Source organism: Zea mays, chromosome 7 (genome assembly GCF_902167145.1).
Source record: "Zea mays cultivar B73 chromosome 7, Zm-B73-REFERENCE-NAM-5.0, whole genome shotgun sequence".
In the NCBI taxonomy this organism is placed as follows: Eukaryota; Viridiplantae; Streptophyta; class Magnoliopsida; order Poales; family Poaceae; genus Zea; species Zea mays.
Window position 1 is genome coordinate 179690743 of NC_050102.1, and position 141702 is coordinate 179832444.

The 141702-nt window shown below is 49.9% G+C and overlaps 5 protein-coding genes, 2 long non-coding RNA genes and 2 other non-coding genes across 11 annotated transcripts; 5 read left to right on the top strand and 4 right to left on the bottom strand.

Moving 5' to 3' along the window:
* Nucleotides 1-3297: 3297 nt before the first annotated feature.
* LOC111589824 (small nucleolar RNA Z247) lies at nucleotides 3298-3436 on the bottom strand. The gene has a single exon (XR_004851661.1). It is a non-coding gene; the product is annotated as a small nucleolar RNA Z247 (small nucleolar RNA).
* Nucleotides 3437-37797: 34361 nt separating this feature from the next.
* On the top strand, nucleotides 37798-40639 carry LOC100275631 (uncharacterized). Its single transcript, NM_001149678.2, is given in 3 exon segments — nucleotides 37798-39586; nucleotides 39748-39874; nucleotides 39969-40639. Coding segments are annotated over 3 exon segments (2211 nt in total). The 5' UTR covers nucleotides 37798-37979; the 3' UTR covers nucleotides 40446-40639.
* A 20449-nt stretch (nucleotides 40640-61088) lies between these two features.
* Nucleotides 61089-62551, top strand: LOC100192831 (Uncharacterized protein family (UPF0114)). Its single transcript, NM_001138022.2, has 5 exons — nucleotides 61089-61476; nucleotides 61580-61657; nucleotides 61753-61852; nucleotides 61958-62100; nucleotides 62194-62551. The coding sequence occupies exons 1-5, from the start codon at nucleotides 61216-61218 to the stop codon at nucleotides 62410-62412; spliced, it is 801 nt and encodes a 266-aa protein (NP_001131494.1). The 5' UTR covers nucleotides 61089-61215; the 3' UTR covers nucleotides 62413-62551.
* On the bottom strand, nucleotides 62453-65241 carry LOC111589737 (uncharacterized). Of its 3 annotated transcripts, XR_004851623.1 has the most exons (4): nucleotides 64839-65241; nucleotides 64656-64747; nucleotides 64264-64551; nucleotides 62453-62625 (listed from the first exon to the last, which is right to left on the bottom strand). It is a non-coding gene; the product is annotated as an uncharacterized lncRNA (long non-coding RNA). The 3 variants fall into 3 exon arrangements; XR_002748858.2 differs by lacking the exon at nucleotides 62453-62625 and having other exon boundaries at nucleotides 64137-64551; XR_002748857.2 differs by lacking the exon at nucleotides 62453-62625 and having other exon boundaries at nucleotides 64137-64747.
* A 1339-nt stretch (nucleotides 65242-66580) lies between these two features.
* On the top strand, nucleotides 66581-67840 carry LOC100384059 (uncharacterized). Its single transcript, XR_002263863.2, has one exon. It is a non-coding gene; the product is annotated as an uncharacterized protein (transcript).
* Nucleotides 67841-70604: 2764 nt separating this feature from the next.
* On the top strand, nucleotides 70605-73738 carry LOC100217144 (uncharacterized). Its single transcript, NM_001359648.1, has 8 exons — nucleotides 70605-71030; nucleotides 71880-71993; nucleotides 72060-72128; nucleotides 72220-72239; nucleotides 72327-72379; nucleotides 72496-72526; nucleotides 72718-72799; nucleotides 73262-73738. Exons 1-8 carry the CDS (start codon nucleotides 70664-70666, stop codon nucleotides 73456-73458), a joined length of 933 nt encoding a protein of 310 aa, NP_001346577.1. The 5' UTR covers nucleotides 70605-70663; the 3' UTR covers nucleotides 73459-73738.
* A 298-nt stretch (nucleotides 73739-74036) lies between these two features.
* Nucleotides 74037-76784, bottom strand: LOC100281514 (serine carboxypeptidase 1). The gene is made up of 7 exons (NM_001154432.2): nucleotides 76348-76784; nucleotides 75791-76182; nucleotides 75376-75648; nucleotides 75165-75283; nucleotides 74953-75045; nucleotides 74731-74836; nucleotides 74037-74588 (listed from the first exon to the last, which is right to left on the bottom strand). Exons 1-7 carry the CDS (start codon nucleotides 76748-76750, stop codon nucleotides 74400-74402), a joined length of 1575 nt encoding a protein of 524 aa, NP_001147904.2. The 5' UTR covers nucleotides 76751-76784; the 3' UTR covers nucleotides 74037-74399.
* A 7848-nt stretch (nucleotides 76785-84632) lies between these two features.
* LOC103633513 (uncharacterized) lies at nucleotides 84633-85564 on the top strand. Its single transcript, XR_556549.3, has 3 exons — nucleotides 84633-84970; nucleotides 85150-85199; nucleotides 85284-85564. It is a non-coding gene; the product is annotated as an uncharacterized lncRNA (long non-coding RNA).
* Nucleotides 85565-88653: 3089 nt separating this feature from the next.
* On the bottom strand, nucleotides 88654-89635 carry LOC103633514 (Lactoylglutathione lyase / glyoxalase I family protein). Its single transcript, NM_001159159.2, has 2 exons — nucleotides 89274-89635; nucleotides 88654-89156 (listed from the first exon to the last, which is right to left on the bottom strand). Exons 1-2 carry the CDS (start codon nucleotides 89558-89560, stop codon nucleotides 88790-88792), a joined length of 654 nt encoding a protein of 217 aa, NP_001152631.2. The 5' UTR covers nucleotides 89561-89635; the 3' UTR covers nucleotides 88654-88789.
* Between the last annotated feature and the right edge of the window lie 52067 nt (nucleotides 89636-141702).

Sequence of the window (141702 nt, forward strand, 5' to 3'; positions counted from 1 at the left end):
AGCTTCGAGTTTCGGGAACCCCATGCTCCTAGCCATCTCCCGACATACGGATAATTCTTTATTGTCTGGAAGACAGTACAGGAAATCATCTTCGTTTGTCCCATTGAACACTACGGCCCCCCTCGGATACTTCAGTTCTCGGGCATAGTGATTGGCTTCAAAAATCTCTTCTTCAGATAGTTTCTTCCCCGAAGCATGTCGTACAACATAATCATGTATTTTGGAAGATGCTTCGGGGGTGGCAGTGCCAATTTCCTCAGTCAGAATCGGCTCTATTATTTTTGCTTTTTCAGTTTCCAAACTTGCCTTTGACGTTTTTTTGACCTCCAAAGGTTGTATCTTGGTGGATTCCGAAAGCCCAGCTTCAGTCTCAAATTGCTGCTTTGAAGTTTCAGCAGCAAAGGCTTCAATAGATACTTCAACAGTTTTCTTTGGAGTTATGCTTGAAGATTTAATTGTCTCCAAAACATCCAGCACATTAACCATCCTTTTTCTTTTCGGGGTCGCTGGTGGCCCCTTCTGGCTTTTAGCTGCCTCAACTTTTAATGAAGGACTTAAAACATCTAGTGTTTTTCTTTCTTCAGTTCTCTCTTCTCCTGTTTTTTCTATTGCTGGTGCTTCGGCCATTTCTTCGGATTTTGGCGCTGGAGTTGGTTCTCTGGCTTTGGTGGCTGAAGAGGCCTCGCCAATAAACTCGAGCACTGTGGCCGGCTCAATACAGCGTGGAGGGTGTGTGAACACTTTTACCTTCTTCCTCTTCGGCGCTGGCTCCCCGGGAGCAGCCGAAGCAGTGTCCTTTGCAGGAGAAGTATTTTTTCTTTTTTGACCTCGCATTGGATAATAGTAGTCGGGATAGATAAACCCAATTGCATCAAATACTCGGTTGAGTCTCTTCTTCTTTCGGCCTCCGAAAGCCGCTGATAATGCAGTGTTTTCGGCCTTTGAGTATGCCCCAAGCAATTCATCACTTACATTCTCAATGCTTTTCAGCCAATCATCATCCGGTTCAACAAACTTATCTCCGTACTTGAATGTATATTTCAGCCTAATTAGTCCACCCTCGTCAGTTTCTTTAACAGTATCCTTCGGCATTTCCTAGTTATCTGCAAGTGGTCACACTCTGAAGGCAATGTGCTCTTGCATTAAATCCCTAGTCCCAATAAAAGAACAGACTACGCCGAAGGCCCTCTGACATTCTTCAGCTGCTTCGTCCATTTCTACCTTTGGTTTCCGGAGTCCGAAGCGCTGCCAGATAGGGCGCATGATGATATCTTTGATATCTTCCCGAACCTTCAAATCGTTCTTCACATAGAACCATTCCTTCATCCATTCCCCGGGCCATCTCTTCCGAAAGGTTGGCACGGGACAGCTTGACCCAGAGCGGGCACCGAAGCTATAGCAACCAAAATTATTATGATATTGCTCCTTACCCCAGGGTTTCGTCTCATATACTAGCTCGTGTATATTGCAAAAGCTTTTTGCACTTGGCTCCAGGCCCTGGCTCCTCACGGCCTAGACGAAGATTCCCAATCTTATCACTGCCTCAGGGGTAAGTTGATGAAGGTAAATTTGATATATTTTCAGAACTTCTACCACAAACCTGCTTAGAGGGAATTGTAGCCCAGCCTTTAAAAAGCTTCGGAAGATCACGACTTCATTATCTTCGGGGGTCGGCGTAGTTTTTTCTCCGTCATCTGCCCTCACGATGGATATGTCTCGGAAATATCTCCCCCTCACATTTTCAAGGTGACTCTGCTTTATAGTTGATTTTCCGAAGTTTGAGTGACTAGGCCGCCACGGGCGATCTTCGGAGTCCTCTCCACCACTATCCACATCATAACTATCACTGTCGCCAGTATCTTCAGATAAACCCTCCAAAGTTTCCTTGACAATCTTTTCTGTATTGGTCTTCGACATTGACTCAAGAAAACCCAGGTGCATTTCCTCAGAAAGGCTTAGCTTCGAAGCACCAGCAACTATCTTATCCCTAAACATCTTCGCGAATGCTGGCAAACTAGACTTGAAACCGAAGCTTAAAAATTTAAGACCGAGCAAATGCTGTCGCGCGCAGGCTAAAAGCTGGGTGAGTAAAAAGCAGGTGGCAAAAAGGGTGTGCCAAATAAACTCGTGGTGAGCTTGTATTTATACACCCAGTATGTCGAAAACTGGAGGGCCCCGCTTGTCAATGACTGTTGCTATTCTAGCAAAAAGAAGGTGTTTTTTCGGACCTTCGGCTTAAAGCCTTCGTCCATGTCGCAATATGAATTTATCTTTACAATAAATTGATATTGCGAGGGGCTACTGTTGGGGGCCTTCGGCTCCCGAAGGTCCTCAAAAACATAGTTTGACAATATTTTCCAAGTGTAATATGTGAACAGGCACCTTCGGAGTCAGGTCACGAATATACAAGAGCATGGTTAAGACGAAGCTTGACTGGAATGAAAAACGATCATGACGAAGGATAAGACGATCACGAAGCTATGTGCAGAAAGGCTTCGGCACAATAACAGAAAAGAGGAACCGACTTAAAGATGAAAAGCCAAATTGGACCTTGAAGAATTACTATAGTTATTGATAAATGTAAAGGGCATCAATGTAATTTTACACGGGCTGCGTCCCGTGCCTATAAATAGGTGAACAGTACTCCCGTACTGTTCACGCTGACTGGGCATACGCTTTTTCGCATCATCGTTTGTACCTTTACTTTACATCAGTCTGAAGGTACATTTGTAATTCGTTTTTATGAATTAAATAATGGAAATATATCGATGATAATGCTGGTATCATTACTCGTTCATTATATATAGTTACTCTGTTTAACCATTTATCAACCTAACGAAGGTCTTTTCTTTCATAACCTTCGTCCGAGATTCATTATATCCGAAGGGATATACTGTTTCTAAGGACGAAGAAGTTCGACATTTAACACTTTTATGTTGTCTTGTTCTTAATTCATAGCATTTGAGAACAAGCCCCCAACAGAGTCTGCTCCATATGATGTGGCTGCTGCCCCTGCATATTTTTCATTGGGAACAAAATTTTCGTCAAAGCGATGCCAACACTTCATTACCAGATGTTCTCTTTTGCCACAGAGCTGGCACTTGGGCCTGCTGTCTTGTTGTGGAGCGTTTCTGTTGCCGATGCCAATCTGGCGAGACTGAGATCCACCACGTCCTCGGCCTCTGGAATCTCTACTTCCTCCACCACGGTTGCCGCCTCTTCCTCGATAACTTCCTCTTCCACGGGTGGCAGCGTTGACGGAGTAGGAGTCTGACTCGCGTAGGAGATCCATCTGTTGCTCATAACTGAGCAGTTGGGAGTACACCTCCCCAATGGTGAGCGGATCAGCCCGCGCGACGAGGGAGGTGATGACCGGATTGTAGTCGTAGTCAAGGCCGGTGATGATGTACGAGATGAGCTCGTCGCCGTCGATCGGCTTGCCAGAGTTTGCCATCTCATCTCTGAGGGCCCTCATCTTGCCGACATATTCAGCAATTGTGAGGTCCCCTTTCTTGGTGGTGGCGAGGGCGATTCTTGTGTTTTAACAGCACAATAGTGCAATGGCAATGAATGTTGTGGTAACTCCTCACCAACCCGTCTGTTTATATAATGTTGTAGGGGGGAAGGTGAACCGCCAGTCCGCCTGCACTCGCTGAATGGTGGACCACTCGACGCTTGGAATATTATAATCGTTTCTCGGCAACGAGCTCAGGGAAGGTGTTTTTCGGACCTTCGGCATTCCGAAGCCTTCGAGTTTTTTGTGGATCAAGCTCGTTACGAAAAACGATCTAGCACCGCGAAGGGGCTACTGTTGGGGGCCTTCTTCTCCGCCAAAGGTCCTCTAAGCAAAAACACCTTCGGCAAGATAACAAGCAAGCAACTATAACATGAAGACATATGCCAAAGCTACAACTAAAAGAGCTTCAGCATGATGACGCGCTTGAGACAAAGGGTGGCACCGATGTCGGTGTTTCGGGTCCGACCGCGCACCCAGGGTTACCCCCAAGGTGCTTTTTAGGAGTAGGACGGTGTTACCGACTGTAGCTCGATGGTTCGTGCTGGGCGCACGAGAAATAGTAGACAATGATGTACAGGTTCGGGCCTCCTTGACATGTGTAATACCCTACGTCCTAGCTAGAATGCTTTATGCGATGGGTTACAAGGGAGCTCTCTAGTGCTGGAAAACGTAGAGAGCGGGGTGGATGGCTTAGTGATGCTTGATGTCTCTCTCCCTCGTCTTGAAGGGGTGCCCCCTAGGCCTTATATACTCGACCGTGGGGCGTTACACGTGGATATGATAACAACGTGAGCCAGAATAATAGTGAACCAACTGAGTCTGTCTCCCTATAATTTAGCCGACTCATCCTCGCCCAGTTCTGATGTACTGGGCTCCTGTGCGGGAAGGTCGGGTCACTGCTGTGATTACTGCTCAGATGTTGTTGGGCCGTCTGGGCTTGCACCGACCCGGCCTTGTGCTGATCTACCTCACTGGTCGTTCCTCCCAGGCCCACGAGGGGGATGACCTTACGAATTATGGGGCCTTTGGGCCTTTCGTGAGGTCTTTTATCCTTCTAGTGGACCCGGGGGATATCTGTCCCCCACAAGCCCCCGATCTTTGGGATGATTTTGAAATAAATGGCCCAAAGATCTTAGGTCCAGCTTGCGGTATTTGATTTTTGCCAGGGAATGCTTTGGAAATAAGTCTGTCGGGCCACTGCTTCAGAATTCTGAGTGATCCGGTTAACACGTCTTCTTTTTACTGTCTTCTACTGCTATTATTCCTCAAAATTTTGGTGTTCTGTCTCGGGTTTATGCTTCGGAGGTCGGCATTTTGCACTGTCGAACTGTGAAGTCCATTGGTTGCACCGAAGGTGCACCCAATGGGTGTAGCCCCCGCGTTTCGAGTGGATTTTTGCAGACAATCCACTCGAAGGTCTTCACTTCAGGTATTTTCAGAAATCACTTTCATCTTCCACTCGTGCTTTTTCAGAGGTCAGCCTTGCCTTAACTTTGCCTTGTGCTTTAGAGGTCAGCATTTTGCTTCTTCGGGGATGATGATTCATTGGGTGCACCGAAGGTGTACCCAATGGGTGTAGCCCCCGAGCTTCGAGTGAATTTTTGAAAATAATCCACTCGAAGGTCTTCATTTCGTGCTTTTTTCTGAGAATCATCCTTTTCTTTTATCGAATGCCTTAGAGGTCAGCATTATGTCATCAACGTTATGCTTCAGAGGTCAGCATACATTTTTGTTTTTGAAGCCGAGTACACGGTCTGCCCATATCTTGCTAGGTCTGGCAATTTATTTGATCTGCGACTGATTGGACGTTCGATAGATGGCTCTTGACTAGTCTTCATGTCACTTCGTGCTTTGATGCTTCTGTCGATTAGACTTGTACCTTATCGGCTATATTTGGCTTTCCTTTAATCCTTGCTGGTATCTCTTTTCTGTCTTAGATTATTCATTGCATATACTGCACGGATGTGACAGTTTTGGAAAATATACTGATAATTTCTGGGCGTCCCCCCCAATGGGTGTAGGCAAGGGACAGCTTGGTACGTTGAGCGTTTAGCAAACTGCTTCTGAGTAGTAACTTGATGTGACCGCGGGTGTAATCATATCGCCCGCGCAGTTGACTGGAGTCCCAATGGGTGTCGTGTTACGTGAAACGGCGTCAGCCGCCTGACGTGTCTTCAGACGGTTTGAATTGCATATTGAATTTTTGTGACTGTTCGCTGGCCGTGGTAGGAGGTGAGCGGTTGCCTTCTTCTTCTATAAATAGTGCTCTTGCTTCTCCAGCGTTTTCACGCTTCTTGCTACTGCTTGCTGTTTCATCTCCTCTCCTTCCTTCCACTTCCGCCATGGGCAAGAGCAAGAGAGGTGACAGCTCTTCGCATCACTCGGGCGACAAGTGCAAGCGCGAGCCGACTCCTCCCTCGGAGGACTTCGGCGACTCGGAATACTCGGAGGAGGAGTTCTCCTCCGAGTCTGAGGGCTCTTCGGCTCCTGCCTCTCCCTCGGCGTCGTCTGATGATTCAGACGACTCCCAGGGGATCGCCGCGGAGGTATGGACCTACATCCGGGCCGTCGAGCGTGTCGGGCTCGGATGAGTCGAAGTACTCCTCGGACGAGGAGAATTCCTCCGACTCGTCCGAGGAGGGCAGCGGCGGCGACGGCGGTGACAGCGACGATGACGGAGGCGACGGTGACAGCGGCGGCGGCAACGACAAGGGTGGCAGCGGCGACGGCGGCAGCGGCAGCAAGGGCAGTGGCTAGACGCCACTGGTTTTAGATGTTAGTGTAGATTAGTAGTAGAAATAGTATTAGCGAAATAATGTAGTAGTAGCTAGTAGTATAGTTAGTTAAATGTAATGTAGTAGAAGGGAAAGCATCAGCTCATAATGAGTTGATTTGTAAGTTCGGCAGTACTTCCCGTATAATGAAGAATGAATTCGATCCCTCTTGTGCGTATCATTCCGCCTTCTTGTTGATCGTCGTTTGTGTTGATGCCTACTGCAGAGGCTATTTCTGAACGAAATGCTTGAGTAGCAACTTAGAATCGCTGAGCCGTGCTTCAGACTGCCTTCTTCACGATGCCAGCGCTTTAGTAGTGGTGGCCGAGTGATTATCAGCGGTGTTGGGACTTTTTAGAGGTGATATCCGAGTGATAACGGGCCGTGTTGGTGTTTTAGAAATAATGACCGAGCGGTTACTGGCGACATTGACATTTTAGAGGTAACAACCGAATGATAACGGACCACGTCGGCCGCTTTTGAAAGTAGTGGTCGAGTGAAGTCGAATAACATCAACGTTTTTAGAGACAACAACTGAGTCAATTTGGGCCGCGTTGGCCGTTTTGGAGATAACGACCGAGTGATGACATGGCATGCCATCGTTTTAGAAATAACGGCTGGGTGATGACATGGCACACCAGCGTTTTAGAAATAACGGCTGGGTGATGACTGGGCACTTTTTAGAAACGGCGTCTGGCCCGGGAAAACCCCATATGTACTACACTGTCGCATGCCTCCACGCTCCGTCCTCTAGTTTTTGTTTTTTTTGCATCCAGGCTTTCTCTGCTTTCCTGTAATATCGCTTCCGCTCCGCTCGCTAGCGAGGTTGAGATGGCGCCTAAGCAGAAAGCTTCGAGTTCGTCCGTCGCAATCATTCCCCCCATCGATCCCAACAGTCAGTTGCCCTTCGCAGGTAACCATATGTCTGTTGTCTCCGAATCCGACCTCCTTCATCTCGTTTCCATCGGGGTTCTTCCTCCGAAGGAGCTTTGCTTGTGGCGGATTTACCGTGGGTCACTGTTCCGACAGAAGACACCCACGAATCTATCATTTACATTCCTTTTCTTATCCGCGGACTTGTTGTGCCCATTTTTCCTTTCTTCCGCGGTCTCCTTGATTTCTATCGCTTGAATCTGACCCATCTGAATCCCAATTCCATTCTGCAAGTATCTATTTTTGTTCATTTATGCGAAGCCTTTCTTGGAGTTTTGCCCCACTTTGGCCTTTGGAAGTATCTGTACCACTGTCGGCCTGGGATGGCCGGGGGGCAGCACCAGCTGGTGGGGGCGCGAGCTTGGAGATGCGCCGTGGAAGGAAGACTGATTACCTCGACATCCCACTCAAGGACAGCATCAAGGGATGGCGCCTGGAATGGTTCATTGTGGAGAATCATGGGAATTCCCTCCCCCCACGGTCAGGGAGACAGCCGGATGTTCGCACTCCGAGCTGGACCGAATCCCCCACAGACCAGGAGGTGGCTGAGGCAGGGGTTTTGTTAGCAGAAGTTGGATTGTTGAAAGAAAGGGGTCTGACTGCAGAAGCTGTGGTCGCTGACTTTGTTTTCAAGAACATTCAGCCACTGAAAGACAGAGCATATCTGACTTATCTGTACCGAGGCTTGGCTGACTCAACCCGGGTAACCAACAGAAGAATTCCTGCTGTGGACTTGGTGAGCCGGCTCGAGATGATACTCAGAGGCAAGGTGTCAAACATCGGCGCTCATGTTGCATACTCGGCCTGGAATTTGCCTCCTTCTCAGGCCTTTGCCAGTTTCATGTCAAATCCTCCTGCTGGTGATAGCGGTTTGGGCCTTAGAGTGCGACCTTCTCCCGAAGAAGTTAGTGCTTTGGTTGCCTCACTCGGAGAAATTCCTGACGATGAGAGGCAGGTCCATTTTGAGGTGCCTTTGAATCCAAGTGACGCGGAGATAAGTGCCATGCTGGATATGTTAGCTGAGGATTCTTCTGACGCCACTCCTGCTGAAACATTGGTGGTGGCGCCCATCCCTGAGGCCGACAAAGCTTTGGACGCTCAGAGGTCTGTCAATGTTCGCCCGAAACGTTCTCGCCGAGCTGATCAAGCCTCTTTTCCTGCTGAGGGGGAGAAAAAGAAGAAGAGACGTCTTCGTCGGGTGTCTATCTTGGATCAGGGTGCCGGTCCTTCTGTTCCTGTTGCTGAGGAAGTGCCAGTGCCTGAATTTGCTGAAGCTGACCCCAATGAGTGTGATCCTACTGAAGCTGACCCCAATGGGTGTGATCCTGCTGAAGCTGACCCCAATGGGTGTGATCCTGCCGAAGCTGACCCCAATGGGTGTACTGTCTGTGTCGTTGATGAAGATGATGAGGAAGAGGATGAAATCCCTCTAATTCGGAAGAACAGCCGGCGTTACATAGCTAGTGGGGAAAGTAGTGGTGTTCCTTCTCCTGCCTTGTCTGCCCTCATTGGTCTGCAAGAATTATCTCTGGCGAACTTTGATCAAACTCTTGAAGACATGGTTCCAGAAGATCTGTTGTCAGACCCGGTAGATGGTGGTGCGACGGATGTTTGTGCTGATGTGCTCGATGCCGGGTTGGGGTCATCCCGGGCAGCGTCCCGCGCCTCATCGACCTTGGAGCGCGGTCTTGAGGGTCAGGAAGCTGGTCTGGATTGCACTGTTCCCATGGAAGTGACTGAGGGACTTTCAGCCTTAGAGGTGGCTGCTGCCGAGAACTCGGCCCTCAAGGATGGTGCTGGCGCTTACCCAGCCCCCGAGGGTGTTGCCGGAGATGATCCAGCTCGGATGGGTAGCGCAAGCTGTGACCCAGCCCCCGAGGGTGTCCGAGTGGGTTCTCCCTCCCACACTTCCATGGATGTTCACGTAGGGTCTTCTCCTCCACACTCTTGTTGCATGGCGATAGCCCAATCCTTCGGCCAAGGAGTCGCTTTAGAGGCTAGTGCACCCGACAATAGAGTTCTGGGTTCTGCTGATGACGCTGAATTGGTTCCTGCTGATTCGTTGCGAGTTGTTCCGGTTGGTGATCCTTCGTCGAGCCATCAGTTGATCTCTCATGACTTGGGGGTCCCCTCATTCTTCCCCAACCTCCAGGTATTTTGGTTTCTTCTAGTCTGACTTTACCCAGGCAGATAATTGTTCTCATGCTTGTCTACTTTTAATGCCAGGCGTTGGTCGATGAGATGTCTAGTCGGCTGAAGTTGCAAGGTGCTTCTGTCCCAGAAGGAGCTTTGTCTCTGGCGCGTTGGAATCCAGTGCTGCTTCAGCGGCGTGTATCTAATTTAGAGGCGGCAAATGACGGTCAGTGCTCTTTTGCTTCTTTTTGGCTATCTGATTAAACTGCTTTTTATTTTAACACCCTTGCTTGACTGTTTCTTGACAGATATGGCTCGGCAGTACTCTGATCTTGAAGAAAAATATTCTCAAGGTCAGGCTGAACTGGCCCGGCGGTGCTCTGATCTTGAAGAAAAGTATTCTCAAGGTCAGACTGAACTGGCTCGGGTTTCTGCTTCTCTGAATGATGTTAACACGCTGAACTCTACTCTCTGCGCTCAGCTCAACTCTGAAAAGGTGACCTGTGGATCTTGGCTTTGTTTGCTATGTTCTTATTGCTTGCTTGTCGTTTGAAGAAACTGATTCTTGTCTGTAGGAAGAAAAATGTGCCCTCGTTACTTCTCGTGACAACTGTAGGAAACGGGTGACGCCTAAGAGGGGGGGGGGGGGTGAATTAGGACTTCTAAAACTTTTACTAAACTAGGCCACAATTAAATCCCTAGAGCAAAACCTATGCAAATAATCAAAACTAGAATGTGCAAACTAGGTTTTGTCTAAGTGTTGCTATCTCTACCGCAAAGGCTAAGTTTCAATCTACACTAAATAAGTATGACTACAAGATTGAAACTTAAATGCTTAATATAAATGCGGAATGTAAAGAGCTAAGTAGAGAAGCAAACTCTCGTGGATGACGCTGGTATTTTTACCGAGGTATCCGGAACCACGCAAGGTCCCGACTAATCCTCGTTGGTGCCCCTACGCAAAGGGAAGCCCACTCGAGGGCCAAGCACCACGGTCGAGTAACTCCGTAGAGGGCCACGGGCCTTCTCCACGCGCAAGTGGTGCTCCGCTTCCGGCTCCTCTCGGACGCTCCCCGCCGTCTCCACTATCGAGCTTCCGGCCGAAACGCTGCGGGCCTCGTTCCCTCCGGTACACGGTGGCGACCGTGACACAAACGCGGTTGTCACGGTCTCGCAAGACTCTCGCCCCACTCGGTACAATTACAACGGCCCGCGCAAGAGCCGAGGGGTTGTGTGGTTTGTCTAAACTCACTCAACTAACTAGGGTTCACCTAGAGCAAGCGCTAATGCGGTCTAACTAACCTAAGCACTTCGCAAAGCACCTACGCTAATCACCGAGTGATTCTATTAAGCACTTGGGTGTTTGAGCACTTGGAAATGTCTACAATATGCCTTGGTATGTTGCTTGGGCTCCCACACTTGATAATGGCCGGTTGGGGTGGTATTTATAGCCTCCACACCCCAAACAGGCCGTTGGACAGAAATCAGCAGCTTTCTGTCGTCGAGTGCACCGGACAGTCCGGTGCACCACCGGACATCTACTGTGCAGTGTCCGGTGCACGCCACGTCAGCCGACCGTTGGCGCCTGTAGCAGTCGACCGTTGGATCCGACCGTTGTCGTCTGCCCGTTGGCACACCGGACAGTCCGGTGCACACCGGACAGTCCAGTGCTACAGCCAGAGAGCGCCTGCCTGCGGCCTCTCTGCGTAGACTGTCCGGTGTCTCATCGGACAGTCCGGTGCACACCGGACATCAATGTCCGGTGCGCCACCAGGCGCTGGCTGACAGCCCACTTCTTGGATTTCTTCGCTGATTTCTTCGGGCTTCTTTTGTTCTTGAGTATTGGACTCCTATGCATCTTTTTATGTCTTCTTTTGAGGTGTTGCATCCTCATTGCCTTGGTCCAATTCTCTTCGCATCCTGTGAACTATAATTATAAACACTAGCAAACATATTAGTCCACAAGTTGTGTTAATCATCAAACACCAAAACTCAATTAGCCAAAAGGCCCGGGGTCCATTTTCCTTACAATCTCCCCCTTTTTGGTGATTGATGACAACACAACCAAAGCAAGCAAATAATACAAGTTTTTGAATTAAAATATGCAATCTACTTGCTAAGATGCATGATTGTCCCCACAATGTGATATTATGGACTTAAGCCTCCCCTAACTCCATAATTCACTTACTTCCTATTTTTGGACCAAATAACCAAAACCACTTGAAAAACTATTTGTAGATATAAAATTTAAAATTGGTGGTGTTTGGTGTTTGATATAGTTTTCATTGCTTTGGTCCCTAAACTTCTCCCCCTTTGGCATCAACCACCGAAAAGGAAGACAATAAAAGCATGTAGGAAGTAAATAAAAGCTTGCCCTCAACAAGAATTGAATCAAATGATATCACTAGAAGGGTATTAAATTAAGCCATGAATGATACCAGTTGTAGGAGTCCTTAAAAGATTACTCCCCCTAAATGAGTATTCTCCTTTAGAAAGAGTTTTTCTCCCCCTTTAGAGATGAAGAACTACTCCCCCTGACAGAGATCCTCTACTTAGGGAAAGAGCATGTGAAAATTAGAGGAGCAAGACATGATTTGAAAATACTAACTTCCCTTATGCATAGGTAACAGAATATGAGTTAACTACTTATGCATTTTTAGCAACATGGAAGCATATGATATGAAATATAGTCTAATCAAATATTGGAGAAGACATGTAAATGATACTGAATGTAGTCTCAAAAGATACCAATTGAAGATCAATGGCGAGCTTGAGAGACATGAGAGTTCTTGGAGATTTCGCAGTGGAAGATTGTTGTCTTTCTCCGGGGACTTCATTTTCCTTACAATGAGACTATTACATGAAATAGACTTGAAAAGATGTTAGTCTCAAAGTGTTAGATTATAGAGTAACCTCCCCCTAAAGATGTGCATACAAGTTTTGAATACTTGTAGGAGACATGCACTTTGATTTGATATCAAGAGGGGCAAATTATCTATAATCCAAACTTTGGCACATATAAGTTAAATGATACACTTTGTAGTAATCAAAATTTTCAATTTGATGCATCATTTACTATGGAGTGATATAGAAGCTATGTGCCGTGCTTAAATAAACATTTTAAGCCATGTAGGTTTGCTTAAGTGTATGAATTAAGAACAAGCAATCCTACCATATGATTTACCTAGTATGCATGATTTTAAACAAAAGTACATAACAAATGTAATACTAGGCAAGAAAGGTAAACTAGATAAAAGATAAATAGATACGCATATCTAAAAACGAGAAATACAATAAAACTAGTTACCTTAGTCATGGGTGGGAAATTTGGGTCCAAAATTTTCACTAACCCACTTGGCAATAAACTTGATCCCATATGATGTATCCCATGATATACATCCCAATTTAGCCAAGTCTCCAAATTTCCCGACGACCTTCGGTCCACTCACTTCCCTTTCGGAATCCAAACCTTCTTGGTGCTCTTCATGGTTGAAATTATTTCCTTTGGCACCCAGATGCGTTTGGCCCCCTTTCCTTTGTTGGCTTGCTTGTTGGCCTTGATTGCTATCACCTTTCCATTCTTCTTCTTTTTGATTAAGTATGGTGTAGCAGTCTTTTTATCCACCTTTTTGATGTAGGTGTTGGAGATTTTGATTGATGGCTTTTGCTTGAGCTTTTGCCTTTGTTTATCCCCGGTCATCGCCTTGCATTGGAAAGACTTGTGGCCTTCCTTGTGGCATAGCCTACAAATCACAGTTTCTCCCTCCATAGGCTTGTTCACTCCCGCAGTGGTGTTATCCTGTGGAGGTTGGATTTGTTTGGCTTTGCCTTTCTTGTCATACAAAGCCTTGCCAAGGCGAGCCACTTCTTGCTTTAATTGTTCATTTTCCTTTGCAACCTCATCCGAACATGTCTCTACAATAATATTCTCAACGACGACTTGGTTGCAGGGGTTAGAATCATCAATTAAATCAAAGCAGGAAGTAGAAACATCTTTCTTAATTATTTCAGGTATTTCAACTAAAGATGTTGCAGGGGTGCTACCAATGTTTTCTAGCTTAGTAGTTAGCTCATTATTGTGTATGCTAAGAATTTCCATTTTCTCTAGCAAATTTTCAATAGCTTCTTGGGAGCTAGCTAACTTAGCTTTCAGTTTTTCATTCTTTTTAATAAGGCCATCATCGGTAGCAGTGGATGGAGCACTAGATTCTAATAGCTCAATTTTAGTTGATAGCTCACTATTTAAGTTTGCAAAAGTTTCAAATTTTTCTAGCAAACCTTTGTAGTCATTTTGAGAGCTAACCAACTTATTTTTCAAAGTTTTAAGTTGAGCTTTTTGCTTAGTGCAAACATCCTGGAAAAATTCTACGGCTTCCGCAAGTTCATCTAGAGAGGGCTTTCCCTCACCTTCATCACTACTACTTTCATCGCTAGAGGATGGAATGCTTTTGTTACCTCTTGCCATAAGGCATTTGTGTGATGACCGTGATGATTGTGACGATGATCGGTGGCTGCGCGTCCTTGGAGGTTCATCTTCACTTGAAGAATCATCCCAAGTTCTAACACTTGTTAGCGCCTTGCCTTTGCTCCTCTCCTTTTTGGGTTTGGCCATATTTGGACAGTTGTCCCTGAAGTGCCCCTTCTCCCCACATGCGAAGCATCCTCTCTTCCTTTGCTTTTTCCTGTCAATGTTAAAGAGAAGATCCTCAACCTGCAGGGGCACACCCATTAGATTAATCTTGCGGATCATCCTCATTACCTTTCCGACGCGTCGGATTGTTTCTTCGTCCTCGGAGGATGATGTGCATGGTTGATTATCTTCATCATCATCACTTTCTTCTTCTTCCTCTTCTTCACTTGAGGAACTTGGAGTGGGAGCCTTCTTTTTGCCCTTCCTTTCATCACATGCAAAAGCATATGGTCTTAAGGAAGTTGGCTCCTCTCCCCGACTCATTTTTCGCGACATCTCAAAGGCAGCGATTTTCCCAATCACAATGGTCGGGGTCATGTTGCTCAAGTCCTCCATGTTGTGAAGGATGGTGATGATGCTCCCATATCTTTGTTGTGGTAGCAGGGAGATAATCTTCCTCACAATGTCCGCATCGCCTAGCTTATTAATGCCAATAGAGTTGAGCTCATTGATTATTAGATTCAAACGAGAATACATGTCTCTAACAAGCTCATCATCTTTCATAGCAAAAGAATTATACTCATTTAAGACTAGGCAATGTTTTTGCTCACGGACATTGGATGTGCCGTCATGGAGCTCATGCAATTTTAGCCAAATCTCATTAGCAGTTTTCAAGGTAAATACTTGGTTAAAAATATCCATGCTAAGAGATTCATACAAGCAATTTTTGGCTCTAGCATTTAAATGGATTTCTTTTTCCTCACTCGTGGTGGGTTTCTTGGGATTCTTGAGGGGTTTCATCCCGTCACGAGTGACTCTCCAAACACCTAGATCAACGGCCTCTAGGTAACAAGCCATTCTAGCACTATAATATGGGAAGTTAGTGCCGTCGAAGTGTGGTGGCCTATGGGTATCCATCCCTTCCTCTAAAAAGCGTCGGCTCTTTTAGCGGTGAAGCTAAGGCGTTTCAAATGAGCCAAACCGGGCTTTGATACCACTTGTAGGAAACGGGTGACGCCTAAGAGGGGGGGTGAATTAGGACTTCTAAAACTTTTACTAAACTAGGCCACAATTAAATCCCTAGAGCAAAACCTATGCAAATAATCAAAACTAGAATGTGCAAACTAGGTTTTGTCTAAGTGTTGCTATCTCTACCGCAAAGGCTAAGTTTCAATCTACACTAAATAAGTATGACTACAAGATTGAAACTTAAATGCTTAATATAAATGCGGAATGTAAAGAGCTAAGTAGAGAAGCAAACTCTCGTGGATGACGCCGGTATTTTTACCGAGGTATCCGGAACCACGCAAGGTCCCGACTAATCCTCGTTGGTGCCCCTACGCAAAGGGAAGCCCACTCGAGGGCCAAGCACCACGGTCGAGTAACTCCGTAGAGGGCCACGGGCCTTCTCCACGCGCAAGTGGTGCTCCGCTTCCGGCTCCTCTCGGACGCTCCCCGCCGTCTCCACTATCGAGCTTCCGGCCGAAACGCCGCGGGCCTCGTTCCCTCCAGTACACGGTGGCGGCCGTGACACAAACGCGGTTGTCACGGTCTCGCAAGACTCTCGCCCCACTCGGTACAATTACAACGGCCCGCGCAAGAGCCGAGGGGTTGTGTGGTTTGTCTAAACTCACTCAACTAACTAGGGTTCACCTAGAGCAAGCGCTAATGCGGTCTAACTAACCTAAGCACTTCGCAAAGCACCTACGCTAATCACCGAGTGATTCTATTAAGCACTTGGGTGTTTGAGCACTTGGAAATGTCTACAATATGCCTTGGTATGTTGCTTGGGCTCCCACACTTGAGAATGGCCGGTTGGGGTGGTATTTATAGCCTCCACACCCCAAACAGGCCGTTGGACAGAAATCAGTAGCTTTCTGTCGTCGAGTGCACCGGACAGTCCGGTGCACCACCGGACATCTACTGTGCAGTGTCCGGTGCACGCCACGTCAGCCGACCGTTGGCGCCTGTAGCAGTCGACCGTTGGATCCGACCGTTGCCGTCTGCCCGTTGGCACACCGGACAGTCCGGTGCACACCGGACAGTCCAGTGCTACAGCCAGAGAGCGCCTGCCTGCGGCCTCTCTGCGTAGACTGTCCGGTGTCTCACCGGACAGTCCGGTGCACACCGGACATCAATGTCCGGTGCGCCACCAGGCGCTGGCTGACAGCCCACTTCTTGGATTTCTTCGCTGATTTCTTCGGGCTTCTTTTGTTCTTGAGTATTGGACTCCTATGCATCTTTTTATGTCTTCTTTTGAGGTGTTGCATCCTCATTGCCTTGGTCCAATTCTCTTCGCATCCTGTGAACTATAATTGTAAACACTAGCAAACATATTAGTCCACAAGTTGTGTTAATCATCAAACACCAAAACTCAATTAGCCAAAAGGCCCGGGGTCCATTTTCCTTACAACAACCTTGACAGGCTATACCGTGACGCCAGCAACTCGTTGACCATAGGAGTCATCGCTTCACCAGGGAGGAGTTAGACAATCATCGTTATAAGCTGCAAGAATCCTTGGATGATGTGATTCGCCTCAGACAGTTGGTGTCGACTAAAGATGCTGTCATCAAGGATTTGCGTGCTTCCAAGAAATTCGTCGCCCAGGAGCTAGAAAACGCTCGGTTGGCTGTCAAGGTTGCTGAAGAGACTTCTGCTACTCTGAGGGCCCAGCGCGATAAAGCTATGGATAAAGCTATTCGCGCGAGGCGGATCCTGATGAGGAGACCTGGTGTGGTTGTTCCTGACGACATAATGGCTGATGTGAACGCTGCTCCTGATTCCTCAAGTCGCCCCTCTTCGTCGGTTGCTCCTGAGAAGAACATTGCCAAATAGAAAAACATTGCATGCTTTGAACGCGTGGTTAATGTGCTTGGATGTTTTGTTAGAGGACACCTTTTAGTACTGAATGCTACTATTGTTTTCCCATTGTCTAGAATTGAACAGTATCTACATTTGTAGAAGTAAATGCAGTGTGATGGATTCGAAATTTCATCATGGGGCACAGAAGTTGCCCTAAGATGGGTGATTGCGAACGTATCGAACGTGCCGTGCCATTTTAAGTCAGTACCGACTTAAACCGACCGCTCTGCTAGTAGGGCATAGTGGTCACCCCGAGTTAGGTAAGCGTGAGCATGTCGTACCGCCTTAAGTCATTGCCGACTTAAGCCGATTGCTCCGTTAGTAGGGTATAGTGGTCACCTTGAGTTAAGTAAGCGTGAGTATGTCGCACCGCCTTAAGTCATTGCCGACTTAAGTCGATTGCTCCGTTAGTAGGGCATAGTGGTCACCCCGAGTTAAGTAAGCGTGAGCATGTCGCACCGCCTTAAGTCATTGCCGACTTAAGCCGATTGCTCCGTTAGTAGGGTATAGTGGTCACCCTGAGTTAAGTAAGCGTGAGCATGTCGCACCGCCTTAAGTCATTGCCGACTTAAGCCGATTGCTCCGTTAGTAGGGCATAGTGGTCACCCCTAGTTAAGTAAGCGTGAGCATGTCGCATCGCCTTAAGTCATTGTCGACTTAAGCCAATTGCTCCGTTAGTAGGGCATAGTGGTCACCCCGAGTTAAGTAAGCGTGAGCATGTCGCACCGCCTTAAGTCATTGCCGACTTGAGCCGATTGCTCCGTTAGTAGGGCATAGTGGTCACCCCGAGTTAAGTAAGCGTGAGCATGTTGCACCGCCTTAAGTCATTGCCGACTTAAGCCAATTGCTCCGTTAGTAGGGCATAGTGGTCACCCGAGTTAAGTAAGCGTGAGCATGTCGCACCGCCTTAAGTCATTGCCGACTTAAGTCGATTGCTCCGTTAGTAGGGCATAGTGGTCACCCCGAGTTAAGTATGCGTGCCAATTGACAGTGAACAATCTGAGTGCCTTTGAAACCTTTTTATTGATGGTATTTTTCTCAATTTACAGAATACATCATCGTTCCGAGAGCTTCTGTGATGTAGCTACGGGTAGAACTTCCTGATATGTTCTATGTTCCATGAGTTCCCAATTTCCGTTCTGTCCATCTGAGTAAGGCGATATGATCCCGACCGAGTGACTTCTGCTACTATGAATGATCCTTCCCATAGAGGTGACAATTTATGTCGCCACTCCCCCGTCAGAATTCGGCGGAGGACGAGATCTCCGACTGCGAAGGATCGATGTCGTATGGCCTTATCATGATAGCGCCTCAGAGTTTGCTGGTATCACGCTGATTGAATCACCCTATTCAGTCGCTCTTCTTCGAGTGCGTCCTCCAGCCTAGTAACTTCAGCTTCTGCTATGTTATCAAAGATTAACCTTGGTGCCTCGAACTTGAGATCGGCAGGTAGCACTGCCTCCGAACCATAAACCATAAAGAAGGGGGTATTTCCATGCAGAGCTCGGCTGGGTTGAGTTCTCAGGCTCCAAACTACATATGGCAATTCTCTGATCCACTTTCCTGCAAACTTCTCATTCTCGTCGAAGACTCTCTTTCTGAGTGCTTCCAATATCATCCCGTTGGCTCTTTCTACTTGCCTGTTGGCTCTTGGATGCGCCACCGAGGCATATTTGATCTGAATGCTCTTTTGCTTGCAGAAATCGAAGAACTCTGAACTGGTGAAGTTGGATCATAAGTCAGTTATGATGTTATTCGGTATCCCGAACCTGAATATTATATCTTGTATGAATTCCACTGTCTTAGCTGAAGTTAGAGAAGTAATGGGTTTGAACTCTATCCATTTAGTGAATTTATCGATAGCCACCAGTACATGAGTGTATCCTCCTTGAGCTTTCTTGAAAGGTCCAATCATATCCAATCCCCAGCACGCGAACGACCAAGTTACGGGTATAGTCTGCAGCTGCTGTGCTGGTAGATGCTGCTGTTTTGACAAGTACTGGCAGGCTTCGCACCTCTGGACTAACTTGGCTGCATCACTCTTCGCTGTTGGCCAGTAGAAACCCGACCTGAAGACCTTCCCAACTAGGGTCTTGGATGTTGCGTGTACTCCACATTGCCCAGCATGGACCTCATCCAGAAGTTGCTTTCCAATAGCTGAGAGAATACATTTCATGAGGACTCCTGATGCACCCCTTCTGTATAGTGTTTCCCCAATGAGCGTATAGTGGGCTGACTGTCTTGCGATGCGCTCGGCCGCATTCTTGTCACCTGGTTCCTCCTCGTTCTTTATATATTTGATGATCGGCCCCCTCCAGTCGTCAGAATCTGACTCTGGTCGGCTCAAAGTATTACATTCTTCTGTCCGATCCAGTGAGATGATTGGGTGTGATATTTCTTGAACAAAAACTCCAGGTGGGACCTGAGTTCGACTGGATCCTAGCTTGGACAATACATCAGCTGCCGTGTTTCGATCTCTCTCTACATGGTGAAATTCCAGACCTTCAAATTTGTCTTCTAGTTTCCGGACGACAGTGCAGTATTTTCCCATGGCATCGCTCGAACAATCACATTCTTTGTTTATCTGACTTATGACTACCAGAGAATCTCCATATACTATCAGTCTCTTGATGCCTAGGGATATAGCAATGTTTAGTCCATGAATCAGAGCTTCATATTCTGCTGCATTGTTAGAGGCTGGAAATAACAACTGAAGGGCATATCTGAGGTGTTCGCCTCCAGGTGCAGTAAAGAGGATCCCTGTGCCTGCTCCCTATAGCTTTAACGAGCCATCAAAATACATTCGCCATACTTCTGCATTTTCTGGGTTATCTGGTACTTGTTGTTCGGTCCACTCCGATACAAAGTCAACCAGTGCTTGAGTTTTAATGGCAGTGCGAGGTCGGAATTCAATGTCATGAGATCCCAGCTCGCGGGCACACTTGGCTATTCTCCCGATGGCTTCTTTGTTGTGAAGAATATCTCTTATCGGAAATCCAGTGACTACTATGACTTTGTGGTCGTCGAAGTAGTGACGGAGCTTGCGTGCAGTTAGAAGTACTGCATATAATAGCTTCTGAACTTGAGGGTATTTCTTCTTCGAGGGACCCAAAACTTCACTGATGAAATAAACAGGATGCTGTACTGGGTATGCATGTCCTTCTTCTGCCCGCTCGACTACCAACGCGGTGCTCACCACGTGAGTCGTGCAAGACATATATAGCAGCAGGTCTTCAGCTGGTTGAGTCGGCGTGGCTCGACGCTGTGGTTTCAGCACAGGTGGTGTCGTCAAGAACTTTTTCAATGCATCTAGGGCTTCCTGTGCTTTTGAAGTCCACTGAAACTTGTCCACCTTCTTGAGTAACTTATAAAATGGTAAGCCTTTTTCTCCCAGCCTGGATATAAATCTGCTCAGGGCTGCCATACATCCGGTAAGTCTTTGAACTTTCTTCTGTGATCGCGGTGCCTCCATCCTCATGATAGCTTCGATCTTTTCTGGATTAGCTTCGATTCCCCGGTGGTAACTTTCCTGCTGGTACCCCGAAAACACATTTTTCGGGATTAAGCTTCCATCGATATCGTCGTAGACTGTTGAAAACCATCTGTAAATCTTCAATGAAATTTTCTGAATTTTTTGTTTTGATCACCACATCGTCCACATAAGCTTCCACACGCTTGCCCCAGTGATCGGCTAAGCATGTTTGAATAGCTCTCTGATAAGTCGCTCCAGCGTTTTTGAGGCCGAACGGCATGGAGGTATAACAGAAAGCTCCGAAAGGGGTGATGAATGCTGTTTTTTCCTCGTCTTCTTTTGCCAGACTGATCTGATGATACCCAGAGTAGCAGTCCAAGAAAGACAACACAGAATACCCAGCGGTGGAATCTACCACCTGATCTATCCTAGGAAGCCCGAAGGGATCCTTTGGACAGTGTTTGTTGAGATCCGTATAGTCGACGCACATGCGCCAATCCACTTTATTCTTTTTGAGTACAAGAATAGGGTTGGCTAACCACTCGGGATGTAATACCTCTCTAATAAATCCAGCCGCGACCAAGCGAGCCAGCTCAGCGCGGATGGCCTCTCTCTTGTCGGGCATGAAACGACGTAATTTTTGCCGAATCGGCCTCGCCTGGGGGTAGACCTTCAATTTGTGCTCGGCCAGTTCTCTCGGGACTCCCGGCATATCCGCAGGTTGCCATGCGAATACGTCTCGGTTATCTTGCAGGAACTGGACGAGCGCGCCTTCCTATTTGTTATCCAGGCTGGAGCTGATGATGGCAGTTTTGCGTTCGTCAGTGAACCCAAGGTTGATCCTTTTGGTTTCTTCCGTCGGCCGCATAGAGGTCGTGACTTGAGCCTCGTTCGCGGGCACCGCGAGGTCTTCCTCAGGCTTTGAGTTCACCTGCGCAGAAGAAGTCGCCGATGGTTTGGTGGTGAGGGCTGCCTGAATGGCCACTCGGAAACATTCTGCGGCGCCTTGGAAGTCAGCGCACACAGTTATGATCCCTTGCGGCCCTAGCATCTTCAATATCATGTATGTATAATGCGGAATGGCCATGAATTTCGCCAATCCAGGCCTCTCGATGATGGCGTTGTGCCCGTAGTCAAAGTTCGCCACTTCGAACCTCGGGAACTCGGTTCTGTAGTTCTCCGGAGTTCCAAAGGTGACCGACATGTAGATGTGGCCCAGCGGGTATTCTCCTTCAGTCGGCACGATGCTGAAGAAAGGAGTGTCTGACTCGTGGAGTTCTTTGAGGTGAACTCCCAAGCCATGGAGTGTCTGGGGGAAGGTGACGTTGATGCTGCTCCCCCCGTCCACCAATACCTTCTTCACCCTGCTCTCTCAGATCACCAGATTGACAAGGAGCGGGTATTTGCCTGGGTGGTCGAAGTTGAGCCACTAATCCACCCGAGTGAAGGTGATCGGGTGCTCCGACCATCGGTATGGGGCGGGAGGGCTGGTAGTTGCCACCAGTATCTGGCGATCGTTGAGCTTTTGTTGTCTCTTGTTCTCCTGCGATCCATGTCCGCCGAAGATGACATTGACCTCTCTGTCGACACGCGGGAAGGCTCCACCTCCTCCCTCCTCCTGCTGCTGGGGTTGTCGCGGTTCTCCCGGTCCTCCTCGTGGCGGAGGAGGAGGTAGAGGTTGGAAGGGTCGGCCGTGCCCGACGGAGTGCTTGAAGTCTCTGCAGTTTCGAAGGGTGTGGCGCATGTCCTTGTGGTACGGGCACTGGGCGTCGAGGATGTCGTCCAACGTGCGTTCGCCTCCGCGAGGTCCTCCCCGGGCGCGAGAGGCAGGTGGTCCGGCGGCGTGAACTTCTTCGCGAGGCCTCTTCTCCCAACGCTTGTCGGGCTATTGGTTTGTGTCGCGTCGCTGTGCCACTGGTGCTGGCTTTGCTCCTCCGATGAGGTCCTGAGCTCGTTCGTCGGCGGTGATGTAGAGGTTGGCTTCCCAGAACAGTTGCTTGGAGGTAGTCAGCGCCTTCTGTAATATGGTTCGGACGAAGGCCGTGTCATTGGATCCTCTGTAGAAGTCCTCGATCACCGCCGCCTCGGTGACCTCGGGGATATGATTTCTCATGGTCTGGAACCTTTTGAGGTATGACCGGAGAGTTTCGTCCCCTCGGCGTTTGATGGATTTGAGGTCCCATGGTTGCGCCGGCTTATCGGAGAGAGATTGAAAGTTGGCGGTGAAGCGCCGACTGAAGTCGCTCTAGTCGTCGATGCAGTGTCGGGGTAGGTGTCGCAACCATTGCAGCGCGTCTTGCCCGAGGACGATAGGCAAGTACGCGGTCATTACGTCCTCGGTTGCCCCAGCAGCTCGGGCAGCGGTGGTGTAGACAGCCAGCCACCTCCTGGATCCTGCTTAGGTTCATATTTGTCGACATTGGATACCTTGAAGTTAGGGGGGCATTGAATGGCCCTGAGGCGCGGAGTAAGTGCCGATACTCCACATGTATCCTCCTGTCTCCGATGATGTTGTCTGTCCCGGGGAGGGGAGTGATCGTCGTGGTGCCTCGACCGTCCCCGGGTGGTGCCTCCGGTTGAAGCCATGGCCGACTCGGTCCTGGTAGCCTGACTCTGTGCTGGGATGCTGTTGGAACTTGCTCTCTGGTGGAGATCAATCCAACGGGGGAGTGTAAGAACGTAAATAGGATTTTTGCTCGAGATGGCAATAGCTCTGTTAATCTAGCCTCTCAAGGGCACTGTGCGGGGGTATTTATAGGTATCTAAGTGCCCAGCGTCCAGTGTTAAGGACGCATGTGCCCCCAGGCGCCTAGGTTATCCCCGGAATATTTCCATAAAGCAGGGTTACAGACCGTAATTACAGGGAGACCTTTACAAAATAGGCCCGTAATGCACAGCGGCCACGCAGGGCCTGTTACAATGGGCCGGATCACACGTGGGCCTCCATGTAGGACGAGGTCGCAAGATGAGATGACCTCGTCATAGGTCTTCGTCTGGCGGCGTGTAGGAAGAAGGGTAAGTCTGCCCGTCGCCTTGTCTCCGTTGATCCAGCGAGGTCGACGAATGCATCGAGCGAAGGGTGGCGTCTTCGCCTTTGCCCCAACATTTGCCCTCCGAGGGACCAGTTCGACTGAGTCATCTGGTGCCGAAGACGTCGCTAGATGGTGGAGACGCTGCCCTCACTAAAAGTGGTCCCGCGGAGGGTTTTGACATGACCGTTGATTGACGCGGTACTGTTGGATTGCGGGTTTCCCGAAGCGCCGCGCCCTATGTATAAAAGGGGGCGGGGGGCGGCGCGTTTTGAACTTTATCTTTCTGCGCTCCGCGAAAACCCTAACCGCCTTCTTAAATCGCTCGCTGCTCGTCTGCCCTCCTTGCTCTTGCTCGTCGGAGATCTGGCCCACGTGAAGCAGACCGTCCGCCGCCGCCGACGGTACGTAGCGATGCCGTCCTCTTCCTCTTCTGCTGCCGCTACACCGCCGGCCAGCGCGTCGTCCGAGGAGATGCTGAGCAATGTGGCGGCAGAGGAGTTGCGCGCCGGTGACACGGTGGAGTTCGGCGTGTCGCGGATGTCCTCGGTCCGCGTGCAAGACATGCAACAGCTTGGTTATTTCGGCGGCGGAGTGGCACGTGTCCCGGGGACGGAGGAGGTCCCCGAGCTAGAAGGCGATTTGGTTGTGTTCGAGGCTTTTTTCGCTGCCGGCCTTCGTCTGCCCGCACATCGATTTGTGGGAGAAGTCCTGCGAAGGTTCAACGTCCAGGTCCACCAGTTGACACCCAATGTCGTGGTTGCTCTGGCGAAATACGTCTGGGCAACGACTTCGTACGGCGGGCAGCCCTCGGTCGAAGTCTTCGCAAAGTATTATTGTCTGCACTGGCAGAAAAGGAAAATTGGAAATAAGATTGCTCAATTTGGATCTTGCACGTTTACGCCGAAGACGGTCAAGACTTCGATGGAGGTCGTTGAGTTGGTTCCTTGTGCCCGCAATAAATGGGGCAACTGGTGGGAATTTTGGTTCTATGTTGCCGAGGGCACAGTCGAAGACCATCCGGGGCTCCCCGTGGCTGAGATGTGTTCGCACTATTACTCTGCGTACCCGCAGTTTGAAGTAGCGGAGGAGGATGCAAACGAAGGGGCCCTGCGGTGCGCGGCCGGCCTGAGCAGCGGGCGCGATCTGGTTGAGCAGTTCGTCGCGTATGGGGTGTGGCCCTTGGCGCGTGGCTGGGCGCTGGGCGAAGTATGCCCTCGCCAGATGCCTTCCCGTGGCGGGATGTTGGTGCGGAGTCCCGCCTTCGCACTGGACATGCATGGCCGAGATCCCACCGCATTCGTGCGTGAGGCAGAGGATGGGGCGGCGCGGATTGTTGGTCGCTACGTGCCAAAGACGGAGGGCCAGCGTAGTTGGGACATACGTGGATCCAACGATCGCTTGAATAGAGTCTTCGAGTTGAACCGTCTGTCGTATGGCGGTTATCCTGGGCAAGACGATGTTGACCGCCGTAGGAAAAAACCGGCGGCCGAGACTGAAGACGACCCCGCACCGGCGGCCGCCCCGTCCACCAAGAAGAGGAAGCTAGGTACTGCGATGGGAGGACTGGGGGTCTCCAATAATTTTGCTATGGAGCTGATGGGGACCTGCGCGGCCCCCGGGGGAAGGATGTCTTCGCCCGAGCTCCGGGAGTCTCCGGCGCGGATGCTGAAGGTTACCGGGGGTTGGTGGCCTAAGAACGTTCGTATCCCCCATGCGGCCAGCGAAGACTTTTTTACATCTCGCATGGTTCATGATATGAGAGTGTTTTCTTATGGGCGGAATATTGCTGCTGTTGTGTCGGCAGTGATGGACAAGGATCGTCAGGAGGCTGCGCAGAAGCGTCGGGCAGTCGTCAGGCTGTCCGAGGCTAGGCCGAAGAGGGCGCGGGGGACTGCGAAGTCTGTCGCCCCCGGCGGTAGCCAGTCGACGCTGGCGGCGAAGACTGCCGCCCCTGGGTCCAGCAAGGTGCCGGAGGTCGTGAAGGCAGCCGGAGTCGGCGGAACCAAGTCCGCCTCGGCCGGAGCCGCGAAGACCCGAGAGTTGCCTTCACCGGCAAGGCGTGTCGCCGACTTCGCCACCGATATTAGCGTGGACGATTATCTTGTTGGTAAGCCATTAGCCCGAGTTTTTTTTGACTATTGATATGTTGCAGGATCGGGCGAGGGGCAACTTGTTGTTGTTCCGCCTGCGGTGGCGACCGTGGTGTCTGCCGCGGTGTCTGGGGCGAAGGGTAGCGCTCTCAGCGCTGGTGGTGAGATTCCGGCGCTCACTGCCGTCAAGGACGAGGCGGGCGCTGTGTCCCGCCGGCTAAGTCAGGTAAGTTGCGCTAGACTTCGGTTTTTACCGGTTTCGTTGGGATTGTGGTCTTATGTGTGTCTTTTAGGCGGCTAACTTCGCTGATCGCGTGGCATCGGGGGCCCTGACGGCAGTTGTGTCTGCCGAAGTCGAGAGGCTTCGCGCGCAGCATGCTGACGCCGTCCGGGAAAAGTCGGCCGCCGATAGCAAGTGCCGCAAGCTGGCGGAGAAGGTGGCCGCGCTGGAGGGCGAGAGGACTGACCTCCGGCGCCAGCTGGCGGAAGAGAGGAGGGAGGCTAATCAGGCCCTCGCCAAGGCGCAGTCTGCGCAGGCGGAGGCCAATTTGGCGCGGGTGGAGGGTAGCCTCGCCAGCTAGCGCGCCGAGGAATGGGAGGGGCGGTTCAACGCCCTGCAGGCCCGCATGGAGAGGGCCCAGGCTTCGACACGCTCGGAAGTTGAGCGGACGCGCAAACAGCTTATGGACTCATACCACGAGCTGGGCGCGCGGACCGCTGACTTCGAAGTGCCTGACCGAGAGTCGGGCCTTCGCTGCCTCGAGTGGCTGTAAGAGGAGTTGCTGGCGCTCCCTACCATTGTGGAGGGTTTTATGTCTTTTGCCTCCCTCGTCACCTGCGAAGGGGCGATGAACGCGCTGTCCCGCGAAGGGTGCCGCCACTATGAGGTCTTCGATCGAGCTGATGAAGATTTTGAGCGCGAGATTTACAAGGTCGAGGACCCGGTGGTGAAGGAGTCCGCGGGGGCCCTCTTTGACTGGATGTGGGGCCCTCACGATCGGGAGGTGGTTAGGGAGCGGTCCGACCGGGCGAGGAGTCAGGTAATGTTCGTCTTTTGTTTAGTGTTGGTGGATGTGGGTTATATGTGTGGCTGCTGAATCGGTGTTCTGTGTTTTAGGCGGCGCGTGCTGAGACCGTGGAGGACTTCGGATCTTTGAACAGCGCGCGGCCCGAAGCCGAGACGAATCCGGTGGCGGCCGAGGCTGAGGTCGTCCCAGCACCGCCCCCGGAAACCGGCGAAGGCTCCCTCGCTGTCCCTGCGGCTACTGCGTCCGGCGGTGGCTCGTCGCCAACCGCTGTGCCGAGCGCTGAGGATCCCCCGAAGACGGCGACGGAGCCGACAGCGAAGGATCCCACGGCGGCTGGGCCTTCGCAGGTGGCTTAGTGGGTGTGGGTAGTTAGAAAATTTTGTCTATGTTGCTGAACCTTGGTTGCTGCACAGGTTCAAGATTTTGGGCCTGCGCACGCAACCGCTACTGCTAATTTTGTGGCGGCTTCGACCGTGGATGCTGGGAATGAATTGGATGAGTCTGCTTCTAAGTTTTCTGATTTTGGTGACTCTGGGAGTTCGGTTGAGTGGACGGACGAGTCGTCGGATGAGGACTTGGATTACTTTGCGGCCTTGGATGTGGCAGCGGCTGAAGCTTCGCCGCGTGCTGCGGTTGTTGAAGTTGTGCCTGGTCCAAGTGCTGGGCGTAGGCGGCGAAGGGCGATTGCGAAGCGTAGAGTGAGTGAGGCGGACGACGGTCGGCTTCTTGTGGGCAGGGCTGGCAAGAAGGAGTTGTTGTCCTCGCCGGTCGTTGCGGGTGTAGGTGAGGGGGAGCTGCGAAGTCTTTTTGAGGGTGAGGAGCTGAGAATAATGCTATTTAACTATAGGGAGATGGGAATTATTCCGAAGGTTGAACCGATGTAATGGTGTGATGCCCTCGCTGTACATGTGTAATAGATTGTATGATGAGGTTGTGCGCCTTCGCATATTCGGCTATGCTCATAAAGACGTCGCGCACTTGGTCTGGTGTATTTGTTATGTCGGTCCGGCGCGCATGTAGTCGGTCTATGCTCATAAAGACTTCGATTTTTCGCACTTGTTGTGCTTAGTCCGGCTGCACCCTTAGGCGACTTTTGCACGGATAGTCTTTTTGAGGAAGACTTCGATTTTTCGCACTTGTTGTGCTAGTCCGGCTGCACCCTTAGGCGACTTTTGCACGGATAGTCTTTTTGAGGAAGACTTCGATTTTTCGCACTTGTTGTGCTAGTCCGGCTGCACCCTTAGGCGACTTTTGCACGGATAGTCTTTTTGAGGAAGACTTCGATTTTTTGCACTTGTTGTGCTAGTTCGGCTGCACCCTTAGGCGACTTTTATGTGGAGTGTCGCATGCGAGGGTAGCTAGCGCTGGACCTCGCGGTGACTTTGTATTGGTCGAATGTCGAAGACCGTCGGCGCGGTCTTTTTTCGACGTAGATTTTTGCGGGGGATTTTTCACTTGTATATTACATGACTCCGCCTCGTTAAAAACCTCACCCCCCCGGGAGGAAAAGAGTGCGGGCCAGAATAAAATTGTTTTTGCGAATTACAAGGGCGGGCTGGCCCTGATGAGTCAAACAAAAAATTTGCGGAGATTATCAATGTTCCAGGAATGCTCCAAGTCCTCGCCGGATGGCGTTGCGAGCCTATATGCGCTGGGGGATGCCTTCGTCTTGACGATGAAAGGGCTCTCCCACTTGGGCTCCAGCTTGCCCCTGGACTCTGTCCGAGCTGTTCGGACGAGTATGAGGTCCCCTTCGCTGAATTCCCTCGGGATGACTGCGTGGTCATGCCATGCTTTTGTTTGGGCTTGGTATTTATTTAGAGCCTGTAGGGCGAAGACGCGCTCTCCATCGATGAGATCCTTCGAAGTGGGTTCGTCCACGTCGGGGACAGCTGACGAGACTGTCCGTGGGGACCCATGTTTTATTTCTTGCGGGGTCATGGCCTCCGATCCATATAGAAGGCGGAAAGGGGTGAACCCAGTCGCCCTGCACTCAGTCGTGTTCAGCGCCCAGACCGCTTCAGGTAGCAAATCGGCCCACTTGCCCTTTTTTCGTCGAGGAGCATCTTCTTGACAGCTGTGAAAATTTTGCCATTTGCGTGTTCCACAACTCCGTTGGACTGCGGGTGGTATACCGAGGCGAAGGCAAGCTTGGTGCCAATGGAGAAGTAGAAATCCTTGAAGTCTTGGCTATCAAACTGCTTGCCGTTGTCAACTGTGAGTTCGGACGGTACTCCGAAGCAGCAAACAATGTTTTGCCAGAAGAATTTCTGTGCAGTCTTTGATGTTATTGTGGATACAGCCCTCGCCTCGATCCATTTGGTAAAATACTCGACAGCAACGAAGGTGAACTTGAGGTTCCCCTGAGCCGTGGGCAGGGGCCCGACAATGTCCAGGCCCCAGCGCTGAAGAGGCCATGTGTGGGCGATTAGTTTCGTGAATTGCGAAGGGCTGCCTGATCGAGGAGAAAATTTCTGGCAGGCTTCACAGGACCTTGTGACCTGATTTGCAGCGCAGATCATTGCGGGCCAGTAGAAACCTTGACGGATCACCTTTGCGGCTAGGGCCCTTGGCCCTGCATGAGAGCCGCAAGTACCACTGTGGACTTCGCGCAGGATTTGGACGCCTTCGGTCTCGGTGACACATTTAAGCATTGGTTGACTGACTCCCTTCTTGTAAAGCTGGCCTTCAATCAGCGCGAAGTCCCGGCTTCGATGCTTGAGGCGCTTGGCCTCGTTGATGTCGGTTGGATGGTAGTACCCCTGTAGAAACAGGGTTATTGGTGCCCGCCAGTCTTCGGTCATAATAAGGTTGACTATGCGGTGGTCCTCGTTGTCGTTGGTTATTTGGAGCCCTTCGGGGCTGCGGACGGCTGGCGTGCCGATAACATGGTAGAACACGTCGGAGGGCAGAGATTTGCCTCTGGCGACAGCCTTGGCTAATGCGTCGGCCTCCTCATTCTTGGCCCGGTCCACATGCTGCAAGGTGAAACCCTTGAACTGTCTCTCGAGACTACGGATAGCCGCGAGGTATTGCATAAGTGCGGGGTCCTTTGCTGCATAGTCTTTCTCGACTTGGCCGGCGACTACCATGGAGTCTGTTCTGATTATGTAGGTAGTGACACCAAGGGCCCTTAGCTTGCGGAGGCCGAGGATAACAGCTTCGTATTCTGCTATGTTGTTAGTGCATCTGTCAGATTCCAGAGCAAAGCTGAGGCGTGCCGCGTATCTATGCTTGACCCCGGTGGGTGAGGTAATGACTGCAGCAGCGCCTGCCCCCACGTGGCACCATGCGCCATCGCAGTGGATTGTCCAAACCTTCTCTGCGGACGGGTCCGACTGTGTAATTGGCCCAGTCCAGTCGACGACGAAGTCTGCCAGAACTTGTGACTTGATGGCTGTCCTGGGCTCGAATGTGATGTGGTAGCCGGAGAGTTCGGCCGCCCATTTGGCAATCCTGACCGATGCCTCCGGGTTTCTGAACAATTCGCCGAGTCCCCTATCTGAAGTGTCCCGGACCTTGAATGCTTCAAAATAGTGGCGCAATTTGCGCGAAGCCATAACAATTGCATAGGCAATCTTTTCCAGTTCCGTCATATTGCATTTTGATGGTGTGAGCACTTCGAAGACGTAATAAACTGGACATTGCCTGATCACGCCCTGTACTGTCTGCTCCTGAACCAGTGTCGCGCTGACCGCATGCGGCGAAGCCGCAACATAAAGCAGCAGGGGTAGCGAAAAGTCGAGGCTTGTAAGAACTGCCAATTCCGACAGGTACTGTTTTAATGAGGCGAAGGCCGCCGCCTGCTCTGGTACCCAAGCGAAGTCTTTTGCGCCGCGGAGAGTTTTGAGGAAGGGGAGACTTTGCTCTGCGGATTTGGAGATGAATCTGTTGAGGGCGGCCAATCTGCCTGTCAGGCGCTGGACGTCTCTGGCTGACTGCGGGGGCGTCATGTTGATGATGGCCTGAATTTTGGTTGGGTTGGCCTCGATTCCGCGGTGTGACACCAGGTAGCCCAATATTTCCCCCTGGTGAACGTCGAAGACGCACTTTTCGGGGTTTAGGCGAAGTCGTGCGTCCCGCATGTTCGCAAATGTTTCGGCGAGGTCGGCGAGATGATCCTCCTTGCTTCTGCTGGCGACGACGATGTCGTCCACATACGTGAATATATTTCTGCCGACTTGCCCCTCGAGCACCGTTTTGGTAAGCCGGGAGAAAGTGGACCCGACGTTCTTGAGTCCCTCCGGCATTCTGATGAAGCAATACGTGCCGAAGGGTGTTATGAAGCTGGTGCTGGCCTTGTCCTCCTCCTTCATGTATATTTGATGGTAACCGGAGAAGCAGTCGAGGAGTGACATGACTTCGCACCCGGCCGCGCTATCGACTATTTTGTCGATCTGAGGCAGCGGGAAGTTGTCCTTTGGGCAGGCCTTGTTGAGACTGGTGAAGTCGATACACATCCGCCATTTGCCGCTCTTTTTCTGCACCATCACAACGTTGGCGAGCCACGTGGGGTAGGCCACTGGCTCGATAAATTTGGCCTCCGGGAGGCGATGTACCTCGGCCTTGGCGGCTTCTGTCTTCTCATCAGACATTTTGCGGAGCCGCTGTTTTTTCGGTCTAACCGAAGGGTCGATTCCCAAGCTGTGCTCAATGATGGATCGGCTGACCCCGACCAGGTCGAGGGCGGACCAGGCGAAGACGTCTTTGTTCTTGGATAAACAACGGAGGAGTTTCTCCTCGTCATGTGAAGTGAGGTCTTCGCTGATGGTGACCGTCTGCTTGGGCGTGGCCTGGTCGAGGGGAACCGTCTTGGTCCTGTCGTTGCTCTGTAGCTGTGCTTTGTCGTGTTCTTTGTCAGTTGGGCTGGCGGACGCGGGGACCTCGCGCTGGGCCGTGAGGCAGTGCACGTTTCTTTGCTCGGGGACGAAGTCCCGCTCTATGTTTCGCGCAGTCTGCTGGTTGCCGTAGACCGTGATGGCGCCCAACGGACCTGGTATCTTCATGCACAGGTAGAGTCCATGAATGGCTGCCTCAAACTTATTGATGGAGCCCCGGCCCATAATGGCGTTGTACGGATACACCATATCGACGATATCGAAGGTCACTTGCTCACTTCGGGCATTGGGTGCTACACCGAAGGAGAGGGGCAACTCTATTTTGCCGACGGGAAACGTGCCCTTGCCGCTGAAGCCATACAGTGGGTTGTCCGAAGGCTTGAGCAGGCTGTGGCTTATGACCATGCGGTCGAAGGCATGGAGGAAAATGATGTCTGCTTGGCTGCCATTGTTGACTAGGACTTTATGCAGGTCCCAGCCTGCCACGCTGCAGTTGATAACCATGGCGTCGATGTGGGGGGCGCTGCGTAGATCGACGTCTCGGGCGTCGAAGGTTAGCGGCACATGGGACCACTTCGTCTGCACGACCGGACCAGTGATGGCGACGTGGTTGATGCTGCGGTAGTGGTCTCGCTTCTGCCGCTTCGTGTCGAAGTCAGCGCTGGACCCCCCAGTGATCATATGAATGACTCCACGATACGGCTGATCGGCGAAGTCTTCTTGCTTTGGGGCATGGGGGTGGTGGATGTTTTGTTGTTGCTGGTGTGGAGGTGGGGGTGGGGGGAGGTACGATTTGTACTTCCTGGTGGTGTTGGTATGCGTGGTGCGGTGGATGCGGAGCGGGGGCGTGGATGTATGGTGGAGGGTGTTGCTGATATGTGTGCGCGACAACTCTAGGGTTATCGGCTGGTTGCGCCCGTGCCATCCTGTCTCTGGTGACCTTCGTCTCTGGGTAGTCTCTGGTTTGGTGGGCGCAATCTTCGCCGTGAAATAGGCAGTATAATCGGCGCGGCGGCTGCGCACGTCCTCGGCCCCGACCGCGAGTTCCGTTTCCGCGGCCCTGGGGGGATATTCCTGGCGGCGAGGGGCCTCACCAGCGGGGTGCTGGTTGGCTATGTTGTGCACCTGCTGCTGATTGCGACTGTCCCGACCAGAGTCTGGCTGCGGAGTCCTCGTCCACGTGCGGCTGGACTGTGGAGCGTCTTTGGGTTTCCTCTGAGACTCGACTTTGCGCTGGTGGAGCTCTTCGGATTTGGTGTATTTTTCGAATAGCTGATACAACTCCTGGAGGTTCTTGGGCGGATCCCTGATGTAGTGGCTGTAAAGGACGCCGGCCCGAAGGCCACTGATGGCGTAGTGGATGGCTATCTGGTCATCGACCGAGGGCAACTGTGACTTGAGTGTCAGAAACTTGCGGTAGTACTCCCGCAGAGTCTCTTTTTCCAACTGCTTGCAGAGTGAGAGTTCAGCCAAGGCGTCGGTGTCTGGGCGGTACCCTTGGAAGTTGAGCAGGAATTTGTCCTGGAGGCTTCTCCAGGAGTCAATGGACAACGGGGGCAACCTGGTGAACCAGGTGAGGGCTGGGCCTTCGAGGGCGATGATGAAAGACTTGGCCATCGTGGCGTCGTACCCTCCGGAAGATGCAACGGCGACCAGATAACTCATGATGTACTGTGCTAGGTCAGTGCTGCCGTTGTACTTGGGATAGGTCCCTGCCCAGAAGTTGGCAGGCCAGGGTGTCACTTGCAGGTGTGGCGCCAGGGGACTCGCTCGTCGAGGTAGTTGACACCTTGGAATGCCGCGGCGTGTGGGATGGCGTGGTCGCGCTGGGGGAAGTGTAGGTCTTCGACTTGTGCGCGCTGTTGCAGGGGTGGCCCATGTTGCAGGCCGAAGTGGCCTTCGCGCTGCATTAGCGCGATCTCTTGCTCGAGCTCCTGGGCCTTCTGCTCTTCGTCTCGTATCATTTGCCGCACCTTGGCTTGTGCAGACACACGTTGGCGCTTGGCCTCAAGTATCTCTTTTTGCTTCTGGAGATTGCGGTTCTTGATGCGCAGGGCGCGCAGCTGTAGCTGTTCTTCCGCTGAGACGCCAATGACTTCGCCGTCCTCGGTGACATCCGCGCCCTCCGGTGGAGCGAAGTCTGGGGGAGGTTGCGGCTGTCCTTTAGAGCTGCAGGTGCGGAGAACGTCGTCTTGAGTGGCCTCTTGGTGGGTGGTGTGGGTGAGGGCGAGGGCCTTGCCCTTTTTTGCGACCAGTAGTGCTGCCTTCGCAGCCTTGTCAGCCTTCGAGCTAGCTTTCTTGGGTGCCATCGCGGGTGATTTTTTCGTAGCACGAACGGTGGGCGCCAAATGTTGGAACTTGCTCTCCGGTGGAGATCAATCCAACGGGGGAGTGTAAGAACGTAAACAGGGTTTTTGCTCGAGATGGCAATAGCTCTGTTAATCTAGCCTCTTAAGGGCACTGTGCGGGGGTATTTATAGGTATCTGAGTGCCCAGCGTCCAGTGTTAAGGACGCATGTGCCCCCAGGCGCCTAGGTTATCCCTGGAATATTCCCATAAAGCAGGGTTACAGACCGTAATTACAGGGAGACCTTTACAAAATAGGCCCGTAATGCGCAGCGGTCACGCAGGGCCTGTTACAATGGGCCGGATCACACGTGGGCCTCCATGTAGGACGAGGTCGCAAGATGAGATGACCTCGTCATAGGTCTTCGTCCGGCGGCGTGTAGGACGAAGGGTAAGTCTGCCCGTCGCCTTGTCTCCGTTGATCCAGCGAGGTCGGCGAATGCATCAAGCGAAGGGTGGCGTCTTTGCCTTCGCCCCAACAGATGCCATGGTCTCGGTCGTACTCTTCCCGGCGACAGATCTCGTTCTCGTGTCGTCGTTCACGCAAAGAATTGATGGAGCTCCGCGCGTCCCAGCGACTATTGATGGCATGTCGTAGATCGTTCGGTGGGTGAGCGAGGGGTAGAAGGTGATTGGCTGCTTGAGTGAACAGCCACCGATAGCCCTCGGCGTCGAGAGTCCGAGGGAGGCCATCAGCTATCTGAGCCAGCAATCCTCCGATTTCACTCGGCGTGTTCATGGTTCGGGCGAAGTCGGGGTTCAAGTTGCGCCCGAAGAGTGGATTTTCCCGACGTTGCCTTATCTCTTACTCGGCCTGTTCTTGAGCCCGTCGACGATCGTGTCGTCGGGAATTCCTTCGTTCCTTGAAGACACGTTCCTCTGGAGTTTCTCCCATCTCCGAGACCTCGTCTCGCGATACGGGTTGCGCCGGGTCCCGCTCTCCGGCCTCGTGATGTCGTCGGATATTTCGGCGTCGGTTCCTCCGTCTGCGAGATTCCCGCTGAGGAGGTTCCTCTCTGGGTACAGTCGGCTCGTCGTCGGAGATGGGGGGCGACTCCACTCTCCCGATGAAGACGACGTCGGGGTAGAATGGAGTAGCTGTCACGGCGATCTTCTTTCTGTTCTCCTTTGAGGGCGGAGGCGCAGAAAGATCAGCTTGATGATCCTTTGCTTCCTTTCTCCTTGTGATTCGTGTCCATTCTCTCGTCGGAGAGGTGGACGACAGAGTTCTCCGGGCTGAGGGACCCTCATCCCCTATCTTGCCGGAGGTGATCTTTTTTAGGAGCGCCAGAGGTTGCGCTTTTTCCTGCCTTGCCCCGATTTTCTCGGAGATTTCTGAGGAAGGCTTTTTCTCAGGCGGATCCGTGAGGCGATGCAGAGTTCCCTCCTCATCCACTACAGATGAGATAGTACCGAAGCAGAATATGGATCCAGGGCGGAGGATGATCTTGTGCTGGAAGGTGACGGCCATTGAGCTAGCTTGGATCGATGACACACCCCTACCTGGCGTGCCAGCTGTCAGTGTTTCGGGTCCGACCGCGCACCCAGGGTTACCTCCCAAGGTGCTTTTTAGGAGTAGGACGGTGTTACCGACTGTAGCTCGATGGTTCGTGCTGGGCACATGAGAAATAGTAGACAATGATGTACAGGTTCGGGCCGCCTTGAGATGCGTAATACCCTACGTCCTGGCTGGAATGCTTTATGCGATGGGTTACAAGGGAGCTCTCTAGTGCTGGAAAACATAGAGAGCGGGGTGGATGGCTTAGTGATGAATGATGTCTCTCTCCCTCGTCTTGAAGGGGTGCCCCTAGGCCTTATATACTCGACCGTGTGGCGTTACACGTGGATATGATAACAACGTGAGCCAGAATAATAGTGAACCAACTGAGTCTGTCTCCCTATAATTTAGTCGACTCATCCTCGCCCAGTTCCGATGTACGGGGCTCCTGTGCGGGAAGGTCGGGTCACTGCTGTGGTTACTGCTCGGATGTTGTTGGGCCGTCTGGGCTTGCACCGACCCGGCCTTTTGCTGATCTACCTCACTGGTCGTTCCTCCCAGGCCCACGAGGGGGATGACCTTACGAATTATGGGGCCTTTGGGCCTTTCGTGATGTCTTTTATCCTTCTAGTGGACCCAGGGGATATCTGTCCCCCACAACCGACTTAAAGAGGAAAAGACTGCATAGTCCCTTATAGTTTGTGTCGTAATCATGATTAGTTATCAAGGACATGAATGTAATTTTGTCCGGGCTATGACCCGTGCCTATAAATAGATGAACAGTACCCCCGTACTGTTCACGCTGACTAGTATTTTACTTGCTCGTCACTCTTGAATTCTTGCCTTCTGTCAAGCCGAAGGTATAAATGTAATTTAATATTGTCAATGTCTGTTCATGATTATTTAATGAGAATATAGATAATCTAATGATTTAATATGATTATTCATATTCTTTATATGCTTTATGTGTTCCTGGTTTTCATTACATATTGAGATGATGAAGGTATGTCCTTCATAACCTTTGTTTGAAGATCATTATATTCTAATGGAGATAATGCTTCGAAGGACGAAGGTCTTTAACCATTAACATTTGTTTTGCCTTGTTCTTAACTCGTAACATTTGAAAACAAGTGACCAACACAGCCGCTTGGGGGCAAGATGATGTATACGACTGGTGGAGTTGTTGCCCCCCACCTCCCCACCCACTCCCACAGCCGTTTGGGGGCAACGAGGCTTTTAAGGCGGGGGATTGTCAACAGCCGTGACGATGATGTATAGGGTTGCCCCCCAAGCTCGAGGATTTTAGGAGCCGAATGGATTCATTGATTCATGCTTTCTATATTGGTGTCTATGATAAATACTAGAGAGTATTAGTTCTGGACAGTTTTGATCATAAACTCGAGGAGTTATTTGAGATTGTAACAATCTCGTCGCGCGGCTTCGCTACTTTATTACTCCGCAGCTGCGTATCACCATTTTGGTATTCTGGAGCTCACAATCGCACCATATTGGGACAGTTAATGCCCCGCGCTCTGTTACCTTCCATTAGATATGGTAGATATGGTAAAAGTCAATTTTATCTCTGCTGTAACCACGTTGGCGCCACTCCGGAGCTCAAAGGACTAGGATCACTTGAGGCGGCCAAGCTCCTCGGTGCCATGGAGGCCGAGCAGGTGAAGCGGCGCGCTGGTACAGGAGAGGCGCGTGCAGAGGACAGGGAGCAGTAGCGCTGGGGCGAGTTCGGAGAGAGCCAGGGGCACACTCCCGCGACACCGGAGAGCTCGACCGCCATAGGAGCAGGGAACAAGCGCTGGAGAGAGAGTGCGGCAGGGAGGAAGAAGCTTGGGGAGATGGGGAGGAGAGAGGTCCGCGTGCAGAGAGTTTCGCAAGCTGGGCGAGCAGGGTACGGCTTCCAGAGAACTCAGCCGCCAGCAGAGAGAACCGGAGAGGGAAGACCTGGGCGCTCACCAGGGGAGCTCTGCTGGGCGCCGATAGAGGAAGAGGGAGGAGCAGGAATGGAGCGCGCTTGAGGGAGACGAGCTGGGGCGTGGCACCAGGGGGTCCAGGGCGGAAGAAGCAGGGAGGGGCAGCTGGGGCAGGGGCATCCCGGCGAGCTCGCCATGGGAGGAGCGAGCAGCCGAGCAGAGAACGAGAAGTGGAGGGGGGCAGCGTCGGCGAGCACGCAGGGAGGTCGGCGCAGGGACGATGCAGATCCGGTTTGTGGCGAGACCGGCGTCCATGGCTGAGAAGGGAGATGGAGTCTATCGCGACGAGCGCAGGGGCGCGGCTGGGAGAGAAGGCGACCACCAGGGGCAGCGCCCAGGCGCGCGCGACAAGGGAGAAGAGAAGCTGGGCACAGGAAGCTGGGAAAGAAGACCGCAGCCGTGGAGTCGTTGTCGGCCGCGAGCTCCCGTAGCCGGTAGCCGCGCAGTTACGCCCGCAGCCACGTCGGAGTTCTCTCGCGCAAGAACACTCGAAGTCCGGCTAGGGATAGATTAGTACGAAGGGGAATACAATATGCGGAAAGAGCAATATAACAGATGTTAACAAAGCGTGGGACATTAACTGTCCCAATATGGCGTGGTTGTGAGCTCCAGAATACCAAAATGGCGATACGTAGCTACGGAGTAATAAAGTAGCGAAGCCGCGCGACGAGATTGCTACAATCTCAGACTCTAAACTCGAGTCGGCAACAAGAGTGCTGACAACACAAAGCAGTCAAACAATTTCACCGGCGGGCGGCGGCGGCCACCAGCGCGTCGCCGCGACGTTAGCGCTTGATCCGGCGGCGGTGACTCAGCCCCTTTCTCTCCCCCAACGCTCAAATGCCACCGCGCGCCTTGCCCACTACCTCAACACCCGCATCTAGGCGCGTCGTCTACGTCCTCCTCGCGGCGCTCGCCACAGCGCCGTTCCTGCTCCTCCTCCTCTACGGTGGCGCCTCCCCGTCTGCGCTCTGCCCCACCTCCTACCGCACTCCCCGCCGCCTCCCGTACCCGTCCGTGCTCTGGTCCAAGGTGCCCCCGCTCCCGGCGCTCTCCACCTCGCCGCACCCGGACCTCCGCGGCTCTCGCTGGATCGTCTTCACCGCGTCGCCGCACGCCCCGCGGCACCGCCCGCTGCGCGCGGTCCCCGGGTGGCAGGTCCTCGCCGTCGCCGACGAGGCTACCCCCGCGGACTGGTCCCACCCAGGCGCCGTGCTGCTCACGCTCACCGACCAGGGCCGCCTTGGATTCCGCTCCGTCGCTTTCCTTCCGGCCCGGGGCCCGGCGCGCAAGGCAGCGGCGTACCTCTTCGCCGTACAGCGCGGGGCGCGGGTCATCTACGACGCCGACGCGCGCAACGCCGTCCTGGGCGGGAACCTCACCAGGCACTTCGATGTGGATCTGGACCAGCGCCACGGAGGCGCCGTGCTGCTGCAGTACAGCCACGCCAATCCTAACCGGACGATCGTGAACCCGTTCGTGCACTTTGGGCAGCCATCGATCTGGCCGCGTGGGCTGCCGCTGGAGAAGGCCGGGGAGCTGGATGCTGAGGAGTTCTACACTGAGATATTCAGTGGTGGCCAATTCATGCAGCAAGGGATGTGTAATGGCCTTCCAGATGTTGATTCGGTGTTCTACTTCACTCGGAAGTCATTGGAGATGGAGGCATTTGATTTCCAGTTTGACGCGGATGCACCCAAGGTCGCGCTGCCGCAGGGCATGATGACACCAGTCAACTCTGTTAACACATTGTTCCACTCGCCGGCGTTCTGGGGGCTTGCGTTGCCAGTGTCAGTGAGCCCAATGGCATCAGATGTCATACGCGGATACTGGGCTCAGAGGATACTATGGGAGATTGGTGGCTACCTAGTTGTCTACCCACCAACTGTACACCGCATAGATAACGTGCGTGGTCACCCATTTGATGAAGAGAAGGATCTCCATGTCAATGTAGGGAAGCTGATAAAGTTCCTAATGGAGTGGCGATCCAGTAAGCTGACACTATTCGAGCGGATTCTTGATCTAAGCTATGCGATGACAGAGGAGGGATTCTGGAGTGAGAAGGATTTGCATTTCATGACTGCTTGGCTGCAAGATCTGGTTGCTATCGGGTATCGACAGCCACGGTTGATGTCATTGGAGATTGACCGGCCCAGAGCAACCATTGGACATGGTGACAAGAAGGGGTTTGGTCCCAAGAAGCTGCCTTCAGTGCATCTTGGGGTTGAAGAGATTGGGGAAGTAAGCACTGATATTGGCAATCTAATAAAATGGAGGAAGCATTTTGGTGATATTGTGCTCATAGTGCATTGCACCGAACTTGTGGACCGAACTGCATTAGAGTGGAGGCTGCTTTATGGTCGGATATTTCGAGCAGTTGTTGTTCTTTCAGAGCAAAGCAATTCTGATCTTGCTGTGGAATTCAGCAACTTGACACAAGCCTACAAGTGAGTAAAAAATAACTTCATTTCTTACTCTGTAGATAAAATTCTCGCACCACTAAATAAACCCCTGAATCTTACTGATTACTGAACCCAAGAAAGTTTCGTCTCCTTGGTATCAAAACTATGCTACTCTGTAAGTGTGTACTAGCCATTTTGCGTTGCAGGTACTTGCCGAAGGTGTTTGATCGGTTTGGAGGTGCCCAAGGATTTCTGTTCCTTCAAGATCGTATGGTCTTCAATTACTGGAACCTCTTGAATGCTGATAAGGCTAAGCTCTGGATAACCAACCAGGTGTGTATCCACGTCGTGATTTCTATTCTAGAACATATACATTAAATCCAGAGCTTCTGAAGTTTTTGACGAGATAAAATTAATCTCTGCCCAGGTGAAGGAATCTTGGTCGGATGTGCCTCTACATGGTAACAACATTGAGTGGTTTGTGAACCAAGGGGATATGATTAAAAAGGCGGTCAGCAATTTTCCATCTCAATATCAAGATAACTACAGGAGAAGTGTAGGTGAAAATAATCTGATTCGTTGCAGCAGTGAGATATTTTACGTACCTCAACGGTACACCCGTGATTTCTCAGATCTTGTAAAAGTTATTGGGAGCTTAGACATTCATCACAGTTTTGCAGTCCCCATGTTATTCCTTGCGATCGATTCACCGAGCAACTTTGAGTCCAAAGCTTTGACAAAACTTGTCTACAGGGCAGATCTTCCATCAGATACAACTCTTTCAACAATTTATACTACTGAAGCACATGCAGTGTACCCTGTGAAGGTTCAGAACGAGATGGATTTTGTAAAACTGATAAGGGCTATGGCTTTAGGAGATCCATTTCTTATGGAATTGGTCTGATCTAGGATTGCCTTTTTTTTTAATTCGTCAGGTTGGCGATAGAAAACAAAACAACGAGATAATGTTTGGTTCGTCTTTGTCCTCCCTTCTTCCATATGAGGATGAGGATAATCTAGTGTTACTCGATCTCAGTTTACATGTACAATCAGATAATACAGGCTTACTTTGTTGAGCTAAAAAACGAAATTCCGAAATTCATGGTGTTATTTTGTTGAATCAGTTAAGGCTGATGCTGTTACGGCACTTCTTTTACTACTAGTATTGCTGTCATCAAGCGGTCGGGAAGAGAAGCCCAACGTCCGTTTCCAAGGCCCAGGAGTGGGTATGATGATTGTATGGATTCACTCCAAGAAATGTGAGGGCAACCAAGCACTCGTTGCAGAACTGAAGCTGGTTCTAACGGCAGGCGAAACTGACCGCTGACGTGGACAAGCCGGCAATCAGTATCGACGGGTCAGGCTCTAAAGCCGGCCGGTAGGCCTGCCGACTAATCTTTCCTGTCGTTAACGACGGCAACATTTTAGGTATGTTTGGTTTGCTGTCTAACTTGTCACACTTTTCCTAACTTTGGTTTGCGGGCCTGGTGCAGCGGTAGAGCCTACCGTCTGTAACCGGAAGGTCCCGGGTTCGAGCCCCAGCCTCTGCATATTATGCGGGTAAGGCTTGGCGCTTAAAGATACTCTTTCCCAGACCCCGCACAGTGCGGAAAGCCTACGGCACTGGGTACGCCCTTAGTTCTTTAATTCGAACGACTAAACTTAGGCAAAGTGTGGCACAGTTAGCCACAAACCAAACAGACCCTTCATCTTGTGCCTAAGTCCACCAAATGCTATTCCTATACCTCTTCTTCAACATATCGCCCTCATATAAAACTATCCTTTACCAATGTTTTCATATATATCCTATACATCATATAGCCATGCCTCAACCATATCCCACCTTCATGCCTCATATGTGACATCACTTTATTCTTCAAATATCTAGTGTCACTTCCTCAATATACTCATTTGTATACACCTTTGCCAACTCCAGCTCAAATGCCACCTATATCATTTGGTCGAGTCTCACTCTATTTCATCATGTCACCCGGTCTTGCATAACTCCTTTTGTTGTGTATATGATTCACATGTTCATAAATCTGTATGACTTCGTGGCTCATGTGCTCACCTCTTTTGTCATTTCAGTGTGACGATGTGTCCGCTCGTGTGACTCCTCTCCTGTTTGGTTTTTACCTCGAGAAACGTGCCCCAGCTAGCAAGTCCTTCTTGTCCATATACTTATCTACTGCTTTGCTGCTCTTGCTTATCTCCTCTAGTTCTCATGCAGCCTATCAGCGGGTAGTGTCAGTGGTCAGGGTCTATGATCTGTGACAGTTCAAGAGCAGGACTCAGCTCAATTAGTATGGTTCGGGCAAAGAATGACACTTTGGGAGGTGGAGGTGATGGTCAGGACCCTCCTCGACAGGACAAGAGCAAGGCGGTCTACTTGGAGAAGTAGGGAGGCAAGAAGAAGCACAAACAGGATAGAGCTACTCGAGAAATGATAGGTGCAACAACAATAACTGAGAGGGCAGACCAGAGAGGCAACATTCAAATTGGCTCGGATGAGATTGCCTACCATGTCAGACGATAGTCGTCTCGGTTATGCTATACCTAGCCAGACTTGATCCCTTGCTAAAGCCTTCTACTCCAACTCCCACTATAGCCCCATCGCTTGCAGCCTCGACTACTCTAGAGTCAACCACTACCTCCACTACACCCATAGCTTCCACCTTGCCTACCTCCACCACTCCTGCTCCCTTCGCTACTCCACCTGTTCCTCCACCTCGCTTTCGGGAGCGTGACGAGACAAAGGTTCATAGAGCTACTGCCACCATAGCTCGTCGATTCAAACACATGCCAGTGGACACTTGGCTTCCAACGTAGCGTGACCCAGAGGTTGGTCCCTTGTTTAGCACACAGACTCAGGAGTCCTTCATAGCGCAACAGACTGCTTAGATTGCCCTAAGGGCTCACCGGTGTCTGGATATGACCGCTCTTCATTAGGTAGCTGGTTCAAATATTGAGGGCCACATCTCCTACCTACCTGGTCTGTCCACACTCTTGGACTTTGGTGGTCTTTACATTGAGGAACGGGTCAGAGTCTTCTATGCTACAGTTTGGATTGATCCCGATCACTAGTGGATGAGGTTTCGCTTTGAGCGAGAGGATGTCACTTTGCATGCTTCACAGATCAGAGAGTTGTTTGGTTTCCATGAGTAGTCGATGAGGTTTCATAGTCTTTGCTATGGTTCTGTAGACCCACCTCATCGCCCTCACGACGGAGTCACACCAGCTACTGCTCATGTCTCGGCTCTTTTTTACCTCTATTCACAAATGGATCAAGACGGTCTCCATCATAGTTCTCAGGTTCCTGCATTGATGAGTCAGACCTTACTACCTCGCATGGGATACAAGGAGTCTGCCACACATATTTAGCTCTGTCTCCTAGGTGCCTTGGTCTCTCACTTTGTTTTCGACGTTGTGGATTTTCTCATATGTGAGACAGAGGACACCATGTTGGATGGACTTTGTGCTCGATGTTAGCTGTCATATGCTTACTACCTCTGTCGCATATTTGCGCAGCTGATTTGACCCCCTTAGTTCCAGGTAGTTATTGGTCGCTCACATCTTATGTTTAGATTCTATCGTTCTCAGCCTGATGATGATACTCGCTTAGGAGCTCCTACCACAGGTAGCCACTCTAAGGATGCTTTAGCCTCTGAGCATCAAGTTAAGGATGAGCCGATCATGCAGATTGAGGAGTAGGACCTAGTTCCCTTTAGTACAACTAATGCCTATTTAGATTCCATTGATGATGATGATGATGATCAGGCTATACCACCATCACCTCCCCCTATGCCTCCTCGCTCACATGATCACAAGACAGGTGGTTCCACTGCTACTCTCTCTCTCTTGTTCCTTTGGCAACTGATCCTTCTCTCTCACCCTTGCTTCTGCACTTAGTTCAACAGCAGACTCAATTGGCCACCGAGCAGGCTCGTTAGGCAGTGTTCTAGCAGCAGCAATCTGAGTGGATGCTCTCCATGTTTTAGATCATGTAGGATCGCCATGATGCTTTTTAGCAGCAGCTTTGGCAGATAGGGCAGAGCACCGGGCTTTTATGACTCGTATTCTTGAGAGCACCTAGAGGGGGGGGGTGAATAGGTGATCCTGTAAAACTTAAACTTATAGCCACAAAAACTTATTAGGTGTTAGCACAATTATTGCCAAGTGGCTAGAGAGGAGTCTCAACAAAACACAATACCACAAGAAATCAAACACAGAGATGACACAGTGGTTTATCCCGTGGTTCGGCCAAGACCAACGCTTGCCTACTCCACGTTGTGGCGTCCCAACGGACGAGGGTTGCAATCAACCCCTCTCAAGCGGTCCAAAGACCCACTTGAATACCACGGTGTTTTGCTTGCTTTTTCTCAATCCCGTTTGCGAGGAATCTCCACAACTTGGAGCCTCTCGCCCTTACAATTGAAGTTCACAAAGAAACACAGAGCAAGGGTGGGAATGAGCAACACACACAAGACTTCAAAAGATCAAAGCAACAACACGCACACAAGCAGCAACAAGAGCTCGCAACACAACTCAAAGAGTTCACAACTCCACAAGAGCTCTATATGCTATCACAATGAAACGAATGCGTGAGATTGATGTCTTGGTGCTTAGGAATGTTGTAGGAATGCTTGGTGTTCTCCTCCATGCGCCTAGGGGTCCCTTTTATAGCCCCAAGGCAGCTAGGAGCCGTTGAGAACAAATCTGGAAGGCCATCATTGCCTTCTGTCGTTGGGCGCACCGGACAGTCCGGTGCACACCGGACACTGTCCGGTGCCCGATTTCTTTCCTTAAACGGCGCAGCCGACCGTTGCTGACCGTTGTAGATCTGGCGCACCGGACAGTCCAGTGCACACCGGACAGTCCGGTGCCTCCTTCCGACCGTTGGCCAGACCACGTGTCGCGCGCAGATTCCGCGGCCGACCGTTGGCTCCGCCGACCGTTGGCTCACCGGACAGTCCGGTGCACACCGGACAGTCCGGTGAATTTTAGCCGTACGCCGTCGGCAAATTCCCGAGAGCGGCGTCTTCAGGTCGAGACAGCCTGGCGTACCGGACACTGTCCGGTGCACCACCGGACAATCCGGTGCCCCAGACCGAAACAGCCTGTTGGCTGTACACAGCCAACATTCTCCTTTTCTTCTTCTCTCTGTTTCTAACACTTAGACAAATATATTAGTACTCAAAACCAATGTACTAAGGCTTAGAAACATACCTTTACTTGTGATTTGCACTTTGTTCATCCGTGGGCATAGATTCACATTTAAGCACTTGTGTTGGCACTCAATCACCAAAATACTTAGAAATGGCCCAAAGGCACATTTCCCTTTCAATTCTTTAGCACATCGGTGCTCCTGTGCCTCCAGTTCAGTCAACACCTCCTCCGCCTCTTCAATCTTCAGTCATGCCAGCGATACAGTCGATTGCTTAACCTCACTCTTTTGGACCGACTGTGTAACACCTCAGGTGTTAGCTAAGGGGTTAACCCAACCCACACTCCTAAACCCATTATAACATGTGGATCACTTTGGGAAAAAGTCACCACACTTATGTATCAAGGCTTTAATTAGGTGCTAACCATCCGAGAGGGTTTAACTTAACCATCTCATAGTAATCAAAGGAAGGGAATTAACCCATAACCCTAAGTTCACCCCTTAAGAGCATAGGAAGCACCAAACATAAGTGATCAAGGAAACCTATCAAATCACCTAATCACAAGGTGGACTATTGAAAAAAGTTGTACTTAACTAAACACTTAACAAAAGTTATTGAGGTTTGCACCAAAAAGGCCTCACAAAGATCCCTAATCATGTCAAATGTTATTGAGGGAAAATCAGGAAATTCATTAACTCAAAATCAGCCCTACAACAAAGACCACACCCGCTTCACTAAGCTATAAGCCTTAAACCAAAGTGACCCAATTACAAAAAGTGTGTCAAAATACCTTAAGTATACCCTGCAAAAAATTGAACCCAAGGCGCCATCGTTTGGAATGCCATGACATCAGATTTCCCTCGGGATGGAGCAGCTAGATAGACCAACCTTTCCGCTCCCATATCTTATACACCAGTGAACCAAATATCTCAACCCCCATACAAAAGAGTTAGCTTAGGATGTGAAGAAGATGCCATGTACATAACTCTTGCTAAGATCGTGCTTGGATTTGTGACATCACACGCGAGAAAATGGGCTCAAGCAAACCCGCCACATGTCCGACACTAGCTCGCATGCTAGTTCGCGACCAAACTAGTGCCCCTACGCGCCCCTATGCACAGGTCAGCCACTGCTGCACTAGCCCCCGCACACGCATATAAAAGCCACCCTGTGGCCTTAGTTGAACGTTGCTTGATCCCCACCATCGTACACGAGCAACCAGCCACCGAAAATCACTGTTGGACCAAGTTTCGTCGCCCGCCATTCTACCCGGAGCATGCCCACCATGGCTAGAGCTCACAGTGCCTCCTTAGCCTAGTCCAAGTCCACTGTGAGCTTCCCTATGGCAAAGTGAAGCTCCCCCACCAACTCCCTCGCTCACTACCCCGCTACAACAGCGAGCCACCACTCGCCCGAGCATCACCTCCACTGGTGTATGTGAACCTATGTCTGTAGTCCACCCTCATCAAATTCTGCTCGCCCATAACACCATCATCTTCCAGTAAAGCTCCCCGACCCATCCAATTAAACTCTACCACTGTCGTTTAGCCAGGACACTCGCTGATGTCAAGCTTCGCCGCTTGGGTGCATGGCCAGACCGACTCCGACCACCTCCCGCGACGATCCGCCCACCTGTGAGACCCTCTTTGGTTTTGGTAATTGATTGACAACTTATATGGACTAATAAGTGTTTATGTTGAGATACACAGGTGATTAGTCCACAGGTACACTAGTGTGAGTTATTTTAGCCATGGTGGTGATGTGGCTTGATATTGAGATGCTCAACTAGTGTGATAAAGGAGCTCATTGCATATGAAGACATGACATGGTGTCATGTGGCTTATGGAGAAGATCAAGAGATATGGCTTGGTTTCGATGGACCGAGTGGCTAGTGTGAAGGGCAAGTCAAAGGCTCATGTGTGAGGGACCGCGTGGCGGTGAAGCAAGAGCAAGGACTTAGCACCGATGGACATAAAGCAACAGTGAAGAGCAAGCTATGTTGAGATTGATGAACCAAGAAGGCTATGTGATAACATGGAGTGGATCATATCATTATAGAATTATCAAGCCATGTGTTGATCTGGGATATTGATCAAGTGGCTTGATGATGATGGTGGAGGAACTTCATGCTATGGACAAATGGTAAAAGGTATCATGGTTGGCTACACTTATGGATGCCCATTGTTCATCATTTAAGGAGATGGAATTGAATGCTCAAGGCAAAGGTATAACAATAGGTTTTTGTTTTACCGGTCAAAAGGTGCTTAGAGGTTGATAATTGACCGGGTTAGTAGGCTAGATAGCCGTACTATCAAGAGGGGTCAATTATCTTACTTGACATGTCTTTAGTGCCTCATTGCTCATATAGTTGGTGCATTTGCATGAGGGCTAACAACACTTTGGTTCGTGAAAGAAACTTATTCAAAAGCGATTTCTTGAATGTGGGCTGAATTGAGGTACTGCGGACCGTCCGGGCCAGCATGGCGGACCATCCGCAGGTCTAACTTGAGATGATGGGCAGAAACGCGGAGTTTCTGTGTTTCGTGAAGTTTTTGTACTGCGGACAGTCTGGTCCCAGGTGGCGGACCGTCCGTAGTTGAAGGACTGGTGTTTGGACAGAACTCAAGTAGTTCTGTTTTGGTTTTATTTTTTGAACTGCGGACCGTCCGGGGCCTGAGTGCGGACCGTCCACAGTACAAATATTTTGTATTGCGGACCGTCCGGGGTCCAGGTGCGGACCGTCCGCAGTGCAAATTTCAACAAATGTGCAGAGTCAGCAAAACTTCGTTTTGGCTCAGTTTTATGTATCGCGGACAGTCCGACCTTGAGGGGCAGACCGTCCGCAAGTCATTTTTGAATGCTCTGACATTTTTATAACCGTTTATAGCCGTTGGGATTCTTGTGCGGACGGTCCGGGCTTGTATTGCAGACCGTCTGCATGTGCGCAGAAAAGGGGCAATTGGCCCATAACGGCTAGTTTTGGAGAGGAGGCTATATATCCTTGTGTTGCCCGGGTTGAAAGGGTGCAGGAGGCCATTTGGAACACTTGTGAGCATATTGGAGCCTTTCCTCTCCCTCTCTCTCACTCATATTGGTTGGGATTGCATTCTAGTGAGATTGAGAGCCATCTAGTGCATTGCATCAAGTTGTTGATCTTTGAGGCACTAGGGAGATCATCAAGTGAGGTCGTTGGCTTGTTACTCTTGGAGGTTGCCGCCTCCTAGACGGCTTGGTGGTGGTTCCCCGTGAGCTCTTCAAAGGAGATTGTGAAGAGGCCGCGGTGGTGATTGTGAGAGGCGTTGTGCTTGCCTCGCCGGAGCGGTGAAAAGCAACTCTAGTGGAATCGAGGTTTGAGGGTTCATTGACCAATCTGGCTCAAGAGATCAAGTGGAGACTTGATAGAGGAGCGGTTGGGAGCTTTGAATCTACCTCAACGTGGACTAGGGGTGACCGGCAAGTCATCGACACCACGGGAAAAAATCATTGTGCCACGTGTCATCATCTTCCCGTTGGTTTGCAACTTTCCTCACTAGCTTGTACTTACTTGTTCATATACTTATGCTAGTGAGTATTTGTTGCTCGTGTATGCTCTTGTATATCTAGTCATACCTATAATAAAATAGTTGCTCACTTGTTGTTAGCTTGTGTAGCTAATCTATTTTACTTAGCTTGTGTAGCTAAGTAGTTGTTTCTCTCTAGTAGTGCTTGTGCTTTGTGCTCTTTGCTTACTAGTATGTTTAGGAGCTATCGTTATGATTAAAATTACTTTGAAAAATTTATATGTCGTTGCTAACTAGATTTGTATGGGAGAGCTCTTTCACTATCTTGGCACCTTAGTTGTTTCAATTAGAATCTTTTGTTAGGTGTTTGTAATAGTTAGAGGAGTGTAGTCTTGGCTAAAACAAAATAGTTTTAATTCCGTATTTATTTGTGTTAGCCATTGTAATTAGTTTTAGAAAGGACTATTCACCCCCCCTCTAGTCCGCCATCTCGACCCTACAAGTGGTATCAAAGCCTGGTTCTCTCATTTGGTGGTCTTAACCGACCCGAGAGTAAGCTGGATGGCGACTAAAGGGCTAGAGGTTACTTGTGAACCACATATTTTTGATGGCACACATTTTGCACAGTGGAAAACTTGCATGAGTCATTATTTTCATACAATTGATGCAAAATTGTGGTGGATCATAAGTGTAGGCTTTTATAAACCCTTTGATGAGAACACAAAAGATCTCACCCAAGAAAAAGAGAAATGCTTACATCTTGAACACCAAGCTATTAACATTTTATATCAATGGATAAGTGATAAGGTGTTTAAGGAAATTATGTATATGGAGACCGCCCATGATATTTGGACATATCTTGATGGCGTATATGGGAGGATCTCTAGCAAGGATGTGGAGCACATCCTCAACACGGTGGTTGTGGAAGATTGCTCCACCTCATGGTCAAGTGATAATGATGAAAGACATACCACAAGTTCACTTGATAATGATGATTGTGCTGGCTCAAACTCAAGTGATGCAAATGATTGTTCTATCTCAAGCATACTTGATGATTATGGTGATTGTTCATGCTCGGACGATGATATCGCTACTACAAGCCCATCCATTACACCACATTGCTTCATGTCACAAGGTAATACGAAGGTATATAATGCTAATGTGACTAATTATTCATATTCATATGATGAGCTTGTTGATAGACTTGCTAGCATGAACATTGATTTAGAAAATGAGAAAGATAAAACAAGAAATTTGGAAAGTGAAAACTCATTTCTAAAGTATTCATGTGAACAACAAAAACATCTACTTTATGTTATTACTTGTTCACATGAGGAGCTAAAATTGAGTCATGAGGAACTTAGTGTTGCTCATGAAAATTTGATACAAGAGCATGCTTTTCTCACTAACGAAATTTCTAGTAAAGAAAATAAAACTAGTGAGAATTCATCCCATGAATTATATGATCAATTGAAAAATGTTGCTAATCCATGTGATGAAGGCAAGAAGCATGTACCCACCTCTTGTGATGATTTATTAGCTATGACATGTTCTTCAACTATAGATTATTATTATTCTTCCTTGTCTTGTGAGACTAACCTTTTGAAGGAAAATAATAAGCTCAAAAACAAAGTGAAGAATTTAAGCAACATGTTTGAGAGATGGCATAAATCAAAAGTCACTCATGATCTTATATTGAAAAATCAAAGAAGATATGATGACAAGAGTGGCCTTGGTTTCAATAAGAGCAATATCAAAGGCAGACAATTGAAAGTAAAAGGAAATAAGATATCTCACTTCATGTGCTATAAATGCCATGAGATGGGTCATCTTGCAAAGGCATGCCCCAATAAAAGGAAGCTCAAGTTGAAGAAGGAAGAAAGGTGGCTAAATCATGACAAGTGCTTCAAGTGCCACACCTGGGGTCACCTCACCTCAATATGCCCAACCAAGAAACAAGTGAAGCCTCAACCAAAGCCACGAGTTGAGCAAAAGAAGAATCCCCAAAAGCAAATCAAGTTTAACCATGAATATAATGGTGATGTGGGGAAGAAAAAGAAAACAAGAAGAGTAAGAAGAAGGCATTCAATATATAATCAAGATGACATGATGAGCACAAATCAAAAGAAGAAGGATGATTTGGCTCAAATCAAGTGCTACATGTGTGATGATATGGGTCACTTTGCCTCAAGGTGTCCCAACAATCTTGAGAAGAAGGCTCAAGCAAATGAGAAGAGGCAAGACAATGTGAAGCAAAATTTGAGAAAGGAAGAGAAGGCTCAAACAAAGAGAACTTGCTACACATGTCGGGAAAGGGGACACATGGCAAATTCATGTCCCTTAGGTAACAATTCTAAGCCTATTTTAATTCATAATAATATTATGCTTAGAAAGGATGGCAATGGTACCTCATTTGTTGCAATTGCAAAACATCCCGCTATTCATACTAAGGCAATGCCTAAGTATGTTGCTCCTAACTTAAAAGGACCCAACTTAGTTTGGGTACCATCAAAACGTGGATGATCATGAACAGGTACCTTGGGTGTTGGAGGCTTGATTCAATAATATTCATTTAATCATCATATGTTGAATTAAGTGTTGAAGACTTATAAAATTCTATCCCAATGCCAAGTCAATAATAAGTAAAGTCCAAATTCTACCAAATACAAGTGCTTTATTCAAGTTGGTTAAATTATGAATGGATTGCAAATAAGTTAAGCTCAAACTTGCTATTGGATGATCATGAGGCATATAAAGTATAATATTTGTTGACCAAATTCATTTGAATGCATATGAGTTGATTGAATTGGATATATATGCATATGTTGCTTGCTATAAGATGATTGAATGGACAATTTGCTAAATAATCAAGTTTGGATTGATTTATGTTGAATAAATTCAAGAGACTTCATTTAGTAAGTGGTTTGAATGGATATTTGTCTTTTGAAAGTAGTTCATTTCAGATTTGATTCAACTTGAAGAAGAGTGACTCAATTTACTGAAACCTGGCCAACATTGAAAATCTGACAAGGCTGTGCTCATAACCATGTTTGAGTGATCAAATCTATTTGGATTGGCTTGAAATTCAGTTTACTTGCTCTATACATATGATAGCAAAGTCTGTGCAAATTTCATAATCATTGGATAAGTGAAACTTCTTGATTAAGTCAATCTTGTCAGCACAAACACAACAGTTTTCAGAATGTACCTACTGTGGGAGATATTATGGCTGGCAGCACATATGAAGTCAAATGAGTCTCAACTTTTTACAGCTGTTAGCAGACTTATTAAAGCATATCTCCACCAATTTTCGTGGTCATAGGATCTGTACATCAAAATTTATGAATGTTTCTTTAGAGTGTACAGAATCTGTCATAAGTGACAAATATTGGAAATATTGAAAGTCACTTTGATTGGAAGGCTCTCATATAGGATAAATCACATAAGTTGTTTGAGAGACCATAGTTTGGTTTTTAATTGATTTATAATCATGGAAAGTGAAGGGGTACAAGGATATTTGTTGAGAAATATTTTGGCACTTATCTTGGTACTCCAAGTTGAAGATCAAGACCAAAGATGATCAAAATTGAGGTTATCATATAACAGATTACATAATCTTTTTTCTTACATATGGCAATCCAAATGCTTAAATTGGTTTAAAAAGAGATTCCACGTGTTCAAATTGGTTACTCCTCACCAAAAAGTAAGAAAAGAATTGCTAGAGGCAAAGTGGTACTTAATTGGAGCAATCAACAGATTGATCGAGAAAGAGAGCAAGCATCACATTCAAAGGCAAATCAAGCAAATATGATTGATGTTTCAAACATGGATTGATTTTGAGTATTTTCCAAGTATTTTTGGGTTGACATCAATTCATGATCACTTATACTCAAATCATGTACATTCATGCAAATTATTTATATATGGTTGAATACTAATGCTTGGTGCAGTCATAAAGTTCATAAATGAGCAATGATCCTATTTTAAAATTCAACTATTGAGAATTTAACAGTCAGCTCAATGGAGTGCAAGTTCCAGGTCTCGGACCGTCCGATCCTAGGCCACAGACAGTCCGAGAGATCAGGCCACGGACCGTCCGAGCTCCCACTGCGGACCGTCCGTGAGTAGCAGTCTTGCATAAACAAAGGAATTTTCTGGACCAATATCTCCACAAGTGGTATCATCCTTACAAGTGATATTCCTATATTCCGTGCAAATTCATAATTCTCTCACATACAAGTGGTATTGAAGGAACAAATGCATGTGAACTACAACATTCAAATTGTGCACTTGATCTTAAATGGGTTATCGACTTCATACTGGTGAAGAATGTATTTCTTATTGATAATTGGTCACCAAGCTATTCAATTGGACTTCACATTGCTATTGGAGAGCTAATCAAAAGAATCTTGCCTATCCTCTACTCCAACATAGCAAAGGTATCATTGTGATGTGCATGATCATATCATCCCCTACTAGTATGTGGTTAGTGCATATAGTACATACTTAATAGTATCATGCATATTTAATGAAATATTTAAATTCATGTTCTACCACTATTGGTTATTTTCGTTGATTGAAACTAGTGGTAGCATATGAGTTTGTTCATGAGCAAAGTGAACCCATATACTTAATTTATTTTGGATTGCAACAAGCTACAAGAACAACCTCGATAAGATAACCGCTTAATGCGTGTGAAGAAGCTTAAAGAGGGTTCAACCCGAACTTGGAAGCTTAAGCAAATCTATTTGGTTAAGTCACATATTGAGCTGCTCATGAGGATGACTTATGAAGAAGATACCAATGCAAATGAATATCAAAACCTTCAAGTGGCATCAATATCTACAGAGAAATGTCCAGGCCAATATTATTCCTTCAATTGGTATTCACTAAGTGGTTTCTAGATCAATCATACAATTGATATCCTTTGAGTGGTACAAGACTTCAAGTGATCCACAACCTTAAGTGATCATCAACTCAAGAGATCAACTCTCTCCTAAAATAAGTTCATGCAAGTGATGTCAAGGATTTTTATCATGCATATGGTGTCCATCAAAAACTTATTGAGTACTTTCAAGTTGATATAATATTCACAAGTACATTTTCCCAGAGCCTTAGAACAACCCTTTTATGGTAATTAATGACAAAGGGGGAGAAGTTGGAACAAAGATATGTAAATGTACAAGTTGGAACAAAGATATGGAAATATGCACAAGAGAAAATTGGAAAATTGGACATGAACTCAGGGGGAGCTTTTGGTCAATTGAGTTAGAATGAATACAAATGGATCAAGAGCAAAGTATAATGGTATGATATTTTATTGAACAAGAGATGCACACAAGTAGGGGGAGCAAGCTCGTGAATATATGTTTGATGCATTCGTTTGCACTACATTTCTTGCTTGCATCACATTTGTCTTATATTCCTACATACTTGTGTGTAAGTGTTTGCTAGAACTAAGACTTGGATGATGATTGATTTAGTGATATTTATAAGACTAGTCTTAGTGTGAAAGGAGTAACTAGAATCCTATTTATTATGATCTCATGTGGTATCTAGTTTCACTTGTTTCTAGCAAGATGATGCTAAGGATGAAATGAAAAGTAGTAAACACGCTACAAAGGTACATTTCTATTTTGTATACTTTAGCATCATGTGGTAGTGATAATGTCCCCTCAATTTTCATATCTTTGCATGTGTGTAAGCTTGAAACCAAACCATCCAAGCACACATGTAGGCGAGGATATCACTACCAAACCGTTTTTATGGTGCTTATCCAAATCTTAACAAATGAGCTTAAAGTTGGATAAGGAACATAAGAACTTTGCCAAACTAGCAATTTACACTTGTGTGAAAAGCTAGCTTGGAAAAAGAACAAAAACGACAAATCTTTGTAGAGTTGTCATCAATTACCAAAAAGGGGGAGATTGTGAGACCCTGTTTGGTTTTGGTAATTGATTGACAACTTATATGGACTAATAAGTGTTTATGTTGAGATACACAGGTGATTAGTCCACAGGTACACTAGTGTGAGATATTTTAGCCATGGTGGTGATGTGGCTTGATATTGAGATGCTCAACTAGTGTGATAAAGGAGCTCATTGCATATGAAGACATGACATGGTGTCATGTGGCTTATGGAGAAGATCAAGAGATATGGCTTGGTTTCGATGGACCGAGTGGCTAGTGTGAAGGGCAAGTCAAAGGCTCATGTGTGAGGGACCGCGTGGCGGTGAAGCAAGAGCAAGGACTTAGCACCGATGGACATAAAGCAACAGTGAAGAGCAAGCTATGTTGAGATTGATGAACCAAGAAGGCTATGTGATAACATGGAGTGGATCATATCATTATAGAATTATCAAGCCATGTGTTGATCTGGGATATTGATCAAGTGGCTTGATGATGATGGTGGAGGAACTTCATGCTATGGACAAATGGTAAAAGGTATCATGGTTGGCTACACTTATGGATGCCCATTGTTCATCATTTAAGGAGATGGAATTGAATGCTCAAGGCAAAGGTATAACAATAGGTTTTTGTTTTACCGGTCAAAAGGTGCTTAGAGGTTGATAATTGACCGGGTTAGTAGGCTAGATAGCCGTACTATCAAGAGGGGTCAATTATCTTACTTGACATGTCTTTAGTGCCTCATTGCTCATATAGTTGGTGCATTTGCATGAGGGCTAACAACGCTTTGGTTCGTGAAAGAAACTTATTCAAAAGCGATTTCTTGAATGTGGGCTGAATTGAGGTACTGCGGACCGTCCGGGCCAGCATGGCGGACCGTCCGCAGGTCTAACTTGAGATGATGGGCAGAAACGCGGAGTTTCTGTGTTTCGTGAAGTTTTGTACTGCGGACAGTCTGGTCCCAGGTGGCGGACCGTCCGTAGTTGAAGGACTGGTGTTTGGACAGAACTCAAGTAGTTCTATTTTGGTTTTATTTTTTGAACTGCGGACTGTCCGGGGCCTGAGTGCGGACCGTCCACAGTACAAATATTTTGTATTGCGGACCGTCCAGGGTCCAGGTGCGGACCGTCCACAGTACAAATATTTTGTATTGCGGACCGTCCGGGGTCCAGGTGCGGACCGTCCGCAGTGCAAATTTCAGCAAATGTGCAGAGTCAGCAAAAGTTCGTTTTGGCTCAGTTTTATGTATCGCGGACAGTCCGACCTTGAGGGGCAGACCGTCCGCAAGTCATTTTTGAATGCTCTGACATTTTTATAACCGTTTATAGCTGTTGGGATTCTTGTGCGGACGGTCCGGGCTTGTATTGCAGACCGTCCGCATGTGCGCAGAAAAGGGGCAATTGGCCCATAACGGCTAGTTTTGGAGAGGAGGCTATATATCCTTGTGTTGCCCGGGTTGAAAGGGTGCAGGAGGCCATTTGGAACACTTGTGAGCATATTGGAGCCTTTCCTCTCCCTCTCTCTCACTCATATTGGTTGGGATTGCATTCTAGTGAGATTGAGAGCCATCTAGTGCATTGCATCAAGTTGTTGATCTTTGAGGCACTAGGGAGATCATCAAGTGAGGTCGTTGGCTTGTTACTCTTGGAGGTTGCCGCCTCCTAGACGGCTTGGTGGTGGTTCCCCGTGAGCTCTTCAAAGGAGATTGTGAAGAGGCCGCGGTGGTGATTGTGAGAGGCGTTGTGCTTGCCTCGCCGGAGCGGTGAAAAGCAACTCTAGTGGAATCGAGGTTTGAGGGTTCATTGACCAATCTGGCTCAAGAGATCAAGTGGAGACTTGATAGAGGAGCGGTTGGGAGCTTTGAATCTACCTCAACGTGGACTAGGGGTGACCGGCAAGTCATCGACACCACGGGAAAAAATCATTGTGCCACGTGTCATCATCTTCCCGTTGGTTTGCAACTTTCCTCACTAGCTTGTACTTACTTGTTCATATACTTATGCTAGTGAGTATTTGTTGCTCGTGTATGCTCTTGTATATCTAGTCATACCTATAATAAAATAGTTGCTCACTTGTTGTTAGCTTGTGTAGCTAATCTGTTTTACTTAGCTTGTGTAGCTAAGTAGTTGTTTCTCTCTAGTAGTGCTTGTGCTTTGTGCTCTTTGCTTACTAGTATGTTTAGGAGCTATCGTTATGATTAAAATTACTTTGAAAAATTTATATGTCGTTGCTAACTAGATTTGTATGGGAGAGCTCTTTCACTATCTTGGCACCTTAGTTGTTTCAATTAGAATCTTTTGTTAGGTGTTTGTAATAGTTAGAGGAGTGTAGTCTTGGCTAAAACAAAATAGTTTTAATTCCGTATTTATTTGTGTTAGCCATTGTAATTAGTTTTAGAAAGGACTATTCACCCCCCTCTAGTCCGCCATCTCGACCCTACACCACCAACGTGACCGTCTCGACCCCACGAACATCATCGAGCACTTTGTTGGTACCCGCTTTTCTGGGCAAGTAGATAACGGGAGAGTGGAGAGAGTGTTTGCAAAGTTCAACGGGGAATGTCAATAGCTTTGTTAATATGGCCTCTCAAGGGCACTGTACGAGGGTATTTACAGGTACCCGAGTGTCCACTGTCCCCTGGCAAGGATGTTTATGCCCTCGGGTACCCGGACTATCCTCAGAATATTCCCACAAGGGGAGGTTACATACCGTCATTACAGAAAAGACTATTACAGATGAGGTCCGTAACATGTTTATCCCTGCGAGGCTCGTTACAGTGGGCCGAATCCCACATGTGCCTCCGGGCATGATGAGGACGTGGGACTAGCAGACTTCGTCGGAGTCTTGCCTTTGTCTTGCAATGGAGAGGACGAAGGGCATCATCCGATCGGCGCTCTCGGCTCACTCGGGCACGGTCTTCGTTGGTGTAGCGAGACGACGAAGGCATCGAGCGAAGGGTAGTGTCTTCGTCTTCGCCCCAACACACTTCACTAGAGCTTTACCACCGCCGGTAAGCCGTGTCGTCGTGTCTTTGCCTTCAGTTACTATTCCGGTGTGAGGAGGGTTCGCGGGTAAGGGGGTATTGAAGGTCAGGGGGTTTTCTGTGAACGCATATAGTCAAGGGAATAGTGTCCTAGGGACTTATTTGAAACAGAGAAAGAGGAAAGCAGACAGGTACCTGAGTGCAACTTGTTTTTCCATTTCCTATTTAGATTTAAATTTATCTAAAAATATGCACATAACTTCTAAAATGTATAACTTGAGAAATATAAGTCCAAAGTTAATACAACTAATTTTGTAGTTTTGGATAAAATGGACTTCCAACTAAAAATAGGAAACTGCATGTTTTTAGTACATTTCTAGGACTTTTGAATTAAATTAGTAAACCACTCATTTCAAAATAATTGAAGGAAAATAGTTAAACTATTGGGCTAGGCCTGGAATTTTTTGAATATGTGTAATACATGTTTTGCCACCCAATGAGAATTTTTAACACCCTGGTCTAAATCTTTAAGAGAGAGTTATCTACTTAAAACTATTTGGGGCCTTAACTAAATAAATCAAGAAAAATAGTAAATAGAGGAAACCAGAGAGCTCACTATTTTCCCAGACTAAGTAAGTGAGATAGAACCTATGAAAAATACAAACCACCCTGGAATAGACAAAAAAGGGATAAGAACCTTTTATTTTGGTAAAATAAGAAAAACTTTAGAAAAACATAGGAAATTATCCATGAGGATATAAAGCCCAAACTTTAAGATTGACTGCTCTTATGCTAAGAAGAACATAGGGAAATTTCTGATCTGTTGTTTGACAATATTCAAAGGACAAGTTAGCTGAAGGTGTTTTCCTAGCCATAAACTTTAGAAAATCCTAGATAAAAGACCACAAAGAGTCACCCTAGGAAACTCTGTGGAAATCACTAATACCTTACCAAGATCATGGGAAAATACAAAAAATGATAGTAGCCAATGTTACCTAGATGATGTAGGGTTAAGTACCCTCTGTGCACTAAAAAGTGTTATTCATGTGAAAGCCTTTAGTAACCAATAGGAAGCTACTGTAATTTTTGTAGGACTTTTATAATTTTCTAAAACATAGTTGTAGTTCAACTTACACTCCAAAGCTTTATTATTAAAAGAGAAGAAGAAATTAAGAGTCACCTAAAAGTTGATTCAGAGGACATATGCTAAACCTACCTAGACCTAAGCTGAATCTTAAGTTAATTAATTGAGCCTTAACCCACCTCACAAAATCAAACCTTGAGCTAAATATCTATGAGTACTAACTCTTATGAGAACCTACACTAATAGTGCAAATATCTGCATAATGCTAAGTAACATAATCTTTACTATACCCTACATCACCATTAAGCATTTTAGCATATCATAATATATATCTCATGCATTACATTAAATAGATTACAATCTTGTTAATGGAGAGTAAGTCATGATCCTAGAGCAAGAAGCTGATCTAGAAGGAAGCTAGGAACCTGCTCCCGAGCTTGTTGCTGAGGACATCTCGTCAGCACCTACACCTGAAGGCAAGCCCCAGTTTTATACATAGCTGTTATATATGCTATTTTACTATAATTTATGTGTAGGCTTGTATTGTGCACTTAAGTGTAAGAGTTGATTGAAACCCTTGATGTATGAACATAGGTTCCTTTATGAAATGAATACTAGTATGCTATGTCAAGTAGTTGCTATGCTAATTAGGGGTCTCAGTAAAAGTCGAGTGATTTTTCTAGCACTCGTGTGAGGTCAGGAATTGACTGTATTCATTTTGACAATGGGATTATGATTGTCTGTGGACACGAATCCCTAGGGGATGCCCTGTATGTGGAATTTATTTGGAAGAAAGATTAACGTGCGGATACCGATGTTAGCTAAGGGGTTAACCCAACCAACACTCCTTAACCCATTATCACATGTGGATCACTTAGGAAAAAAGTCACCACATTTTTGGATCAATGCTCTAATTAGGTGCTAACCATCCTAGAGGGTTTTACTTGACCATCTCATAGTAATCAAAGGAAGGGAATTAACCCAAAACACTAAGTTCACCCCTTAAGAGCATAGGAAGCACCAAACATAAGTGATCAAGGAAGCTTATCAAATCGCCTAATCACAAGGTGGACCATTAACAAAAGTTGTAGTTCACTAAACACTTAACAAAAGTTATTGAGGTTTGGACACCAAAAAGGCTTGTCAAAGATCCCTAATCATGTCAAATGTGTGTAAGAGAGGGAAAATCAGGAAATTCATTAACTCAAAATCAATCCTACAACAAAGACCACACATGTTCACTAAGTTATAAGCCTTAAACCAAAGTGATCCAATTACAAAAAGTGTGTCAAAATATCTCAAGTATACCCTACAAAAAATTTCAACCCAAGGTGCCACCGTTTGGCAATGCCATGACATTAGATTTCCCTCGGGATGGAGCAGCTGGATAGATCAGCCTTTCCCCTCCCATATCTTACACACCAATGAATCAAATCTCTCAGCCCCCATACAAAAGAGTTATCTTAGGATGTGAAGAAGACGCCATGTACAAAAATCTTGCCGAGATCAAGCTTGGATTTGTGACAGCACACGTGAGAAAACGAGCTCAAGCAAATCGGCCATGTGTTTGACACTGGCTGGCATGCCAGTGCGCAGCCAAACCAGTGCCCCGTCGTGCAAGCACCTCGCGCGCCTCTAAAGCCACCCTATGGCCTCAGTTGAACGCAGCTTGACCCCCACCATCATGCCCAAGCAACCTGCCACAGGAAATCGTCGTTCAATCGAGCTTTGCTGCCTGCCATTCTACCCAGAGCACGACCACCGTGGCCAGAGCTCATTGTGCCTCCCCAGCCCAGCCCAAGCCCGCCATGAACTTCCATGTGGCACAATGAAGCTCGCCAACCAACTCTCTCGGTCACTACCCCGTTACATTGGTGAGCCACCACTCACCAGAGCAACACTTCCCCTAGTGAACGTGGACTCGCACCTACAGTCCACCCCATCAAATTTTGCTCGCACATAGCACCATCGTCTTTTAGTGAAGCTCCCCGTATGCAATACATGAGATATATATTAGAAAATCCTTGATAAAAGGCCACTACGAGTCATCCTAGGAATTTTTGGGGAAATCACTAAGACCTTATCTAGATCATAGGGAAAGTAACGAAAATGACAATAGCCACTGTTACATAGGTGATTATGGTTAAGTACCCTCTGTGCACTAAAAATTGTTATTTTCGTTCGGAGTAGAGAAATGTGAAAGCCTTTAGTAACCAGTAGGAAGTTATTAACTGGTTTTGACCCCAAATTCATGTGAAACCCTTTAGTAACCAGTAGGAAGTTAATGTAATTTTATCATCTTAACACGTAGAGAAATGTGAAAAAAAATCATAAAAAAGTCTAAAATACAAAAAAAAAACGGCCGTTTGGAATGGGGAGCCGTGGGGGTTGTTACTGTGCGCGCGCGTTCTTGCATCTGTAGCCCTTCTCTGTACACACGTGCTGCACGCCCAATGGTACAGGTACACACGAGCTGGCTTTGCTCTCGTCCACGGCTCCGGCCTCTGTGTGGGGGCGCAGTGTGCAATATGCATTTGCTGGCCTTGGTCTGTCCCCAAAACGATGCCGTCGTCTTCGTCGTCTCATCCCTTCTAACCGCTTTCGTGTGGGTCCAGACTCCGGACCCACCCCGCCGGCAACAAATATCTCTCTGCACGTGCTCGCCGCTCAGCCAGAACAGTCCATCGACGGTGGCAATGTCACATGCACCAACTCCAAGCTGCAGTACAGACTCGCGAGTCGCGACCCGCTCCTCTCAGCTCTCACGCACGACTCTTCACGTGTAGTGTATTGTATATAGTAGAACCAACCAACAGTGGGAGTGGGACACACCCGACAGTGACACCAACCACGAGGTACATCCCCTCCTGCGCTGCCCGCTGCCCGCCTCTCCTTCAGATCGCCGCCTCGCAGTCGCACAGTCGCACTCGCTCCACTTCCATTCCCAGCGACCCCGCCCGCCCGGAGGCGTCACACCTGCACGCTGCGGCAGCAGCCAAGCCTCTCTCGTGCGGCAAGCACCACACAGACACCCGATGGCGCTCCTGCTGCTGCGCGGCTGCGCCGCGCCGCCAGCCGTCCACGCGGCCCCGGCGGGGTCCCGGCTGCTCCCTCCGGCGCTGCCGCGGCGGCGGCTCGTGGCCGTCGCCTCTTCGGCCTCCCCCGCGCCGTCCGGAGAGGTGGCGTCGTCGTCCCAGGACGGCCGCGGCTACGGGACCGTGGGCGGGCCCAACGGCCACGCCATCGCTCCCGCCACAGTCACCAAGTCCACCGCCGTCGAGACCACCGTCGAGAGGGTACGTGTCCCCGTGACGGCCCCTCACCATCTGCTCCATCCATCACCCATGCCCGTCTGACGCGCGCGGTCGCTGCTGCTGTGCTGTGCTCTGCTCTCCGCAGGTGATCTTCGACTTCCGGTTCCTGGCACTCCTCGCCGTCGCCGGGTCACTCGCCGGCTCCGTCCTGTGCTTCCTCAATGTAAGCGACATGGTCTTGCATGCTTTGCTACTGCCACTCTCCACACCAAGGTTATTATTAATGGATCTGGTTATCTGACGCATACTCGTGACCAGGGCTGTGTCTTCATCAAAGAGGCGTACCAGGTTTACTGGTCGAGCTGTGTCAAGGGGGTTCATACGGGGCAGATGGTCCTCAAGGTCGTCGAGGCCATCGGTGAGGTGTTTGTTTGTTCTTGTAGCTGACCTCTGTTCAGCCAACTAGCGTCGTCAGTTAACTGTTCCTTTGCTGGTACACTTGTGCAAGCACGATCTTCTGCAGATGTGTATCTTGCTGGAACAGTCATGCTGATATTTGGGATGGGTCTCTACGGCCTCTTCATCAGCAACGCTCCCGCGAGTGTTGCTCCTGAATCCGACCGTGCCCTGAGCGGCTCGTCGCTGTTCGGGATGTTCGCTTTGAAGGTAGCTCTCAGGAATTTGAAATCTCAAACACTTCTCTGCAAGTAACCTTTTGAATCCTTTAGCAATACGATAAATCTTTTGTTCATCATGCAGGAACGCCCGAAGTGGATGAACATCACCTCGCTTGACGAGCTCAAGACAAAAGTGGGGCACGTCATCGTGATGATTCTACTTGTGAAGATGTTCGAGAAGAGCAAGATGGTGACGATAGCCACGGGGCTGGACCTCCTCAGCTACTCGATCTGCATCTTCTTGTCATCAGCTTCTCTCTACATCCTGCACAATCTTCACAAGGGCGACCATGAGGAGTGACGAGAGTGAAATGCCGAATTTGTAGCCTAGAGAGAGTTGATGGTGTTGTCCAATAATCAATACTGGATTTTTAAGACTCTCTTCAACGGTCTTCTCTTCATAAAATATAAAATGAAAAATATATGATACAATTTATCTATATCAGAAGACCGAATCACGAATAGACACAAATTAAAGGTCAAATTACAACCAATATTCATTCAAGGAAGCAACCTACATAAATAGATATAATTAATTAGTCAAATATTCATGGGCCTTCAAATTAATAATTAAGAAGCGAAAATTTATTAGTTTATAAGAGAATAAAACATACCACTAATATTTGGAGCAACAATATACGACCTTTTTTCATCTATTCAAATCGTATTTTCCTCTTTTCGTTATCAATATTTCTAAATATCTACTTATTATAGTATATCATCACATCATTGAGCTGCTTATCACTCATTTACTATATAATTTCAAATTTTAGGGGTTATGGGAGGGACATATGAGCTCGAAAGCGATAGGGGGCTAGAGCCCCACTCACCTCACCTTTACCATCGTCCTTGCTTGTGAACATGCTTGGCTATAAGATTAGCTCCATATTACGTAGCTTCTTTGTGATATTAATCATATTTAATCTGAACCTGATAATAATGTGTAACTAGTGGATCGTGCAAATAATATTTTCGACGCCGTCGAGCTTCCTTTGCATCCATTATCAAAGGGTTTGTGGCAAAAGTACATACTAATTGTGTCATATACTCCATCGGTTCATAAATATATGACATTTTTAACTTTAAAAAAACTTTGATCACTCGCCTATTCAAAAAATAATTAGTTATTATTTATTTTATTGTGATTTGTTTTATCACTTAAGGTAGTTTGTAGTTGAATTGAAATTTTATATTTTTGAATAAATATTTTGAATAAGACGAGTGGTTAAAGTTTTAAAAAAGTCAACGGTGTCATATATTTGTGAACGGAGGTAGTATATGTTATGAACACAGTAGTGGAATTTGCTATGTAGGAAAAAAACTATTCAAAATTTTTAATATAAAGGTAGACGCATATGATTTATGTTTCTCTTTCAATTTTGTCCACTTGTAAGCGAAATTGTTTCTTCTCCATCGGACATTTCAGAAACAGAAGCTTAAGGTGCAAAGTGAGGATTAAGAAGTTATTTTCCTGTTTTTCTGCAAATAGGAAAGTGCAGGCGCGGAAACAATGATGAAGGGGATATCTATTGGTAGTAGTCAAACGTCCAAAACCCAAAAAAGGAAAACGATGTTCAGAATAGCAGTAAATGACTTTCCGTTTGCCTTGTTTTGGCGATCAGGCATTTATGTGTTTGCTTGGTTGATTTGTAGTCACTTGAAAATGAATGAAGCCGATAAAGGGTGAGAACACTTTAATGATATCTAACAACGACCATTGGATCAGCAGACTTAGTGTCTCAAGTAAAAGGGATATGTAATCACGAATGCTACTGACGAAAAACCTATTATTTCTTAATGTACCCATGAAAGAATTGGGTAGAGTAGGTAGAAGGCTGAGAGATAAATGGTTGCCGACCATCATGAAATATTGATATAATAACCATGAACCAAAGAATATATCAGTACTCATATAATTAGCTGACCCTATCTAAAGATGAATATAAATGTGCACACGATGCAAGCAAATGTCTAGCAGGATACATCACAACAGCTTCATATGTATACGTAATCCAATGTGAATAATTGAGGTTAAATATCGTCTATGAAATCCAATTACTAATTATACCAAATAAGATTGGTACATTATTAGCAGGAGTATATATGCGCAAAGTAAAATGACGAAAAAATTTGGGACCATCTCTAGACTTACCTGCATAAGAGGTGAACATTTAGAAGCCGGCCGTAAAAGAATGGCGCAGTTGAACGTGAATCGTTGATATAGTATTCAGAAACCAAAAAATGTATGAGTGACCGACCATATAATCAGACCAACTGACTTAAAGTAAAATATGGAAACACGCCTTCGAGCATAGCATTTGATCCGTACTCATCCGAGGATGTAATGATGAGGTTCGTCCTGTGAACTGAATACCAAGTCACGGTACAGAAGGTTTTAAGCTGTAAAGCAATCACGGTGTCGTTGCAGCGGATGAGGGAGCTGTAAAATCACAATTAGCATGTTTTGTTAGACTCGCACAGGTAACGTACGTATGAAATATCTAATATAGTTGATATAATCAGCAGCAACAAATTATAAATGACCTTTAGTAGCGTATATGTATTTATTAGGATAAAGTGTTGGGACACTTCATCGATCAACGAACCAGCGTGTACGACTGACAACACCGGCATGACTGCAATATGTAGTGGAGAAAAAAAATGTGTTGAGACATTTCATCAAACAACCCGAGGGCGTGGCTGGAAGCAGGTCTATGTTGACCTCACCGGCATGACTGCGAAGCAGAGGACGGCGCTGTCAAGGAAGTTTCAGGTTACACAGGTGCTACGGTGCAAGGACGAGTGTGCAGGACGCAGCAGCAGGTCTGGCGTGTGCCGAGCGACAGCAACGACGATGGCGAACACAATCTTTGACAGCCGCAAATCACCGTGTGCGATGACATAAGAAGCGAACACAAAACCAGCGGCCGCGTCTGAACGATGGCGACACCGATAGAGTACAGAGTAGAAGAAGGGAGGAATAAATCGCATGGGACGCGGAGACGAATCTGACGCGGTTGAAGCTGCTTCCGACGACCAGGAAGGATTCTGTGTTCGCTCGCCGAGTTGAAACCCTAGTCGCCCTCCCCAAAACCCTCGGTGCTGAAGCAAAGCTGAGTGGGAACGGTGTTTCTGGAGAGACCGAGGCAGTTAAAAAGCGACGTTGCCTCTCTTTGGCCGGCTTGATGCACGGCATTGTATATGAAAATAAATAAATAAATAAGCTAGTATAAATATTTTATGATTTTTTTAAAAAAACTTATAAACTGATAAAAGTTTTTAAATAACAATGTTATAGTGTATGGAGAAGATCGATGGTTGAAGATACCATGTATAGAGAGGAGTGTCTTTTTAAAAATGTAGTAAAACATAATAGAAAGTATAGATAGAGAAAATACATAGGATAATTGTTGGAGCCGGTCTAAATCTATACACAAGACTGGAATATTAAGGGCTTGTTTGGTTCTATACCTAAGGTGTCAAAATTTGACACATATTTTATGTCACGTTTGTCTAAAGTTAGGCGTTCAAATTCCGCACCACAATTTACGACGTCTAAAGGAATTTTGTCACACTTTTACTAGTCATTGATGGGTGAGATTTACGCATTAGAGAAACATATTGGTACAACTATAGCTATAAACCAAACACATGCCTAAATTAGTTAAACTTATCTAACTTTATACATGGCAAACTGTGCTAAGTACCCTTTTTTTAGTCTTCTCGTGTCACTCCATTTTGTCGTCCCAACCGTCAGTGGGTACGGTGGACTACTGTAATTTTTTCTTACGTCCACTGGATGAAAGAAGGGAAGCAACACCAACACAAATACAAAGAGAGAGTTTTCGCGCCAGGAACACGATCTGCATTACACGAGGCTTTCAGATTAATCTGAACTGCTCGCTACCCCTGAATCGTTTCGTCTGTAACTGCCTAGCCGTAGCCTAACATACATGGTTGCACTTGCATCGAAGAAAATAGTCTATGCCTCGACATTGCAGCCATTGCTGCATGCATCCAGTCTGCGAGTCTGAAGTCTGAACTGAAACAAACAGGCTTTGCGCTCCAAGTGAAGCGTGGTGTTCTGATCTGCAGCAAATGTGGCCATGGCTGGTTGGCTACAGGCTTTAGCAGCTCTCACATGCTGCAATGCAATGCAATGCAAATGCAATAGTGCAGCGTCCAGCAAGCAGTGGCGGTTGGGCTGATGCTGATCGGGTGGTGAGCTGGGGCAGGCCGTGTCCCTGTCCCGCCCGTTCCTTCTGCCTTTTGACCATGATGAAGTGAAGAATCCAAGGCCGCAGAGATCTTGCGGCGTCTTTCCCGCGTCCACGAGGTAGAAGTAGGAAGGCGAATGAATAGCGATCCGTAACCGTTGCCGAGTTGTGTCCATCTCGTTCCTTTTTGCTGCAGCTTCTAGCCTTCTACCCAAGTACCAAACGTGCTTAATACGTACGTGTGGGAAAACTCGGTACACAATACGTGTGCGGCTTGGTAGTCACTACTCCTTCCACTGCCAGTAATGGAAGCAGGCGCCGGGGGAGGAGAGCCAAGCACGCCGCGCAGCCGGACCCTGCCGTGTAAGGTGCGGCTCCAGCTCTTCTGCCTCGAAGTGGTCGCTGGCGGTCTCTCGGTGAGTCGCGACGGCACCATCAACCGCTCCATCTTCAACCTCTTCGACCTTCGTGCCCGCGCCAGCGCGCGCCCGGATAGGCAAGGCGTCCGGTCCACCGACATGGACGTGGACGCGTCGCGCGGCCTGTGGGCGCGCGCGTGTTCTGGCCGTCGACGGAGGCGTCCTCGTCGCCGCTCCCCATCGTGGTGTACTTCCCCGGCGGCGCCTTCGCGCTGCTCTCCGCGGCCTCGTACGTCTATGACGCCATGTGCCGCCGGTTCTGCCGCGAGCTGGGCGCCGTCGTCGTGTCCGTCAACTACCGCCTCGCCCCCGAACACCGCTACCCCGCCGCGTACAAGGACGGCGTCGACGTGCTCCGACACCTCGCCTCCGCGGGCCTCCCCGACGGCGTCGACGACGTCCCGGTGGACCTCTCCCGCGGCTTCCTCGCCGGGGACAGCACCGGCGCCAACATCGCCCGCCTCGTGGCGCAGCGTTGGACGACGGCCAGTGTCGAGTCATCATCCTCCCCGCCGCGTTCTAGCCCCGTCTGCCCTGCCGGCGCCGTTCTGGTGCAGCCGTACTTGGGCGGCGAGGAGCGGACGGAAGCGGAGGTCAGGCTGGACGGGGAAGGTGCCGGTGGTGACCGTCAGGGGCTCGGACTGGATGTGGCGGCCGTTCCTGCCAGAAGGCGCCGACCGGAACGACCCAGTTGCGCACGTGACTGACGAGAACGCTGACCTGGCGGACGGCTTTCCACCGGTGATGGTGGTGACTGGTGATCGGTGGCCTCGACCGCTGCAGGATTGGTAAAGGCGGTAGGCCGACGTGCTGTGGAGGAAGGGGAAGGCGGTGCGGGTGGTGGAGCTCCCGGACGCCATTCACACGTTCTTTCTCTTCCCCGAGCTCCACGACTACGGTACGCTCGTGCAAGCGATGAAGACGTTCATAGACGGCAGCAACGCATCTCACTCGGCTGCCTGACTGATTCATCAGACTTATTAGGAAGTGTTGTAAGGCTATCCTATTTATGATTAATGTTTTATGACCCATATTAAATAATAGAGATTAAAAGTTTAATCTCAACCATATTAAGGACTGATTTGGTTGCCAATAAATTGGAGAGGATTTGGAATAAGGGGTTTATTCTCTATGAATCCCCCTCTAATTGCTCCAGTCACCAAACCAACACTAAAAGATAAATTTAGAATATATTTGTTGTGAAACTGATTGAAGTATGGTGTGCCGCGCTCTCCCCTCATCAACCATGAATGTTAGTAAAAAGAGATTGAATCTCTCAAGAACTATTAGCATTTTTGAGAGAGTGTATGCTTTTAATAGCATGGATTGTAGATTTTAACGATAAAATGCTTAGAAACATTATATTTTTAAAGTAGATATACTTTTAATAGTAAATTTTAGAGTATATAAGATGAATGTTGATATAATTATAGAGTGCAGAGACACTATATTTTTAGAGTAGGTATGCTTTAACAATGTGAGATATAGGTTTTTAATAATAAATTTTGGAGTACCTAAGATGAATGTCCAGAGACATTATATTTTTTGAGAGTGGTACACTCAACACTTCTAGTCATAAATCATTTGTCTTCTAGTCATAAATCGTTTGTACCTGACATGTACATGACATTACTGAATTAGTAATACAAGTTGGCCTTAAAATTCATGTAGAAAACGGTAGGCTCCTCTGTTGCCTTCTCCAAAAAAATGGGAAGAAACAACCCCTAGAAAATTGAGCGAAGCTAATAGCCCAAAAAGAGACTTTCGAGGCTCTCTCTCTCATCTTTCCCTCTATTGTGAAAATAGGAGGTGTGTTTTCAATCAAATGAGGTGATTCTACCTGGGCTTCTCCTGAAAATAGGGAGTTATTCTTTCATATGAGCCAGAGTTAGAGGTGAAGCCAGTGATGCAATAGCTCTACCAAAGATACCTTAGAGCATTTCTAACAATGGTCTCAAATTAAATTAAGTTTCATGTTGAAATATATGACACGTGTCTTAAAATAGCTTCCAACAATGATCCTATTTTATAAAATTTTGATAAACACGTATAAGACCCAAATATAGTGTCTAGTACTCATCTACGACCCCTATCCCGTTTTTCCCATGATCCTACCTTCCCGTGAAACTTCATCGTACCTAGGGTAACCTAGGGTGTAGGAACGTTGCCTCGTTTGGAGTGCTCGTTGCTTTGGCCATTTCGACCCGCGATGATACTGCTCGTTGCTTTTGCCCTTGCTGCCTCGCGATGGTACTGCACGTTGGGTCTCTATGCCTGCAGGTTGCCTAGCGCCTTCTCTACTGATGCGAATAGCATATGCAACTAGCGGTAGTGAATAGCAGATGGCGTGGCAAAAAACATTTCCCAAACTATGGCAGGTTAACAGATTAGTAATTATAGGACCTATTGTTGGATCTAAACAATTTGTTGGGCCTTAAAATTATTTAAAATGGTTCCTATTTTAAAAATTAGGACCCAATTTTAGGACTCTCACGGCTTCCAAAATCTATTTTTAGGAGCATCTAAAAAGTTATTGGAAGTAGATTATAACCCTTTCTCCGACAGTTTCCCTAAAACGAATCAAAAATATTTTAAGCTAGATCAGATCAGCATTCGTCTTATATCGATATCTTTTTACGGATGCATTTTCTTATTCCGCAGCTTTAACGTCTGCATAGCGACCAAACCTATGCCGCCATTAAGGTCGGTGGCGGTACATGGGCGGGAGCGACCAGCGAGGGAGGATCAAGGATCAACTATGGGCCCAAGCAACAATAGAGGCCTGACCAACAACGGAGGTCCAATAGCAGGGCCGCATGACGACAGGTTGCGCGGCCGTGACAGCGGACACCCTGCTAGTTTTTGCAAACGAGAAAGAATTTGTGCAGAAAAATACACACAAAGCAGTAAAAAAAAAGAAAGTTTGCTCGATTTTGCATGCGCTTGCGTTTCTAGGGAGCCCAAAAGTTTTATTTTTTCTAGCTATAAATGAGATAGTTTAGGGCTACGAAAAAATTAGAGGAACTTTAGGATAGTGTTGGAGACAAGATTTTGTGTTTTTTCCAAAAAAAAAAACTTAATTTAGAAGACTGCTTGGATGGAAGGATAACAACACCGTCAGAGCATCTCCATTAGTTCTCCAAAAAATGCTCCATAAACTCTGATTTAGTAAGTTGTTAAATATATATTGTAAACAAAAACTATCTTAACATCCAACGGTCCCCAATTCTTAAACCATTGAATATTTAAATTATGTTAACTCGATGGTAAATTCATTATTTTCTTAATTTAAATTATTTGAAGTACATCAATTCATTATTTTCTTAACTTGAATTATTTAAAGTACATTATTTTTACACGGGTGGGTGCGAATTTGATGGTGATTTTATGGTGTGATTGGGCTATTGAGAGGTGAACAACTTCCTAAGTTTGGCGACTAAATAGTGATATTTTAAAATTTAGTATAAATTAGGATCTCATTTAAGAAACTGTTAACACTCTAAATTAAATATATGGAGGTTTTTTTTTGAACTTCTGGAGATGCTCTCATGGTAGTGGAGGATTACTCCTTGAGTGAGCTCTGAGCTGCGCAGTGCGCACGTCCATTCGACCCACGTGCTGACACTTGACAGTGACAGAATAATCAATTCAAAACTGCAAATGGCTGCGTAAAAAATACTAATACAGTATGAAAGTGAAAATGAGCCGGAGACCAAGACTGGGGAGACAGCACAGTCACGGAATCAAAACACAAAAACGATTTTTACAAACAAAATAAAAAAGACTTTCCTAAAGAGAGAGAAATGACGACAAAAACAAAAGAGAGACTTCAACTGGGCAGGCGCCGACGGCGACGTGTGGGTGGTGGCGGCTGGTCCCAAGCTCGGGGCGGGCGCGACGCGCGAGCACCGCACCGATGCCGATGCTCCTCCCACCCCCTCCCCTCCCCTCCTCCTCATCACCCAACTACTACCTCCCATCCCATCCGCGCCCTCCTTCGGTCCTCTCCCATCCGCTCCGCTCGCAGCCCCTCCCCTTGCCCCCCGCGATGTCGTCGTCGTCACCGCCGCCGCGGCCCGACGACGACGACGGTGCGCAGGAGGTGGGCGCCAGCGATGGGAGGTCGCTGGGCTACGGCGAGGCGGAGTACTGGGACGCGCGGTACGTGGAGGAGGGCGGCGCGCCGTACGACTGGTATCAACGCTACGACGCGCTCCGCCCCTTCGTCCGCTGCTTCGCGCCGCCGGCGTCCCGGATCCTCATGGTTGGCTGCGGCTCCGCACGTACGCAATCCGCCCCAACCCACTTCCTTCTAGTAACCAGTAACTCTACCCATCGTACTATCAGCAACAGTAATAGCGGACGAGCGGAGTTTTCCTTGTTGCGGCGTTGCTTCGCTTTCTTCCAATAATCCCTCGATGTTCCCGAAAATAGAAAGCTCAGGTCAATTTTCTCCTCCTCTTGTTGCTCGTAATAGTAAGCAATCTGCGAAATGCGCCGATAGAATTGAAACCACTGTTTGGGTTTGGCCACGCAATAGTAGTGTCTGCAGAAGTGTCGGTGCCTAGGTGGTGATTTGGTTGCGCTTTTTTTTTGTATCTTTGCTTAATTACTGTACGTATATCGTCATGGGGCATGACAACGGGACAGGGTCTTTCTCGCGCCACTTCTTTTCTGCCAAGTCGTTCTCTTGGTCGGTCTACGTGTTGGGCATAGTGTTTCATCTGCTGTTTACTCTGAACGGAATCCTGCTGCTGCTGTGGATTGCTCTACGGACTACAGATATGCCACTTGTGAAGCATACTGGAATTGCACGCTCTTGTTTCTTGTCACTCGTCTACGCAGCATTATTGTGTTTCTTTGCTTTTCCTTATGTTGAACGTGGAGTCACACATCCCGAACCACGAACCAGCACTTGTCTGTATGATTTATTTTAATTCGTCCAGGAAACAACAGGGTTGTACAGTCGATTGTCTCAATGCACTCTGATCAGGCTAGTCCTGTAGTACAGCAAGTTTGCTTTTTGTTCTTGTCAGGCAAACCTCCACACTTTCATGCTTCTTCTTTTCCTTAATCACATTCTCCGTCCTAATTAATGCAACTAATCCAATTTTCTTCTCTGATGCCTGTAGTCATGTCGGAGGATATGGTCACTGACGGCTATGTGGAGATAGTGAACATTGACATTTCGTCGGTTGTGATTGAGATGATGAGAAAGAAATACTTCGATGTTCCTCAGCTGCAATGTATCCTTTGACTGTTTTTATCATTTCCCCCAATCTATTGTCCATTGATACCCTTATGAACTGCAGACTTGCGCATGGATGTTAGAGATATGAGTATGTTTCCGGACGAATCGTTCGATTGTGCAATCGATAAAGGTACACTTTTCCTGCTATGATGTTCTGTTTGTGGCCATTGCTGACACGCATTTGAAGTAATTTCACTCACTTAACTTTGTTAAATTCTTAGGGACTCTGGACTCATTGATGGTAAGTAGGAGTAGGTAACATTAAGTCACCATGTCTTTTTCCTTATTTCTGGACTTCTTCAGCAATGCCGTCTTGCTGCTTTCATAGTGTGGTGTGGATGCTCCCCTCAGTGCAGCTCAGATGATTTTGGAAGTGGACAGGTTTTTTAGTGTCTTGCTGCCTTTCTGAAGTATCACTCTGCAGTGTCATCTGGGCCAAGATATCTTGTAAATTTCAACAGCCCTGCAGCCTTATCAGTTATACTTTTTTATTGCAGGCTTCTTAAACCAGGAGGAACCTTTATTTTGGTACGCACTTTTGTACATTTGCTCTGAAAGTAGTGCTGTTGAGGACAATTTTGGGTCTGAGTTCTAGATTATTTCTCCATTCCTCTTCTTAGTCATGGGCCTATGGGCCTTAGTCACATACACAGCCCAGCATCAACAATGTTGAAACCCTGGTATGCATTTTGACCCAATTTTCGTGTGTGAACTTGTAGATAACATATGGTGATCCATCGGTACGAATGCCTCATTTGAATCAATCAGCATGTGACTGGAAAGTTGTACTTTATATTCTACGTACGTATCAAACTTTAGTTTGAGTTTTTACCCCTTGCTTTGGAGACATATATGTTGTCCAACTGACAGTAAAATTTGTACAATGTGGTATGTTTCCTTTTCCTTTTGTATTGTGATATAACAGTACAATATTGCCTTTTTTTCATGTGCAATGCAGTTGAAGTGAGAACTGAGTTGTTCTTTCTGTTTTCTCATGAATATATTGTCTGTTCTGTTACATAAAATGACTAATATGTGTAATTCATTTCACTTAACTCTGGGGTGCTGCAAGAAATTTACTTCAAAAGAATGTCATCTGTTAGTAGAATTAGTGGTCCATAGTACCCCACAGAGCGATACAAAAATGAGGATAAATGATGGTACGATAAGATGGAAACAGATAGCTGTGTAAAAGCCTGCTGAGTAAAAAAAAGTGAATATTTTTTATGCTGGCTTCATCAGTGCTGTTTTAATGTATTGCAGCAAGACCTGTGTTCACTGGAAAGATAACGAGGCGTGTACTGGATCCTGTTCCACTGACCGAGAGGGGTAGACTCCCTGATGGATTTGTCCCAGAGGATCCTGACTCCCATTATGTCTATGTCTGCAAGAAGATGCAGGGATTAACAGGCACAGGTTCCCCAACTGTAAACCACATAGAGAGGCAAGGGGAAGAATAAACAAATAGGCTGATTTCACCTCCCACAAGATTAGTGGATTGTTATGATTTATATACAAGATCAGATACGTTTCCACCATTGTTGTGGCCATCCAAATGTAGAAGCGTGCCATTGCATATCTAACTGATCTTGTAAAAGTTGCAAGAATCCGGGAGTCAATGCTTTGCGCAAGAGCTGTCCTTTTTCTTTCTTTCTTTTCTGTATCATCTTGGGAAGCACAACGGAATTGTTTGGTACATTCGAGGAAGAGATTTATTTTTATTACGCCCCGTTTGGATCACTGGAATTGAATTCCATTCTAATAATAGTAATTTAGGCATATATCAATTAAGCTAATTCACTTTTATACAAAATATATTTGCATACTATTATTAGCAAGATGTCTTAGATATTTATGTGCTACATTTTTATTATAGAGGAGTAGAACGAAGAGTGTCATGTAAGTTACAGATTAGAAACAAATTCTAATCATGCATAAAATCATTTCCTATCCTCCACCCTATGAATTTGAGATAACCTTATATCTGAACTTTGGAAAGTGGTGGAATGCCAAATTCCAAACTAAATAAGTTACTTTATTGAGTGAATTCCAATTCCTTTAAAATGAAGGGATCCAAACGCCCCGTTATTGTTCGAAGAAAGAAAGGAATTGGCGGGGAAGTGAAAATTCTTTGTTTCTAATGATTCGCTAGCACTGATGCACCTGCACGACTGAGATTTATGGCATCAAATTAGCACACTAAATACACCATGGAACATAACCTACTTACTTATTTCGTGTACAGATTTCTCTGCCTGTGACTATGACTGTATAATTGCCTTTTTTTTTTGCAGACCTGCAGTTACATGATCCGCAAGGTGCGTGTGTTTCCAATGGCTTGATTCCCTTTCGCTTTCTCTCCCTCGCTCTCAGATACATGTTGCTGTAGTGCTGCCAACCGCTAAGCCGACTCGCACGTTTTGCAGCCAGGAAGCGTTTTGCCTGCAAGGAAACCCTGGACAAGCACGAGCGCTCGCCTTGGCTGGTAGCTGGGCACCTCGTGGCCGGCTCCTCTGACGGTGACCAGGCTGAGGCTGCCCTTCTCCTTGCCCTTGTACTGCACGGTGTAGCCGCCCACCTCTCCGGCGCCCTGAGATGAGAAGTTCAGTTCGTCATACCGTAAACACGTACTGAAATGGTCACCACGAAGTGCCAGAAAAGAAATAAACACCGTATGTTGTTCAGACTAAGAATGTTTGCACTGCGTTTATGCTTGCTTGAGAGTAGAGCACCTGAGTGCTGCTGAACCATGCCCTCCATTTTGCGGCAACTGGGAGCTGGAGCTGGTTCACGGAGTACCTGCTGGAAGTGACCGGCACTCTCCCATCGGTGTCTCCACTGAAAAAAAAACAGCAGTGACATCGTGTTCAGTGAGTGCTACTACTCGTAGGGCTGTTTGCTTTGGATTAAAACCGGCTCACGGTGGAGGTGACACAGATGATGTGCTGGCGTACCTGTACACCCAGACCCTGATGTCGTTGTTGAGGAGCTCCGTGAGAATAGGCAGGACGGTCGTGGCGCTGTCAGTCCAGCGTCTCAAGACATCGCTGAAGAAAATAGAGTGGACAGCGTGAACCGGAAGGAACGAAAACGAAATCGTGCGCCTTAAGCCAGGGCGCCTCGTCTGAATGATTGTGCTTGGCTGCTAATCATGTAGCTAGCTGACCTGCAGGCGGACCAGGGGTGGTCGAGGCGGGTGACGTTGGCGTGGAGCGCCCTCTGCACGTCCGGGTCGTTGAGGTACGCGTTCACGTAATAATCCGAGCACGGGTCAAACCTGTCCATCTGCACCAACATTTATTTTTCTTCTTCTATTTTTTAGCTAGTAGCTTAGCTGATGATGATGAGATCGACGGCGGGCCGGCTGACGTACGCACCGAGGGGGTGATGGGCGGCGAGACGAGGCCGGGGGACTGGCAGTTGGGCGCGTAGATGTTGTAGATGTCGATGTCCTGCAGGGCCTCGTCGGCCTCCGACGTCGCTTCGTTGCACTTGTCGTTGGAGGCCGCGGCGTCGGCGTCGGCGGCGGCGCTGAAGTTGCAGTGCCTGCCGATCGCGTCGGCCGTCGCGTCGGAGATGAGCGCGTGCGTCCAGAAGAAGTCGTACATGCCCTTGGTGTCCGTCCAGTCGTTGATCACCGCGTTCCCGATCTTTTTTTAATTGCCCACGGCCACGCGCGCCCCGGCGGCACCGGCACCACACGAACGAAACCTGTCAGTTATTGGCTGCACGACCGCCCGCCGCCGCCAGCATTATTGCCCGCACGGTCACGGTCACGTACGTCACACGTACCATGATGCCCCTGAGGTTGAGGGGCGACGACGACGACGGCTTGCCGGCGGCGGCGTGCCCGAGGATGGCGTGGGCGAGCTGCGGGACGTAGTGGCCGGCGTAGCTCTCTCCGGCCAGGTACAGGTCGCGGCCCTTGTACTCGGGGAACTTCTCCATCCAGTTGAGCAGGAACCGGAGCGCGTCCTCGGCCGTCTTGTTGTCGCCGCTCCGGCTGTAGTCAGCCGTCGTGTTGGAGTAAGAGAAGCCCACGCCGGCGGGGCTCTCCAGGAACAGCACGTTTGCCGCGTTGTTCCACGCGTACGGGTTGCGGTACAGCGTCTTGCCGTCGCTCTTCACCCGGAACGGGCCCAGCTCCTCCATGGCGCCGTACCCCAGCGACGAGCACCCGGGGCCTGTCCGTCCGTCCACGCCCATCAGCCCATGGCATAAACGCCGGGAATCAAGGGGTCCACGTCCAACGCGTGAGATGAGAAGAGATCGAAGCAACCAGAGCGTGACCGCAGTTAATAAGTCAACTAACCAGCTACCTACTCTAGGGAGTAGGGAGCAAGCCATACCTCCGTTGAGCCAGAGCAGGAGTGGCTTGGCCGCCGACGCCGACCCGCCGCCCACGGCCTCGGCGAGGTAGTAGAAGAGCGCGCGCCCGGCCGCGGCGTCCACCGTCACGTACCCGGCGTACTGCTCGAAGTCCACGCCCGACGGCTGGCCGGGCAGCCTGTCCACGCGGTCGTCCTCTTTGCGCCCCACGCCCGGCGACGCCGCGTGCCGGGACGCTCTGTCCGTCGCCGCGACCGCCAGCGACGCCGACTCGGCCGGCCACGGCGACGACCCGCGCAGGCGCGCCAGGTAGTCGCCCTGCCGCGCCCGCGCCGCCTTGGCCGTGGCGCCGGGGAGCAGCGGCAGCGCGAGGCAGAGCACCGCCGCTGCCAGCAGCAGCGTGCTGCTGGTGGTGGGTTTCATGGTGCGTGCTCTGTCCGGTGGTTACGGTGCTGGGCGAGGACGAGCACGAGCACGTCGGGCCCGAGGGCGTCCGGTATATATAGGCTGGCATGGATATGGATGGGCTGCAACTGCGAATGCGAGCTGGATCCTTTGTTTTTTTTTCTTTCTGTCTAAAGGAGAAGGATGGATTTGCTATTTTGCTGAATTCGATGTGCAGTGGGGGCGGGCGAGACAGATGACAGGTAGGAATTGGTGGCAGGAAGGATTCCCCATTTTCCAATCAAGAGGATCAGTGGATCACACACTAGGCTAGGCATGTATTATATATTTATGGTTGTGCTTGTGCATATGCTTGTGTTACTGTCCAGTGTCCACGGTCCATTGCTCTTGCTCTGTTCTTACTCTAGAAGGGGAATTGACATGAAGATCCTGTCAAGTGTCAATATTCTATATCTCAAAAGTAGCGTTTCAGAAAAATAAACAAATTACAGTAAATGTCCTACCTTATTTTCTGTAGCTAAAACTTTTAGGATATGAACTAAAAAACCTCGTTTTTTTCTAAATAAAAGATGGTGACTCATCTCCCCTATCCTACAAAGAATCTAGAACATAAGTTTTAGACAATTTATTGCTTTTGGGAAAGACCGCACTCCCGCTATTATATTAAAAAGAGACTGAAACATAGTCTCTGTCAAGAAAATTATCGAACTTTGGTCCTACATCACTAGCGGGCAGTTATCGTCTACTCTATCCGGACAGAGGATGGCGCGCAGGACGTAACCCGAGAACAGACAGGGCACAGAGAGGATTTTTTTAACCAAACCATAAATTCATCTTCGAGGGGAATTGAACTCAGAACTTGTAGATGCTACTCAGAAGCTAGACAATTCACTACACCAGTGGTTTTCAAACAACTTATAGGAAGCAATACGAGAGATCGAGTGGAGTTGCTCTGCCCCTCCTAATCAGGATGCATGTCATTTTAGTATTCTATTAGGTTAAACCTTTTAAACTCAACCATTAACTATAAGTATATGAAAAGTTAAGTTGTTTAGATCCTCAACACATGTTTGATATAGTAGTATATTCATCATAAAAAACTACTTTCTCAATACATGATTTTCACTATTCAAAATGGTATATCCCAACAAAAGTTTCAATAAAGAGGATCACCCACTAGGCTAGGCACCGGATGGCCGATGCAAATGCTTCTATTAGGGCATGTTTGGTTCACAACATGGCTTGGGACTGCTCGGCTAGACAGGTTGATCCAGTCGACAGGCGCTCAGAATCAACTTCATGAGGAGCTACCTGGCCCAAGCAGGTTTGCTAGGGTCAAAACCAAACAAGCCCTTAATGTCTAGTGTCTAGTACTCTAGTTTTGCTTGGGAAAGGACGCCACCAGCGTCTCGATCTGGTATCCTATCTAGTCTTCTATACCTAAAAGGAACTCCCTCCGTTTTTTTATTTAACGTTTACAGTCATTTTTACACGGTTTGACGTCAAATAAAAAAAGGAGGAAGGTAGTAATATTTTAGGAGATAAAGTTGAAGATTTTATATCTCAATTCTTGTCCCTATGAGTTTTAAGTTATGTCCCAAGAACAACCTCCTTTTTCCTCTTTTCTATCTTTGAAGAAATATAGGAGACAAGTTTTAATTAATCTGTTAAAACTGTGATCTTTTATACCCTAAATTGATTTTAATCAACTTGTAAGAGATACAATAGCCCTATTTAGTAGAGCAATAAAAACGTTTCTACGAGAAACTGTACAAATGAAGCGAGAACAAGATAAAAGCTGGTCTAACACAACTTTTGCAAAAAAAAAGTAAAATTAGGTGCTATAGACAGAAACGTCGATCAAACTTTTTTTAGCTTGGGCTATTCAACATGAAAAGTTAAGTTATCTACTCACAACACATGGTTAAGTTATATATTCATCATGAGAAGTATTATCACTATCCAAAATGGTACTAGGTATACCCCACAAAACTACCAAATCAAAATGTCACATCGTTAGATTGTGCTAATGTCGTAATCGACCTTCGTTTGGAACTAGAGATAATAGTATTTAGCGGTTGCTTTTTTACAAAATTGTCAAGTATTTAGAGCGTGTTTGAAATCTCTAGAGCTAATATTTAGCTAGCTAATAATTTATTATCTAAAATAGACTAACTAACTGTTAGCTAACTAACTATTAGTTGGGGTTGTTTAATTAAAATCTCTAGCTAATAGTTTTTTAGTGTCCCTGAGTCCAAAGGCTGGGTGAAAGAATAAATGGCAATACTATCTTTCGTCAACTTTTAGTTGATTTTAGCCGTCTCAACCCAACTAATGAACTAATTGTTAATTAGAAATTCAGCTAATAATTAGTTGGGCTTTAGCTGAACTATTTATAACCCCTATAGCTAATTTTAGTTGTTCACAATTATCTCTAGAGGTTCAAACATGCTCTTAGATTTGGTCAAGAGAAATAACTGATTTGCCAAAATTCAGTTGTCCGGATTTTTTTCTTTTAGGCGATCATCATTGTATACAACCTATATCAAAATTGTAGCTTTAATTCATTCTAACTTTTATAGAGATAAAATAAATTTTTAGTTTAGAGAATAAAAAAAAATCATTGGACTAAACTACAAATTCGATAAAATATATGGTTTGTATTGGAACAAAGCCAACTAACAATTTTTTGGCAATGGAAAAAACATGTTCCAACCTTTTGCATCAAGGATGCATATGGCTTCATAGCACAATTAACATACTCAACCTAACAAAAGCAACAAGTACTCACTCTGGTGTCCTATTAGTTGTCGTTTTAGACAAGGTTCGAGTCAAACTTATAAAATTTTGACTACAAATAACTATTTTATTATTTAGTTTTGAAATCCAATATTTTTATGCACTTATGTATCTTAAAAAGTACTTTTATAAAAGTATAAATGTCTTAAATGTTTATTTGTATTTCGACAAAAAAACATTAGTCAAAGTTATATTTTACAGACCATGTCGTTGTCCTAAACGACAACTAATAGGACACTGGAGGGAGTAACAATGAAGCACATGGTTCTCATGAACACAAAAAAACTAAGATGCCTCAATTCTAGCATTGCATTGTCATCCATGTGTTGTAAAGATGTCCATTGCTACCACTTCTAATGCGTGACAAATATCTTTGATATCTTAGTGTACCTCATCCTTTTGCAGCCGTCTCCAGAATCTGAGCCAGTAAGACCCCTTAAAAATAACATGCATAACTTTGAAGGTATTTGTTTCCCATTAAATACAATATCGTTGCGGCATAGCCAGATTGACCAGAACATGGTAGCTACCCCTATTATAATTTTTTTCTTATGAGCAATTCCTTTGCTACTTTGTTATGTCCCTATAATATGATTAATATTATTGGGATTATCTATATTTAGAGCAATAAAAATAACTCTCCATACCGCTCTAGCTAAATAACAATCGAAGAAGAGGTGTTGGATTGTTTCATTTTGGTTACAAAAACTGTACTTTAAGCTTCCTTTCTCGCTTCTCTTCTTCAAGTTGTCTTTAGTAAGAATGGCTCCTCTTTCTAGATACCAAAGGAATATTTTGATTTTAAGAGGAGGTTTTAGTTTCCACGGCCATCGCGGTTGATTTGAATTTGGGGTGGTCATTAGACCATTATACGTAGACCGAACCGATAAATGTCCAGATGCATTTGCCATTTGCCGTCCACATAAATAGATCTCTTTCTAAGCCTATGTCGATGTTATCAACCAAGTTCAACAAGTGTTGTCTTTCTATCAATTTGATCCCAACAATTGGTCTACCAAAAGTTAAGTGTTGTATTGCCTGGGGAATAATGTCTACAATTGTTTTTTTTATAATTAAACAAGGACAAAAAAATATGTTATAGCACGCATAAAAGTACTTGCACAAGTTGATGGCAGTGACAAAAAATATCTAGATATGTGAAATATAAGAGAAGTGGAAAAATGAAGGCGCTAAACAAACTCTCCATCAGATTCTACTGCTTTGATAACTTGGTAAAGACATGGTCAATTCGAAGTTACTAGTTGGGTTAGGAATGGACCTTTATTTTCCTGCTGTTGTTTCGTCGGTACAAGTAGACTTTCGCTTGCCATGCTAACACTATGGTATGACCTTAATGAGCACTGGAAGTGTACATGAAGGAAACGGCATCAGCATATAATAAACTTAACCTTGAAGGTTCAAACTAACGCTGGAAAAATGCTACCTGGTTCTACGCAGTGTCAAATCGTCGGACACAAAAAAAAAAGACAAGTGGAAATCAGAATGAGCGAAGAATTCTCACATGTTTGTAGGCCAAATATATGGGCGCGACGCGTGATCGACAGAGGGAAACCGTGCATTTTGCCATGGCGCTATAGTATATATATGGCTTAATTTTACAATTACAATAATTATTCTTCATCTATTTTACACGTCGTATTAGATTTGTCTTTCACATAGTGAATTTATTTATAAAACATAACTCTTATGTTGTTAATTTACACAACCTTTTTAGATTTATCATCAAAGATAGAAGTGTTTAATTTAGGATAGAACTAATAATATGACGTGTAGAAACAGAAAAAAAGTATCTGCGTACTTGAGATACAACGATGTATTGATTATGTCCAGTTCAATAATTAAAGCACTAAGTTGAATCATGATCATCTAGAAGTTGATTCCTTAAAGACTGATAGAAGATCAAACACGTTGTTTTGGCCACACCTTTACGCCACTTGCTTGCCACCCTTAAGTATTGAGGAGAACACCTGAGCCTCAATTAAGCCTTGAGAGGCCCCTTTTTCTCTATTCTCTCTCTCTTTTCTTTTGCTCCTTTATAGTATCGGGACGTGAGGAACTGTTTCATGCATGAAATTTATGTATGTTCATTCAATGATGACTTTTTCAACTTTAAAACTTATCAACTTATAGTCTTTCAAAAATAGTATTATAATAAGTAATTCGTAGAAAAAAAAAAGAAATATATAGACTAGGTTAGTTGGAAGTGGAAGTACCTTTAGGCCTCTCTATTCTGATCGTGCTCCAGCTATGTTATCCATAATCTGGTAACAACGAAAGTACACAATTAGGTACTAGTAATTACCACGTGATTGGGAGTTAAGCTTTTGGTCAACCTTTTATTATATTAGGGTCTTCCACTATAAAAAAAGTCCACCACTTCTAGTAGTCTCTCCGATCAGTTAAACATGATAAAACATATGATATTAGTTATGAAATCTCTTTCGATGGAGTTATTTGCTTCTTTGCACTCATTAAACATGGGCTTTCGACAGAATGCCCTCGTTCTAACCGGTGAGGCGAAGGCGGTGGTCGAGACTCGAGAGGACGAGCAGCCACGAGGCGGGGAAGACGAAGGAGAGGATGGAACGGAACAGGTGGTGGGAGGAGGGGCAAACCGAAAGTTTTGATGGTAAAAAATCAATATTTTTTTTGCTAAAAAAATAGCAGGAGTGCATGGTTTAAGAAATGCATACGAGTGAAGCCCCCATAAAGAGTTCCTGCAATCAGCCAATGAAGTTAGGCTGACTCCCTACGTATCCAAACTTGTGAGGGGATGTACAACCCTATTTAATATGAGATCTTTTTAAAGATGATATTTAGGGATAACTGAAAAAAATACAAGAGTCAGGCTTTTCACGAAATGCTTATTTCTAAATAACTCTATATATGTTATCTCTTAACTGCATTTATAATCTATGAGTTCAGAGTTGTATCATATGGTCCTTTAATTGTCTCTTATATTTGAGCAATTTTTACATAAGTGGACTGAGAACTGAGAAGCGAAGTGTTTGGTGGCCAGAATCCAATTCTGACGACCAGAAGCCGAATCAAATATAATAAGCCCTATAAAGAGTTTGCGCGTCTAGCCGATAGAATTAGACTACATACTTCACCTTGTATGAGCATGTACAACTCTATTTATAATATGGGATCTAGGATCTTTTGAGAGTGTTTACGGATAACCAGCGTCAGCAGATTTGGAATCCGTGGATGCGCACGCCGTCGTACTGTACGCTCGCGCTACGGGCCAAGTGATCGAGCAAACGATAGTGTGGCAGAGGATGAAGGCAAACAAGCACCGCCTCGTTGCAAACGATAGTGTGGCAGGCAAGACGCCTAGCCGCCGGCTGCGTTGAGTTCCATGTGTGGTTGTGCTCGCACTCGCAGTAGTAGCCGCCAGTACGAGTACGTACACCACGCAATTTCATGCGTGCGCGCAGACAATGTTGTCCATGCATGCAATGCAAAGGTTTCATCGAAGACGAAGCTAGGAAACCATCGTCATGGTGCAGCTGGCTCGCCTGCAAGATCCTCTGTACCCACGTCAGCAGAATTGGAATCCATGGATGCGCACGCCGTCGTACGTACTGTACGCTCGCGCTACGGGCCAAGACGCCAAGTGATCGAACGAAAGTAACACTTTTACAGTGCTTGGTGAAATCTCCGTTGGAGCACGATGAGGTTTGATTAATTCGTTCAGGAGCCCGGATGTGCGGCGGCAAGAACGTCCGGACTGGGTCGCCGTCGAGCGGTGTGGTGCATGGACGCTGGCTCTCGCGAGTGGAGCCGTGACGCGTGTGCAGGTGTGTATGTATGTCGTCGCATCGCCGCGCACGAATGATGCTGCATGCAGAATGATGCTGCTGCCCACTGCAAGGAGGCCATCGACTAGCTAGCCCCGTAGACCCTGTGCATGAGGCAACAAATGGTATTGGTCCCAATCAATCAAAATCAGTTTTTTTTTCAAGAGAACTTATCCGGTGCATATTAGATGTTGGTGTATATATGGTGCACAAAAAATTCTAAAAAATTCATACATATATTCTTTCCATCCTACTCCAATTATACACAAAATTTCAAGTTTAAACTTGTCATACTTTAGCTGGAATAAAAAAGAGAATTAAACTTATCAGAAATTTTATCTTTTTTTATTACAGCTAAAGTATAACAAATTTGAACTTGAAATTTTGTATATAAACAGAGTAGGATGGAAATAACATGTATGATTTTTTCAGAATTTTTTGTGAATTTTGTTAGTTCATGTGTACTACATGTGCACCAGATATATTCTGTTTTTTTCAAGCTCAATCATCATCTAAACAGGTCATGGTTTTTTTTCAAGCTCAATCACCATCATATCTAAACAGGTTGCATTCCATGTGGATGAGCATATTTACTACTGTTGGTGATGTTTGTATTATTCCAACACTGTATTCTATTTGCTTGGTCGGGAAAAAAAGATATTTTTTTTGTTTTTTCTTCACTAGAGGAGAGATTTGTATTTTTGCCGTTACAAACAAAATGGGCTTTGCAATAATTTCCATCATATCTATATTTTATAGACTCAGATGGACTCACAAGTCAGAGTGGTAATTATAAAGAGACAATCTTTGCATTGCAGTGGCAAAAATACAAATTTATCTCACTCGGCGCAATCGGAGAGAAGAAGAAGACTGGACTTCCGTTGGGCTCTTGGTCACTTTTTCGATCGGGTGATCGGGTCTAGCTAGTCGTCTGCAGTCTGCACTATGCAGCGTAGTGTCATGGCATCCACGTCCTCTTGGGAACTGGAAGAGCCCACGATAGTAGACAGCAGTCAGTCACCACTCCAGCCACCACGCTCGGCCCGCCGCCGTCGGCATCCTCGGGTTCAATCGTTTGGCCCGCCCGCCCGCACGCTTGTCGCCAGCCTAGCCTGCTGGCAGCAGCTGTCCTCTCGTTCTGGTCGGCGCGCGGATAAACAACACCCTACCCCTGCGGGCTGTAGTGTGAAGAACTACCGCGTGCCGTCGCGTTCGCTGGCCGGTCCCAGATGTGGTGGTTGAGGTAGACGAGTAGCGACGCCGAGACGGGCGCCAAGATGCTCATGGCAGTTTCTGGCGCAGCTAGCCAAACGCAATTATCCGCACTCGCTTTCTGTGCACTAGTGGTGGTGGCGGCCGTGTCCTTGTCGGCTCGCTCGGCAGTCCGTCGTCCCCGCTCAAATTGGAAGCTTTCCGGTGGTTACGCGGTACGGGCGGGGCGGCGGCGTCATATCTCTTTTCGAGGCACGACGAGGCGGTTGGAGGCTTGGAGCGTGTGATTTGCAAGAGGACAGGACAGGACAGGAGAACGCCCAAGTTGAGGTTTGAGCGGCACACGTCGATGAGATTTTCTAGAAATTCTGTTGAGGCAGTTAGCTGCTGGTGTCCAATGCAGGTACCTTCTCAAACAGTGCCGTCCCATCTAGCCACTCTATGTCTTGAATTTTTGTATGATTAGAGTATCTAGCTGCAGTATGATAAACTTAGTTACTTAAAATCTACATCACTAAACAGTAAGCGGTTTTGATTCTAGAAACTAATTTTTGGTCCCTCTATTTTATTCTATCAATGGAGGATGGCTGGCGGTCGAGACTGAAACCACGACGGCGGAGTGAACCAGCGAGGTATAGTGTCACCGCACCTCGTCCTCGTCTTTGGTACCATACTGCAGCTGGAGCTTATTTTCGTTTCCTTGCAACTTCCGCAAGCTCTCCGTCCGGTGGGTGGGTGCCGATGCCTGTACTCCCCGGGCTTCATGTCGATTCAGGCGCTTGAGCTTGCTTTCCCGAACACAAATGTTCAGTTTGCTAATTACCTGGTTCGTTGTTTCTGTACAAATAGAGTTTGGGTGAAGTCTGTTCACCATGACACTCAGTTATGGTATTTGTGCCTTTTGACTATTGGTTTGTTTGGTGTGAGAGTTGTATTATGATGAATACACAATGTGAAGTTACATATTTGATTCTGAGAAGCTTTAATGTTGTAAATAGCAAGTATGTCCTTTTTACCATTTTTGCCAGTATTCAAGGAACCATCAGATCAGTGTGAATGAGTTGTATACGTAGGGAGTAATCTGTAGATTGTATCTGAATAACAAGGTATAGATGAGTATCTAAGGTCATGTTTGGTTTCAATTAGTCCTAGAACTAAACTTTAGTCCTAGGACTAAACTTTAGTCCCTACATGTTTGGTTTTAGAGACTAAACAGATTCTAAAGTCATTAAATACACTGTCCAAAGACTCAAATGCCCTTAGAATATACTCATAATATTAGTTATCTATAAAAAAAGGTAAGGGTAACATGATAATTATGGGTTTTTAGTCTCTTTTAGAGACTACGTGAAGAACTAAAGACTAAATCATTTTAGTCTATATTTTAGTCCTAGTGTTTGGTAAAAATGGGACTAAATGACTAAAAACTAAAGACTAATCTTTAGTCCCTCTAACCAAACACCCACTAAGTCTATTCGTGGGTATACTAACATTGTGCAGAACTGAAGTGATCGTGCATGTCCCTTGCCACCTAGTCAATATTGGGGGAACGCATAGAAGCTGATGTTGAAGACTCTTTTTTTGTTGTTGCTCTAAGGCTGTGCGCAGCGGTTACCGCTGCCTCTCCCCCTCCCCTTGCATGCGGCGCGTAGGGGGCACCCTACGGCCGCAGCGGTGCCCCCTACAGCGCCCCCTACGTGTCGGTCTCCTTCTCTCTCCCCCAGATCTAGCGTGTCACTGTTCATCACCCTAAACACTGTGCTGCGGGTCCATGAGTAATTGTTAGTAGATAAAAAATTGATAGTTGGTATAGAAAATGATATTTTATAGTGGTAGTGGGGTATAGGGGGAGTATTTAGGGGGAACCGCTGCGGGAGATGAAAAAATAGGGGGGAAAATAGGGGGGAAAATGATATAGGGGGAAAAATTTAGGGGTAACGGTTGCGGATAGCCTAACGGTGCCATCAGTAATGTGCCGTCTTTATTTAGCTTAGTGAACTTGTTCCTCAAGTTGTCTTCTTGGGTTATAGGCCGTTCCTGACTTTTTAGGGATCAGGTGCGAAATCTGAAATAGAGGCCCCATCCACATACAATATATATATTACACACTATTTTTAAGTTTATAAGATAATAAATATAAAATATAGCAAAAACATATACTTGTTATCCAATGTCATTTAAAATATCTTCTAACATTTTGTGATACAAATCATCGTTTATACATTAAGATCAATCTTATCCAACAACTTCTTTTAGATACATATAATCGTTAAACCATTTAACCTCTCTTAACGTTTATACATTAAGATCAATCTTATCCAACAACTTCTTTTAGATACATATAATCGTTAAACCATTTAACCTCTCTTAAGTCATCGTTGACCTTAAATAGTTCAAAAAATATTTCAATTTTAAAAATCTTCTCTCCGTCGATGCAACCATCATGTATATAGTAAATAATATTCTGTCTAGTGGATATTAGATAAGTAATCGAGACATTAGTTTAACAATCTAAACGAAACTAATCGATAGCGCATCGCTCTTGCGTATTTATGTCTAGGTAGATATGCTTAGCGGGAAAAAGTGCTAACGTCCAGTGGCCAGAGGGGGCTTCTGTTTTTTTGAGCCCGATGCGGCCGCACATTCGGCACCCCCTCAGGGCCGGCCGTTATAGCTCTTTGACGGCCTTAACAAGATCACTCTCCTGGAAACACACAACACCACTGCATTTCACATCCTAGATCTGGTCTCAGCGTCCTCACTAGCTATCTCTAGTTATATTCTGACACTAGCTATCACTAGTTATATTATGTTATCTCGGCATCACATTGTTGCAATTATAAATACTAAGAAAGTAGCTAAGTTGTTAGCTCAGTTATCTGACAAACTTTGATCGGTACCAAATAAAAACTTTGATCGGTACCAAATAAAAAGGACTTCGATCCTGTTCACTCAACCAGGAGGGAGGATGAACCTGTTTTTCAGTTTTTTAAAAAATTAGCCCAACTTTTCGTGTTTCAGTTTTTGTTTAAGGAAACTTGGAGTATACACAATAATTCTTTCATAATTCTTCCCTAAATACTTTTAGCCCGCCACCAATAATCACTTTTTAGTGATAACATTTTAGCATCCTTTGGAGTTTGCTCTTTTAGTGGTAACTTTTTAGCATCCTTTTGGAGTTTGCTCTTAGTTTTAAGTTTGCTTTTAGTTTTAGATACGGAAAAGTACAATAAGACTAAAATAGAAAAAAATTAGCATCCTTTTGGGGTTTGCTCTTAGTTCCAAAAGTTTGCTCTTAGTTTTAGATACGGAAAACTAGAATAGAAAAAAATAGAGGTTTTAGATACGGAAAACTAAAATAGAAAAAAATAGAGAGACTGTCCATAGAACATCTAAGTATGATTACTGAGCTAAAAAAGAGCCCATAGTATGTATGACTACCTTGCAAGTTTCGCCCACGAGAATATCAATTTCTACTTGTTATTGGCAGCACCGATGGTTTGATCGGTTTGTCAGTATTCAGTGTCATGACGCTGAAAATGGCGCTAAATAGGCTTGTGTTCAAAAGGCAAAGAAGTAAAGGAGGATGTGGTTGTGGGCCGGCGTCTGCGTAAGCCCAGTGCGCGCTATCCTGCGAGCGTATGGGCTAGCTAGCGGACTATTGTAACGCGCTATCCGCTCTCCTGTGACGTATGGACTAGCTAGCGGCCTATTGTAACAGTAGACAAGTATAAAAGAGCGAAGGCGTATACCATAAAAGGATATGAATGATACAACATAATTCCATACCCTGTTCTATTATCTCCTATTATCGTATTCCTTCATCCAGATAGCTGTAGCAGTAGAAGGCGTGTAATGGTTGTAGTCAGGTTCAGTTTAGATATTTTAGCCTGCCCTACTATAGCCCGCTAGAACCAAGCAGTGTCCAGGCTAGGCTGTCGGTTGCCTATTTAGACCTGATTGAGAATTCATCTTCCACGGTTTAGTTTCACAGTTATTCCACGGTTCATCTTGCTAAGAATCTCCTGGTAACCGAAGCAGGTCAAAACTAGAACAAATTCGAATTCAAAACTGAAACTCGGCAGGAAACACGACCCAGAATCCAGCATAATTAAGAGCCCTCGGCGATTATATGAGCCACAAACTATTTCTCCCCCTGTGGTGCTGGGCTGCTGGCCTTGGAGGGCAGAGGGTCACGCGGACGCGAAAGCCCCCTCCCCCTCTACTCGTCGCTGCCGGCGACCATGCGCACGGGCGGGTTGTGGCGGTCGCGGGGCAGCCTGAGGCGGCCGAAGGCGCCGGCGGGGACGAGCTCCAGGTTCTCGCAGTTGCAGATCTCGATCATGAAGCCGTCCGGGTCCCTGAAGAAGAGCTGGTCGATGGGCGACCCTTCCTCCTCGTTGATGGTCCGCTTCATGTACCGCACGCGCATCTCCCGCAGCCGCCGCTCCATGGCGCCCATGTCCTCGCACTGGAACGACACGTGGTTGTCCATGGGGTCCAGCTCCGCCTCCTCCGGCCTCACGTCGGGGGCCCGCCGCGCGTCGTCGCGCTGCACGAGGTGGATACCCACGCCGTAGTTGAAGAGCCTGTAACCAGGAGCAGCAGGAGATGATTGTCACCTCATGGCTCGTGCATGTGTGAACTAATGGTCCGTTCGAACAAGTCAGCCGGCCAAGCCAAGTATATATATGGTCCTTAGATACCATGCGCCGGAGAAGTCGAGCGCCGGCGGGCGCTGGATGAGCACGAAGCCGAGCGCCTTGACGTAGAACCGGACGGAGGCGTCGACGGATTCGCACAGGCGGGAGATGTGGTTGAGCGCCATCATCGGCGTCGCCGGCACGTCCTCGTACAGCTTCGCCGAGACGGCCGAGTCGTGGGTCGGGTCACCGACGAGCTCCTTCTCCGCGTGACGCCCTCCTCCTCCGCCCGCTTCGTCCTGCAGCAGCTGCCGGCCCGCAGCCGCCGCGTCCCTGCACGCTTCTCCCATGGTCAGTCTCAGTCCTGGCCTCTTGGGGGTGTTCTACTCTCCACGCGCTGGCTGGGTGTCGATCCGATCCGCCACAGACCAGAAGCGACGCCACCCGCGCGGCGCTACCTATAGAAGGCGAGCGGGGCTCTGCGTGCACGTGACCGTGACGCATGGCGCGGGAGCGCGGTCGTGCCGTCGCGCCGGAATGCCACGTTCCCATGCGCCGCTTGCATGGATGGGTGGCCTCGGCCGACGTGGCGGCCGTAAGGCCCGCCACGGCAGTAGCCTGGGACTGGGACTCGAGAGCGCGCGCCCCTGTCAGGTCGGCACCGTGTGGCCGCCAAGCGGCCAAGGTGGCGTGCTGACGCCGTCTGCTACACTCTGCTTGCAGGCATGCCATGCGCCCATGCCCATGCCCGTGCCCCAGCCCCTTGAGTCCGAGCGGGCACGTGTGAGTTACTGAGTTGCGAGCGCCACCGTCACCCCACCCATGCATGCGCCCGAACTTTTTGTATTTTGTCCGTTTCTCTGAAAAAAATTCACGTTTAGACCTTAAAAAATTTTAATGTCACTTTTGGACCCTTTACTCGGCGTCATAGCCTATAGCGCCGAGGTAACACATCTCGGCGCCATAGGCTATGACGCCGAAGAACGTGTTGCGCTGGCACAACCTAGACGACGTGGCGCCAACGTGGCACCGAGCTCGGCGCCAAGATCTATGCCGCCGAGCTCGAATATGTAATGACAAAACTCATCTAGCTTAGTCGGTAGAGTATAAGGTTTTTAACCTTGAGGTTGTGGGTTCAAGTCTCATGGTGGGCGTTTAATAGTTTTCTTTTTTGTCTTTGTCACAAATTTGTTTTTTGTTGTCCATATTTTTTGTTTATGTTGCTGATTTGTCCGTCCAGATTTATTTCTCATCTAGATTTTTTTTGTTTTTGTGACTGATTTGTTTATTCATCTATATATTTTTTTGTTTTTGTTTATTCAAACTCCGTAACGCAAGGACCATGTACATAAATAACCCACCCTTTAGAAGTACGGAGTACTTTATAAAATCATCCCGTCGTTGTACTTTACCACAAATGTGTATTGAATATCACTCTACCAACTAAGCTAGACAAGCTTTGCAATTATATATCCGAGCTCGGTGCCATAGATCTTGGCGCCGAGCTCGGTGGCACGTCGGCGCCACGTCGTCAGGGGTGGGACAGCGCAACACGTACCTCGGCGCCATAGGCTATGGCGCCGAGCAAAGAGTCCAAAAATGACATCAAAATTTTTTAAGGTCCAAACCTGAATTTTTTTCTAAGAAAAGGACAAAATACAAAAAATTCGGTGCATGCGCTAGGTTGTGATATGCCGCAAGGTGTCACAAGGGTTCACCAATTTCGTTTACATTGATCGAATTTCGACCAAATTTTGACTTTTATATTTTTATATTTTGAATTAAAATCCATTTAAAATTGGGCTGAAATTAGTTTTTCGGTGAGTAGCGAAAACGGAAAATATTACCAAAATTCGTTGATCTCGTTCCGGAAAATTAAACCCCGGTGTCACTACTAGTCATGGGTCGTGCTTCGGTCTAGAACGAAAAGTCCCAAAAACTTGCAGGTTTAGTCTAGCTTTAAATTAAGTAGGATCTTCATCGCACCATGTTAACCTAAGCTCGATCTATATATTTGAACCACATAAAAATCTAAATATTGTAACCATATAATGTCTATAGCTTATTAAATTAAAGAAATTAAACACTATAAGTTTTATTGGCCCAAGCCGATCTAAGATTGGCACATGCATGTGGATCGTGTCGGATCTCAATAGGCCGAAAATTGAGGTCCTGTCTAGATCTACCTTCGAACCGTGCTATTTTGATCATATCATTTTATGTTGAGCCATACTTTAGTCTCTTATTTTTTGACCGTCGAGCTAGCCTAAAAAGCTCTGTTCATATTTCTAGCCCTAACAATGTCATGCTCAGCACTTACTAGCATATGTCTATGCGTTGTCAATAAATCTAAAATTTTCAATACATAAGATATAGAAAATATGGTGAATAAAAAATGAATAGAAAAATAAATTTTAGTTTACCTTAATAAGCTAAGTACTAGTGGCTTGCGCGCGTAGTGTCACTATATTTGCTTTGATAAAATGAAGTGTTCATGTCAACGACAATATTAACATTTGTTCCTGTGGATATATCGCTGGATATGAAAACTGCAGGGAAGAGAGGATAGATGTTGTTGTCCTATGGATTGTGATATAGCTGAGAACAATACCCTCCGCGTAGAGGAAGAGGATGGATCTAATTATAGTTATTGTTGTTCTTGCCCATATAATTTAAAGATATTACCATCCTTTAAATCATTGATGATGGCTACAAAGGTGAAAGTCACACATAAATTATGTTAACAATTTTGAGAATAAATTTTACAGTAGTAACATTCAGCTGTACTAGATTAAACAGTATCAGATCAGAACCTCCTAATTTGAGGGTAATTTAAAAGTTATGCGAAATGGAGCACATTGGTATTGTCTGGTAACGATTTTGATAAATAATATATGGCTCTTAGAAGAGATGGAGAGGATGAAATTGAATGGTTTTGAATATCAAATCAGACATGGTATTAAAATGAGATATGATTTCAATTCTATTGTTTGGATGTAACTAAATTAGAGTTTGGAATTGTGCGGTCTAACTCCACGTAATACTGTCGGGGACCATAATTAGGGGTACCCTCAAGACTCCTAAATCTCAGCTGGTAACCCCCATCAGCACAAAGCTGCAAAGGCCTGATGGGTGCGACTAAGTCAAGTATCGGTCCATTCGAGGGACGCGATCACGCCTCGTCCGAGCCCAGCCTCGGGCAAGGGCAGCCGACCCCGGAGGATCTACGTCTCGCCCGAGGACCCCTGTTGGGGGCCTTCGGCTTACGAAGGTCCTCAAAAACAGGATTTAACAGTATTTCTGGAGTTTAATGTGTGAACAGGCATCTTCGGACTCAAGTCGGTATCACAGCAGACCAGAATAATACGAAGGTTGATACAGTGCCGAAGGTGTGAGCAGGAAAGCTTCGGCATGATAGCAACAAAATGAAACCGACTTAAAGATGAAAAGGCTATTCAGACCTCGATAGACTACTATAGAATTATTATCAAATGTAAAGGGTATGAATGTAATTTTGTATGGGTTGTGTCCTGTGCCTATAAATAGGTGAACAGTACCCCCGTACTGTTCACGCTGGTTTTTGGCATTCGCTCTTGCGTCACGCTTGTACTTTCATCTCCTTCAAGTTGAAGGTACATTTGTAATTCAACGTTATTTCTGTTTATACATGATAATAATATATAATTATTTATGTTGTCCATTATATTCTTTACAATTCATCCTTCGTTATTGTATAATGAATTTATGAAGGTATGCCCTTCATAACCTTCGTCCGAAAATCATTATATCCTAAGGGGAATAATGCTTCGAAGGACGAAGGACTTTACCGATTAACATTTTCTATGTTGCCTTGTTCTTGACTCATAGCATTTGAGAACAAGTCTCCAACATTGGCGCCCACCTCCGGTGAACTCACTTCCACTCTTTGAGTTTTTTGAACACCTTCGGCGATTATAAACCTTCACTATGGCGCCGAAGAAGGCTTCAGCGACTGGGACTGCAGCTCTACAACCGCTGGACCACAATCAGGAGACAGCCTCCCTTCGGGAAGCACGAAGCCAGAAAAGGAAGGCTGTCAGCCCGACACCACCAGAGGACGAGATAGATCAAGAAATCAGAGATATGGAGATGCTTCATCAACAGGTGCAGAGGAAGAAAGAAAAGATGGCCAGGCTAGCTGAACTGCAAAGGCAGATAGACGAAGCCTCTGAAGAAGTTCGTCATCTTACTCAGAATGAGCAGCACCGAAGGCCTCAGCACCAAGACCTTCATCAGGAGGGTTTCCTCAACGAAGATGACTGGTATGATAATTTCCATCATGGGAATTTTGTTTTCGATGATGCTTCTCCTCTGTCCGCTGAGCTGCAGGCTACACCTTGGCCTCCGTCCTACAAGCCGCCTCAGCTTCCCGTATTCGATGGCCACTCAGACCCGAAGCAGTTTTTGATGAGCTACGAAGCAACAGTATCTTCGTATGGTGGCAATGCTGCAGTCATGGCCAAATCTTTTGTCATGGCTGTCAGGAGTGTTGCTCAAACCTGGTATTCCTCCCTTCGACCAGGAACGATTACTTCATGGCAGAAGCTGAAGGACTTGTTGTTAACTAGCTTTCAAGGGTTTCAGACGAAGCCGGTTACTGCTCAAGCTTTATTCCAGTGCACCCAGGATCACGAAGAATACCTTCAGGCGTACGTCCGAAGGTTCTTGCGTTTGAGGGCACAGGCACCAACGGTGCCCAATGAAATTGTCATTGAGGCCATGATCAAGGGGCTTCGGCCAGGACCGTCAGCTCAGTACTTCTCTAGGAAGCCTCCTCAAACTTTGGAGAAGCTGCTCCAGAAGATGGACGAGTACATTCGGGCCGATAATGATTTTCACCAAAGAAGGGAGGAGGCTTTCAGGTTTTCTGAAATGACCAGGGGCTTCGGAGGAAGGTTCTATCCGAGGCACGTTAGATCAATTCATAATTCTACCCAAAATGATGATCGAGGGAGCCAACAGCAAAGGTCGCAGTGTTCCTCACAAGCTTCGGGGCAACAGCAAGGCTCCTTCCGACCACCAGTCCCAAGAGGCAGAGGCGCCAGGGGCTTCGGCGGAAGATTCGGAGATCAATCAAGAAGAATCTTTTGCTTGTTTTGCGGTGAGAACAAAGGGCATACCACCAGGATGTGCCATGTTACCATCCAGAAGCAAAAGGAAATAGCCGAGGCCGCAGCACAGCAAGCTCAGCCGAAACAGGTCATGCATACTGCTTCGTATCATTCGCCTTACATCCCAGAATATGTGGGCAACCACCCTGCAGTTTCTGTTGCTTCGGCGAGTCAACCCCAAGCTTCCTGGCAACAGCCTCCGCCCCCACCTCCGCTGCAACAAGGCCAGCAGCCAGAAGGGAGCCAGTATGCTCCACACCAAAGGGACTTCAGAGAGCAGTCCGAAGCTCGTACAGTCAACAGCACTATGCCAGAGTCAAAGCACATCTATTGACAAATATCCTACCTTAATAGCAGTCTTTCTTATTCAGTCTTCTTTTCTGTGTAATAAAGGACATTGTTTAGATTTTCATGTAAATAGTTTCGTTGTTTGCCACAAGGAAAATATATTTTCTCCACAGGCCTAAGTTGTTGAAGTTTAAAGAATTATGATAACAAAGAGGACCTTCGGATTATCGAAAATTCTTTGAAGCAACAAAAAGTCGTTCTAAGGAACACAGAGTAAGTTTGCCGAAGTCACAAAAAGTCGTTCCAGAGGGAGCGCAGTGTAAGTTTTCTGCTCCAAAGTCATTCCAAAGGGAATGCAGAGCATACAGCGAAAAGTCAACGCTGATACCGCCTAAGTAAAAGGCGAAGCGCGAAAAGTCAACGCGAATACCGCTGAAAGTAAAAGGCGAAGAAGCTCCTAAGGGAGGCTTACAGCGAAAAATAAACGCTGATTCCGCTGAAGTAAAAGGCGAAGAAGCTCCTAAGGGAGGCTTATAAAAGATTGTGTTTTATTGCAGGGATGCGTATGTATCTTCGGAATAAACATCACCTCACATAACATAACATCATCGCATCATTTTGCATAGCATAAGCATCATACATCATGTTGCATATGGCACAAGAGGTGGATACAATATCGATCTACAGAGGGACGTTTTGAAAAAAGGAAGAATCATGATGTCACAAGGAGACACATTATTAATCTTCGGAAGCGTAGCTTCGGAAAATATCTTCACGAAGCCTGGATATTATTCATCAGAACACTGGATATTGTTGTGACAAAGAAGAATTCTTCTTCACGAAGCATGAAAAGAAGGGAAGGTGTTTTTTCGTCAAAGACTCAAAAACGGTACGTGTAAAATTTCATGCATCGTAAAGAATTGAACAACAAAAACAGGTATATTACATTCAGGGTTACAAAATGTTACAATATATTACATTTCAGAGGTTTTTACAATAATACTTAATCTTCTCTCAAAACGATTTCTGCAGCCTCGTTTAGGAGCCGATTAACGACTTCGTCCATAATAGCTTCAGCCATCTTTTTAATTTCGTCGTCTCCTTTCGGCTGAGGGCCCGAAGACGCTTTAGCAGGATCTGAAGTAGGACAGGATACGACTACATTACTATTACAAATTGCTAACGAATCTTAAAACCTAAAATTACAACACAATAAAAACTATTAGTTAATACCTAATTGACCTTCGGGCTTTGCGCTCTTCTCAGCAGCCTCAGCTACTTCTCTAGCATCGTGAATGCCCTTTTCACTTTTTCGAATAATTTCTCTGGCCATTTCTCGGCCACCATTATCCCAGATATCGGTGAAAAATTTTCCACCGATCATGCTAGCTTCGGCCGAAGGATCTCTGGCATCTTCGAAGGACAAAGCAGCTTCGGATTGTGCTAAAATTTTTACATGTTCGCAGCCCTTTTTCTCTAAAATGGTGGCAATTCCTCTGGCACCCGAGAAAGCACATATATCTCCACGACTATTTAAAATTTCTTCGAAGGCCTCAGCTTCGTGGTCGATCCATTCGATGGGACCTTCGGGATTGCCTCTTGTAAAGTTTTCTTCACTTGAGAATGCGCCGACCCTGGCGAAGCTAGCCTTTAATTTCTTAACACACTCTATAGATTTGTTATAGCATCTCTTCTTGGACGACCGAAGCTCTTCAACAGTTCCTTCTAAGTGATCTGCCCATTGGTCGCTGAGTTCTCGCTTTGTTTCTTCAAGTATGCGTTCTTCCTTGGCTCTGGCCAGTTGTTTCCGAAGATCTTCAATTTCCCGCTTCTGAGCTTCAGCTTGACCCTTAAAAGCAGCTTCGTCTTCCTTTATTTTATTTATCAAAGAATGTAATATTTTATCTTTTTCGAGACCTTCGTTCCTCAGTTCAATTACTTCGGAACGAAGGTTACTCAGGGCTATAGCACACCCTTCGTCTTCAGCATCCTTTTGTGCCCTGAGGGCATTACTAAGTATCAGGCCCTGCAAAGAGAAATATGTGTGCGTCAATAGATTTAAACAAACAAAAATTTTTTGGTTTCAACAAAAATGCAAAGATCTCATTTGTTGCACCTTTAAGCTATTATAGGCCAGACTGTCGGCCAGATCATTCTTCGACAGCACCGAGAGCACGTCTTCCAATGTTGGGAATCCGAAGCTCTTGCTCATCTCCCGACAGACAGAAATCTCCTTGCTGTCAGGGAGACAATACAAAAAGTCTTCATCTCCACTGCCATTAAATTTTAACGCCCCCTTTGGATACTTCAGTTTTTGAGCGTAGCGCTGGGCCTCTTGCTCTTCTTTTTCTGATAATTTTTTCCCCGAAGCATGACGAACAATATAATCACGGACTTTGGAGGATGCTTCGGGGGCAATGACTTCCTCCTCAGTTTCCAAGGATTTTATCTTCGCGGGTTCTGAGGACCCAGCTTCGGCTTCAGTTTCTTGCTCTGGAGCTTTAATATCAGAAATTTCAGTTTTCGCTTCGGGAATGGCAGTAGTCTTCTTTGGAGGTGTGCTTGAAGATTTAATTGTTTCCAGTACATCTAGCACATTTGCCATTCTCTTTCTTTTCGGAGTCACTGCTGGCACTTTTTGATTTTTTACTGTCTCAACATTTGCTGCAGGACTCAAAACTTCTGGTGTTTTTTCTTCAGTTGGTTTTTTCACTTCTTCCATTTTTTCTGTGGATGGCGTTTCGGCCATCTCTTTGGTTTCTGGTAGCAAAATCTCCGGTTCTTTCAATTTTATCCTTGTTGGCGCTTCGGCCATTTCTGCGACTTCTGGCAGCAAGGTTGATTTGGTTGGCTTTTCAGCCTCGGTGGCCGAAGAAGTTTCTCCGGTGAACTCGGGCACCGAAGCTGGTTCAATATAGCGCGGCCGATGTGTGAGGACCTTTATCCTTTTTCTTTTCGGTTCTGGCTCGCTAGGAGCAGTCGCAGCTTCTTCTTTTGCAGAGGTTGTGTTTTTTCTCTTCTGCCCTCGAATGGGATAACGATAATCAGGGTAGACGAACCCAATTGCATCAAACACCCGATTCAGCCTCTTCCTTTTTCGGCCTCCGAAGGCTGCTGACAGTGCAGTATCTTCAGCCTTCGAATAAACCCCAAGCAGCTCATCACTTAAATTTTCAATGCTTTTTAACCAGTCATCATCTGGCTCAACGAATTTATCTCCGAACTTAAAAGTGTACTTCAGTCTGACAAGTCCACCTTCGTCGGCTTCTTTTATGATTTCTTGCGGCATTTCCCATTTCTCCGCGAGCGGCCATACCCTGAAGGCAATATGCTCTTGTACTAAATCTCTCGTTCCAATAAAAGAACAGATAACGCCGAAGGCCCTCTGGCATTCTTCGGCAGCTTCATTCATTTCAACCTTCGGCCTCCGAAGGCCGAAGCTTTGCCAAATAGGACGCATAATTATACCTTTGATATCTTCTCGTGTTTTCAGATCATTTTTCACATAAAACCATTCTGTCATCCAGTCGCCGGGCCATCTCTTCCGAAAGGTTGGCATGAGACAGCTTGACCGAGACCGAGAAACAAAATTATAGCAGCCAAAGTTATTGTGATACTGTTCCTTACCCCAAGGTTTTGTTTCGTATGATAATTCGTGTATATTGTAGAAGCTTTTTGCATCAGGCTTCAGACCTTGGCTTCTCACGGCCCACACGAAGATATTCAGCCTTATGATTGCCTCGTGGGTAAGTTGGTGAAGATAGACTTCGAAGATTTTCAACACCTCCACAACGAAGCTGCTCAAGGGAAATCGCAGCCCAGCTTTCAAAAAGCTTCGGTACACTACGACTTCATTCTCTTCAGGGTGTGGACAAGTCTTCTCCCCTTCGTCGGCCCTCACAACGGACAAATCCCGGAAATACCTTCCTTTCATGTTGACAAGATGATTCTCTTTGATAGTTGATTTACCATAAACTGAATGGCTTGGTCGCCAGGGACGATCTTCGGAGTCTTCACCACCGCTGTCTTCATCATAACTGTCGCTGTCACCAGTATCCTCAGACAAACCTTCTAGAATCTCCTTAGTGATTTTTTCTGTGTTGGTCTTCGACATCGCTATAAGAAACCCCAAGGTTTTCTCTTCGTCAAGACTCAGCTTCATCTCAACAGCAGCCTTCTTATCTCCAGACATCTTCGGAAACACTAAAAAACTGTTTTCAAAGCCGAAGTTTCAAAACTAAAAGCTCAGCAAATCTTAGTGCACAAAAGCTAAAAATTGACTGAGCGAGAGCAGATGGCAAGAGAGCGTGCCAAATGAGTTTGCGGTATGACCGTATTTATACGCCCAGTGCGTTGAAAATTGAAAGACCCCACTTGTCAGTGAATGTTGCTATTCTAGCAAAGGGAAGGTGTTTTTTCGGACCTTCGGCGTAAAGCCTTCGTCCATGTCGCAATCTAAATTTATTGTTTTAAACAAATTAATATTGCGAGGGGCTACTGTTGGGGGCCTTCGGCTTACGAAGGTCCTCAAAAACAGGATTTAACAGTATTTCTGGAGTTTAATGTGTGAACAGGCATCTTCGGACTCAAGTCGGTATCACAGCAGACCAGAATAATACGAAGGTTGATACAGTGCCGAAGGTGTGAGCAGGAAAGCTTCGGCATGATAGCAACAAAATGAAACCGACTTAAAGATGAAAAGGCTATTCAGACCTCGATAGACTACTATAGAATTATTATCAAATATAAAGGGTATGAATGTAATTTTGTATGGGCTGTGTCCCGTGCCTATAAATAGGTGAACAGTACCCCCGTACTGTTCACGCTGGTTTTTGGCATTCGCTCTTGCGTCACGCTTGTACTTTCATCTCCTTCAAGTTGAAGGTACATTTGTAATTCAACGTTATTTCTGTTTATACATGATAATAATATATAATTATTTATGTTGTCCATTATATTCTTTACAATTCATCCTTCGTTATTGTATAATGAATTTATGAAGGTATGCCCTTCATAACCTTCGTCCGAAAATCATTATATCCTAAGGGGAATAATGCTTCGAAGGACGAAGGACTTTACCGATTAACATTTTCTATGTTGCCTTGTTCTTGACTCATAGCATTTGAGAACAAGTCTCCAACAACCCCCTCCAGCAACGGACACACCTTCGGCTCGTCCGAGGCCCAGTCTTCACCAAGAAGAAACCTTGGCCAAATTGTCACGCCAATCGACCAAATCGCAGGGGCATTTAATGCAAAGGTGGTCTGACACCTTTATCCTGACGCGCGTCCTCCAGTTGACAGAGTCGAAGTGACCATAGTCACTTCGCCGCTCCACTGACCAGCCTGACAAGAGGACAGCGTCGCCTGCGCCGCTCTGACTGTTGTGCCACTCAACAGAGTGAGGCTGACAGCAGCCAAGTCCGGCCCTAGGCGCCATAGGAAACTCCGCTTCGCCCGACCCCAGGGCTCGGACTCGGGCTCAGCCCCGGAAGACGACAAACTTCGCTTCGCCCGACCCCAGGGCTCGGACTCGGGCTCAGCCCCGGAAGACGACGAACTCCGCTTCGCCCGACCCCAGGACTCGGACTCGGGCTCAGCCCTGGAAGACGACGAACTCCGCTTCGCCCGACCCCAGGGCTCGGACTCGGGCTCAGCCCCGGAAGACGACGAACTCCGCTTCGCTCGACCCCAGGGCTCAGACTCGGGCTCAGCCCCGGAAGACGACGAACTCCGCTTCGCCCGACCCCAAGGCTCGGACTCAGCCCTGGACTTAGCCGACGGTCTCCGCCTCGCCCGACTCAGGGGCTCGAACTCGACCTCGGCCTCGGAAGACAGACTCGACCTCGACCTCGGAGGAGCCTCCACCTCGCCCAACCTAGGGCTCGGACCGACCACGTCACAGGAGGCGCCATCATTACTCTACCCCAAGCTGACTCAGGCTACGGGGAACAAGACCGGCGTCCCATCTGGCTCGCTCCGCCAAACAAGTAATGATGGCGCCCCACACGATCTATGACGACGGCGGCTCTCAGCCCCCTTACGGAAGCAAGAGGACGTCAGCAAGGACTCGACAGCCCCGACAGCTGTCCTTCCGCCAGGCTCCAGCGCTCCTCCGACGGCCACGACACCACACGAACCGGGTGCCAAAACCTCTCCGGCTGCCACGATGGCATGTACTTAGGGCGCTAGCTCTTCCCCGCTAGACACGTTAGCACACTGCTACACCCCCCATTGTACACCTGGATCCTTTCCTTACGCCTATAAAAGGAAGGTCCAGGGCCCTCTTACAGAGGGTTGGCTGCGCGGGGAAGGACGGGACGGCGCTCGCGTGAGGCCGCTCGCTCCCTCCCGCGTGGACGCTTGTAACCCCCTACTGCAAGCGCACCCAACCTGGGCGCGGGACAAACACGAAGGCCACGGGATTTCACCTCTCACGCCCGTCTCCCTCCGGCTTCTTCCCCCTTCGCGCTCCGTCTCGCGCCGACCCATCTGGGCTGGGGCACGCGGCGACAATTTACTCGTCGGTCCAGGGACCCCCGGGTTCGAAACGTCGATAGTTGGCGCGCCAGGTAGGGGCCTGCTGCGTGTTGACGAACAGCTTCCCGTCAAGCTCCAGATGGGCAGTCTTCAGCAACCTTTCCAGCCCGGGACGGTACTCCGTTTCGGGAGTCTTGAGTTCATGTCCCTAGACGGCAGCTACGACATGATACTCCTTCCCCCGCCGCGTGACAGCGACAATGGCAGCCGACAGCACGCCCGCCGACGGCGGAATCGACGACATCCTCCCCGCGTGGTGGAAGAACAACATTCGAGCTCGCCCTGTCCCCTCCCCCGCCGACGGAGGAGGAGGCGGGCAACCAAGGCCAAGCAGGAGGCGACACCTCGTCGGCTGTCGAGCGAGTCGACAGCGTCGGCGCCCCAACGGGGGACACGTCGGGCATCGACCTCGTGTCTGAGACGAAGACGAGCGCTGTCTCCCCGCGACACGCCAATCCCAAGCAAACGGACGACGCCAGCACGCTCGCGAAGGACTTGCTGGGCGTCACCCTCGTACCTGAGACGACGGTGCAGTCAGCCCCTGACGTGACTTCGTCACCGCCCGTCGACCAAGAGGTACCAACCGATTCCCATCTCACGCCTCTTGGATTCAGCCTCGACCCACCAAGCGACTTCGCTTTGGTGGACGCTCTCGTAGAGGCGAGTCCAAACCCTCTGGGGTATCGTATGCGGTCACCCTGGGACCGGCTGACGGCCGTCTCGACCTACGGGCCCTCGGGGTCCGAGGAAGATGACGAGCCCGACTTCTGTTGGGATTTCTCCGGACTTGGTAACCCCAGTGCCATGCGGGACTTTATGACAGCGTGCGACTATTGCCTTTCCGACTGTTCCGACGGTAGCCGCAGCCTCGGCGACGAGGACTGCGGCCCAAGTCGTGAATGTTTCCACGTCGATCTAGGGGGTCCCAACGAAGGCAACCATCTTGGTATGCAGGAGAACGGTGATCTCCCTAGGCCTGTGCCTCGCGTTGACATCCTTCGGGAGCTAGCTGTGGTCCCCGTCCCGGTGGGGGGTCATGACCCACAGCTCGAGCAAATCCACGAGATGCAGGCCAGGCTCGACGAGGGGGCAGGAACACTTGAGCCGATCCGCCGGGACATCGGGCAGGAATGGGCGGGCCAACCTCTGGCCGGAGAAGTGTGTCATCTACCCCAGGGTATCCAACACCGCATCGCCGACGATGTCAGGGTAAGGCCGCCCCCGACTTCCAGTGGAGTCGGCCAGAACCTGGCTGCAGCGGCAATACTTCTCCGCGCGATGCCGGAGCCATCAACCACCGAGGGGCGGCGAATTCAGGGAGAGCTCAAGAATCTCCTGGAGGATGCCGCGGTCCGACGGGCTGAAAGCTCCACCTCCCGAAGGCAGGGGTACCCCTCGGAACATCGCGCCGCGACTTCCCGATTCATGCGGGAAGCCGCGGTCCACACCGGGCGCACGTGCAACACAGCCCTGCGGCCCCGGGTCGCCTCGGCAACGAGCACCATCACCGCAACCATCGGGCCCACCTCGACGAGAGGGTGCGCCGAGGCTACCACCCCAGGCGTGGGGGACGCTACGACAACGGGGAGGATCGGAGTCCCTCGCCCGAACCACCCGGTCCGCAGGCTTTCAGCCACGCCATACGACGGGCGCCGTTCCCGACCTGGTTCCGAACCTCGACTACTATCACAAAGTACTCGGGGGAGACGAGACCGGAATTGTGGCTCGCGGACTACCGGCTGGCCTGCCAACTGGGTGGAACGGACAATGACAACCTCATCATCCGCAACCTCCCCCTGTTCCTTTCCGACACCGCTCGCGCCTGGCTGGAACACCTGCCTCCAGGGCAGATCTCCAACTGGGACGACCTGGTCCAAGCCTTCGCCGGCAATTTCCAGGGCACGTACGTGCGCCCTAGAAACTCCTGGGATCTCCGAAGCTGCCGACAGCAGCCGGGAGAGTCTCTCCAGGACTACATCTGACGATTCTCGAAGCAGCGCACCGAGCTGCCCAACATCACCGATTCGGATGTCATCGGCGCGTTCCTCGCCGGCACCACCTGTCGCGACCTGGTGAGCAAGCTAGGTCGCAAGACCCCTACCAGGGCGAGCGAGCTGATGGACATCGTCACCAAGTTCGCCTCTGGCCAGGAGGCGGTTGAGGCCATCTTCTGGAAGGACAAGCAACCCCAGAGCCGCCCACCGAAAGACGTCCCCGAGGCGTCAACTCAGCGCGGCGCCAAGAAGAAAGGCAAGAAGAAGTCGCAAGCGAAATGCGACGCCGCCGACGTGGACCTTGTCGCCGCCGCCGAGTACAAGAATCCTCGGAAACCTCTCGGAGGTGCCAACCTCTTCGACAAGATGCTCAAGGAGCCGTGCCCCTATCATCAGGGGCCCGTCAAGCACACCCTTGAGGAGTGCGCCATGCTTCGGCGCCACTTTCACAAGGCCGGGCCACCCGCGGAGGGTGGCAGGGCTCGCGACGACGATAAGAAGGAAGATCACCAGGCAGGAGAGTTCCCCGAGGTCCGCGACTGCTTCATGATCTACGGTGGGCAAGTGGCGAACGCCTCGGCTCGGCACCGCAAGCAAGAGCGTCGAGAGGTCTGTTCGGTAAAGGTGGCGGCGCCAGTCTACCTAGACTGGTCCGACAAACCCATCACCTTCGACCAAGATGACCACCCCGACCGCGTGCCGAGCCCGGGGAAATACCCGCTCGTTGTCGACCCCGTCATCGGCGACGTCTGGCTCACCAAGGTTCCGGGCAGGCGCTGCGCCTTTCCACGGGATAATCCTCGGGAAACGCGTCCAGCCCCTCGGACAACTCGATCTACCCGTCTGCTTTGGAACGCCCTCCAACTTCCGAAGGGAGACCCTCACGTTCGAGGTGGTCGGGTTCCGAGGAACCTACCACGCAGTACTGGGGAGGTCGTGTTACACTAAGTTCATGGCCGTCCCCAACTACACCTACCTCAAGCTCAAGATGCCGGGCCCCAACGGGGTCATCACCGTCGGCCCCACGTACCGACACGCGTACGAATGCGACGTGGAGTGCGTGGAGTACGCCGAGGCCCTCACCGAATCTGAGGCCCTCATCGCCGACCTAGAGAGCCTCTCTAAGGAGGCGCCAGACGTGAAGCGCCATGCCGACAACTTCGAGCCAGCAGAAACGGTTAAATCCGTCCCTCTCGACCCTAGCAACGACGCCTCCAAGCAAATCCGGATCGGCTCCGAGCTCGATCCCAAATAGGAAGCAGTGCTCGTCGACTTTCTCCGTGCGAACGCTGACGTTTTCGCGTGGAGTCCCTCGGACATGCCCGGCATACCGAGGGATGTCGCCGAGCACTCGCTGGATATCCGAGCTGGAGCCCGACCCGTGAAGCAGCCTCGGCGTCGATTCGACGAAGAAAAGCGCAGAGCCATATGCGAGGAGATCCACAAGCTAATGGCGGCAGGGTTCATCAAAGAGGTATTCCATCCCGAATGGCTTGCCAACCTTGTGCTTATGAGAAAGAAAGGAGGGAAATGGCGGATGTGTGTAGACTACACTGGTCTAAACAAAGCATGTCCGAAAGTTCCCTACCTCGTGCCTCGCATCGATCAGATCGTGGATTCCACTGCTGGGTGCGAAACCCTGTCTTTCCTCGATGCCTACTCGGGGTATCACCAGATCAGGATGAAAGAGTCCGACCAGCTCGCGACCTCTTTCATCACACCCTTCGGCATGTACTGCTATGTTACCATGCCGTTCGGTTTGAGGAATGCGGGTGCAACGTACCAACGGTGCATGAACCACGTGTTCGGTGAACACATTGGCCGAACGGTCGAGGCCTACGTCGATGACATCGTAGTCTAGATGAGGAAAGCCTCCGACCTCCTTTCTGACCTTGAAGCGACATTCCGATGTCTCAAGGCAAAAGGCGTGAAGCTCAATCCCGAGAAGTGTGTCTTCGGGGTCCCTCGAGGCATGCTCTTGGGGTTCATCGTCTCCGAGCGGGGCATCGAGGCCAACCCGGAGAAGATCGCGGCCATCACCAGCATGGGGCCCATCAAGGACTTGAAAGGCGTACAGAGGGTCACGGGATGCCTTGCGGCTCTGAGCCGTTTCATCTCGTGCCTCGGCGAAAGAGGCCTGCCTCTGTACTGCCTCTTAAGGAAGGCCGAGTGCTTCACTTGGACCCCTGAGGCCGAGGAAGCCCTCGGGAACCTGAAGGCGCTCCTCACGAACGCGCCCATCTTGGTGCCTCCCGCTGCCGGAGAAGCCCTCTTAATCTACGTCGCCGCGACCACTCAGGTGGTTAGCGCCGCGATCATAGTTGAGAGACGAGAAGAGGGGCATGCATTGCACGTCCAAAGGCCAGTCTACTTCATCAGCGAGGTATTGTCCGAGACCAAGATCCGCTACCCACAAATTCAGAAGATGCTATACGCGATGATCCTGACGCGGCGGAAGTTGCGACACTACTTCGAGTCTCATCCGGTAACTGTGGTGTCATCCTTCCCCCTGGGGGAGATCATCCAGTGCCGAGAGGCCTCGGGCAGAATTGCAAAGTGGGCGGTGGAAATCATGGGTGAGACGATCTCGTTCGCCCCTCGGAAGGCCATCAAGTCCCAGGTCTTGGCGGACTTTGTGGCTGAATGGGTCGACACCCAGCTCCCAACAGCTTCGATCCAACCGGAACTCTGGACCATGTTCTTCGATGGGTCACTGATGAAGACAGGAGCAGGCGCATGCCTGCTCTTCATCTCGCCCATCGGAAAGCACCTACGCTACGTGCTACGCCTCCACTTCCTGGCGTCCAACAATGTGGCTGAGTACGAGGCTCTGGTCAACAGGTTGCGCATCGCCATCGAGCTGGGGGTCCGACGCCTCGACGCTCGCGGTGACTCGCAGCTCATCATCGACCAAGTTATGAAGAACTCCCACTGCCACGACCCGAAGATGGAAGCCTACTGCGACGAGGTTCGTCGCCTGGAAGACAAGTTCTACGGGCTCGAGCTCAACCACGTCGCCCGGCGCTACAACGAGACTGTGGACGAGCTGGCTAAAATAGCCTCGGGGCGAACAACGGTTCCCCCAGACGTCTTCTCCCGAGACTTGCATCAACCCTCCGTCAAGACCGACGACACGCCCGAGCCCGAGGCACCCTCGGCTCGGCCCGAGGTATCCTCGGCCCCCGAGGGTGAGGCACTGCACATCGAGGAGGAGCGGAGCGGGGTCACGCCTAATCGAAACTGGCAGACCCCGTACCTGCAATATCTCCACCGAGGAGAGCTACCCCTCGACCGAGCCGAAGCTCGGCGGTTGGCGCGGCGCGCCAAGTCGTTCGTCTTGTTGGGAGACGGGAAGGAGCTCTACCACCGCAGCCCCTCGGGCATCCTCCAGCGATGCATTTCCATCGCCGAAGGCCAGGAGCTCCTACAAGAGATACACTCGGGGGCTTGTGGCCATCACGCAGCACCTCGAGCCCTTGTTGGAAACGCCTTCCGACAAGGTTTCTACTGGCCGACGGCGGTGGCCGACGCCACTAGAATTGTCCGCACCTGCGAAGGGTGTCAGTTCTACGCAAGGCAGACCCACCTGCCTGCTCAGGCCCTGCAGACCATACCCATCACCTGGTCGTTTGCTGTGTGGGGTCTGGACCTAGTCGGCCCCTTGCAGAAGGCACCCGGGGGCTACGCGCACCTGTTGGTCGCCATCGACAAATTCTCCAAGTGGATCGAGGTCTGACCCCTAAACAGCATCAGGTCCGAACAGGCTGTGGCGTTCTTCACCAACATCATCCATCGCTTTGGGGTCCCGAACTCCATCATCACCGACAACGGCACCCAGTTCACCGGCAGAAAGTTCCTGGACTTCTGCGAGGATCACCACATCCGAGTAGACTGGGCCGCCGTGGCTCACCCCATGACAAATGGGCAAGTAGAGCGTGCCAACGACATGATTCTACAAGGACTCAAGCCTCGGATCTACAACGACCTGAACAAGTTCGGCAAGCGGTGGATGAAGGAACTCCCCTCGGTGGTCTGGAGTCTGAGGACGACGCCGAGCCGGGCCACGGGCTTCACACCGTTCTTTCTAGTCTATGGGGCCGAGGCCATCTTGCCCACAGACTTAGAATACGGTTCCCCAAGGACGAGGGCCTATGCCGACCAAAGCAATCAAGATAATCGAGAAGACTCACTGGACCAGCTGGAAGAGGCTTGGGACATGGCCTTACTACACTCGGCGCGGTACCAGCAATCCCTGCGACGCTACCACGCCCGAGGGGTTCGGTCCCGAGACCTCTAGGTGGGCGACCTGGTGCTTCGACTGTGACAAGACGCCCAAGGGCGGCACAAGCTCACGCCTCCCTGGGAAGGGCCGTTCGTCGTCGCCAAGGTTCTGAAGCCCGGAACGTACAAGCTGGCCAACAGTCAAGGCGAGGTCTACAACAACGCTTGGAACATCCAACAGCTACGTCGCTTCTACCCTTAAGATGCTTTCAAAGTTGTTCGTATGCCTCGTTCCCACGCAAAGTTTAGTCATCAAGGAAGGGTCAGCCTTGCCTCGGCAAAGCCCGACCCTCCCTCGAGGGCTAAAAGGGGGGAACCCCCTCTGCGCCAAAATTTTCCTCGAAAAAAGATCTTTTCTGCTAGAATGTCTTTCGTGCTTTTCGACTGCTTCGAAAGTGGATCCTGAAAACGATGGAGTACACGTAAGCAGCCAAGGCTGACCGAGCCGAGGGACTCCTACGCCTCCGGGATACGGATACCTCACTCATCACCTTCTGCGATAAGTAACTCGCGCTCGGATAGGTGATTCCGCGGACCGAACAAGTCTTCACGCTCGAAAGCTCCTCTGCCGAAACGATTTTTCGGGCCTTCTCGACTGCGTCGGTGACAGAACCCCATGGACGAGTAAGAGTGCGCGTAAGCGGCAAGGCCGACCGAGCCGAGGGATTCCTACGCCTCTGAGATACGGATACCTCACTCATCACCTTCCGTGAAAAGTAACTCTCGCTCGCACAAACAATTCTGTTACCGACAAATAAGTCCAGATACTCGAAACAAGGGGAAAAGAAAACGCAGCTTTACAACACGACGATGGTGTGTTTGGGCCTCGGCGGCCGCAGAAAACATACACACACTACAAGATAATCTGATCCCGCAGGCTCGGATCTTGACAGTTGAAGGGAGCAGCAGCACCCTCGGCGTCAACTATGCCTTCGGCGAGGTCCGACCTAGCCTCGGACGGCGACGCGGTCGGATGATCTCCATTCTGAAGGACGACATCAGCACCACGCCCGGGCCATCGCTGCCAGGGTCTTCTCCAGGAATCCGGCTCGACCAGACGGCTCGGCCGGCCACCCCGAGGCCTCGGCCAGCTGGCCCCTGAAGACATCAGCCCGACCCGTGGCCTCGGCAACTCAACTCCGGCGTCGGTCCCGCCAGTGGACGAACCGGCCAGGCTCTGGCCGACCAAGTCTTCTTTTCGAGCCAACTCAGCCTCTACCCGTGCTAACACCGCTACCTCCGACTTCGGCTCATCAGAGAGCGGCAGAGGGTTTCCTTTAACTAAGCAAGAGAAGCCTCGGACAGCAAGGCCGACCGAGCCGAGGGACTCCTACGCCTCCGGGATACGGATACCTGACTCGTCACCTTTGCACGAGGCAACTCACACTTGGTGAAGCGGTTCAGATAGCTGACAGGCGAGTCTTAGTGCTCGAAATGAGGAAAAAACAGCCATGCAGGCGGCATGCAACCGCGCCAAGTGGGCGCACCCCTCCGACTTCCAACGCACCCAGCATGGAGGCCCAGGCCCACACGTCATGCAACCGGCGCGCCGGTTGCTACATGCGAGCAACTGCACCGCCACTCGCACCACTACCGCGCCTCCTCGACTGCGGAACCAGTACCGCGACTCGAGGCAACCCTGAGTATGACCCAACAGTGCCAGCCAGGCGCGACGGTCAATACTGCCAAAAATGGGCCGGCAGTAATGGCGGTGGCAGGCGGGCGGAAGCAGCGATCACGTCGTCAGCCAAGCTTACGTCCCATCCAGGGAAAGCAAGGGAACCCTCTCCCACGGTGTGAAGACGGCGCGCCCGGGTTCCGTTCCTCGAACGGCTCGCGCACGCGCAACGGCTGCCCCGCGAACCACTCGCCCCGCCGCATTAACTCCGCGGCGGGACAGGCGGCACCTTTGGCAGGAGAAGCGAGCGACGCTTCACCTTCGCCATAATGACCGCGTCAAAAAGGTGCGCCACGTCATCTCGATTTCGTATTTTTTCCTTTTCCTCTTTCTCTCTCTTACAACAGGGACCGGGAAAGGGGGATACCGCGAAAGGGATCCTTCTCCACGAAGGAAACAGGCCCCGAGCCTCCCTACTGATCAGAGGTTCAAAGGCTGGCCCCTCGGAGGGGTTCAACAGCCGCCTCAGAGCGCTTGGGCTCCGCGCCCACTTCTGGTCAGAGGTTCGAAGGTCGGCCCCTTGGAAGGGTTCAACGGCCGCCTCAGGCCACTCGGGCTCCGCGCCCACTACTGATCAGGGGTTCGTAGGCTGGCCCTCGAAGGGTTCACAGCCGCCTCAGACACAGAGCGAGGGATGACCCTGGGTACGTTCGATACATACCAAGGCTCGGGCTACGCTCCCGAGGTACCCTAGGACATTTCCGAGACCAGCGGGAACGATCTTGTAACGGAATCCCATCAGAGGGAGGCATCGAGCCCTTGGACCCCGTCGAAAGGGGACCGGGTCCGGCAGATCACCCGCAGGTACTTTTGGAGCGCGCCTCCGGGCCTCTAGCCGACCCCTACCAAATGGGGCACGGGCGTCCACTCGGATTACCCGTCAGCAGCTCACTGGAGACACCATGTTCGACGCCCTCCAAGGGCAGCATGGCGCTTTCCCCCCCCCCTCCTCCTTGCGGAAAGGCGACGCAGGGGCGTATGTAAAAAAGTCGAGTCTGTCCTTGACCGTCCTCTCGCCCTGTGCGGAGGCTCGGGGGCTGCTCTCGCAAACCCGGCTCCGGCCAAACCGTTGACAGCGTCAACATACCAGCCCGAGAACCTGGGACCCGACCGTGCACCCGGGCTACGGCCAGCTCGCATGAGGGAACAACCAGACCAACCAAAGTGTTGCGAAACGCACTAAGACCTCGAAGGAGTCAAACCACTCCTCCGAGGCCTCGGGGGCTACACCCGGCGGGTGCGCTCGCGCGCACCCACCGGAACAAAACGCAACCAAGAAAGGCTGGTCCCCTTGCAAAAAAGTGCGAAAAAGCCTCCAAGCGAGTATTAACACTCCCTTCGAGGCTCGGGGGCTACTGTCGGGGACCATAATTAGGGGTACCCTCAAGACTCCTAAATCTCAGCTGGTAACCCCATCAGCACAAAGCTGCAAAGGCCTCATGGGTGCGACTAAGTCAAGGATCGGTCCATTCAAGGGACGCGATCACGCCTCGTCCGAGCCCAGCCTCGGGCAAGGGCAGCCGACCCCGGAGGATCTACGTCTCGCCCGAGGACCCCCTCCAGCAACGGACACACCTTCGGCTCGCCCGAGGCCCAGTCTTCACCAAGAAGAAACCTTGGCCAAATCGCCACGCCAACCGACCAAATCATAGGGGCATTTAATGCAAAGGTGGCCTGACACCTTTATCCTGACGCGCGTCCTCCAGTTGACAGAGCCGAAGTGACCATAGTCACTTTGCCGCTCCACTGACCAGCCTGACAAGAGGACAGCGCCGCCTGCGCCGCTCTGACTGCTGTGCCACTCAACAGAGTGAGGCTGACAGCAGCCAAGTCCGGCCCTAGGCGCCATAGGAAACTCCGCTTCGCCCGACCCCAGGGCTCGGACTCGGGCTCAGCCCCGGAAGACGACGAACTTCACTTCGCCCGACCCCAGGGCTCGGACTCGGGCTCAGCCCCGGAAGATGACGAACTCCGCTTCGCCCGACCCCAGGGCTCGGACTCGGGCTCAGCCCCGGAAGACGACGAACTCCGCTTCGCCCGACCCCAGGGCTCGGACTCGGGCTCAGCCCCGGAAGACGACGAACTCCGCTTCGCCCGACCCTAGGGCTCGGACTCGGGCTCAGCCCCGGAAGACGACGAACTCCGCTTCGCCCGACCCCAGGGCTCGGACTCGGGCTCAGCCCCGGAAGACGACGAACTCCGCTTCGCCCGACCCTAGGGCTCGGACTCGGGCTCAGCCCCGGAAGACGACGAACTCCGCTTTGCCCGACCCTAGGGCTCGGACTCAGCCCTGGCCTCAGCCGACGGTCTCCGCCTCGCCCGACTCAGGGGCTCGGACTCGACCTCGGCCTCGGAAGACAGACTCGACCTCGACCTCGAAGGAGCCTCCACCTCGCCCAACCTAGGGCTCGGACCGACCACATCACAAGAGGCGCCATCATTACCCTACCCCAAGCTGACTTAGGCTACGGGGAACAAGACCGGCGTCCCATCTGGCTCATTCCGCCAAACAAGTAATGATGGCGCCCCGCACGCTCGATGACGACGGCGGCTCTCAGCCCCCTTACGAAAGCAAGAGGACGTCAGCAAGGACTCGACAGCCCCGACAGTTGTCCTTCCGCCAGGCTCCAGCGCTACTCCGACGGCCACGACACCACACGAACCGGGTGCCAAAACCTCTCCGGCTACCACGATGGCATGTACTTAGGGCGCTAGCTCTCCCCCGCTAGACACGTTAGCACACTGCTACACCCCCCATTGTAGACTTGGATCCTTTCCTTACGCCTATAAAAGGAAGGTCCAGGGCCCTCTTACAGAGGGTTGGCCGCGCGGGGAAGGACGGGACGGCGCTCGCGTGAGGCCGCTCGCTCCCTCCCGCGTGGACGCTTGTAACCCCCTACTGCAAGCGCACCCGACCTGGGCGCGAGACAAACACGAAGGCCGCGAGATTTCACCTCTCACGCCCGTCTCCCTCCGTCTTCTTCCCCCCTTCGCGCTCCGTCTCGCGCCGACCCATCTGGGCTGGGGCACGCGGCGACAATTTACTCGTCGGTCCAGGGACCCCCCGGGTTCGAAACGCCGACAAATACCGAAGTGTAAGGCATTGTATTGGGAGAGAGGGTTTCTAGTTATAGTCCAATCCAAGAGGATTGAGACTCTAATTCCAAATCTCAATTCCACGTGCAACTAAAAAAAGAATTTAGAAAAGCTAATTCTAATACCTAATTTTATGCTCCAATATTGACATCCAAAGGGGTATAAGCAAATTCTGGCCTGCACCTAATTAATGTACGAAGTAAAAAAGCAGCAAGGTTACAGAGACCTGATTCTTTGCAAAGTAATGAAAACTAAGAGGGGTGTGCATGTGGTATGAAAGGACGACATTAGAGATAGCAATGGGTACCCGCGACCCGATATGTGGACTAAAGGTCTGTTTGGATTACCGCGGCTGTTCCCACGCCGCGCCACACTTCCGGCGCCGCAATTGTGGCGGCCGAAACGGCCGCCGGACCTTAGGCGGGATGTGGCATTGGAGGTAACCATCCAAACAAGCCCTAAATATTCTACCTGTGGGTCTGTTGTTGGGCAAAAATCTTCACACAATGGGTAAACAGGTATTAGAACGTTCCGCCTTCACCCATACCCGTTAACCCGTGGGTATAAAATACGCAATATAAACTTAGCCCAAGTATGAACTTTGACTTTAGTCATCCATCTTTTTTACTATTTAACAACCTTTTAGATCATAATGTCATAGAAGGCTTAACGATAATTTAATGACCATGTAATGTGCTATGTAGTACTATCCTAGTGTTACTAGTTTATCCAATTATCTTTGGTGTGTTGAATGGATGGTTAAATGATGCTAGAAAATTTTGTAATGGTATTTATATAGATATCTTGACATTTGTATAGTATAATATTTTGATAGACGTTTATTTTTTGTGGGTACGGGTGACCTGATGGGTGACTCATACCCATATGGGTATGGAGGTAAATCCATACCCACAAGTGTATATGGGTGACCCGGTGCAGTTATTTTTTTGTCGTGGGTATGGGTATGAGGCCGGGTAGTAATACCCGATGAGTATTTATCTATTGCCATCTCTAGACGACATCCAGTAGTCGATATCAACGACGAATAATCTGATGGGAACTTGCGGGGAAGTGACACGTAATTTGGCTATCTTATGAAACTACTTCGGGTAATAAAACAGTTGGGATACTGATCAATTAATTAGTTTGGGAACCCCATTTTTCAAGAGATTTTCATTTTCTCAATGGAAAATGAACTAATTTTCCTTGGGAAAATGAAAATCTCTTGGAAAAATAGAGTTCCCAAATCAGCCCTAATTAAGTCCATCCTACTTAAATGAGGCATGAAAAATCTCATCCGCTAATTTTGTAACTAATGCTTCTTGCACCTGTTGATGCTAAGTTACACAAGAATGCAACTCATTTTTTCATGATTAATTCCTTTCTCTAGATTGCATCCAATCGATCTGTCTGCATCTATATGAGTAAAAAAACAAGATGCAAAGAAGGTGAGGATAATATTCTTACCAAAAGTCTGTAACAAACAATGCTTAGGGATGTATGAAACAATCGGTGGCAGTAACTTACTATAGTATTTGTTTGTTTCTTCAGTTACCCTTCTTTCTTCAGAGGGTCATTTGTGGGCACCAGAATACGTAACCGCATGCGATTGGATATAACCACCATGATGTCAACTGAAGATGCCAAGACAACGGTGTTTTTCACAACCAAGACAAAAAGAGAAAGATCTTGAGGGAGGATGCCTAGCGAGGCATTGTCAGCTGTTGCCTTCATGTAAAAAAATAGCATGGGGGAGGACGGCGAGCAGGTAGGGCGCAATGGATTTAGGGCCCGTTCGGTTGACGGGGAATAGAAGGCTGGAACTGTTCCGGCCCGGATTGCTTTTCTAATTTGTATAAGTTTTGATCAACAGGAATAATTCTTGGTCCAATCCAGCAGAAACGAACAGGCCCTTAGACGGGATGGTGATGGAGTCGGACGACGGACGACGGTGCCTTGGAGCTGGGTTTGCTCGGTGGCGGATTTAGCAGGTTAGCCGGTTGGCCGAGGAGGCGGGAGCAGAGATGTGAATAGGGAATTCTTTATCGGGTTATAGCATCTCATATTCATCTCCATTATGTTTGATCCATCCTCATACCCATTCCCATATCTATCATGGTTATAAAACTCATTCCATACACATTCTCATTCGGGTTTCGGGTCCCCAATGGGTCTTCATCCCCAATTAAGGGATAACTAGGTACTAACATGTAGCACAAACAATCTAGATTTCAGACATCAGTACATCGACAAGCACTCATTCATGAACCATGATCCATTCATTTATCCATCAGAAAATACATAAGTACTTCGGGACCGATAGAAGAAATGGAGAAATGGAGTTTTCTCACCTTTCTTGATCACCATCTGAATTCGTTGGCGCCTGAGAATCCATGGTTGTCACCGTCGTCTGGGCAGGGCATAGCATATGGCTAGTTATTTTAGGGTTTTGTTTTTTACTAGTCTGCTAGTTGCCTTGTTGGGCTAGGACCTGGGATCTGGTGCGTTGTCGTGCTGGACTTGGTGGCCGGCTCGGCCTCAACTCATTCATACAAACACGACAGGTGTACACGTATGAAATACCCATGGGTAATCGGGTTCGGATTATTGCTTCCCAAACCCATACCCGTTTACCCAATTGTCGGCGTTCCGAGACCGGGGGTCCCTTGGGCCGACGAGTGAGTGTCGCCGCGTGCCCCAGCCCAGATGGGTCGAGCGCGAGGGCGAGCGCGAAGGGGGGAGAAGCGAGGCGGCCGGAGACCAGCGTGAGAGAGGTGGGAATCCCGCGGCCTTCGTGTTCGTCCCGCGCCCAGGTCGGGTGCGCTTGCAGTAGGGGGTTACAAGCGTCCACGCGGGAGAGGGAAGCGAGTGGCCCCAAGAGAGCGCCTGTCTCGTCCTCGTCCCCGCGCGGCCAACCCTCTCTAAGAGGGCCCTGGTCCTTCCTTTTATAGGCGTAAGGAGAGGATCCAGGTGTACAATGGGAGGTGTAGCAGAGTGCTACGTGTCTAGCGGGGGAGAGCTAGCGCCCTAAGTACATGCCGATGTGGCAGCCGGAGAGTTTTTGGCACCCAGCTGGTGTGATGTCGTGACCGTCGGAGGAGCGATGGAGCCCGGCGGAGGGACAGCTGTCGGAGCGATTGAGTCCTTGCTGACGTCCTCTTGCTTCCGTAAGAGAGCTGAGAGCCGCCGCCGTCACAGAGCATGCGGGGCGCCATCATTGCCTATCTGGCGGAGCTAGCCAGATGGGACACCGGTCTTGTTCTCTGCGGCCCGAGTCAGCTCGGGGTAGGGTGATGATGGCGCTTCCTGTTGACGTGGCTGGCCTGCGCCCTAGGTTGGGCGATGTGGAGGCTCCTCTGAAGCCGAGGTCGAGTCTGTCTTCCATGGCCGAGGCCGAGTCCGAGCCCCTGGGTCGGGCGAGGCGGAGGTCGTCGGCAGAGGCCAGGGCGGAGTCCGAGCCCTGGGGTCGGGCGAAGCGGAGTTCGTCGTCTTCTGGGGCTGAGCCCGAGTCCGAGCCCTGGGTCGGGCGGAGCGGAGTTCGCCGTCTTCCGGGGCTTAGCCCGAGTCCGAGCCCTGGGTCGGGGGGAGCGGAGTTCGCCGTCTTCCGGGGCTTAGCCCGAGTCCGAGCCCTGGGTCGGGCGGAGCGGAGTTCGCCGTCTTCCGGGGCTTAGCCCGAGTCCGAGCCCTGGGTTGGGCGGAGCGGAGTTTCCTATGGTGCCTTTGGCAGGGCCTGACTGCCTGTCAGTCTCACTCTGTCAGGTGGCATTGCAGTTGGAGTGGCGCAGGCGGCGCTGTCCTTCTGTCAGGCCGGTCAGTGGAGCGGCGAAGTGACGGCGGTCACTTCGGCTCTGCCGGGGGGCGCACGTCAGGATAAAGGTGTCAGGCTACCTTTGCATTGAATGCTCCTGCGACTCGGTCGGTCGGTGCGGCGATTTAGTCAGGGTTGCTTCTTAGCGAAGGCAGGGCCTCGGGCGAGCCGGAGATATGTTCGCCGTCGGAGGGGGGCCTCGGGCGAGGCGGAAATCCTCCGGGGTCGGCTGCCCTTGTCCGAGGCTAGGCTCGGGCGAGGCGTGATCGAGTCGCTCGAATGGACTGATCCCTGACTTAATCGCACCCATCAGGCCTTAGCAGCTTTATGCTGATGGGGGTTACCAGCTGAGAATTAGGAGTCTTGTGGGTACCCCTAATTATGGTCCCCGATAGTAGCCCCCGAGCCTCGAAGGGAGTGTTAGCACTCGCTTGGAGGCTTTCGTCGCATTTTTTTGCAAGGGGACCAGCCTTTCTCGGTTGCATTTTGTTCCGGTGGGTGCGCGCGAGCGCACCCACCGGGTGTAGCCCCCGAGGCCTCGGAGGAGTGGTTTCACTCCTTCGAGGTCTTAATGCCTCGCGTAATGCTTCGGCCGGTCTGGTTGTTCCCTCATGCGAGCTGGCCGTAGCCCGGGTGTACGATCGGGTCCCAAGTTCTCGGGCTGGTATGTTGACGCTGTCAACGGTTCGGCCGGAGCCGGGTTTTGCGAGAGCAGCCCCCGAGCCTCTGCACAGGGCGAGAGGGCGATCAGGGACAGACTCGGCTTTTTTACATACGCCCCTGCGTCGCCTTTCCGCAAGGAGGAGGGGGGAAAGCGCCATGTTGCCCTCGATGGGCGCCGAACATGGTGTCTCCGGTGAGCTGCAAGTATAGGTGTACATTCGGGCCGCCCGGCCCGGCCCGGCCCAAGCCCGAAAAGGCCCGTATTGTTTGAATTTCGGGCCGGCCCGGCCCGTTTGAATTTCGGGCCGTGCCGGGCCGGCCCATGGGCCTAGCCCTCGGCCCACGGCCCGGCCCGTAATTGCTTAAACGTGCCGGGCTCATTTCGGGCGGCCCGAAATTATAAAAGCCCGAAATTCAATTTTTGGCCCAAAATTCACATTAGGGCCCGAAATTCAAATTTTGGCCCGAAATTCAGTTTTTGGCCCAAAATTCACATTAGAGCCCTAAATTCAAAAAAAAATAAGACAAATAAATTTGAACAAAATCAAACTTAATATTTGTATTAAAGTTACAACAGCTATGCAATGACTACCCCGTTTATAAATCATTTTGTTAGAAGGAAAAAGAGTATAATCAACTCTATACAAAGTTCGTAAGTTCAGTATATTGTCTAATTTTCATAACAAAAGTAAAATTACATCACACGCTCTAATTCAAAGATACAAAAAATATATAACTAGCATTATCTCTAGCTTTGTGTTCTTTATCAAGTATATTAAAGTGTGGAATGAAGTATGATTTTAATAAATATATGGGCCTTTTCGTGCCTATATATGGGCCTTTTCGTGCCTGCCTTAAACGGGCCGTGCTCGTGCCCGCCCATGGGCCGTGACCTCGGCCCAAACCCGGCCCGATATAACGGGCCGTGCCGGCCCGGCACTAAATTATTTCGGGCCGTGCCGTGCCTGGGCCGTGCTTTTTTTTCCGTGCTTCGGGCCGGCCCATCAGGCCCGGCCCAAATGTACACCTATAGCTGCAAGCGGGTAATCCGAGTGGACGTCCGTGCCCCGTTCGTTAGGGGTCGGCTAGGGCCCAGAGGCACGCCCAAAAGTACCTGCGGGTGATCTGCCGGACCCGGTCCCCTGGCGACGGGGTCCGAGGGCTCGATGCCTCCCTCTGATGGGATTCCGTTACAAGATCGCTCCCGCTGGTCTCGGAAATGTCCTAGGGTACCTCGAGAGCGCAGCCCGAGCCTTGGTTATGTATCGAACGTACCCATGGTCATCCCTCGCTCGGCGTCTGAGGCGGCTGTGAACCCTTCGGGGGCCAGCCTTCGAACCCCTGATCAGTAATGGGCGCGGAGCCCGAGTAGCCTGAGGCGGCCATGGAACCCTTCGGGGGGCCGGCCTTCGAACCTCTTACCAGTAGTGGGTGTAGGGCCCATGCCATCTGAGGCGGCTATCGAACCCTTCGGGGGGCCAGCCTTCGAACCTCTGATCAGTAGGGAGGCTCGGAGCCTGGTTCCTTCACGGGGAAGGATCCTTTTCGGGGTATCCCCCTTTCCCGGTCCCTGTTGCAAGAGAGAGAGAAAGAGGAAAAAAGGAAAAGGATACGAAATCGAACGACGCGGCGTACCTTTTTTGGTGCGGTTATTTCGGCGAAGGCGAAGCGTCGCCCGCTTTTTCTGCCAGAAGCGCCGCCTGTCCCGCCGCGGAGTTAATGCGACGGGGCGAGTGGTTGGCGGGGTGGCCGTTGCGCGTGCGCGAGCCATTCGAGGAACGGCTGTTTCGCTTCGCGTTTTTTAATCCCGCGTCCGGTCCGGGCGGAACGTTGGAACCGGTCTCGCCTTGGTCTTTATATACCCGGGAGAGGGTCTGGTGACGGTTCTTTGCTCCGCTTCCTGCCTCCCTCTTAGGTTTTCGCAACCCGAGAGTCTTAGCCAGAGAAGAGGAAACTGCCCTTCCCGCCCCTTGCGCCGCCATCCCTTCCGCTCGGTGATGACTGACCGGGTGACCATCATCTCGCCGCGCGATCCATGGCCCTTTTCCACGGTGACGGCGAGTGATCTGGAGGATCTGGTCGGCGAGGGTTTGCTTCGTCCTCTCACTGATGAGCAGCGACCGGAATGGATTCCTCCCGTGGGCGGAGCCGCTCCGTCCCCACCGCCGGGGTACATCGTGAGCTTCGTCTCCTTCCACGAGCGAGGATTCGGTGTGCCGACGGGCCGCTTCATGCGGGCGATCCTGTACCACTATGGGGTGGAGTTGCACAACCTCACCCCTAACTCTATCTCGCAGGCCGCCATCTTCGTAGCGGTGTGCGAGGGGTACTTGTGGATCGCCCCCCATTGGGATTTGTGGACCCATCTCTTTTTCACGGAGCTTTTTGCCTCGCCGACGGGGGAGAGGAAAGTCCGCGCAGCGGTGCGGGCCGGCGGCTGCACCCTCCTGCTGAGGCAGTCGCGGGCGTCGCTGTATATTCCTGCCATCCTCGCGTCCTCGAACAAGGGGTGGCAGCGCCGGTGGTTCTACCTCCGGAACGACGGCGAGTTGCTCCCGCCGTTCTCTCAGCGAGTAGTCACCGCTGCCACCGACGCTTGGCGCCACGGGACCCCGCACGAAAGACAAAAGAACCTCGAGCCCCTTCTCCAGGCCTTGGAGGTGTTGCGGAAGGGGGGGCTCACCGCCGCGGGAGTGATTGTCGCCATCCACCATCGGAGGGTGCTTCCCTTGGCGGAGCGACGGCTGTCGCTTTGGGAGATGACCTCGGAGGCTGACTGGGAGGGCTCGCGGATGTCCCCTGATCCTCTTCCCTTCGACGCCCTCCAATGGCGGGTGTCCGTTGCGTTGGGGAAGCTGGACCTCCACGCCTTCTCCCAGCTTTTGATGCGCCCCGACCGAGGGTGCGTGACTCTGGTGAGTGTCCGCTTCTTCCTTCTTCATACATCAGGTTGCTCCCGGTTCTTACGATCGGGGTTTTCCCCCCTTCTTCAGGAGGTGGGGTGGCACAAGCCTTCCCTGCCACGGGTCCCGCAGGACGCGGTGGATCGAGCAGCGTGGCGGGTCGCCGCGGAGGAGAAGAAGAAGAAGAAGGACACGGAGAAGGCCCGGGCCCGCGAGCGGAGGCGGGCTCGAGACGCCTTGGAAAAGCTCCGTCTCCAGCAGGAGAGGGAGGGGCTCCCGAGGGAGCCAGAAACGCCCGACGACGACGACGATGATGAAGATGATGACGAGGAGGACGACATGGCCGCCCGCCTCGGCCTCAGCCCCGTCTTGGGGTTTGGCCAGGAGCCGTCAAGCCAGCCCCCGAGCGGGCTGACGCCGTCAGTCCCCGGAGTCGGGACGTCGGTGTCCCGGCCCGAGGGGCAGGGGCAACCCGAGAGGGCACCTGACCCCTCGGCTAGAGGAGCTGAGGTGACCCCGGGGGGCCAGGCCGGGGCGTCTGCTCCCCGGGAGCCACCGCTCGCGCCGGCAGCGCAGGGAGGCGACCCTCAGGTCACCGTGACAGTGCCTGGGCAATCTGCCCCCCGGGCGTCCAAAGCGAGGGTGGTGCCGAAGTTGCCGGCGAAGCGGACCTCGGCGGCGGTTCCGGGGGCCGGGATCCAAGAGACTTCCCCCCAGGCACGGTGGATCATGGCCCGGAGCGGGTGAGTATCTCGGAATGTCTTCGTCCTGGCTTTCCATTCATATGTCCCGGCCGTGATTTTTCTTTTCTCCTCAGTAAGCGAAGCCATGGCCTGACCGACCTGGCACCCCGGAAGGTCCTTAAGACGACGCTGGCCTGTGCGGCCAGCGCCGCTCCGGGCCTTGCCGTTCAGCCGACCCTCTCACAAGGCGCTCCACCTCAGGGGGCTCGGGCGGCACCGGTCGTCGTGGAGTAGATTCCCGAGGTTGGCTCCTCTGCCGAGGCGGCCATTGTGATAGGGGAGGCGGTTGACGCTGACGTGGTCCCGAGCCCACCGGTCGTGCCGGCCATGTCGGCGCCTGCCGCTACCGAAGTCGACGCCGTCCCAGCCGGAGAGCGACCGGTTGCTGCCGACGTCGAGACAGCGGATGCGCCGGCGCTTGGTGCCTCGGAAGAGGAGGGCATGGAGGCGCGATCCGTCCCGCCGGACGGCAGCCTCGTCGCTGCGCGACAGAGCTCCGAGGGCCGGGTCAGTTGCTCCGGTTCCGGACCCGCGAGGCCTCGGACCCCGTCTTCGTTCTCGACGACGAACGGGAGGACCAGTCCTGGGATGAGCTCCGCGAGTGTGCTGAAGCAACGGTGGGGTCGCTCCGGTCGTCGCTGGAGGTTTTCTGCAGGGACGTCCCCAAAATCCTCCAGGTAACGGTTTCAGGCATACCTTCTCTCTTTCGTGACCGAGGCGCTCTTCGTGACGCCCCGCTTTCTTCCCTCAGGATCTGACGGATCGGAGCGCCGCCAAGTCGTCGTTCATCCGCCGCGAGGTCGATGTCTGGGGCTCGCTGTGATCCCTGAGGACCTCGCTCACCGGGGCTACTGCGCGCCTTTCTCGGCAGGGCGCTGAGGTAGCGAACCTCTAGTTGCTCTGTACTGACCTGAGGGCTGAGGCGGTAGCGGCGCGCGCGGAGGCGGCCGCGGCGCACGCGGAGGCGGCTGCGGCGCGTGCAGAAGCGCAGCGGCAGCGGTCGGAGTTCGACCGGGTCGTCGAGGAGCGAGACCAATCTCGGGGCCGGGCTGCCGAGGCCGAAAGCCGGGTTGAAACCCTTGCAGCCGACTTAGCCGTAGCCCGGGTCGCGGCCTTGGAGCAGCGTGCCCGAGCCAGAGGTACGCCTTGGCCATCCTTGGTTCTCGTTCCTGTTTGCTCCCTTTGCTTGTGTTTGAGATCTTTCTTCTGGCTGTTCGCAGAGCTCGAGTCCGCCCTTGATGAGTCCGCCAAGGCGCTTGCCGGGGCGGCCGAGCAGAGGGAGGCCGACCACGCGGCCATGTCCGAAGCCGTCTCGGACGTTTATCGGATCCTTGACTTCGGCGACGTCCCCTCAGGAAGCTCCCCTCAAAGTCGCCTTCAAGCCTTGGGTGATCACGTGCGCTACAGACTCCGCGAGGCGCTACACCACGACGTCAGGCGGGCCTTCGCCGTGCTCGCTTCCCACTACGTTGTGGACCTGGAGCGAGTTAGTGAGGAGTATTGTCTTCCTGATGAAGACGAAGCTGCCCTGGCAGAAGTCCAGCGGCTCGACGCGGTCGCCGCGGGTCCGAGCGCAGTGCTGGCGACCACCTTCGAGGCGGAGATCCTCCCTCCTGCGCCGTCGCCGGAAGCCGAGATGGTCTTTACCGAAGGCGGGGACGGAGCTGAAGGCGCGGCTCCTTCCCGAGGCGACGCCTAACTCCGTTGGAACAGTTTCTGTTGGATGCACGTGTGTCTTTCTGCGGCCGCTGAGGCCTGAACACTTTGTTTCCACCGCATGAAGTCGTACTCTTCCTTTTATTTTGCGTGTCTGGCTTTGCCTGTCAATAACAGGGTGGCTTCCCGAGTAGGGGTCATTTTTTGTGGCGGGTGATGAGTGAAGGTGTCCCTAACCCAGAGGCATAGGAATTCCTCGGCTCAGTCGACCTTGTCACTTACATGCACCCACGTTCGCTCCTTGGGGCCCTATTTCTGACATAGCCGGGAGAACGCAAAAGCCTTTTTGACCGAAAATTTTGGACGATCTTGACGCAGAGGGGTTCCCCCCCTTTTTAGCCCCCGAGGGAGGGTCGGGCTCTGCCGAGGCGAGGCTGACCCTTCCTTGACGACTGAGACTTTTGTGGGAGCGAGGTATACGAACAACTTGAAAACATCTTAAGGGTAGAAGCGACGTAGCCGTTGGATGTTCCAAACGTTGCCATAGACCTCGCCTTGACCGCCGGCCAGCTTGTACGTTCCGGGCTCCAGAACTTTTGCGATGACAAGCGGCCTTTCCCGGGGGTGCGTGTAGCCCCCGGGTGCCCCCAGCGAGGGCTCGGGGTACTGTGCGATGGTCGCGATCTTCTCCGGGTTGGCTTCGATGCCCCGCTTGGAGATGATGAACCCCAAGACCATGCCCCGGGGCACCCCGAGGGCCCACCTTTCGGGGTTGAGCTTGACGCCTTTCGCCTCTTTTATGGACTTCGTCGCCATCAGCTTGTGGATCTCCTCGCCTATCGCTTTGCGCTTCTCCTCGTCGAATCGGCGCAGAGACTATTTGATGGGTCGGGCTCCGGCCCGAATATCCAGCGAGTGCTCGGCGACATCCCTCGGTATGCCGGGCATGTCCGAGGGACTCCACGCGAAGACGTCGGCGTTCGCGCGGAGAAGGTCGACGAACACTGCTTCCTATTTGGGGTCGAGCCCGGAGCCGATCCAGATCTGCTTGGAGGCATCGTCGCTGGGGTCGAGGGGGACGACCTTGACCGTCTCCACTGGCTCGAAGTTGCCGGCATGACGCTTCACGTCTGGCACCTCTTTGGAGAGGCTTTCCAGGTCGGCGATGAGGGCCTCGGACTCGGCGAGGGCCTCGGCGTACTCCACGCACTCCACGTCGCATTTGAACGCGTGCTTGTACGTGGGGCCGACGGTGATAACCCCATTGGGGCCCGGCATCTTGAGCTTCAGGTAGGTGTAGTTGGGGACGGCCATGAACTTCGCGTAGCATGGCCTTCCCAGTACTGCGTGGTAGGTTCCTCGGAACCTGACCACCTTGAACGTCAGAGTCTCCCTTCGGAAGTTGGAGGGCGTTCCGAAGCAGACGGGAAGGTCGAGTTGTCCGAGGGGCTGGACGCGCTTCCCGCGAATGATCCCGTGGAAGGGCGCAGCGCCTGCTCGGACGGAGGACAGACCGACGCGCAGGAGCCTGAGGGTCTCGGCGTAGATGATGTTGAGGCTGCTGCCTCCGTCCATAAGGACCTTGGTGAGCCTGACGTCGCCGATGACGGGGTCGACGATGAGCGGGTATTTCCCCGGGCTCGGCACGTGGTCGGGGGTGGTCAGCTTGGTCGAAGGTGATGGACTTTCGGACCAGTCTAGGTAGACTGGCGCCGCCACCTTCACCGCACAGACCTCCCGGCGCTCTTGTTTATGGTGCCGAGCCGAGGCATTCGCCGCTTGCCCGCCGTAGATCATGAAGCAGTCGCGGACCTCGGGGAACTCTCCTGCTTGGTGATCTTCCTTCTTGTCATCGTCGTGGGCCCTGCCACCCTCCGCGGGTGGCCCGGCCCTGTAGAAGTGGCACCGAAGCATGACGCACTCCTCAAGGGTGTGCTTGACGGGCCCCTGATGATAGGGGCATAGCTCCTTGAGCATCTTGTCGAAGAGGTTGGCACCTCCGGGGGGCTTCCGAGGGTTCTTGTACTCGGCGGCGGCGATAAGGTCCGCGTCGGCGGCGTCGCGTTTCGCTTGCGACTTCTTCTTGCCTTTCTTCTTGGCGCCGCGCTGAGTAGACGCCTCGGGAGCATCTTTCGATGGGCGGCCCTGGGGCTGCTTGTCCTTTCGGAAGATGGCCTCGACCGCCTCCTGGCCAGAGGCAAACTTGGTGGCGATGTCCATCAGCTCGCTCGCCCTGGTGGGGGTCTTGCGACCCAACTTGCTCACCAGGTCGCGGCAGGTGGTGCCGGCAAGGAACGCGCTGATGACATCCGAGTCGGTGATGTTGGGCAGCTCGGTGCGCTGCTTCGAGAACCGCCGGATGTAGTCCCGGAGAGACTCTCCCGGCTGCTGCCGACAGCTTCGGAGGTCCCAGGAGTTCCCGGGGCGCACGTACGTGCCCTGGAAATTGCCGGCAAAGGCTTGGACCAGATCGTCCCAGCTGGAGATCTGCCCCGGAGGCAGGTGCTCCAACCAGGCGCGAGTGGTGTCGGAGAGGAACAGGGGGAGGTTGCGGATGATGAGGTTGTCGTCGTCCGTTCCACCCAGTTAGCAGGCCAGACGGTAGTCCGCGAGCCACAGTTCCGGTCTCGTCTCCCCCGAGTACTTTGTGATAGTAGTCGGGGGTTGGGACCGGGTCGGGAATGGTGCCCGTCGGATGGCCCGGCTGAAGGCCTGCGGACCGGGTGGTTCGGGCGAGGGACTCCGATCCTCCCCGCTGTCGTAGCGTCCCCCACGCCTGGGGTGATAGCCTCGGCGCACCCTCTCGTCGAGGTGGGCCCGACGGTCGCGATGATGGTGCTCGTTGCCGAGGCGGCCCAGGGCCGCAGGCGCGGTGTTGCGCGTGCGCCCGGTGTAGACCGAGGCTTCCCGCATGAATCGGGAAGTCGCGGCATGAGGTTCCGAGGGATATCCTTGCCTTCGGGAGGCAGAGCTCTCGGCCCGTCGGACCGCGGCGCCTTCCAGGAGATTCTTGAGCTCCCCCTGGATTCGCTGACCCTCGGTGGTGGATGGCTCCGGCATCGCGCGGAGGAGCATCGCTGCTGCAGCCAGGTTCTGGCCGACGCCACTAGATGCGGGTGGCGGCCTGACCCTGGCGTCGTCGGCGACGCGGTGCTGGAAACCTTGGGGCAGGTGACGTATTTCTCCGGCTGGGGGTTGGCCCGCCCATGCCTGCCCGACGTCCCGGCGGATCGGCTCAAGCGCTCCTGCTCCCTCGTCGAACCTGGCCTGCGCCCCGCGGACTTGCTCGAGCTGTGGGTCGTGACCCCCCGCCGGAACGGGGACCACAGCTAGCTCCCGTGGGATGTCAGCGCGAGGCACCGGCCTAGGGAGATCACCGTCCTCCGGCATGCCGAGATGATTGCCTTCGGAGGGACCCCCTAGATCGACGTGGAAACATTCGCGGCTCGGGCCGCAGTCCTCGTCGTCGAGGCTGCGGCTACCGTCGGAACAGTCGGAGAGGCAGAAGTCACATGCGGTCATGAAGTCCCGCATGGCACTGGGGTTGCTAAGTCCAGAGAAATCCCAACAGATGCTGGGGTCATCGTCTTCCTCGGACCCAGAGGGCCCGTAGGTCGAGACGTCCGTCAACCGGTCCCAAGGCGATCGCATGCGAAACCCCAGAGGGTTTGGACTCGCCTCTACGAGAGCGTCCGCCAAAGCGAGGTCGCTAGGCGGGTTGAGGCTGAATCCAAATGACGTAGGATGGGAATCGGTCGGTACCTTTTGGTCGACGGGCGGCGATGAAGTCGCGTCGAGGACTGACTGCACCGTCGTCTCAGGTACGAGGGTGATGTTCTGCAAGCTTTTCGCAAGCGCGCTGGCGTCGTCCACTTGCTCGGGTTTGGTGTGTCGCGGGGAGACGACGCTCGTCTTCGTCTCAGGCGCGAAGTCGATACCCGGTGCGCCCCTCGTTGGGGTGCCGGCGCTGTCGACTCGCTCGACAGCCGACGAGGCGCTGCCTCCTGCTTGGCCTTGGTTGCCCTGCCTTCCCCTCCGCCGACGGGGAAGAAGGCGGGACGAGCTCGAAGATTGCTCTTCCGCCACGCGGGGAAGACGTCGTCGATTCCGCCGCCGGCGGGCAGGCTGTTGGCCGCCGTTGTCGTTGTCGCGCGGCGGTGGAAGGAGTATCATGTCGTAGCTGCCGTCGAGGGACATGAACTCAAGACTCCCGAAACGGAGCACCGTTCCGGGTTGGAGAGGTTGCTGGAGACTGCCCATCTGGAGCTTGACGGGAAGCTGTTCGTCAACACGCAGCAGGCCCCTACCTGGCGCGCCAACTGTCGGCGTTCCGAGACCGGGGGGTCCCTTGGGCCGACGAGTGAGTGTCACCGCGTGCCCTAGCCCAGATGGGTCGAGCGCAAGGGCAAGCGCGAAGGGGGGAGAAGCGAGGCGGCCGGAGACCGGCGTGACAGAGGTGGGAATCCCGCGGCCTTCGTGTTCGTCCCGCGCCCAGGTCGGGTGCGGTTGCAGTAGGGGGTTACAAGCGTCCACGCGGGAGAGGGAAGCGAGTGGCCCCAAGAGAGCGCCTGTCTCGTCCTCGTCCCCGCGCGGCCAACCCTCTCTAAGAGGGCCCTGGTCCTTCCTTTTATAGGCGTAAGGAGAGGATCCAGGTGTACAATGGGAGGTGTAGCAGAGTGCTACGTGTCTAGCGGGGGAGAGCTAGCGCCCTAAGTACATGCCGATGTGGCAGCCGGAGAGTTTTTGGCACCCAGCTGGTGTGATGTCGTGGCCGTCGAAGGAGCGATGGAGCCCGGCGGAGGGACAGCTGTCGGAGCGGTTGAGTCCTTGCTGACGTCCTCTTGCTTCCGTAAGAGAGCTGAGAGCCGCCGCCGTCACAGAGCATGTGGGGCGCCATCATTGCCTATCTGGCGGAGCTAGCCAGATGGGACACTGGTCTTGTTCTCTGCGGCCTGAGTCAGCTCGGGGTAGGGTGATGATGGCGCTTCCTGTTGACGTGGCTGGCCTGCGCCCTAGGTTGGGCGATGTGGAGGCTCCTCCGAAGCCGAGGTCGAGTCTGTCTTCCATGGCCGAGGCCGAGTCCGAGCCCCTGGGTCGGGCGAGGCGGAGGTCGTCGGCAGAGGCCAGGGCGGAGTCCGAGCCCTAGGGTCGGGCGAAGCAGAGTTCGTCGTCTTCTGGGGCTGAGCCCGAGTCCGAGCCCTGGGTCGGGCGGAGCGGAGTTCGCCGTCTTCCGGGGCTTAGCCCGAGTCCGAGCCCTGGGTCGGGCGGAGCGGAGTTCGCCGTCTTCCGGGGCTTAGCCCGAGTCCGAGCCCTGGGTCGGGCGGAGCGGAGTTCGCCGTCTTCCGGGGCTTAGCCCGAGTCCGAGCCCTGGGTCGGGCGGAGCGGAGTTCGCCGTCTTCCGGGGCTTAGCCCGAGTTCGAGCCCTGGGTCGGGTGGAGCGGAGTTTCCTATGGTGCCTTTGGCAGGGCCTGACTGCCTGTCAGTCTCACTCTGTCAGGTGGCATTGCAGTTGGAGTGGCGCAGGCGACGCTGTCCTTCTGTCAGGCCGGTCAGTGGAGCGGCGAAGTGACGACGGTCACTTCGGCTCTGCCGGGGGGCGCACGTCAGGATAAAGGTGTCAGGCTACCTTTGCATTGAATGCTCCTGCGACTCGGTCGGTCGGTGCGGCGATTTAGTCAGGGTTGCTTCTTAGCGAAGGCAGGGCCTCGGGCGAGCCGGAGATATATTCGCCGTCGGAGGGGGGCCTCGGGCGAGGCGGAAATCCTCCGGGGTCGGCTGCCCTTGTCCGAGGCTAGGCTCGGGCGAGGCGTGTTCAAGTCGCTCGAATGGACTGATCCCTGACTTAATCGCACCCATCAGGCCTTAGCAACTTTATGCTGATGGGGGTTACCAGCTGAGAATTAGGAGTCTTGTGGGTACCCCTAATTATGGTCCCCGACACCAGTGGATGGAGATTTTGTCCCATATCCATACCCATAGGGACAATTTTCGTCCCATACCCGTACCCTAATAGGGGAATTCCCCACGGGTTGGCGGGTATCAGGTCCCCATTGACATCTCTAGACGGGAGGACGGCCATAGGTCCCGTCCGCCAGGTTGATGTTAGAAATATAGACATTTTTCATATCATTTTAATTCCATAAATTAACATTACGATGATAACATATAAAATATAATTAATTATAAAAGTCATGAAGTCAAATATATCCATAACAATATGGAACATAAGAACTTAAAACATATGAATCATATAAATATAATAAGCATATAAACATGGTAGTATGGTACATGTATCATGACGAAACAACTAAAAATAAACAGATAGCAACATAAACAGTATGACTGTAAAATTAAGACAAACAAATATAACATATTACTAGCATGAATAGATATCAAACATGTCATGATATGATACGACAGAATAGATTGCATAAATTCATGGCTACATATGAAATAGTAAAGATGGACAACATATATAATCTGGAAAACGTAAAACAGTAAGGAGATGAATTGATCATACCCTCCTATGCGCTCCGAGGATCTAGATCCTTGTCCAACTTCTCTTGTCATGTCGTACGAGATGAAGACGTCAGGAAGAAGAAAATGTTTACCAAAAGGATGTTTGGGTAGTCGCGTAAACGCTCCCCAAAAACCTAATTGTCGATCCCCCATGCAAGGTCTTGAACGACAAGGGCTTCGGAGGCACCTGCCCTCTCGCTCCTCTGTGCGCGCAGAGTTACGAGATGGAAATAACCACACTTGCGACTGGACAGTGATTTGCTCTCGTCATATGTCCTCCCTATTTGGTGCAAGTTAATAAACCAAAAGCACATGTACTACAACACCCTTTGAGGAACAATATCTCACAAGTTATTTTGTTCCTGGAGTAATAACTCAGCTCGATACGAGTCACCGACTGTCGGCGTTTCGGACCCGCGAGGACCGTCAAGCGACCAGTGAATTTGTCGTTGTGTGTCCCTGCCCAGATGGGTTGATGCAAGATGGAACACAAGCAGGAGGGTGAGGCTTATATTATCTTGCACAGGGGTGCTTATATTAGGGGTTACAAGCGTTGCGGGAGAGCGAGAGCGAGAGAGAGAGAGAGAGAGAGAGAGAGAGAGAGAGAGAGTCTAGCCCTGAGGTGAGCTGTCTGAGTTAGCCTCCTCTGTGTTTCTCCTACTCTGCCTGCCTCTCTTCGCTCGCCCCGTCCCCTGCGTCCGTGCCTTAGGAAGGCCCTGGACATCCCCTTTTATAGATACAAGGAGATGGCCCAGCTGTACAATAGGGGTGTAGCTATGTGCTAACGTGGCTGGCGGAGAAGTGCCTTGAGCCCTGTACATGTGCTAGCGTGGCCGTCGGAGAAGTGCCTTGAGCCCTGTAGAAGCATAGTTGGCGGTGCGGCATAGATCCTGCTGACGTTTCCTTGCTTCCGTAGGGGGTTGAGAGCAACCGACGTCATGGGCGCACGCGGGGAACCATCATTACCTGTTACTAGATTAATCTAGATGGGACACCGGTCTTGTTCCTTCATAGCCTAAGGCAGCTAGCTAGGGGTAGGGTAATGATGTATCCCCTGTAGCGTAGTCGGTCCGAGGCCGAGGTCGGGCGAGGCGGAGACTTCTCCTGAGGCCGAGGCCTGGGGTCGGGCAAGGGCGTGACTCCTCCCGAGGCCGAGGCTGAGGCCGAGGCCTGTGGTCGGGCGAGGTGGAGACCTTCTCCCGAGGCCGAGGCTGAGGCCGAGGCCTGAGGTCGGGCGAGGCGGAGCTCCATGCTGTGCCCGAGGCTGAACTCAGGGGAAGTCGTGACTTACTGTTGTCAGTTTTACCCTAGTGGTTGGCACAGTAGTCGGAACGGGGTGAATAGCACTGTTTTCCTGTCAGCCCTGTCAGTAAAGGGGCAAAGTGATTGTGGTCACTTCGACCTTGCCGATTGAGGCGCGCGTATCAGGATAAGGTGTCAGGCAATCCCCGCATTAAATGCGCATGCGATACGGTCGGTTGGTAAGGCGATTTGGCCGAGGTCGCTGCACGACAAAGTTTGCCCAAGCTAGGCTTTGGTCGAGCCGAGGATGCGTCCACTGCCTGAGGAGGCCCTCGGGCGAGGCGTGAATTCGTCTGGGACTACTGTTCCCGCCCGAGGCCGGGCTCGGGCGAGGCGAGGTCACGTCCCTTGGTAGACGAGGCCTTGACTTGAACCGTGCTTATCAGTCTTTGCAGTTTGTTCTGAAGATGTTTTCCAGCCAGGTTAATGGGCATTGGGGGTACCCCTAATTACGGTCCCCGATAGTAGCCCCCGAGCCTCGAAGGGAGTGTTGGTACTCGCTTGGAGGTTCTGCCGGATTTCTTGCAAGGGGACCAGCCTTTCTCGGTTATATTTTGCCCTGATGGGTGCGCGCGAGCGCACCCGTCGGATGTAGCCCCCGAGGCCTCGGAGGAGTGGTTTGACTCCTTTGAGGTCTTAATTCTTTTTGTGATGCCTCGGTCAGCCTTGTTGTTCCCTCATGTGGCTTGGCCGTAGCTCGGGTGCACGGTCAGGCTCCGAGTTTTAAGCTGGTTTGTTGACGTGGTCAACAGTTTGGTCGTAGCCTGGTGCGAGAGCAGCCCCCGAGCCTCTGCACGGAGCGAGAGGATGATCAAGGACCGTCTCGACTTTTATTGTACGCCCCTTCGTCGCCTTTTCGCAAGGAGGAAGGGGGGAAAGCGTCGTGTTACCCTCGGGGGGCACCGAACATGGTGTTTCCAGTGAGTTGCTAACGGGTGATCCGAGTGGACGCCCGAGCCTCGTTCGATAAGGGCCGGCTAGTGGCCCGGAGGCGCGCTCCAAAAGTACTTGCGGGTGATTTGCTAGACCCGAACCCATTTGATAGGGTCCGAGTGCTCGGTGCCTCCCTCCGGTGGGATTCCATTACAAATCGTTCCCGCGGGTCTCGGAAATGTCCTAGGGTACCTCGGGAGCGTAGCCCGAGCCTCGGCCATGTAACAGACGTACCCAGGGTCATCCCTGACTCTGCATGCTCTGGGGCGACTGTCGAACCCTTCCGAGGGGCCAGCCTTCGAACCCCTGATCAGTAAAGGGCTCGGAGCCCGAGTGCTCTGGGGCGGTTGCCGAACCCCGGAGGGCGCAACCTTCGAACCCCGGATCAGTAGGAGGGCTCGGGGCCCGTTTCCTTCGCTGAGAAGGATCCTTTTTGAAATATCCCCTTTCCCGGTCCCTGTGGCAAGAGAGAGAGAGGAAAAGGAAAAGGATATAAATTTAAATAATGTGGCGCACCTTTTTTGACGTGGTCATCATGACGGAGGTGAAACGGCGCTCGCTTCGCCTACCGGAGGTGTCGCTTGCCCTGCCAAGGAGTTAATGCGATGGGACGGGCGATTTGCGGGGCATCTGTTGCGCGTGCGCGAGTCGTTCGAGGAACAGAAAGACTGTTTCACCTTCGAGTTTGAATTTCACGACAGGTTCGGGCGAAGTTTTGGCGGATCTCGCCCGGGCCTTTATATACCCGGAAAAGGGGCCGGCGGTGGTTCTTTACCCTACCATTTGCCCTTGCCTTCTGCTTTGGTTTCCGCAACCTAAGAGAATAGCCAGAGAAGAGGAAACCACGCACCTCATCCCCTCCGTCTCCACCACCTCCGTTCGGCGATGGCTGACAAGGTGACCGTCGTTCCACCGCGCGACCCGTGGCCTTTCTCCACCGTTGCTGTGGAGGATCTGGAGGCCCTTGTTACCGTTGGTTTGCTCCGTCCTCTCTCCGGAGGGCCGTAGCCGGAGTGGATGGCCCCCGGGAGCAAGGTCGACCCGATTCCGCCGCCGGGGTATGTGGTCAGTTTCATCCCCTTCCATGAGCAGGGGTTTTGGAGTGCCGGCGAGCCGCTTCATGCGGGCGCTCCTACACTACTACGGGGTGGAGCTGCATAACTTCAACCCCAACTCCATTGCACAAGCGACAATCTTCACGGCGGTTTGCGAGGGTTTTTTGGGGATTGACCCTCACTGGGACCTGGGGACCCATCTCTTCTCCGCAGAGTTCTTCGCCGCGTCGACGGACGCGAAGAAGGTTCGTATGGCGGTGCGGGTCGGTGGCTGCACCCTCCAGCTGAGGCCGGGGCGCGCGCAGCAGTACATCCCTGCCTCCCTTGTGTCTTCGAACAAGGGGTGACAGAACCGGTGGTTTTATCTCAAGCACGACGGCGGGATGCTTCCGCCGTTTTCTCAACGAGTGGTGACCGCCGCCGGCAATAACTGGCGCTGGGGGGCCACGCGCGAGAACCAGGAGAAGCTCCAGCCTATTATTTAGGCCTTGCAGAAGTTACGAGATGAGGGCCTTCCCGCTACGGGGGTCGTCGCTGCTATCCACCGCCGGAGGGTGCTCCCTTTGGCGGAGCGGCAGTTGCGGCTTTCGGAGATGAAGCCGGGGGTTGATTCGGAGGGCTCGCGGATGTCCTTGACCTCCCTCTCCGCCGACGACCTCCTCAAGCGGGTAGCGGGTACGGTAGGGAGGCTGGATGCTGGCGCCCTTAGCCAGCCCGCGATGCGCCCCGACTGTGGGTATGTGTCCCTGGTAAGCGCTCGGTCCTTCTCCTGTTTTGCGCTGAGTTTTCTATGCCTTTGATTCTTACTGTTGGGATTTTTGTTCGTCCCCATGGGTTGAGGATTTATTAACCCGCCCGACCACCGGTCCTGGAGGACGCGGTAGACCGAGCCGCGCGAAGGCTTACCGCGGAGAAGGAGAAAGAGAAGAAGGATGCGGAAAAGGCCCGAGCTCGCGAGAGGATGCAAGCTCGGGAAGCCTTGGAGAAGCATCGTCGGAGGCAGGCAAGGGATGGGCTCCCGTTGGAGCCGTCGCCGGAGACGCCTGACGACGACGATGATGATGATGATGATGACGACGACGAAGACGACGATATGGCGGCACGACTTGGCCTCAGCCCGGACCCGAGGCTGGGCCAGGGGTCGCCGAGCCAGCCTCCAAGTGGGCTGGCATCATCAGTGCCTGGGGCCGGGACACCAAGGTCCCGGTCCGAGGAGCGGAGGCAGGCCGAGGGGGTACTTGACCCCTTGGCCGAGATAATTAGGGTGACTCCGGGGAGTCAGGCCGATCCGCTTGTCCCCCAAGAACAAGCGCTCGTGTCGGCTGTACAGAAGGTTGGTCCCTCGGTCGTTGTGTCGACACCTGGGAGGGCCGCCCCTTTGGCGCCTCGGACGCCCGAGGCGGAAGCGGCGCTGAAGCCGGCAGCGCCTGCAGAGGCCGAGGCCCGAGGGGCCTCCCCGCAGGCACGATTGGCCCTTCTCCGGAGCGGGTAAGTATCTAAGGATACCTCTATTTTGGTTTTTTCACTGTGTGTCTTGAACTTGCCGTCTCTCTCTTTCAGCAAGCGAAGGCAGGGCTTGGCTGGTCTGGCCCCCACGAAGGCCCTTAAGACAAAGTCGGCTTTGGCGGTCGGTGCTGCGGCGCGCCATGCCGGTTGGTTGGCCTCTGCACAAGGCGCCCTACGGCGGAGGGCCCAGGCGCCACGAGTTGCCATGGGGCAAGCCTCCCGGCTGACTCCCCTGTTGGAGCGTCCATCATGCCGGGGGAGGCTGCTGACGCGGCAGCGGCCCCGAGCCTGCCTGACTTGTTGTCGGCGCCGACATCGACTCCAGCTGTGACGGAACCTCCCAAGTAATTAGGCCCACCTACAGTTGTCCTTGTCTAGCAGACATCAGACACCCTGTAGATGTTCCTAAGTCACTTGACAAGTTCGGTATCTTTCCTTACCTCACCAGGAACGTTTCACCCGTCTTGCAGACATTACAGAACATCGGAGATAAAGAAATGCGGAAGCGATTACATAAATTACATTTATTTCAAAAGCAAGCTTAAGTTATTTTGTTACAAACCAGAACTAAAAAGGTGAGTGCTGAGTAGTAATATTATACAAACCAAGGGAGGCACAAAACTCCTCCTGATAAGTTATAAGCAAAAGATCCTATGTGGAGGACCGAGTCCTCCCGCACTTCAGTCTTGTTTCTCTTCTTTGGGAACCACCTTGGCACAGAAGCAGCAAAAGTCTGCTACTTCCTCACCTAAAAAAACAACGAAGGGATAAACCCTGAGTATGGAATTACTGAGCAAGTCTTACCCGACTAAAGAAAAGACTCTCAAGGGTATGCTGGTTATATGGAAGTCAAGGTAAGGCTTTTCAATAATCAAAGACTCTGTTTTGCAGAAATGCTTACTAAAGTGGATCCTTAAAAATCCAATTTTATTTGTCAAGTTAAGTAGAGTTACCTGTCACTAGAGTTCTTTCTACCCTAGTTCAATCACTGGTCCTGCACTAGCCAATTTCTCAACAGAAACCCATCGTCTTTAGTGGAATGCTACGTGTAAGTCAGTGGCCAAGTCTCCATAACCGCGGAGGTACGGCGATCCGAATCGATTATACTCAGCTGAGGATCTCCAATCACACGACATATGTAGCACTTAACCCTTGCATATGTCAACCCGCCACCGGGGTTCTTAAGACCAGATCAGGTTCACGCAAACCGAGAGCACAGATACACCATCGTCCAGCCTCTTGCCACGGAGGGTACACGCTACTCTCGCCACCGCTCCACGCCCATTTCATGTTATCTTATTCTGGCCTTAGTCTACCCGAGGCAAGGCTTACCCATGACGAGGCATGTGACCAGTTAAAGGGTCCTCGGTCAGCAGGCCTACATCGACAAGGTCCTTAATCGACTCAGACGGAGACACTACACCGAGACTCTCTTCTCGTGCAAGTCACCCGCCCGGTCTCAGCTTAATCTTTTTAACCCAAAAACTTGGTACCTGGCAGAGGTACATCTTTTCCGATGTTGAATCCATCACGGCCATGATGGATCCACCATCAAGTTTTATTTTCGAAAACATCCCACCCACTTTTGCCATATCATCTTTTGTAAAACAAAACATTTTGTTTTTCTAAAGCAAGGCTAAGCATCAAAATCTTTTGTAAAACAGGTAATCAAGGAAGGTAATCGAATTCAAGGAAGGTAATGCAGGAATTGTTTTATCAATCAACTCCTATCACCTAATGCAGCAATCAAGTGAGAAGGATTTTAAAAACATCAAGGGAGGTGGCAAATGCACCGGGGCTTGCCTTCGTTTACAGGTGATTCGGGTTCGGATCCACAGATATCGAAGTAGAAGCAGTTGCCTGCTTGCGAATCCGAAGGTGGTGGTGTCCTGTCTTCGGTGACTTCTATCTCTTCTTCTCGTTCTAATCATAACCATACATAGGTATAAGAATGGATGCCATGGGATGCTCATGAGGATGCAAAGATAATATAAAATTATTATCTATGTCTTGAATATAACTTTCCTTCACGGAATTCCGGGAACTTAGGGTTTCCGGAGTCGGTAAAGGAGGTCATAGGGCAGGGGGGTGGTTTTTGGTTTTGGTGATCAAACAAGGTCCAAATCATTTTAAACCCTACCCAAGGCTTCTAAATATTATGGGGAACTCATATAAAAATTTTGAGCATTTTTGGAATTACCATTTGTTTTCTAAAAATCCATAACTAATACTTTTAACCACTTTAAATACCCTAAAATTTCTTACTTCCACTAAAAATCACAAACTTATTTTTATTAAATACTATGGAAAATAAGAAGCCTATGAAAATTGGTCTCATATTTTTAGGATTTTTCTGTAATTTTCTACATATTTTTAAAGCTCCACTGAAAAAGAAAAAGGAAAAAGTGTAACAGTATTGGGCCAATTTTAGCTCAAACGGCCCAACATCAGAGGAAAAGGGCGCCCGCGCCCGCGCGCGCTGGTGACTTTGCAGAAAGGTCCCCGGTGTTCTGGCTAATCTGAAATGAGCATAAGCACTATTTTCAGGAGTCGCTGACACTTCGCAAAAAGGCCCTCCGGTTTCTATCTCTTCGCACGGCTAGGTCCCCGACGCCGTTCACGCGCGGCTGTGCTCCGGCGAGCACCTATACCGGCCGAACGGGGCAACGACTGGGTTCTCCGAGCGGCAGACATGAAATCGGTACTACCCCGAGCATTTCCCCCAAATCAATTGCAAGGATGGCTACTAGGTTTGCTCTAGCCGCAGTGACCGGGGACCTTGCGGGCAGATGAATGTGTTCCCGTCGATTCATGGCAGTCTAGTTCAATTGGATGGTTTGGAGAGCATCAAGGGCACATGAGAATGTTAGAACAAGACTGAGGACGACAGTATCGGACCTGATTTGCGCTGGCCGCGGTGAGACTCGTTTCACGGTGGCGGAGAACGAAGTTGGGGGAAATGAGCAATTCTCTGGCTATGGGAGTTAATCGGAGACGGGAGTGGGTGCTACATCTTCACGATTACATGGCGCAACTATCCCCACCCTCAATTTATAGGCTCCAAGGGCGGTGGCCGGTGAATTTCGAGGAGACGCGCGGCGGTCGGAAGTGAAGAAGAACGGCGTGCAGTGAACACATGTTTATCGCCGTGGCAGTAACTCCGGTGAGCCACGGAGAGTTCAGAGGAGGTCACGGCAATGAGATGGCGCGATTGGGACACGCGGTGGCCAACGGCGAGGGCACGGCGGCGGTGAGCACTTTACCGCGGGCGGTGAGCCAGGGGAGATGGACTACGGCTAGTCGGAGTGGTGTCCAGGTCATGGGCGGTGACGATCTTTTGACGCCGCGAAGTTATCCACATACCCGAGCGCGAATCGTGACGCCGGCGACGTGAATCACGGTGGAAAGCCACCGGCGGTGGGTTTGCTGGCGACCTTATCTGTTTCAGCTACTGTACAATGGCGAAGTGCAGTTCAGATAAACCTGACAGTGCATTTTAGAGCTTCATTTTCTCCAGTCTTTATGTGGAATCTATGTCAACTTTCTGCAGCAAAGGTGTAGAGCTATAATCCATCTATGACTTTGATACAATGTGCCCCCACAAAAAGTCACTCGATCCAAATCAAAATCGAGCTCAAAGTTCATGTCACAACACTGTTAATCTGTATTTCAGACTTAGGCAGTCTGACAGTCCATCTTTGATTGGGTTTTTCTCCAAATTTCTCATAGGATTATGGCTTGAACCCTTAAACAAAGTTGTTCTCCTATGATTGGTCTTCAACTTTGATGTGGTGACCTAGGGCAAAAACCCTATGCTTTGAAAGTTACAAAGCCCCAAAGTGGAGCCTTCAACACTGAATTTCAGACTTAGTATAGAACTCAAATGAGGTCCATTTTGCATTTAAGTCCAAAACTTAGGGTTTGGCTTTCAAGTCCACATATTTGTGAACCAAATGACTTAAAATACTTATTTAGCTTGGTTTTTGCACTTTAGCCCAAAAGTGGACTAATTTTGCACATAAGCCCCTAGGGTTTGGTTTTAGGGTTTTCCAGGGTTCCAATTAGGGTTTCTGGTATCCCAGGGGTATAAATGTGATTCAACTTTATTTTTGGGGTCATTTATGACTTTTACCCTAAAGCTTTTAGGTTTTCTCAACTTGGGTTAAGTTTTACCCCTTTAATCCCTATTTAGGGTTAAAGCTTCCTATCCAGGGTCCTATTTGCAAAATATTAAAACAATACAACTTGTTTGAAATTTTTACCTAGTGAATGCACTCTAGGTGTGTCAAACATATGCAATGCCAATGCTTATGATGTCATGCTCAAGTTTTAGTTACAGTAACACCAGGGGTGTTACATCCTTCCCCCCATAAAAGAATCTCGTCCCGAGATTAAAAATCCTAGGGTAGGTAATGGTAAAGGAAACACATCACATTTTTATTTCCTTATTTCTGGTACAAGGCAGGGGTGATGTGGGGGTCACTTCTTTATTACACAGCTATACAGACTTTACAATTTACAAGAGGCTAAAAAGCCTGGGAAATTCTTATCTAAAAAGTCTTGGGTTTCCCAGGTAGCCTCATCTTCAGAATGCTGGTTCCACTGTATCTTATAAAACTTGAGAGTTTTTCTCCGGGTAACCCTGTCCTTTTGATCCAGAACTCGAATAGGATGTTCCGAGTATGTTAAATCTGGTTCCAGGACAACATCAGTCACTTCAATGGTTCGATCGGGAACCCGAAGACACTTCTTCAATTGTGACACGTGGAACACATTATGCACAGCAGACAATGTTTCGGGTAGTTGAAGTCGGTATGCCAATGGTCCACATTGCTCAAGCACCAGGAATGGACCAATGTACCTGGGTGCAAGCTTCCCTTTAACCCCAAAACGCGATACACCTTTCATTGGTGAGACTTTCAGGTAAACATAGTCTCCTTCCAGGAAATATAAGGGCCTTCGTCGTGTGTCTGCATAACTCTTCTGCCGAGTTTGTTCCTTCTTCATATTATAAATAATTTTCTGAACCTTATCCTCGGCCTCTTTCACCATATCAGGCCTAAAGAAGTATCTTTCTCCAGGTTCAGACCAATTTAGCGGAGTACGACATCGACGTCCATATAAAGCTTCAAAGGGTGCCATCTTGATACTTTCTTGATAGCTATTATTATATGAAAACTCCGCCAAAGGCAAACATTCATCCCATTTAGGTGAGAAGTCCAGAACACATGCCCGCAACATATCTTCAAGTATTTGGTTCACTCTCTCAGTCTGTCCACTGGTTTGAGGATGATAAGCCGAACTGTGGAGTAATTTAGTACCCAAGGATTTGTGAAGTGCTTCCCAAAACTTGGCTACAAATTGAGGTCCACGATCCGACACAATGGTCTTTGGAACACCATGCAAACTGAGAATACGGGTAATGTACAATTGGGCGTAGACAGTAACCGGGGAATCTGTCTTGACCGGCAGAAAGTGAGCAATCTTTGTAAGTCGATCAATTATAACCCAAATAGAGTCATATCCCTTTGCGGTCCTGGGCAGTCCCACAATAAAGTCCATACTGATGTCTTCCCATTTCCATGTTGGGATTGGCAAAGATTGTAATGGACTGAAGCGTCCCGATCCTCTGGGACTCAAATGTGATACAATTACTAGTCCCAGGAGGCTAGTAAACACATTTATACATCAGATGATTCTAGATCTGCTTAAACGAGACAAAACTATAAAGGTGGCGAACAACTTTAAGAGTTGGTCCACAACTCGGGACATATCATCAGAGTGGGGCTGAAGCAGCCCGATATACGCAGCGAAGCAATTCAGCGGTCCAACAGCCACAGGCAAGGTTGGGAACAGTCGTAACTCTTACCCGATCTCCTTTTTCTGAAAAACAACAAATAAGCAAGGGTGAGTACAAACGTACTCAGCAGCCCACCTTCACCCGCGGAATGGGGAAATCAGATATAATGCATGGAATATGTGGAACTCAGGATATTTTGCAGAAACAACAATATTTTATGCAGGGTTGTTTTGAAAAACATTTTGTATCTTTGCAAAGCGCATCCTCTCCAAAAGGAGCAGGAAGTTTTTCAATATTAGAACAAAATCCCCTGGACTAAACCATCCAGGTATCTCAGCAGTCTCCCACTGGTTTTCCTTTTCAAAAATAGCTACTGGACTTCCCGTCCAGCATAGCTCACGGCTCAACTGCCGGACCTTTTAAAAACCACTTTTCTCAAAAGCACCTCTTTTTTTGAAAACAAAACATTAATTGCCATACCATACCAGACTCGTCCATTCATGTGGACATAGACTATTCGAATAGGTTTTCAAACTCTGCGCAGAGGTGTACACTTTACCCACTAGTCCGGCTCTGCGATCCCATGATCAGTGAGATCCGAATCCGACTCTCTTTCTTTCCCCGCACGTCCTAACCTTAACGGTTATCCGGAAGGAGTCAGGCCACCACCATGTCCAAACCGGACAAAACTTTCCCCCTCCTTATCCTCCCGGTGCTCCCCAGCCTTCATAACCCTGGGGTTGGACCGTACGAGTTCAGATTGAGTGACTGCCCACACAGTCTCGAGTGGTTGTACTTATCATGAGTACAGGTAGTGAAAGATGACAAACCGGTCCTTATACGAGGGGACAATCCTTCTGCTCACGCCTAAACCAGCTGAGCCATCACCTTAGGCCCTCCCCTAAACCAGGGAGTCCCTGATTATCCCACTCACAAGGTGATAAGGGTGAAAACCCTTCATCATACACATTTTGAAAAGCATTTTCTTTTGAAAACTCACACCTTTTCTCAAATCATTTGGAACATATATATCAGGGATTGATTGCGGCAAGCGGCTGGGTGGCCATAATAACTTGTCTTAAAATCATATCATGCATAAAATAACAGGCTGAGGGTTGTGGTTGTAAAACATAGGTAATTTATGCATCAAAGGGATCCAGTGAGCTTGCCGTGCTTATTCGGCGAAGGGGGAAGGGGAGCTCGCGGAACTGGCTTCTGGCTCCACCGCCTAGCGTAGACTCGCGGATCTGGCCTCCACGAGACGGCACGAACGCTCCGACAACTATGCAACATGAACAAGCAAACATACAAACGAGCAAGTATACCAACAAATATTTAGTATAGTGGTCAGAATAGCGATATATGGATGGGTAGAGTCTTGAGTAGAATCTGTGTCATGTGGTGTTGTGATATTACTGGTGGTGGAGCGGAGGTGCTTACCAGGAGGGTGGACTGGAGGCGAAGCGATACTATGTGTGTAGCCGGCAGAGCAGAGTAACTGAGTGGGTGGGGTGTTTGCCTTGGCTAAGGGTGTTGAGTGTGTGTGGAGAGGGAGAGGGTAGCTGGGTGTATTTATAGCTGGGTGTATGTGGTGTAGCACAGTGAAGTTCATTGTTGGTGAGAATAGTGACGAATGAATCGTCTGACTTAGTATGAACAGGAGAGTTATAGGCAGAATATGGGACAAGAGTATTTTGGGAGTTTTCTAGAATATGAACCATGCTTAAGGGATGACATGGTTGGATAGGGAATAATTCGATAAGAATTTAGAAACAAGAATTATTGGAATCGGAGTTTGGAAGCCTGGTTCGAAGGAATCTCAAAGTTAAGCGTGCTCAACTTGGAGAAACCTGGGATGGGTGACTAGATGGGAAGTTCCCACTGGAAGGAAAACCACAGTCACCGGAGTTCGTATGATTGGAACATGGGTCTGGCTGGTCCTAGGTGGACTGGACAGCATGATGGATGAGTAGTTGAAATTTGGGATGACTAGATGACCGATGAATAGTAACGATGATTAGTAACGATGAATAGTGGCGATGGAAAAGAAATTATAGTTATCATCGATGAATAGTAACGATGATGAATAGTAATGATAAATAGTAACGATGATGAATAGTGTATGTGAATAGTAACGATGAATAGTAACGATGAATAGTGATGGTGAATAGTCGTATGAACGAACGATGAATAGGAACTATGAACGAACGATGAACGATGAATAGGAACTATGAACGAACGGACGAACGATCGAATGATCGGACGAACGAACGATCGGAATTTCGGCAGCATAACGGCAGGACAAAGATTATCTGGAAGAACGATGAATAGGGACCATGAACGAACGATGAACGATGAATAGGAACTATGAACGAACGATGAACGATCGAATGATCGAACGAACGAACGATCGGAATTTCAGCAGCATAACGGTAGGAAAAAGATTATTTGGACGAACGAACGTTCGAACGATCGAACGATCGGACGAACGGACGAACGAACCATGAACGATCGGACGAACGATCGAACGAACGAACAAACTAAGAACAGGGGACGAACGATCGAAGAACGATCGAAC

Coding starts and splice junctions, on each gene's coding strand:
- LOC100217144 (NM_001359648.1), top strand. CDS start 70,664: ATGCCGATGCTCCTCCCACCCCCTCCCCTCCCCTCCTCCTCATCACCC. Junction 71,031..71,879: donor GGTTGGCTGCGGCTCCGCAC/GTACGCAATCCG, acceptor TGATGCCTGTAG/TCATGTCGGAGGATATGGTC. Junction 72,240..72,326: donor GGACTCTGGACTCATTGATG/GTAAGTAGGAGT, acceptor CTGCTTTCATAG/TGTGGTGTGGATGCTCCCCT.
- LOC100281514 (NM_001154432.2), bottom strand. CDS start 76,750: ATGAAACCCACCACCAGCAGCACGCTGCTGCTGGCAGCGGCGGTGCTC. Junction 75,046..75,164: donor CACCCCTGGTCCGCCTGCAG/GTCAGCTAGCTA, acceptor TATTTTCTTCAG/CGATGTCTTGAGACGCTGGA. Junction 74,589..74,730: donor CATGGTTCAGCAGCACTCAG/GTGCTCTACTCT, acceptor TTCTCATCTCAG/GGCGCCGGAGAGGTGGGCGG.
- LOC103633514 (NM_001159159.2), bottom strand. CDS start 89,560: ATGGGAGAAGCGTGCAGGGACGCGGCGGCTGCGGGCCGGCAGCTGCTG. Junction 89,157..89,273: donor CTCGACTTCTCCGGCGCATG/GTATCTAAGGAC, acceptor TCCTGGTTACAG/GCTCTTCAACTACGGCGTGG.
- LOC100192831 (NM_001138022.2), top strand. CDS start 61,216: ATGGCGCTCCTGCTGCTGCGCGGCTGCGCCGCGCCGCCAGCCGTCCAC. Junction 61,658..61,752: donor CCGTCCTGTGCTTCCTCAAT/GTAAGCGACATG, acceptor ACTCGTGACCAG/GGCTGTGTCTTCATCAAAGA. Junction 62,101..62,193: donor TCGGGATGTTCGCTTTGAAG/GTAGCTCTCAGG, acceptor TTCATCATGCAG/GAACGCCCGAAGTGGATGAA.